The sequence below is a fragment of the Stegostoma tigrinum genome, chromosome 1 (genome assembly GCF_030684315.1).
Source record: "Stegostoma tigrinum isolate sSteTig4 chromosome 1, sSteTig4.hap1, whole genome shotgun sequence".
NCBI lineage: Eukaryota > Metazoa > Chordata > Chondrichthyes > Orectolobiformes > Stegostomatidae > Stegostoma > Stegostoma tigrinum.
In genome coordinates, this window is record NC_081354.1 from 157,603,367 (window position 1) to 157,747,545 (window position 144,179).

The window sequence follows — 144,179 nt, forward strand, 5'->3', positions numbered from 1 at the left end:
CGCCGTCACCATCCGAGGAAAAAGGCTCTCCCTATTCACCCTATCTAACCCTCTGATTATTTTATATGTTTCAATTAAGTCACCTCTCAACCTTCTTCTCTCTAATGAAAACAGCCTCAAGTCACTCAGCCTTTCCTCGTAAGACCTTCCCTCCACACCAGGCAACATCCTAGTAAATCTCCTCTGCACCCTTTCCAAAGCTTCCACATCCTTCTTATAATGCAGTGACCAGAACTGTACGCACTACTCCAAGTGCGGCCACACCAGAGTTTTGTACAGCTTCACCATAACCTCTTGGTTCCGGAACTCGATCCCTCTATTAATAAAAGAGAAAACACTGTATGCCTTCTTAACAGCCCTGTCAACCTGGGTGGCAACTTTCAAGGATCTGTCTACATGGACACCGAGATCTCTCTGCTCAACTACACTGCTAAGAATCTTACCATTAGCCCTGTACTTTGCCTTCTGGTTACTCCTACCAAAGTGCATCACCTCACACTTGTCTGCATTAAACTCCATTTGCCACCTCTCAGCCCAGCTCTGCAGCTTATCTATGTCTCACTGCAACCTACAGCATCCTTTGTCACTATCCACAACTCTACCGACCTTAGTGTCGTCTGCAAATTTACTAACCCATCAGAGGGATTTGGGTGTACAGGTACACAGGTCACTGAAAATGGAGAAAGTAGTGAACAGGGCGTATGGCATGCTTGCCTTTGTCAGCCAGGGTACTGAGTTTAAAAGTTGGCAGGTAATGTTGCAGCTTCACGCAAAACCTTAGTTAGGCCGCATTTGGAATATTCTGCTGGCCACACTGCCAAAAGGATGTGGTGGCTTAAAAGAGCAAGAGGGTAGACAGGGAGAGGGTTGGCCCACTCCAGCACAAGGAAGGGAATTTATGTGTGGAGCCAGAGGAAATGGGCAAAGTGCTTATTTAACAATAGTACATATGTGGAACCAGGCTTGGAGGGCTGAAGGACCTACTCCTGTGCTATAATTTTCTTTATTCTTTGTTCTTGTTCTTATTAACTAGCAGAGAAAATCTTGCCTTTTTATATTGCAGTGGGCAGTCAGCAATGCTGAATTCTGATGAGTTGATAAAATATTACTCATGATCAAACATCATTGTAATTGAAGTCTATTTACAGTCAGTGTAAAATATTTGCTATAAATTAGGTAAAAATAACGTTGACACAATAACAAGCATAAAATCTCAGAAAGTGTAGTTTGTAGGCAGTTTTCTCCAGTCTAGCACTTGATTTTAATGCTCCAGTCCTCAGATTTTTTTACGTAATTTATAAATATTCAATATCCGTCTCCTCTAATTAATTCTAACTATGCCCATTCAAGTATTCAATTCCAATTATGCTGGTGATGAGATGAAAAAGTACCTCACGAGTTTTACCCTAGTAACAGCAGAATCATGAGTAAAGACAGGGAGACCGAACAACAGTGCAACAAAGGAAATTAATTGTTTTTCTCAATTGCCTTTCTCTTCACAATCTGTATAACTGTAATTTTACCAAGATATTTACACACAGGTTTGTGAACTCTGATTCAGATCCATCTCTTTGGGAATGGTCCTCGATTAAAACCATGTAAGCAGGAATTAGTGGGGTTAAATGTCTGAATAAAAATGCACATGCAGAAGCTTTGTCACAAAACATCTACCAACAATATCTTCTTCAATTCGCAGTGATAATTTTGGCAGTAGATTTAATTTTTGCGGACAATACAGGAAAAAATATTTTACCACTGCAAATCCCTCTTCCTCTAGGCTCAAATCATTTCTCTTCTATCACCTGATCATTATCCCATTTTATTTCACATGCTTTATAAATACTACTATGGTCATTTCTTTACTGCATTTTCTCTCCTGTTCCAAAAAAAGTTCCACATATGTACTATTGTTGAATAAACATTTGACTAAAGGAAAAATTCCTCAGCAGTGTTCAACAAATTAGGCCTGGTCCCAAGTCATTTGAGTAAACACATTCTATGCAGTAGAGACCACTTGATTGCGTTTACCAGTCATATGCACATATGGATTATACAGAAGTTGCAAAATAGAAAGGTCCAAGTAATTTCTGTTGATTCAAAAATCGCAAAATCATCGATTTTGAACATAGAACATAGAACATTACAGCGCAGTACAGGCCCTTCAGCCCTCGATGTTGTGCCAACCTGTGAAACCAATCTGTAGCCCATCTAACCTACACTATTCTGTTACCATGCATGTTTGTCCAACGACCATTTAAATGCCCTTAAAGTTGTCTTTACACAATGTTTTTTGGTTCACTGTGTCTGGATCAGTTCCCCAAATTAGCATTGCACATTTTATGTTCATTCAGGGAGTCTGGTCATCAGCAAATGGCCCAATATTTATTGCTTGTCCTTAACTGCAATTTTGAAGGTGGTGGTGAACTGCCTTCTTGAACACCGCAGCTCATATGTAGTAGGTAGACCCACAATGCTGTCCAAGATGAAATTACAAAATTTTGACTCAGTGTCACTAAAAGAATATTTCCAAGTCACCCCCTTCTTAAGGGCAATGAGGGACAGGCAATAAATAGTGACCAGCCAGGGAGACCCATATCCAACAAATGAATAAATTAAGAAAAGAGTCTGAATGGTGAACTGCTTGGAGTAGGACTTGGTTATGGGTTTGGGAGATGCCGTCAAAGGAGCTTTGGTGACAGGCCTTAACATCAAGGTAGCATTTGACCAAGTGTGGCCTCAAGGAACTCAGGAAAAACAGGAATCAGTGGAGATTGGGGGATAACACTTTGCAAGTTACAGACATACTTGGCACAAAGGAAGATTGTTGAGCGTATTGAAGCTCAATCATTTAGTTTTAGGAGTCACTGCATTTGATCCTTGGAGTAGTGTCCCAGGTCCAATGTGCAGCTGTTTCAGCAATGAACTTCCCTCCATCATAGTGGACGTTTAGAGAGGCAAAAATTGATGAGAGATATGCAAAATGCTTTTGGAGTGAGACAGAAAGTGGTGGCGGAGGATTGCTTTTTGGACTGGAGGTCTCTGACCAGGGTTCAGTTCTGAATCCTCATTTGTTTTTCATTTATATAAATGATTTGGATGAGAAAGTAGAAGGCATCGTTAGTAAGTTTGTAGATGACACCAAAACAAGTGGTATGGTAGACAGTGAAGCAGGTTTTCTAAGATTACAAAGGGATCTTGATCTCAGGGTCAATGGGCTAAAAAATGGCAGCTGGAGTACAACCTGGATGAATGCAAGAGATTGCAGTTTGGTCCAACAAAAAGCGTAGGGCTGATACAATCAATGGTAGGTCCTTGGGTAGTGTTGTATAACAGAAGGGCCTAGGGGTTCAGGTGCATAATTCTTTGAAGTTTGCATCACATACAGAGTGGTTAGAAAAGTGTTTAGCACACTTGCTTTCATTGTTCTGCCCTTTGAGCGTAGGAGCCAGGATATTATGTTAAGTTTATACAGGACACTGGTAAGGCCTCTTCTGGAATGCTGTGGTCAGTTCCCATTGCCCAGTTGTAGGGATAATATTGTTAAGCTGCAGAGGGTTCAGAAGAGATTTACCAGGATGTTGCCAGGAATGGAAAGTTTGAATTATTGAGATAGGCGGTACAGGCTGAGGCATTTTTTTATTGGAGCATAGGAGTTTGAAAGGTGACCTTAAAAAAGTTTATAAAATAATGAGGGTATAAATAGAGTAAATGGTAGCTGTCTCTTCCCTAGGATGGAGGACTTTAAGACCATGAGGCACACCGTTAAGGTGTGAGGAGTGATTAAAAAAAGACATGAGGGCCAAATCTTTTACACAGAGGGTGTTTCATGTGTGGAATGAATTTCCTGAGGAAGTGGTGGTGGGTACGGGTACAATTACAACATTTAAAAGGTATTTGGATAATGTGAATAAGAAAGGTTAGGAGGATATGGGCCAGGAGTAGGCAGATGGGACTAGCTCAGTTTGGAATTATGTTCAGCGTGGACTGTTAGCACCGAAGGGTCTGTTTCCATGGTGTATGGCTCCATGACTCCATAAGATCAGAGGTGGAGATACTTGCTAGAGGATTGCAAAATGTTCAGCACTATTTGTGACTCTTCAAATACTGAGGCAGCCCATTTTCCAATGCGGCAGGACCTGGACAGCATCCAGGTTGGGTGACAAGTGGAGGTAATAATTGCAACACACAAACCCCAAGAAATCACCATCTCCAACAAGAGAGAGTCTAACCAGATTCCCTTCACATTAAATAGCATTAATATTACTGAATCGCCTTCTATCAACATCAGAGGCTTACCATTGACAAGAAACTGAACTAGACCAACCATATATCTCGAGTTGATATACAACATCGAACAGGGCTGGTTACAAGAGGTGGACACAGTGGCTCAGTAGTTAGCACTGCTGCCTCACAGTACCAGGGACCACAGTACTGGGTTCAATTCCACCCTCAGGCGACTCTCTAATTTGAGCTTACACATTCTCCCCATGTCTGCGTGGGTTTCCTCCCACAATCCAAAGATGTGTAGGTTAGGTGGTTTGGCCATGCTAAATTTTCCTTAGTGTTCAGAAGCGTGTAGGTTAGGTGGGTTATATGTGTCTGGGTGGGATGATTCAAGGGTCAGTGTGGATTTGTTGGGCCAAAGGGTCTGTTTCCACACTGTAGGGATTCTATGATTCAGAGGCTGGAAATGCTATAGTGAGTTACTTACCTGTTCTCTCCCCAGTGCCTGACCATCATCTACCAGTCACAAGGAGTGTGATGGAATATATTTCCAATTGCCTGGAGAGTGCTGTTCTAACAACACTCAAGAAAATTGACACCGTCCAGGGCAAAGCAGCCCATTTGATTTGCACTCCATCCACCACTTTCAACATTCACTCCCGGCACCACTGATGCACAGTGGCACAAGATGCATGGCAGAAACTCCCATAGTTCCTCTGACTGAATCTTCCAAACCCATCATTTCCATCTAGAATGACAAAGGCATTGGGACACTATGAACTGGAAGTTGCCCTCCAAGCTACATACTTTTCTGAGATGGAAAGAAATTGCTATTCCTTTACAGTCATTCGGTCAATATCCTGAAACTCCTTCCTAAAAGCATTGTGACTGTCCTTACACCCCAAGGACTGCAACTGTTCAAGGAGACAATTCACCACCACCCTCTCTACGGAAATTAGGGACAGGCATTAAATGCTGGCCCAGCCAGTGATGCTCACTTCCCATGAATTATTTTATTTTTAAATAAGAAATAAAAACAGAAAAGTTTGGATGTGCTCAGCATGTCTAGCAGCATCTATGGAGAAAGCAACTGAGTTTATGTTTCAGGTCTATGACCTTTCATCAGAATTGGGAAAGATACACAATAAGTCTTGAGTGAGTCTAAGGGAGTAGTGTGACATTATGAGTGAAATAGAAGGCCTGTTGCTTGAGTAGAAGGCTGGAGAGTTTCAATGATGTTATAAAGTGGAAGTCAAACCATCCCGCCCGATCACTAAAATCAAAACATCCAGACAGGAATGCTTCACCCTGCAATCTGTTAAAACATTGTTATAAAGGAGTGATTAAATAAAATAAACCCCTGGAACTCACCTGATAACCAACGGATAACAATGTATTTAGCTAACTCTAACAGTGAACAAATTAACTAAACTATTAACAAACCAAATAAACTCTTTCTAACTATTAATTCTTCCCAAATAAAGTAAGAGTATGATGGTTTGCTGCTCCAATAAATATAAGTCCCACATATATAGAATAAAATTAAAAAATTAAAATCTAGTCTCTCGAAATTACAGCCAGGTTACGTCTTCTGGAATGTTCTGTGGCTTCTCCGACAAATTCGTCTATCAGGAACACCTTCTCCATCAAATTCTTTTGTCAGGAACATTAACTAGTTGTGCCATAGGTAACTTTAATTTAGATGGAGCTTACTCTAAGGCTTAGAGAAGTCTGTGAGAGCCAAAGATTCTTTCCTTTAGAGCTGAGAGCTATTCTCTTGGCAGATGACAGTTGTCTCTCCATTGATTTTCCAAATGCCGTCATTTTTAGTACCCTTGATGACATATCAATTTCTTACAATAGGATAAGTCCTAAGTTGTCAAAACCATCAGATTTAAATTTAATTGGTTTTTGGTATCTAAGGGCCCAGTTTAAATTGACTATATTCAAAAACGTGTTGTCATGGTAAAAATGCTCCTTTGTCTGTTAACTCTACAGCCTTTTGATACAAACTTTTCAATTCAACTGCTCTGTGAACCTACAAAACCACAGACATGCTTGCTGAATATCAAAGCATAGAAGCTCATTATCTTTTGAAGGGAGCACGCAATGCTTTCCCCATAGCATTTTACAAATACCAACAATTTCCAAACATCAAATTGTAATGTTCTGCTTTCCAAACAACACTTACGCTATCCAACTTCGTAACGCCAACCCTGCTAAGAAAAAAAACCATTATGAAAAGATTTCTTTCTTTCCTAAACCTTATTAGATCCATATATCATTAATTGTACACTAATTAGAGTTACACATCTCTGACTAATTCTACATATATATAACATTGTACACTACCATATCTAACTTATATATACATTTTTCTTTCAAACCCACAATAAAGCATCCACAGTAACATTTTTCATGACCAGCAACATGTACAATCTGTAAATTAAATGCTAGTAACATAAGACTCCAAATAGTGTTCTTGTCCTTAAATCTTTCCAAAAATGTCAAAGGATTGTAATTGGTATAACACAGCTGTCTGTACGTGGACTTTAAAATTTTGCAAGGTCAGTACTGAACTCAATGACTCTATTTCAATGGTTGAACATCTCTGCTGGTGGATGTTGAGTTCTTTTGAAAAATAACTGATTGACCTTACAATTCCACATTCAATCATCATAATGTAACAAATCAACACCAATAGCTTTATCGCTTGTGTTGATGGAGATTTTAAAGAGTGTCAAGAAATTCGGCACAGCTAAAACTGGTGCGGTGGTTAACACTGATTTTAAATTCTCAAATGCCTTCTGACATGGTTCTGTCCACCAAAGTTTTGTGTTCCCTTTTAACAAATCCTTCAACTGTACCACCGTGCCTCTAATGCTTGGTGCAAACTTCCTGCAGAATCTGTTCAATCATAAAAATCATAGCACTTCCTTCTTTGACGATGGTCTTTGAAATTGCTCAATGGCTTTCTGTGTCCAATGTTGTGCCCTAAGAACATCCTTCTGCCCTCGTGAATTATATTTTTGCCAAGTTTTTGACCAAATATGCCTTCCGTACTCTCTCAAAGAGACCTGCCAAATGTACCATGTGATCTTTCTACGAATGGCTAAAAATCACTAAGTCATCCATATAGACAGCACAATTAGTCAATCCTGCCACAACTCTGTTTACAAGTCTTTGAAAAGTGACTGGTGAATTTTTCATTCCAAAGGGCATGACTTGAAAATGATATAACCCATTTGGTGTTACAAAGGCAGAAACTTCCTTCACTCTCTCCAACAAAGGTACTTTTCAGTAACCATGAAGTAAGTCCAACTTTGTGAAGTAAGTGGCATATCCTACATTTTCCACACTGTCGTCCCACCTTGGAACTGCATGCGAGTCAGAATTTGTCACAGCGTTGACATTCCGATAATCTATGCAGTATCATTGAGGACTATCAGGCTTGGAAAGCTACTCGTTTTGACTCAGCTTGATGGTATCTTCTTGGAGCATGATTTCCACTTCATTCTGAACATGTGCTGCTTTGAGAGGATTAAGCCTTTAGGGCAGCTGTTTTATAGGAACAGAATTCTGTATATCAGCCTCATGTACTATGGTACTAGTCATCCCCATTCTATTTCTATATATGGCCTCATAGTGCTGCCAGTAGCCTTTCACTTTAGTTCTCTGTTCCTGGGGCAGATAGCTCACCGCCCTGTCCCATTCTTTAAGAACTTCCTCATTATTCAATTTATTCTGAAGCACATAAAAATCCACATTTGGATCTGATTCCTCACTTTGACTAGCAGTAACTAATACCTTTTCTCTGCTTCCCTTTCTGTGTTATAGTAAGTTTTCAGCATTTCCACATGACATACCTGATAAAGTTTTTCCTATCTGGCATCTTTACCAGATAATTCACCTGACCTAACTTCTTCTCAATCTGATAGGATCTCCTACCACTGATAACAGCGCCAATACTTTAGCCCACAGACAAACATATAAATTTTAGATTTCTTATCTGCTTCTTGCTTCATTAGATGCTGTGCCACCTTCTAATGTTGTCCAGCTAATTCATCTACTCTGTTTAATCTTTCCCTCACCTCAGATCCATAAACCAACACTGAGACCTCTGACTTCAGAACTTCTCCTTAATTAATTTTAAAGGCCCTCTTACTTCATGTCAAAATACCAATTCAAATTGAGTAAACTGAGTTGATTTATTTGGAACGTCTCCAATATAAATAATAATATGAATGGGATACCTCTATCTCAATCATTTGGGGAATCCTGGCAATAAGCCCTCAGCACGGTCTTTAGGGTCAGTTGCCACCGTCCCAATGCTCCCTGGGATTCAGGATGGTATGCACTGGATTTAAAGTGTTTTTTCTTGCCTAAACGATCCATGACTTCCTTAAATACTTTGGCTGTAAAATTGGACCCTTGGTCTGACTGAATCCCCCTGTAGTCCATAACAGGTAAAGAAAGTAAGCAACTCCTCCACAACATTTTTTGCCTTGACATTCCATAATGGAATTGCCTCCAGAAACCTGGTAGATGCATCCATTATGGTTGGCAAGTACTGGTTCCCACTTTTGGCTTCAGGTAGGGGACCCACACAATCAATCATAACCTGCATAAGAGGTTCTTTGAATGCAGATCTTGATGAAGGGTCTAGGCCCGAAACGTCAGCTTTTATGCTCCTAAGATGCTGCTTGGCCTGCTGTGTTCATCCAGCTCCACACTTTCTTATCTTGGATTCTCCATCTGCAGTTCCCATTATCTCTGAGTAGCATCAAAAGTGTTGGTTTTATTACTGCCTGTGGCTTTCTTACCATCTGACACATATGACAGGTATGGCAAAAGTCAACCACACCCTTACGCAATCCAGGCCAATAGGAATGCTTCTGTATCTTAGCCTGAGTTTTCCTCACTCCTAGATGACCTCCTACAGATAATTTGTGTGCTACCCACAACACTGTCTGTATTCTACCGGCAATGCAATCTGGTGAATTTCCATCCATTTTTCATCTGCACTAACCCCCCAAGGCCTCATTTCCACCTTAGAATTCTATCCTTAAGGTAATAACATTTGGGAATACATCTGATTCATTTTCCGTGTAGGCTTTATAATATGAACCTTTTATTGTCTTATCTTTTTGATGTAATTCCACGAGTCTTTCAGAACTAAACACCTCTGCCCGATTCTCTACCTGCGCAGGTTATTCCTTTACCATTTTATCAAACAGAATGTCAGCTAATTGGAGCTCAACTCCTTCATTTTTCTCTTTGGTTTTCCCTTCTTCCTTTAGCGTATGGGTGTGGGATCTTGTCACCACGCAGTCCAGAAAAAGTTCCAGGTATTTTTCTTTTAACTCCTCAGTTTGCTGGTTTTCTTTTGGCAACTCCACTACAATGGGCATCACTCCCACCTTTGGTCCAGCTATATAATTTCCAAGATCAAACTGTATTCCTGCAATAGCTGCTGTTTCAATCACTCCCACTGTCACTTCCCCAGTCCTGATTGGATCTTGTAGCCTTATCTTACATAGTGGAACACTAATTCTCTCTGCAGTTATTAAACAGATTATCAATCTATCAGGAAACATTTCAGAAGGGCTGCAAATATTTTCATCTCCTACTATTAAAAACTGACTTGCTCCCATATCTCTAAATGTGTTAACTTCTTTACCTTCTTCCCCTGTTCTACCTGAGTAAACATTACCCACACAGGTGTAAAGATCAGGCACTAAGTTACTTTGAAGCCCGTGATTAGGCGGTGTGCTCTCCTACAGTTCCTTGATTTCTCTTGGGATTTCCTTCGACTAATCCCACTGGTTTAGCCCCTTTTACCACATACTTTTTCCCAGGGCCTTCCTTAAACCAACAACACAGTGACATTGTGTGTCACACCTTATTGCAGTGAAAGCACCTGCAGGTCTCACCTCTTTCCACCCTCTTGCGTTTCCTTTTTCACATGTGGCAAACTGTTCCCAGTGTAATCTACATTTCGCTTTTCATTGAAGGATCTCCCCCTTTCCTAATTTCTATCACAGAACGCAATTGCTGTTGAAAGCTAGATTTATGCACTAATGCAAATTCAAACACGTCTCTGCAGCTCTTCTCACTGTTTTAACTTTCTGTTCCTCAACATGAGTTCTTATCATTTCTGGAAGTGAGTCTTTAAACTCCTCCAGCAGAATAATCTCTCGAAGTTCCTCAAATGTCTTTTCTATCTTTAATGCTCTCATCCATTTATCAAAGTTGCTATATTTAATTCTTTCAAACTCGAGATAAGTTTGATTTGGTTCCTTTCTTATATTTCTGAACTGTTGTTTATATACTTCTGGTATCCATTCTTAGGCATTCAGAATAGCCTGTTCTATCTCTTCATTTTTTCCTGACACTTCGTCTGACAGTGCTGCAAACACCCCACTGGCCCTGCTCACCAAAGTTGTTTGAATTAACACTAACCACACAGTCTCTGGCTAATTCATCTGTTTAGCCAATTTGTCAAAGGAAACGAAAAAGGCTTCTACATCTTTGTCATCAAAGCTTGGGAATGTTTTGACATATTTATATATACTCTACCAGGTCTTTGGCTGCAATGGGTTTACTGATCATCACCCTCCTCCTCACTAAGCCTATCTTCTACCTTCATTTCCATCATCTCAAGTCAACTGTTCTATCTATTTTGCAACTTCTGAAGTTCAAACTCTCTTTCTCCCTTCCTTCTCCCTCTTTTTCTTTTTGTCTTTTGTCTGCTTGTAACCAGAATCCAAATAGTTCCTATTCCTTTTCTAGCTGTCTCATCAACAATTGAATTCTAGCCATTTCCAAATATTCGAATGGCCCTTTTATCAAATTTAAATGTTGAGCTATTGCTGTAATTACATCTTCTTTTCTCACAGACAAAGGCAACCCCAACTCCAGCTTGTCTGCCAATTCCAACAGCTTATCCTTGCATATTTTTATAAAACCCTCAAAGTCACTTCTTCTATCCCTCTGAAAACTCTGAGTGACTGAAAGAGCCATTACCTCACTTTTGATTTAACCAACTAAAAGCAATCAAAATTAAACAGATTTTCCACTTCTCACCTAAGTTTTTTGAAGATCTAGGACACTGTTTCAATCCTATTTAAATCTGCTGGGACCTTTCATACCCTAAATCTGTTCAAATCTGTACAGATCCATCCAAATCCATTCAAATCCTGGACGTGATCTGTCCCAAACTATCCAAATCCCAGATCTGAGCTGGCCAGATCCCAAACCTGAGCTGTTCAGATCCCAGACAAGACTCCAATCTGTTATAAAGGAGTGGTTAATTAAAATAACCCCCTGACATTCACTTTATAATCAGCAAGCAACAATATATTTAGCTAACTCTAACAGTGAACAAATTAACTAAACTATTAACGAACCAAATAAGCCCCTTCTAACTACTATTTATTCCTGAATAAAACAAGATTATAATGGCATGATGTTCGAATAAATACAAGTCCCATTTGTATAAAATATAAAAAAGAAATTAGACTTTAGTCCCTCGAAATTACAGTCAGGTTACATCTTTTAGAATGTCCTGTGTCTTCTCCATTATATTCTTCTCTCAGGAAAGCTCTATTGGTGACTCCTTCTGTCAGGATGCCTTCTCCATCTAATTCTTTATCAGGAACATTAACTATTTGTGCTGTAGGTACCTGTAATTTAGATGGAGCTTATTTTAAGGCTCAGAGAATTCTGTGAGAGCCAGTGATTCTTTCTTTTAGAGCTGAGCACAGTTCTAATGACAGATGACAGTTCACTCTCCCCCAATTTTCCAAATGCACTGATCTTTTATACCCTTGATGACATATCAATTTCTTACAACATGATTGGTCCTATGTTGCCAAAGCTAACAAATTTAAATTTAACTAGTTTTTTTGGTATTTAAGGGGCTGGTTTAAATTAATCGGTTAAAATTGAAAATTTGTTGTCTTGGTAAAAGTACTGCTTTGCCTGCTAACAGTATAGCCTTTTGATACGAATGCTTCAACTGAGGTGGTTTGTGCACCTGCAAGCCAACAGACAAGTTTGCTGAATCTCAAAGCATACAAAAAGGCACATCATCTTTTGAAGAGACCACCCACTACTTTCTTCATAGCATTTTACAAACATCAACAGTTAGCAAACACCAAATTCTAACATCCTGCCTTCCAACCCACAAGTACCCTACCCAACTTTACAACAATGACATTAGGTCTAGTGGTACAAGGGCAAAACAAATGGAAATGGGACAACTAGAGAAATAACACACATGTCGAGAGAAGGTATGAATGGCAGAGATGCTGCCATTTGAACATAAGATAAAAGAAATAGAAGAGAAATGTGAGAGAAATACCAAATAAGCAAATACGTAGAAAACAAAATCAGGCAGCAGTTATGACCTAAAACTATAGTTTTTGATGTTGATTCTGAAATGAGGTAAAGCACTCAGTCAAAAGACAAGGTGCTGTTCAGTAATTTGCATTGAGCTTTTTTGGGATATTCGAGCAAGCTCAGAAAGGGAGGTCAGAGTAGGATCAACATGGAGAACTGAAAGCTCAGGGTCACTTGCTCAGGATTGCGGAATCGATGGTATTTTGCTTTTGTGTTATATTTTTATGAATCTGCTCTGATTCTTATCTATTGCCTCAACATCCTTGTCAATATTTCATGGCTGATATTTTAATAAGCTATAAGGTGATCAGTGCTGCTACCGTCAACGCTTGTTCATCAGTTTATATTTTAATTTATTTAAGATCAAGTCAGTGAGTAGCTATTAGAATGAAGTTACAAAGACAACATTTACCTGAACAGTATAGATGATCAAATGCAAGTGTGGAGTAAAGTGAATGATGCCTTTCCTGAATATTTATAATGGTTCTAAGTAAATTTGAAGAAGTCTATATTTGAGTTGCAAGTGACTACAGGTCAACAATACAGAAACATCCAAATACCTCAGTACTATCTAGGAATCTCATTCATTTCAGAGGACCAGGGGCCATATTAGAGGAAAAGATTTTATTCTAAATTGTGATAGTCTGTTTAGAGAGACTCAGGTATTAACACTTGTCCACTGATGTAACCTTATGCTTCCTATTCCTAAGAGAGGTTCACTTTGGCCACCAATCTAAAAAAATGACATTGATGGATGCTGGAAGGCAAGGTCAGTAAAATTGGAATTCTAGAAGGTTTGACTCAAAAAGAACCAAAGTCCCTTATAGTCACCAGGATGTTGCCTGGTATGGAGGGTGCGAGCTATGAAGAAAGGTTGAGTAGATTAGGATTATTTTCATTAGAAAGATGGAGATTGAAGGAGGACCTGACTGAAGTCTACAAAATCATGAGGGGTATAGACAGGGTGGGTAGCAAAAAGCTTTTTCCCAGAGTGGGGGACTCAATTACTAGGGGTCATGAGTTCAAAGTGAGAGGAGGAAAGTTTAAGGGAGATATACGTGGAAAGTTCTTTACGCAGAGGGTGGAGGGTGCCTGGAACGCGTTGCCAGCGGAGGTGGTAGACGCAGACACGTTAACGTCTTTTAAGATGTATCTGCACAGGCACATGGACGGGCAGTGAGCAAAGGGACACAGATCCTTAGAAATTAGATGACAGGTTTAGACAGAGGATCTTGATCGGAGCAGGCTTCGAGAGTTAAAGGGCCTGTTCTTGTGCTGTAATTTTCTTTGTCCTTTGTAATCTAAACCAAACATGTAGAAACTAAATGACCACCTCAGAGTTTATCATTGCCAACAGCAGAAAATTAGCTTTGTTGCAAATGGTGCCTTGATTCTGGAGGTAGGGAGTGAAATGTTCTTCTAATAGTGCTCTGTGCCTTTGAATGACTGGCAATAAAATTAGCCAATAGAAGTAAAGCAACTCAAAACACCATATTCTCAGCCAATGAGAGAAAAAAATGTGGTAATATTCTTATTGGCATTTATAAGGCATATAACAAAAAGCAGGAAAGTAAAGAGACAGTGGTTCCCTCTGTCCAAATGCAGTAGGATCTTGGCAAACATAGTTTCAAATGGTGCAGTGAAAAGTCTAATCAGGCAGGTGAGGCAGGGTCTGGATTCCCAACAGATTTGTTTTGTGATCCACTCTTCCTGTTGTCACTCCATGGGTCTGAGAGGCAAAAGATCTCAGTGCATTGGAATAATTACCACACATACTCTGGTCTACACAGTGATTGGGGATTTTGCCAGACCCTGCATGGGAAATCACTCTTGCGAAATATGAAGCGGTAGTTGTGACCTTAGGGGAAGGGATCAAAGTCCACCTGAAGGTAATACCGTCAAAAGCGGGAAATCCAGCCCCAGATGTTTAGACTCCCTCTCCTTGAGGCACATCAGTTCCTCAATTGACTTTCCTATTATCGTTACCTACAGATCATGGGCCTGCACAATGCAGGAACTAGAAACCTAATAACTGAGTTATTTTTTATCCTATAAAATGAGTAATACATAAGCAAATTCCTGCTGAGACAATATTAACAAGTGTACCAGAGTGTCCCAGTTAAACACTAAATTACAAATTATCCAAATTGATTAATCCACACATCCCAGATGAATTCAATTGTACTTTCCTGTTTCCAGTGTAAATGAATTGGTCCCCATGATAGTGCTATGCTCACTAATCAGATGCCTGTGGTAAACGTGCCTAAAAGCTACAATAGGGCAGCTTCAGCTGAGTGCACCATCAGACTCTGGGTCTTCATTCATTGTTGAATCAGCCAAGTATGTCTGACTGCCAATGAGCTGACTTCAGCAGGAAACAAAACAACATCATTTTAAAACTATTTCAAAAGCAAAATACTATGAATTCTAGAAATCGGAAACAATGACTGAGTTTGCTGCAGGGACATGAAAGATGGTGAACAGGTGGGCCAGAGGAAACAGGTGAGAGCCTCCCCATCTGAACAGCAGCAAAGTGAAAAAGTGTCCCCTGATGAGTGAGTCCCCAGTGGTGATGGGAAAACAATCCACTTGTGGCTAGTTATTGTTGAGCCCATTGGGATTTAATGGAGGCTCAAGAATTTCATCAATATCCTGTTCTCACAGAAAACAGCCTGACAAATCCTGTCGCTTTTCCCAGCAGCCCATCAATAGGATTCCTCATTCACAGGCAAGTAGTGTGCCACTCCAAAAAATTGACAAAGCATCAGGAAAGGAGCAGGCTATGCAAGCGATATCCACCAATCCTCAGCCCTTCCATCTCATGCCTTGAATTGCCTGTGGTCAGGGAATCTCTGGCTCTGGTTCCTATATGGCCACATATCTCCCTCCAGTGAAGTGTAACGATCTTTGGCAAAAGTCTCTCTGTACTACAAGCAGTAAAAACCAGCTCAGATGATGCTTGTGTTTGATTGACCAGCAGCTCCCAGCAAGAGGATGCCCATTCTCCCAGGGCCTTAACTCAGAGACATTCTGATGAAGGGTCCAGGCCTGAAACATCAGCTTTTGTGCTCCTAAGATGCTGCTTGGCCTGCTGTGTTCATCCAGCTCCACACTTTGTTGTCTTAGCCCAGATGAATGCCTGATTGAACCGAAATAACATTGGACCTCCCTGAAATATTAACCCTGTTTCTTTTTCCTCAAATGCCCAGAGGTATTTCCAGCTCTAACGGTTTCCTTTTTCCTTGAAACTATTTGGCGGCCCCACAAGAGCCTCATTGCAGCTTTACATTTTTGTCAAATCCATGCAAATTGGTATAACAGTGATTTGCCCAAAAGCTTCCTCTGTCATTAGAACAGGTTCCTACTTACAAAGAGTGGCATTACTGGCATTTGCTGCCTTGAAAGAATTATTTTATCAGGTTGCATAAAGAACTTTGGGAAGAGGTTAGTGTAAAACATAAATTGGGTCAGATGACTGACTTCTGTGCTACATGTTCCTTATAAGTCGTAGGGAATCTATATATTTAAAAAAATCCATGTTAGACAATTTGCCTGAAGCATGGTGGGAAATCTGTAAACCCTGGGGAGCACTATCACTGGAGCGTACTGATCACCTCAAATACAGCTAAAGAATATGCTTTACTGAAATTTCAAGGGACACATTGGGGTTATTTACGTTTTAATTTCTGATTCCTCTTCCCCCCGCAGCATCCTTCAATGCAGCGACGCAATGTTGAAATTCCGGAACATACAGATTAATGATGTAAAATATGTCATTGCCATTTAACTGTAACTTGTTTTGCACCTGCGGTCAGCTAAACATCCTCTCCGTCGGAAAATCTTGGAGTGTTGCATCAAGCAGAAAAGGAGTCAACGGAAACCTTTCCAACTAATATTCATCCTTTTCCCACAGGGATTCCAACATAAGTCCTGTGGAAAGTTGTCCATCATGTTTTTAATGATTTTTGTGCATTAGTTCTCATTTCACTACATCTTACTGATGTTTGCCACTTCTAATTTTGCCTTCCAAGATCACTGTTCCTCGTGCCTTTATCAATAACAGTCTTTCTGGCAATGGCTGATTTCCTCACAGCAAGAAACCTGTTGATGAATGTGGAAGGAGAGGAGACCATTCATCCCCTCCAGGCAATTCTGCAATTCTTTGTAATTCTACTTGAGTTTTATCTCATAACCATTTGTCTGCCTCGGATTTTGTAACTCTTAAGAGCTTTCCAGAGGAAACAACAGTAACATTTGGAAATGAGCAAGGTTGTGCCACTATGGTAATATCACTGCACTAAGAACATTAAGCCCTGGCTGATTTCTGCAAACACATGTCTGAGTCACACCTTAGCAGATGGTGAAATTTGTATGCTATTAAATATCTGAAATGAAAGGTTATTACAATGGTGACTCACTGTTGCTTGTAGTAAAAACCCATCCGGTTCACTGATATCCTTTAGGGAAGAAATCGGCCATCCTTACCAGATCTGGCTTACATTTCACTCCTGAATCACGATAATGGTGTTGAAATTTAACTGCCTTTATAACAAAAAGGATGAGCAATTAACGCGGCTGAGCCGGTGATACCCATTTCCCATGAACAAATGAATAAATGTTGGTCATACTGGAGCTCCATTTTGAAGGATACAAGATGAGTCAGACAAATACATGTCGTTTACAAATTTTTACTGGTTTTTGCTTCTGGATTGGAAGCAAAGTGGGAAAATGCAGATGAACAAGGACTTACTTGGGGTGGGAATCTTTTTGGAGTAATCTTTCAGTAACACCAGATTTGGAGGAGGAACAGACATCTATATAGAGAAAAGAATAGGAGATATAACTGCACGTAACATATTTGGTGTCTGACTCATAGACATCAACTGTATGTTGGCAGATGATTGTTGCTGCAGGAAACAGTTAAACAATTTATTTTTCCTGAAAATTCATAAACCATCTTTGCAATTGTATATTTGTCTTCCATACAGGATATCAAAGCTGTAATCTCGGAACACACCAGTATATTTGAATAAGATCTTGCTATAGTGTCATGATGAGAAATATTTTGTATGATATTTTCTATTATTTACATAATATTTTAATGTGACACTGTATTTAGGGAAATGTATTCCATGTACTCCAGCATTTCTTTTCGATACCTTGACTGCAACAGTGTCAGGCTGGTTTAATTTTGTAATTCCTTTTATTTCAAGTTGGGCATTGATCTGTCATGTCTTCTCTACTCTCTCTTCCTTGTGTCTAGTTCTGTTTCAACTATTTCCTTCTTATCTCTTCCTTGCTGGTACTTTTATGAATTGATTCATTGTCACAGCCACAATGGCTACATCCCTAACTTCTGAAACTCTCTGTGAGGTTTGAAGGTTGTATGGGGGCAGTTATTCAACTCCAGTAGCAGTACTTTTTCTCTTTGCGCTTTATAGGTTTCGTCAATCTTTCAAATTCGTACCTACCAATCAAATGCTATTGTTTAGTGATAATGGGAACTGCAGATGCTGGAGAATCCAAGATAACAAAGTGTGGAGCTGGATGAACACAGCAGGCCAAACAGCATCTCAGGAGCACAAAAGCTGACTTTTCAGGCCTAGACCCTTCATCAGAGAGGGGGATGGGGAGAGGGAACTGGAATAAATAGGGAGAGAGGGGGAGGCGGACCGAAGATGGAGAGAAAAGAAGATAGGTGGAGAGGAGAGTATAGGTGGGGAGGTAGGGAGGGGATGGGTCAGTCCAGGGAAGATTACAGGTCAAGGAGGCGGGATGAGGTGGTAGGTAGGAAATGGAGGTGCGGCTTGAGGTGGGAGGAGGGGAAGGGTGAGAGGAAGAACAGGTTAGGGAAGCAGAGACAGGCTGGGCTGGTTTTGGGATGCAGTGGGGGGAGGGGACGAGCCAGGCTGGTTTTGTGATGCAGTGGAGGGAGGGGAAGAACTGGGCTGGTTTTGGGATGCAGTGGGGGAAGGGAAGGGGAGATTTTGAAGCTTGTGAAGTCCACATTGATACCATTGGGCTGCAGGGTTCCCAAGCAGAATATGAGTTGCTGTTCCTGCAACCTTCGGGTGGCACCATTGTGGCACTGCAGGAGGCCCATGATGGACATGTCGTCTGAGGAATGGGAGGGGGAGTGGAAGTGGTTCACGACTGGGAAGTACAGTTGTTTGTTGCGAACCGAGCGGAGGTGTTCTGCAAAGCGGTCCCCAAGCCTCCACTTGGCTTCCCCAATGTAAAGGAAGCCACACCGGGTGCAATGGATACAATATACCACATTGGCAGATGTGCAGGTGAACATCTGCTTGATATGGAAGGTCATCTTGGGGCCTGAGATGGGGGTGAGGGAGGTGGTGTGGGGGCAAGTGTAGCACTTCCTGCAGTTGCAGGGGAAGGTGTCGGGTGTGGTGTGGTTGGAGGGGAGTGTGGAGCGGACAAGGGAGTCGCAGAGAGAGTGGTCTCTCCAGAAAACAGACTAGGGTGGCGATGGAAAAATAGCTCGGGTGGTGGGGTCGGATTGTAGATGGCAGAAGTGTCGGAGGATGATACGTTGTATCCGGAGGTTGGCGGGGTGGTATGTGAGAACGAGGGGGATCCTCTGGGGGCGGTTGTGGCGAGGGCGGGGTGTGAGGGATGTGTTGCGGGAAATGCAGGAGACGCGGTCAAGGGCGTTCTCGACCACTGCGGGGGGAAAGTTGCGGTCCTGGAAGAGCGTGGACATCTGGGATGTGCGGGTGTGGAATGCCTCATCCTGGGAGCAGATGCGGCGGAGGCGGAGGAATTGGGAATAGGGGATGGAATTTTTGCAGGAGGGTGGGTGGGAGGAGGTGTATTCTAGGTAGCTGTGGGAGTCAGTGGGCTTGAAATGGACATCGGTTTCTAGCTGGTTACCTGAGATGGAGACTGAGAAGTCCAGGAAGGTGAGGGATGTGCTGGAGATGGCCCAGGTGAACTTGAGGTTGGTGTGGAAGGTGTTGGTAAAGTGGATGAACTGTTCGAGCTCCTCTGGGGAGCAAGAGGCGGCGCCGATACAGTCATCAATGTACCGGAGGAAGAGGTGGGGTTTGGGGCCTGTGTAGGTGCAGAAGAGGGACTGTTCCACGTAACCTACAAAGAGGCAGGCATAGCTTGGGCCCATGCGGGTACCCATGGCCACCCCCTTAGTCTGTAGGAAGTGGGAGGAATCGAAAGAGAAGTTGTTGAGGGTGAGGACGATTTCAGCTAGGTGGATGAGGGTGTCGGTGTAAGGGGATTGGTGGGGCCTGTGGGACAGGAAGAAGCGGAAGGCCTTGAGGCCATCTGCATGCGGAATGCAGGTGTAAAGGGACTGGACGTCCATGGTGAAAGTGAGGTGTTGGGGGCCATGGAATTGGAAGTCCTGGAGGAGGTGGAGGGCGTGGGTGGTGTCACGGACGTAGGTGGGGAGTTCCTGGACCAAAGGGGAGAAAATGGAGTCCATTGTTTAGTTCTCTTGAACTGCAGGAAAGTCTGTTTTGCTTTTGATGAGAGTTCTGAAACTGTTGTCAATAGACCCCAGGTGATGATTATTAGGCATATAAGATTTTTTTAAATTGCAAAAATATACTTTAGGCATAAAAATACTTTACCCTCTTTCACAGGTACCAAAACAGTTCCGTATAGTTTTTGAGCACCAAGAAAAACAAACATTGGAAGTTGATATTCCTTGATGTTGCGAAAACCAAAGGTATTTCTTACTCACACAGGACACTATTTACATACACTAAGGCAATGAGAGGATCTGCTAATTGAACTGACCCTCATTATACTTCAACAGAAAAACTTTAGATAGTAAGTCTTTCCCCACTGTGCCTTGGTGGGATCTGCCCCAAGCTTCAGCATGTCTTAGCACATAATCTTAGGCCATGGAATATGCCAGTCTCCAATACTTAGTCAAGGTCATAAAATGTGAGACTGGATGAACACAGCAGGCCCAGCAGCATCTCAGGAGCACAAAAGCTGACGTTTCGGGCCTAGACCCTTCATCAGAGAGGGGGATGGGGTGAGGGTTCAGGAATAAATAGGGAGAGATTGGGAGGAGGACCGAAGATGGAGAGAAAAGAAGATAGGTGGAGAGGAGAGTATAGGTGGGGAGGTAGGGAGGGGATAGGTCAGTCCAGGGAAGACGGACAGGTCAAGGAGGTGGGATGAGTTTAGTAGGTAGGAGATGGAGGTGCGGCTTGGGGTGGGAGGAAGGGATGGGTGAGAGGAAGAACAGGTTAGGGAGGCAGAGACAGGTTGGACTGGTTTTGGGATGCAGTGGGTCGGGGGGAAGAGCTGGGCTGGTTGTGTGGTGCAGTAGGGGGAGGGGACGAACTGGGCTGGTTTAGGGATGCAGTAGGGGAAGGGGAGATTTTGAAACTGGTGAAGTCCACATTGATACCATTAGGCTGCAGGGTTCCCAGGCGGAATATGAGTTGCTGTTCCTACAACCTTCGGGTGGCATCATTGTGGCAGTGCAGGAGGCCCATGATGGACATGTCATCTAGAGAATGGGAGGGGGAGTGGAAATGATTTGCGACTGGGAGGTGCAGTTGTTTGTTGCGAACTGAGCGGAGGTGTTCTGCAAAGCGGTCTCCAAGCCTCCGCTTGGTTTCCCCAATGTAGAGGAAGCCGCACCGGGTACAGTGGGTGCAGTATACCACATTGGCAGATGTGCAGGTGAACCTCTGCTTAATGTGGAATGTCATCTTGGGGCCTGGGATAGGGGTGAGGAAGGAGGTGCGGGAGCAAGTGTAGCATTTCCTGCGGTTGCAGGGGAAGGTGCTGGGTGTGGTGGGGTTGGAGGGCAGTGTGGAGCGAACAAGGGAGTCACGGAGAGAGTGGTCTCTCCGGAAAGCAGACAGGGGTGGGGATGGAAAAATGTCTTGGGTGGTGGTGTCGGATTGTAAATGGCGAAAGTGTCGGAGGATGATGCGTTGTATCCGGAGGTTGGTAGGGTGGTACCAAGACCTCAGACACCCCAGACCTCCCACTGACTGAGGACGAACGGTCTCCCCCTCTCTCCCTATTTATTCCAGTTCCCTCTCCCCATCCCCCTCTCTGATGAAGGGTCTAGGCCCGAAACGTCAGCTTTTGTGCTCCTGAGATGCTGCTTGGCCTGCTGTGTTCATCAAGCCTCACATTTTATTATCTTGGAATTCTCCAGCATCTGCAGTTTCCATTATCTCTCCCTAGAACATTACCTGGGTCTCTGAATTAATATTCTAGCAATAATACCACTAGGCCATCACCTATCCCAAGGTTGTTAGTTTCAAAATTTTATGGTGATAAATAATATCACCTTTGTCCCCCTACAACCACACATCAACGAATACCAGTCACGGTTGGACATAGGGCAGTTTTTCCGCCGTCTTCGCCTCCATGCCTACTTCTTCAACCAGGAACCTAACCCTCCTTCCACTGACCCCTTCACCCGCTTCCAACACAAGTCCTCCTCCTGGACACCACCCCCAGGCCTCCTACCCTCCCTTGATCTCTTCATCTCCAACTGCCGTCGAGACATTAACCGCCTCAACCTCTCCACCCCTCTCACCCACTCCAACCTCTCCCCCGCAGAACGGGCAGCCCTCCGCTCCCTCCACTCCAACCCCAACCTCACCATCAAACCCGCAGACAAGGGTGGCGCAGTGGTAGTATGGCGCACTGACCTCTACATCGCCGAGGCCAGACGCCAACTCTCCGACACCACCTCCTACTGCCCCCTCGATCATGACCCCACACCCGAGCACCAAACCATCATCTCCAACACCATTCACGACCTCATCACCTCAGGGGACCTCCCACCCACAGCCTCCAACCTCATTGTTCCCCAACCCCGCATGGCCCGTTTCTATCTCCTTCCCAAAATCCACAAACCTGCCTGCCCTGGTCGACCCATCGTCTCAGCCTGCTCCTGCCCCACCAAACTCATCTCCACCTATCTGGACTCCATTTTCTCCCCTTTGGTCCAGGGACTCCCCACCTACGTCCGTGACACCACCCACGCCCTCCACCTGCTCCAGGACTTCCAATTCCCTGGCCCCCAACACCGCATATTCACCATGGACGTCCAGTCCCTGTACACCTGCATTCCGCATGCAGATGGCCTCAAGGCCCTCCGCTTCTTCCTGTCCCGCAGGCCCGACCAGTCCCCCTCCACCGACACTCTCATCCGCCTAGCTGAACTCGTCCTCACCCTCAACAACTTCTCTTTTGACTCCTCCCACTTCCTACAGACTAAGCGGGTGGCCATGGGCACCCGCATGGGCCCCAGCTATGCCTGCCTCTTTGTAGGTTATGTGGAACAGTCCCCCTTCCGCACCTACACAGGCCCCAAACGCCACCTCTTCCTCCATTACATTGATGACTGTATCGGCGCCGCCTCTTGCTCCCCAGAGGAGCTCGAACAGTTCATCCACTTCACCAACACCTTCCACCCCAACCTTCAGTTCACCTGGGCCATCTCCAGCACATCCCTCACCTTCCTGGACCTCTCAGTCTCCATCTCAGGCAACCAGCTTGTAACTGATGTCCATTTCAAGCCCACCGACTCCCATAGCTACCTAGAATACACCTCCTCCCACCCACCCTCCTGCAAAAATTCCATCCCCTATTCCCAATTCCTCCACCTCCGCCGCATCTGCTCCCACGATAAGACATTCCACTCCCGCACATCCCAGATGTCCAAGTTCTTTAAGGACCGCAACTTTTCCCCCCACAGTGATCGAGAACGCCCTTGACCACGTCTCCCATATTTCCCGCAACACATCCCTCACACCCCGCCCCTGCCACAACCGCCCTAAGAGGATCCCCCTCGTTCTCACACACCACCCTACCAACCTCCGGATACAATGCATCATCCTCCGACACTTTCGCCATTTACAATCCGACACCACCACCCAAGACAGTTTTCCATCCTCACCCCTGTCTGCTTTCTGGAGAGACCACTCTCTCCGTGACTCCCTTGTTCGCTCCACACTGCCCTCCAACCCCACCACACCCGGCACCTTTCCCTGCAACCGCAAGAAATGCTACACTTGCCCCCACACCTCCTCCCTCACCCCTATCCCAGGCCCCAAGATGACATTCCACATTAAGCAGAGGTTCACCTGCACATCTGCCAATGTGGTATACTGCATCCATTGTACCCGGTGCGGCTTCCTCTACATTGGGGAAACCAAGCGGAGGCTTGGAGACCGCTTTGCAGAACACCTCCGCTCAGTTCGCAACAAACAACTGCACCTCCCAGTCGCAAACCATTTCCACTCCCCCTCCCATTCTCTAGATGACATGTCCATCATGGGCCTCCTGCACTGCCACAATGCAACTCATATTCCGCCTGGGAACCCTGCAGCCTAATGGTATCAATGTGGACTTCACCAGTTTCAAAATCTCCCCTTCCCCTACTGCATCCCTAAACCAGCCCAGTTCGTCCCCTCCCCCCACTGCACCACACAACCAGCCCAGCTCTTCCCCCCGACCCACTGCATCCCAAAACCAGTCCAACCTGTCTCTGCCTCCCTAACCGGTTCTTCCTCTCACCCATTCCTTCCTCCCACCCCAAGCCGCACCCCCATCTACCTACTAACCTCATCCCACCTCCTTGACCTGTCCGTCTTCCCTGGACTGACCTATCCCCTCCTTACCACCCCACCTATACTCTCTCCACCTATCTTCTTTACTCTCCATCTTTGGTCCGCCTCCCCCTCTCTCCCTATTTATTCCAGTTCCCTCTCCCCATCCCCCTCTCTGATGAAGGGTCCAGGCCCGAAACGTCAGCTTTTGTGCTCCTGAGATGCTGCTTGGCCTGCTGTGTTCATCCAGCCTCACATTTTATTATCTCTAATGTTCTAGGGACCTGGGTTTGAATCCCAAGATGGCAGACGGTAGAATTTGAATTCAATAATAATCTGGAATTAAGAGTCTACTGATGAGTATGAAACATTGTTGATTGTCAGGAAAATTCTGTCTCATTTACTGATGTCCTTTAGGGAAGGAAACTGCCATCCTTACCTGGTTTGGCCTACATGTGACTCCAGACCCACAGCAATGTGGTTGATTCTTAACTCTCCTCTGGGTGGAAATGCTGGCCCAGCCAGCGATGTCCTCATCTCACGAATTTAAAAAAAACTTGTTTCTAAATGACCCACTGGTAATACCTTCTTTAGATTCACATCAACCTTTTATTCCCTCCAGAGAAAGAAGAGTGGGTTGAATTGGCAAAATAAGCCAAGTGACCCTTGGGAAGCCATCTTTTTCTAGATTTTGTCCCAGTATTAAAGTATGAAACTATTGATGAAACTTAATTATATACTGAACATGGGAAACACAACTGGCTGTCATTCTGGTAGGAAGAATGACCATGTCTGTGAACTACTGGAGCTTTCGATGATTGTAGATCAGTAACGAAAGAGTGAACGTTGTCTTCAGCAAATGGAGAAAACAAATAGGGAGAGAAAATTGAGAGAAGAAAAGCATTGTGAAATAAAATATTTTCTTATGGCAGCTTAATTGATGTAAAATGGCATCAGCTGAAATCCTGGACTGATGACAACTGTGGATGAGCAGCAGCCAGAATTAGAGGAGCACAGCAATATTGTATAGAGCTAAAGGAGGGGTTTGGAAATAATTATGAGAACTTTAAAACTTTAAAGATATTGCTGGACCAGAAGTCCTTGTAGATCAGAAGGTACAAGGGTGATTGATAAACCAGAGAGATAAAAGTCAGGAATTGGGGATGCAGTGTTTAAAATGAGCGCATTTTTTGCTAAGAATGCACTTTAATGCTATATGGAGAACACTGAAAAAGGCAATTCCAGAGAGCAGTAAAGGAATTGCTGAGGACAATCGTCATACTTGTGATACAAGAGCAACAACAAATATTTATATTTCATGAAAATTGAAAGAAATGAGGATGCATTGAATCAGAAACAAAAACAGAAATTGCTGGAAAAGCTCGGGCAGCATCCATGGAGAGAAATCCTCTGCTCTGAGGAAGAATCACTTTAACTTGTTTGGAAGGTCTACTTTAACTCCTCTCATTTCGTTTGGCCTACTGGAATCAAATAAATTGCTTCCTCCACTTTCTGGCCCTGATTTAGCTGCCTGGGCCACTCTTTGGGGCTCATTAGTGCTTTCTTTCAGAAGGAGGACTCCTTGACACACCTCACCAACAGCTTATTACACTCCTGGCTTACATGAAGACTTGTAGATTGTGAAATTTGGCTTGCAAATACAATCATGATGATGCCCTCTGCAGGATTTTAAAGCCAAGGCATTCTATGCCTCACCATTGACTGGGTGAACACTCCCTGAGGAACTTCAGATGCCCAGAGAATGCCCAAAGTCTTGTAATGAGGCTGCCAATGGAGTTCCTGCCAAAGTCAGCATTCATGACATAAATGGGCACATATAAATGGAGAAATAACTATTTGGCTTTACAATTCCACAGTCATAGATCCATTTGAGTAACACAGGTCCTCAAATTCAAAGTTTCAGGTTGTACACCCATACAAAGATCATTGTGAAATCTTAGAAAATCCTGCAAAGCAGATAATCCTGCTGTATCCATATCTATTGCTTTTTGCTTCTAACATTAAATAGTTTTGACAGCACCAAATCAGGCCACAAGCTGGATTACCCAATGTCTGTGAATTTAGCCGAGTCTCCTCATATTCTAATTATCTCTTCGTAGCCTGCCTTCTTTATTTGGCTATTCCTTTCACTTTCTAGTAAGCATCAAGCCCAGCCTTAAATGTGCCAGTGCTATCTTCTTCAGCCACAGGGGTTCTACATTCTCTATGCTTCACAGTTGAAGAAATTCTTCCTAAGTTGTTCATTTGATCTAAAAATGGCTATCTTATATTAATGCCTCCAGGTGCAAAAGCTTTCAGTCAACAAACTGAATTCACGTCAGATCTGATTTTCCTGTAAACATTGGCATGTTTTGCTCGAGGATTATTCTTAAAAGTGTTGCTGCATATTAAGCACTATGTAACAGCCAGTTGAGAAATGATCAAATGCTCCCCTCTTTGCCTTCCTCTCACATGACCAACAACAGGCTTTTTTTCTATTTTCAAAAGACATGTATTAATTCAGCGAGTATTTAATTGTTGAAATGCTGTAATTATGAAAGAACCAGTAAGACCTGATTTCTTACACACAAAACATGAAGTCTGCACACAGAAATACAGATTACAGAGTGGGAAGGATAGGTTAGCCAAATAGGGTTCATTAACATAAGGCAAACAAGTATTCGCTTTAAAGGTAGTAAGAACTGCCAATGCTGGAATCAGAGATAACACAGTGTGGAGCTGGAGGAACTCATCAGGCCAGGCAGCATCAGGGGAGCAGGAAAGCTGACATTTCAGGTCAGGAACTGAAACGTCAGCTTTCCTGCTCCTTTGATGCTGCCTGGCCTGCCGTGTTCACTTTAGAGACTGAGCTGATTTCAGTTTGAGTTTGATGGTCTTGATGTTTTCTAGTTAAAGATACAGAAGCGAGAAATAACTGTTCATTTGGTGACACAGCTGGAGAGTTGAGTTTTCTCTTTAAAATCTCTATCTAAAAGCGAATCAACAATAGCAGGCAAAACTCAAAACTGGCAAATTGAACAGAGAGAGAAATAGAGAGGCCAGAAGAATCCCATGTAATTTTTCAGTTATAGTCATGCAGATAAACTATTGGTTACACAGACAAAGGGGTTGACTTTGTCATGTGAATGCTCTCTTCTTCTCTTTCAGTAATTCAAACTTGATTGTATATTCCAATTGTAACTTCATTGACTTTCATTGATTAGCTGATGTCTGACAAGCTTCTTAAACCAGGGTTTCATAGTCTAAGCATTAGCCCTTAATGATCCATTTCCAACTATTGAATGCTTTATGTTATTGTCATAGGTGCCTTGTTTAAGAAGCAGGAGATGTGAGGATATTTTCTCTTGTGGGTGAATGTAAAACTGTGAGCATCTGTAAAAAAATTAAGTCATTCAAAACAGGTGGGAAGTTATTTTTCTTATAAAAGGTTATATTTCTTTGAAGCTTTTCCTCAAAAAGTGGTGGAAGGAACCATTTGATATTTAAGGCAGAGGTGAATAGAGTCTTGATAAGGAAGTGGGTGAATGGTTATCAATGCAAGTGGACATATAGAGTAATCACATCAATCAAGCTCATAATGGTTGGCAGAATTGGGTGGGAGGGCCAAGTGGCCTATTCCTTCATCTAATTCAAATGTTTGTATGTCCTTCTCACTCCTCAAACAGGCAGTATTTTTGATGAGATAACAAAGTGTAGAGCTGAATGAATGCAGCAGGCCAAGCAGCATCAGAGGAGCAGGAAGGCTGATGTTTCAGGCCTAGGCCCAACAGCTCTACACCTGGTTATCTCAGATTCTCCAGCATTTGCAGTTCCTACCTATCTTCAGGCAATTAGAGTATCATCATTTCCCTACAGTAAAGGGAAAGGAAAGCTTTGGATCAAAATTTTTCTTTCATTTGGTCCTTTTCAGGTCAGCTGGAATAATGCTGATTTACTGAATAGCAACAAAAGGCGAGAAAGCAGCAATGGGTGTCCGACAACGAAATCTCACATTTCCTGCTGGGCTATGAATGAAACCTACATATTCAAGAAGGAACTGACAGGTGCATGTGAAGGGAAGACTAGCCTCAAAAGTCCCTTCAAATGGTGGCCTGGCAATTGTTTGGAGATCAGCATTAGAAGGAATATGAAAATGCACAAAATACCCAGCACTTTTGGCAGCATCTATGGAAATTGAAACAAGCTGAAAGTTTTACATCAATTGCATTATGTCTGACTGCAAGAAGTTAGAAATTTAAGTTTATCGTTCAGTATAAACAAATTGTGGAAGGACAGGAGTTAAAAACAATTTGAAAAACAGAATAATTATTCATTTCCGAGATGATGTATTGGGTACGGGCTATTGGAGTGAATTTCAACATGTTTAGAAATTAACTAGGATTACGTCATCCAGTTAATGAATGACGAAGAATTTTAATCTTTAGCCTTAAAAAGTGCCCAAATTATTGTAGTATTGCAACCTACCTGCCTGCAAAAATAGACAGGAGGAGGACTAGCGGAAAATAAAAGATGAATTAATACATTCAAAGCAGTGTGACAAAATTGATCATAAAGGAAACTCATTAACTTTATAATATTTCCATTAAAGTATGCCATAAAAGGTTTGGTAATAGGCGCATGTGGCTGCATTGTTCTCTGGAGTCATTCTGTACCATGGATGTAGCCCTTCTCTTTGGGAGCACCTGTGCCTCGTGCGGCAGAATAATTGCTATGACCACACCATTTCATTCACATAATGGCAGCAATTTGCTCTGCCTTTCAGGAGCTGGACAGCTGGTTCTATCAATGAGCTGTCTAGGATAATCCTACCATCAGATTTCACACTAGTGTATCCTTAGCAACACTAACCAATTCCATGTTCCTGCAAAAAATTGTCAATTTATAACTTACTAATTTAGCTTTCTTTATTAAAGGACTTTACCTTTAATGTTTATGAAAACTGAAGTGAATGGCCTGCAGGATGTGTGTCAGACCTGTTCAGTATTGACATAAAGAGGTTATGGAGAAGGGAATTAGACTTTTGCTCTTTACAATACAATACTGAGTCGTGTTTAATTGTAATTTCTCAGAGTAAATGTTATCAGCTGAAACTTGTAACATCTCAGCAGCTACTACCTCCATTAATCCTTCATCAATACTTGTTTGTGACTCACTTGATCCTTCACCTTATCACTAAACAATAGGTCTTAAATAGCTGCGTAAAACTTTACATTTGAGGAGATACTTGAGTAAGAGAATGATTTACATTTGAGCAGGGAATTGTGCAAATCCTAAGAAAAATTTAAGTTATGGGTATGTATTTTAGGATATGGTTATGATTTTCGAAATAATTATTAGGGATAAAATTGTGGAGTACTTGGAAGTGCATGCTAAGATAGGACTAAGCCAGCACAGCTTCATCAAGGAGAGGTCATGCCTGACAAATCTATTGGAATTGTTTGAAGAGAAAACAAGTTAGACAAAGAACAGTGCATGTGATCTATTTGGGTTTCCAGGAGACCTTTGAACTTTGACAAGGTGCTGTGCAAGACGCTGCTAAATAAGATAAAAGCCCATGGTGTTAGGAGCAAGATACTGGCATGGCTGGAGGATTGGCAGAGTCAGAGTGGGGATAAAGGGATCTTTTTCAGCATGGCAGCCAGGGACCTACAGAGTTCCGCAGGGGTTAGTGTTAGTACAACAACTATCCTCATTATACATTAACTATCTGAGAAAAGAAACTGAGGACATTGATGCTAAGTTTGCAGATGACACAAAGATAGGGGCAGGTAGTGTTGAGGAAGCAGGGAGGCTGCAGAAGGACTTGGACAGGCCAGGAGAGTGGGCAAAGAAGTGGAAGATGGAATGTAATGAGGGACGGTGTGAGATTTTGCACTTTCAAGGTGTACTGCTGAGGGCGTATAAGGCTCTGGTCAGATCACATTTGGAATTTGTGTGCACTTTTGGACCCCATATCTAAGGAAGGATGTACTGACTTCGGAGGGAGTCGAGGGGAGCTTTACAAGAATGATCCCAGGGCTTGAAAGATGAGGAGCGATTAAGGACTCGGTGTCTGATCTCAATGGAGTTTAAAAGGATGTACGGGGATCCCTTTGAAACTTACAGAGTACTGAATAGAGTGGGTGTGGAGAAGATGTTTCCACAAGTAGGAGAGATTAGGATCCAAAGGCACAGCCTCGGAGATAAAAAGGAATTTCTTCAGCCAGAGGATGATGAATCTGTGGAACTCATTGTCACAGACAGCTGTGGAACTAAGTCATCGAGTGCTTTTAAGACAGAGGTAGTTAGGTTCTTGATTGATAAGGAGATCACGGGTTACAGGGACAATGCAGGAAAATGGGGTTGAGAAATGTTTCAGCCATGAGTGAATGGCAGAGCAGACTCAATGGGCTGAATGACCTAATGCTCCTATGGCTTACGCCCCATGGAAACTATGGTATCATGTCAAAAAGTCTCTGAAAATAGAAGTTTGGCAGTACTTTTGTTGGATCGAGTACATACACATTTCCCATAGATTTATCTGACTGCCTTCAGGAGTTAGGCAAACTTCTCCAGAAGTGGAGACAGTGGTGTAGTGGTAAAGTCAGTAAACTTAGTAACTTAAACAGTTTGCTGTTTTGTAGACACGGGTTCAAATCCTACCATGGCAAATGATGAAATTTGAATTCAGTTTTTAAAATAAAGGTCTGGAATATAAAGTTTGCCTAGTAGCAACTATGAAATCACAGTAGAATATTAATTTTAAAATTCATCTGATTTTTTAATACACTTTAGGGGAGAAAATCTGGTAACCTTACCTAGTCTAGTCTACACATGACTCTAGACTCAGTGATGTGGTTGACTCTTAGCTGCCATTAACTCATTTGTTTCATTCTCAGTACTATACACATTCAAGTAAAAAGCTATTAATTTTGTCCTATGCAGGAAAAAGGTTTATAGCCGACCCAAAACATCAAGCTTTCCTGCTCCCCTGAGGCTGCTTGGCCTGCTGTGTTCATCCAGCCCCACACCATGCTATTTCAGATTCCCCAGCATCGGCAATTCCTACAATCTCTATAACATTGTATCTCCTTTTAGCAATGTCAGAAATTGTCCGACTTAGGAAGGATGTATCTGGGCAATTTTTCACATTATTGGGTAGTGTCAGGACCATATCAGGTATCATAGATCATAGAATCCCTACAACACAGAAACAGGCCATTCAGCCCAACAAGTCCATACCACCCCTCCAAAGTGCATCCCACCCAGACCTATTCCCCTGCCTCTGTATTTCCCACGCCTAACCCAAACATCCCTGGGCACTACGGGCAACTTAGCATGGCCGATCCACCTAGCCTGCACATCTTCGGAGTGTGAGAGGAAACCGGAGCACCCAGAGGAAACCCACGCAGACACAGGGAGAATGTGCAAACTCCACATAGGCAGGTGGCCACGTGTATGAATCAAACCTGGTGCTGTAAGGTCGTAGTACTAACCACTGAGCCACATGGCATGCCCGAAAATGTTCCAGCAACTACAAATTACAAAGATTCTTTAGCTCCTTTTTTGGTTTTTAAAAAAATCCAATTGAAGAACAACTAGCAGCAAACCTTTGGTTGAAACTAGATCAGAGATTAGTTAATTACATTGAAACATAGACAATAGAAACAGGACTGGACCATTTAACCCCTCTAGACTGCTCCACTATTCATTATGATCATGGCTGATCATTGATCTCAATACCCTAATCCCACCCTCTCCCCATTTCCATCGATGCCTTTAGCTACAAGAGTTATATCTATCTCCTTCTTGAAAACACAAAATGTAATTGAGGTCAAAGAATTCTGTGGTAATGAATTTCACAGGCTCATGACTCTTTGGTTGAAAAAATTTCTCATCTCTGTCCTCAAAGCTTTACCTCTTATCCTTAAACGTAACTATTACTGGAAATGACAAAGTAAAGCAGTTACACAGTTATAAGAAAAATACATAGATTAGAAATAGATGCAGAAAAAAGATACTTTTAAAGATAAGAATAAAATCCATTTGCAGACCTGTTCCTTGCTTGAAGATTTTTCTTTCTGAGGTGAAGGAGTTGAAATCTTGAAGACAAATTCAACAGCAGCAATAGTTTCTTAAGGTGAATAACCAGAAGATGCTCATGCTGATAGATTCATCTGCAGGAAGGTAAAGCAGGCTTTCAATGTGAGAGAGAACACGGACCTGAGGTTGGCTGTTCTGACAGCAGAAGGATTGCAACAAAGATTTACCAGAATATTTTCTGGGATCTCAGTACTGTCCTACATAGAGAGACTGGATCAGTTAGGATTTTTAATAACTACAGTTTAGAAGAAGAGAAGGGATATCACATAAAAATATACTGAATTTAGCCATGTTAAACTCACTTCTTTCTTGGAATCATAGAGTTTTACGTAGAGAAGGAAGTTTTTGGCCCATTCGATCCCTGGAAAAGCCAAGTAGCTACTCCCGTTCTCCAGCCTTATCTCCATCGCCCTCTAAATTCATCCCTTTCAAATTTATATCCAGCTCTCTTTTTAAACATCCTATGGAATCTCCCTCCACCTCTCTTCCAGGCTGTGTATTCCAAATCCTAATAACTCTCTGAGTAAAGAAGTTTATCCTCGTTTAACTCCTAGCTCTCTCACCAACAATAATGAACATGTGACCCTTCATTACTGACATACCAACCAGCAGAAACAGAATATCTTTCTTTACACTGTCAAAATTGCTCATAATTTTAGACACCTCAATAAGGTCACCTTTTAATCTTCCCTATTCCAAGAAGAATAAACCCAATTTTTCTGATTCTTCATGTATCTGGTATCTTAATTCTAGTAAATCTCTCCCTAGGGCTTCAACGTCCTTCCTTAAATAAGGTGCCCAGAACTGAATGCAATATTCTCAATGTGGTCTGACGAATGATTTGCATAGGTGTAGCATTACTTCCTTGCTTTTATACTCTCTGAGTCTATTTATAAATCCAAGGTGCCTCCCAAACAACTGTTTCAACTTGCCTGGCCTATATTTGCTCTGCCTTCCAGGCTCATTTATTCACAATGTCCTGACTTTACTCATGTAAGAGTACTCACATTTTAACTTCAATTCCATCTCAGCTCTTCTGAATGGCTTGGCAGGATCTCATTCCCCTCCAATCTAGTCTCAGTCCACCCCAACAGCATTAGCAAACCTCTCCATAAGAATGTAGGTTCTGTACCTGTTCAAATGTAACCCTTTCAATTTGTACAGTTCCCCAGAAACTGTCTTTAGTTGAGGAAACGAGAAAATATGTTGGCACAGCCCTGCAGAAGGTAAAATCATCAGAACTGATGAGATGGAGAAACGGGGAGAATGGACTGGAGTCTTTGCACAAAACATTTTACGTGAAAGCCACCATTCAGTATATCTGAAAGGCAAAAACACAGAATGATGGAGAAACTCAGCAGGTCTGGCAGCATCTGTGGAAAGAAAGCAGAGTTAATGTTTCAAGTCTGATATCACTCTTCTTCAGAACTTGCAAATTTTCTAGTCCATTTCAGAGGCTTGTTGGAAGTCAACCGCATGTTGTTATAGATCAGGAGTCATAGCTTATCCAGACTACATAAGGACAGCATTAGTAAAACAAATGACATTTCTTTTCACGACAGACCAGTATTTTCATGGCTACCATTACTGATACTTCTCAATATTCTGAAAGGAATTTCTCCAACTACTCCAATGTGATTTGAATTCATATTCCAGGTCATGTTTCCACATTACAGATCCAGCAATATAACCATGATCTTGTAATGTACTCGTTGTAAGTCCATATTGTTTCTTATCAAGCGAGAACTATGTGATTGTAACTTGCCAAACGTTCACTGATGTCAAGGAACCTGGAACCTGCTGTTCCAATCAACACTAACTACAGGCATGGTTCTGCCAAGCCATATTCAGAAATTTACAGATATCTTGGCCTTCCTGAACTTTTTAAAAATTACGTTGTTCAAATGATTTGGCATCAATTCTACAGATATGTTTCTTGTTGTTCCTGAATTTCCACACTGACATTCAGAGAGAAATAGACATCTTGATGAAAGCCTGGGGCACAATCTTTTCCCCAGGGTAGGGGAGTACAAAACTAGACGGCATAGGTTTAAGGTGAGAGGGGAAAGATATAAAAGGGAATTAAGGGGCATACTTTTCACACAGAGGATGGTGTATGTATGGAATGATCTGCAAGAGGAAGTGATGGAGGCCGTTATAATTACAACTTTATGGGGAAGGGATGGCCTAGTGGTATTATTGCTGAACTATTAATCCAGAGACCCAGGTAATGATCTGGGGACCAAGTTTCAAATATTGCCACAGTAGATGGCGGAATTTGAATTCAATGGATATCTGGAATTAGGAATCTAATGATGACTGTGAATCAATCGTCAATTGTTAGAAAAATCCATCTGGTTCACAAATGTCCTTCCGGGAAGGAAACTGCCATCCTTACCTGGTCTGACCAACATGTGACGCCAGCCCCACAGCAATGTGGTCGACTCTTAACTGCCCTCTGGGGTGGGCAATAATGCAAACATGATCAACAATGCCCTTATCCCGTGAATGAATAAAACGTAATTGAAAAGCATCTGGATAGATGAATATATGAATAGGAAGGGTTTAGAGGAATATCATCCAAATGATGGCAAATGGGAATAGAATTATTTAGGATATCTGACTGGCATGGACAAATTGGACTAAAGGTCTGTTTCTGTGCTGCACAGCTCCATGACTCTGGTCAGCAACTGTAGCTTCCTAGTCCAAACAGAATCTCATCCTGAAGGAGAGAGAAAGATAAAGCAGAGGAAAACTGCAAACCACACATACAAACACTTCCGTCCAACAGACATTAACCAGGTTACAGTAGACAACTTGTCGAATATCCATTTCAATTTTCAAGGCAATGTATTCTTTAGGGCTCTATATATTCACTCTTCCCTTGCTACACTATTAAAAGTATACACCAACAAGGCAATACTACCCCTTCAAAACATTTGTTTGTTGTCAGCCTCTTAGAGAAAAAAATTATAAACTTTAAAAGAAGGGAAAATGAAAAGTTAAGAATTGTCCAACTATCAAAGACATTTTAGTTGAAGTCTAGATTTTCATCTCAAAAGCCCATTGTTACTAACTGCAGTCTAAATTCCTAATTACTGTCATTCAAGTGTGACTTAGGGGAATTGGCTCCCTCATCACTAATGAGTTATAGGTATAATCATCTTCATCTCACACAGACATCAGCCCTGGCTTCTTGTGTGGAGAGCATCCAGTAGGTTATTTATCAATGAGCCTAGTCCTCCACTTTGAAAGCTTACTGAGCAGAATTGAGTTGGCTAGATCTGACCTCACTGCTTCACCACCTTCTTCCTGCTGCCAGCTCAGAATTTTTCTGGCAAAATGCTTGCTCATGGTTCATCATTTAAGAACTGTTGTTGTACAAAGAATTATTCTCCAGAGGTTTGTGAAAGGTAATTTAATCAAATTATTTAGATGCTGGTCTCCATTTATCTTACTGAGTATATACTGAACAGAAGCCTTCCCCCTCTCACAGCCCATCATCCCGCTAAGCCGCAGTTCTATGACATTTAAAAATTAATTTTTAGGACCTAGGCGTTGCTAACTTGGCCAGCATTTAATACCCGTTCCTAAATGGCCTTGAGAAGATGGTGGTGAGCTGCCTTTTTAAGAGCTGCTACAGCCCAGTTACTGTGGGTTGACCCACAATGCCCTTAGGGAGGAATTCCAGGATTTTGACTCAGCAATAGTGAAGGAATGACAATATATTTCCAAGTCAGGAAGGTGAGTGGCTTGTAGGGGAACTTGAAGATGGTGGTGTTCCCATATATCTGTTGCCCTTGTCCTTCTAGATGGAAGTGGTCATGGTTTTGGAAGGTGCTGTCTGTGGATCTTTGGTGAATTTCTGCGGTGCATCTTGTCGATAGTGCACATTGCTGTGATTGACTATTGGTGGTGGAGGGAGTGGATACTTGTGGATGTGGTGCCAATCAAGTGGGCTTGTTTGTCCTGGATGATGTCAAGCTTCTTGAGTCTTGTTGAAGTTGCACCCATCCAGGCATGTAGAGAGTATTCCATGACACTCTTGACCTGTAGATGATGGACAGGCTTTGGGGAGTTAGGAGGTGAGTTACTCACCACATTATTCCTAGCTTCTGGCCTGTTCTTGTAGTCCCTGTATCAATGTGGTGAATCCAATTGAGTTTCTGGTCAATGTTAATCCCCAGGATGTTGATAATGGAGGATTCAGTAATTGTAACACCATTGAATCTCAAAGAGTGGTGGTTAGATTGTCTCTTATTGGTGATGGTTACAGCCTGGCATTTGCATGGCACAAATGTTACTTGACACTTTTCAGTTCAAGCATGGATATTGCCCAGATCTTGTTACATTTAAACATGGACTACTTCAGTATCTGGGGAGTGGAGAATGTGCTGAACACTGTGCAATTGTCGGTGAACATCCCAATGTCTGACTTTGTGATGGAGGGTATTGATAAAGCAGTTGAAGATGGTTGGGCTTAGGACTCTATCCTGAGGGACTCCCGCATAAATATCCTGGAGCTGACATGATCGATTTCCAACAACCATGACCATCTTCCTATTTGCCATGTTTGACTCCATCCGGCAGAAAGTTTGCCTCCAATAACTCACACAAAACTAGAATCAATGGGTATTGAATGCCACACAGTTCTCAGCAGTGATATCTATCACATAGCTTCAACATTTATGTATTACAGTTGTCAGGCATTTTCTGGTGGGTATTTTGCCTCAGCCACCATGGGGTTTCCCCAGGTCAGGATTTTCACACTAGTAAGTAACACTTGGATGCAATCAGAAGGCTGAGACAGACAGATTCTTAATCAGTAATGGAATCAAGGCTGATGGGATCAGGCAGTAAAGTGGAGTTGAAGATAATCAGATCAGTCATGATCTTATTGAATGATAGAGCAGACTCGATGGCCAAATGGTTCATGGGATTGGAGACCTACATGTAGTCCCAATCTGCATTAAAACATACTGCTGATAAGATTAGCCTTTTAGAAAAAGTTTTCTGATGCATGTTCAGAATTGTTTACTATACTTATAAAGCAAATTTTATACGGTAGATTCACGGTCTCAGCACTTTTGGCAACTAAAGCAACAATTTGCACATTCTGCACCTTATATCTCATGTTAGCTTTGCTAATACTGAATGTTTTGCAACTGGGGAAAAAAGGCTTAGATTTATATATCATTTTTCACCATCACAGGGTACACCAAAATGCTTTTGAGTAAATGAAGAATGTTTGAAATGTACTCAATGTTATATTGTAGAAATACAGCAGCTAATTTGTGCACGGCAAGCTCCCAAAAATTGAAATGCTGAACAATCTATGTTTGTGATGTTGAAGGAGGAATAAATATTTGCCAGAACATTCTTCAGAATATTTGCACTTTGGTAGGAGTAACCGGAAGGCAAAATACAGGCTAATGGTAAGATTCTTGGTAGTGTAGATGAGCAGAGAGATCTCGGTGTCCATGTACACAGATCCTTGAAAGTTGCCACCCAGGTTGACAGGGCTGTTAAGAAGGCATACAGTGTTTTAGCTTTTATTAATAGAGAGATCGAGTTCCGGAACCATGAGGTTATGCTGCAGCTGTACAAAACTCTGGTGCGGCCGCACTTGGAGTATTGTGTACAGTTCTGGTCACTGCATTATAAGAAGGATGTGGAAGCTTTGGAAAGGGTGCAGAGGAGATTTACTAGGTTGTTGCCTGGTATGGAGGGAAGGTCTTACAAGGAAAGGCTGAGGGACTTGAGGCTGTTTTCATTAGAGAGAAGAAGTTGAGAGGTGACTTAATTGAAACATATAAAATAATCAGAGGGTTAGATAGGGTGGATAGGAAGAGCCTTTTTCCTAGGATGGTGACGGCGAGCACGAGGGGGCATAGCTTTAAATTGAGGGGCGAAAGATATAGGACAGATGTCAGAGGTAGTTTCTTTACTCAGAGAGTAGTAAGGGAATGGAATGCTTTGCCTGCAACGGTAGTAGATTCGCCAACTTTAGGTACATTTAAGTCATCATTGGACAAGCATATGGATGTACATGGAATAGTGTAGGTTAGATGGGCTTCAGATCGGTATGACAGGTCGGCACAACATCGAGGGCCAAAGGGCCTGTACTGTGCTGTAATGTTCTATGTTCTATGTTCTAACAGAATAAGTTCTTGCTGTTTCTTGAAATAGTTCCATCAGTGATGAACAATGATCCATGTTGGCTGTCTTCAGCATTACTAATGCTAGTCTTTAGCCAATTTGATCCACTCCATGAGCAATACATAAATGAAAGATATCGCTCAGATTCCTTCAATGGCACATAGAGGGACAAGGAGATACATGGGGGAACATCACCACCTGCAAGTTCCCCTCCAAGCCACATGCCATCCAGAATAGGGAACTGTGTCAGCATTCAAAGAACTAAAGAACAAGGAAAATTACAGCACAGGAACAGGCCCTTCGACCCTCCAAGCGTGCACCGATCCAGACCCTCTATCTAAACCTGTCACCTATTTTTCCAAGGATCTGTATCCCTTTGCTCCCTGCCCATTCACGTATCTGTTTACATACATCTTAAATGATGCTATCACGCTCACCTCGACCATGTCCACTGGCAACGTGTTCCAAGCACCCACCACCCTCTGCGTAAAGAACCTTCCACGCATATCTCCCTTAAACTTTTCCCCTCTCACCTTGAAATTGTGACCCCGAGTAATTGAGGCCCCATTCTGGGAAAAAAACTTCTTGCTATCCACCCTGTCTATAACTCTTATGATTTTGTAGACCTCAAATCAGGTCCCCCCTTTACCTCTGTCTTTCTAATATAAATAAACCTAATCTACACAACTTTACTTCATAGTAGCGCCCTCCATACCAGGCAACATCCTGGCGAACCTCCTCTGCACGCTCTCCAAAGCATCCACATCCTTCTGGTAATGTGGCAACCAGAACTGTACACAGTACTCCAAATGTTGTCTAACAAAGTCCTATACAACTGTAACATAACCTGCCAACTCTTGTACTCAATACCCTGTCCAATGAATGAAAGCATGCCGTATGCCTTCTTGACCACTTTATCAACCTGCATCGCCACCTTCAGGGAACAATGGACCTGAACACCCAGAGATCTCTATGCATCAATTTTCCCCAGGGCTTTTCCATTTACCATATAGTTCGCTCTTGAATTAGATTTTCCAAAATGCATCACCTCACATTTGCCCGGATTGAACTCCATCTGCCATTTCTCTGCCCAACTCTCCAATCTATCTATATTCTGCTGCATTCTCTAACAGTCCCCTTCACTATCTGCTACTCCGCCAATCTTCATGTCATCTGCAAACTTGATATTCAGACCATCTATACCTTCCTCCTGATCATTTATGTATTTCACAAACAACAGTGGCCTCAGCACAGATCCCTGTGGAACACCACTGGTCACAGTTCTCATTTTGAGAAACTCACTTCCACTACAACTCTTTGTCTCCTGTTGCCCAGCAAGTTCTCTATCCATCTAGCTAGCACACCCAGGGCCCTAGGTAACAAAGTGTGGAGCTGGATGAACACAGCAGGCCAAGCAGCGTCTCAGGAGCACAAAAGCTGACGTTTCGGGCCTAGACCTTCATCAGAGAGGGGGATGAGAAGAGGGAACTGGAATAAATAGGGAGAGAGGGGGAGGCGGACCGAAGATGGAGAGAAAACAAGATAGGTAGAGTGGAGAGTATAGGTGAGGAGGTAGGGAGGGGATAGGTCAGTCCAGGGAAGATGGACAGGTCAAGGAGACGGGATGAGGTGGTAGGTAGGAAATGGAAGTGCGGCTTGAGGTGGGAGGAAGGGATGGGTGAGAGGAAGAACAGGTCAGGGAAGCAGAGACAGGCTGGGCTGGTTTTGGGATGCAGTGGGGGGAGGGGACGAGCCTGGCTGGTTTTGTGAAGCAGTGGGGGGAGGAGGGGAAGAACTGGGCTGGTTTTGGGATGCAGTGGGGGAAGGGGAGATTTTGAAGCTTGTGAAGTCTACATTGATGCCATTGGGCCGCAAGGTTCCCAAGCGGAATATGAGTTGCTGTTCCTGCAACCTTCGGGTGGCATCATTGTGGCACTGCAGGAGGCCCATGATGGACATGTCGTCTGAGGAATGGGAGGGGGAGTTAAAATGGTTCGTGACTGGGAGGTGCAGTTGTTTGTTGCGAACCGAGCGGAGGTGTTCTGCAAAGCGGTCGCCAAGCCTTCGCTTAGTTTCCCCAATGTAGAGGAAGCCACACCGGGTGCAATGGATACAATATACCACATTGGCAGATGTGAAGGTGAACATCTGCTTGATATGGAAGATCATCTTGGGGCCTGGGATAGGGGTGAGGGAGGAGGTATTGGGGCAAGTGTAGCACTTCCTGCGGTTGCAGGGGAAGGTGCTGGGTGTGGTGGGGTTGGAGGGCAGTGTGGAGCGGACAAGGGAGTCACGGAAAGAGTGGTCTCTCCGGAAGGCAGACAAGGGTGGGGATGGAAAAATAACTTGGGTGGTGGGGTCGGATTGCAGATGGCGGAAGTGTCGGAGGATGATACGTTGTATCTGGAGGTTGGTGGGGTGGTATGTGAGGACGAGAGGGATCCTCTGGGGTCGGTTGTGGCGGGGGCGGGTTGTGAGGGATGTGTTGCGGGAAATGCAGGTAACCAGCTAGAAACTGATGTCCATTTCAAGCCCACTGACTCCCACAGCTACCTAGAATACACCTCCTCCCACCCATCCTCCTGCAAAAATTCCATCCCCTATTCCCAATTCCTCTGCCTCCACTGCATCTGCTCTCAGGATGAGGCATTCCACTCCCGCACATCCCAGATGTCCACGTTCTTCCAGGACCGCAACTTTACCCCCGCAGTGGTCGAGAACTCCCTTGATCGCGTCTCCCGCATTTCCCGCAACACATCCCTCACACCCCGATATTTAGTTGCCAATCTTGCCCTTCCCTCAATCAAGTCTCAGTAATAGCAATGCTATCATAAAACTAATCCAAGCTCTAAATTCATCTGCTTTACCCACTACACTTCTCGCATTAAAACAAATGCACATCTAACCACCTGTCCCTTTGCATTCATCAGCTGCTCTCTGCCTACTCTTCCCCTTAGTCACACTGACTTTATTATCTAGTTCCTTACAGGTTTTAGGTATTACCTCCTTTCTGTCCAATAACTTGTCCAATATTTGGTTCCCATCCCCCTGCCACATTAGTTTAAACCTTCCCCAACAGTGTTAGCAAAAGCAGCCCCTAGGACCTTGGTTCCAGTCCTGCCCAGGTGTAGAACATCTGATTTGTAATCATCCCATCTCCTCCAGAACCAGTCCCAATGTCCCAAACATCTGAACCCCTCCCTCCTGCACCATCTCTCAAGTCACTCATTTATCCTGCCTATTCTTTCATTTCTACTCTGACTAACATGTGGCACTGGTAGCAATCCTGAGATTACTACCTCCGAGGTCCTACTTTTTAACCTGACCCCTAACTCCCTAAATTCTGCTTGTAGGACCTCACCCCATTTTTTACCCATATCATTGGTGCCTATATGCACCATGACAGTTGGTTGTTCTACCTCCCCCTTCAGAATGTCCTGCAGTCAATCTGAGACATTCCTGACCTGTGCATACCATTTGGGAGTTAACAAGGTGTACAGCTGGATGAACACAGCAGGCCAGCAGCATCAGAGGAATAAGAATGTTGACGTTTCAGGCCTAGATCCATCTTCAGAAATGGGGGAGGGGAAGGGGGTACTGAAATAAATAGGGAGAGTTGGGAGGCGGATATCAGATGGATAGAGGAGAAGGTAGGTGGAGAAGAGACAGACAGGTCAAAGAGGCAGGGATGGAACCAGTAAAGATGAGTGTACGTTGGTAGTTTGGGAGGGGATAGGTCAGTCCGGGAGGACAGTGGACGGGATGAGGTTGGTAGGTGGGTGATTGGACTGGGGCTTGAGGTGGGATGAGGGGATAGGTGGAAGGGCAGGTTGGGGAGGCGGAGACGATCTGGGCTGGTTTTGGGATGCGGTAGGGGGATGGGAGATTTTGAAGCTTGTGAAGACCACATTGATACCATTGAGTTGCTGGGTCCCCAAGCGGAATATGAGTTGCTGTTCCAAGGAAGAGTTTCATTCCACCTACCTCCTCCTACATGCAATTTCAAGTCCACTCTCTTTGGTTAATTTTAAAAGCCCTCACAACAACCTGTCATTCACAAAAATAGTATTCCATTTAAGCTTGTATCAGTGGTCGAGAACTCCCTTGACCGCGTCTCCCGTATTTCCCGCAACACATCCCTCACACCCCGCCACCGCCACAACCGCCCTAAGAGGATCCCCCTCGTTCTCACACACCACCCCACCAACCTCCGGATACAACGTATCATCCTCCGACACTTCCGCCATCTACCACCCAAGACATTTTTCCATCCCCTCCCCTGTCTGCTTTCCGGAGAGACCACTCTCTCTGTGACTCCCTTGTTCGCTCCACACTCCCCTCCAACCCCACCACACCCGGCACCTTCCCCTGCAACCGCAGGAAATGCTACACTTGCCCCCATACCTCCTCCCTCACCCCTATCCCAGGCCCCAAGATAACCTTCCATATCAAGCAGATGTTCACCTACACATCTGCCAATGTGGTATATTATATCCATTGCACCTGGTATGGCTTCCTCTACATTGGGGAAACCAAGCGGAGGCTTGGGGACCCCTTTGCAAAACACTTACGCTCGGTTCGCAACAAACAACTGCACCTCCCAGTCGCGAACCATTTTAACTCCCACTCCCATTCCTCAGACGACATGTCCATCATGGGCCTCCTGCAGTGCCACAATGATGCCACCCGAAGGTTGCAGGAACAGCAACTCATATTCTGCTTGGGAACCCTGCAGCCCAATGGTATCAATGTGGACTTCACAAGCTTCAAAATCTCCCCTTCTCCCATTGCATCACACAACCAGCCCAGCTCATCCCCTCCCCCCCACTGCATCCCCAAACCAGCCCAGCCTGCTTCTGCTTCCCTAACCTGTTCTTCCTCTCACCCATTCCTTCCTCCCACCTCAAGCTGCACCTCCATTTCCTACTTACCATCCATCCCGCCTCCTTGACCTGTCCATCTTCCCTGGACTGACCTATCCCCTCCCTACCTCCCACCTATACTCTCCTCTCTACTTGTCTTGTTTTCTCTCCATCTTCGGTTCGCCTCCCCCTCTCTCCCTATTTGTTCCACTTCCCTCTCCCCATCCCCCTCCCATAGACCCTGATGAAGGTCTAGGCCCGAAACGTCAGCTTTTGTGCTCCTGGGATGCTGCTTGGCCTGCTGTGTTTATCCAGCTCCACTCTTTGTTATCTTTCCTTTTAAGCTTACTCAGATTCCATAAGCAAATGAAGAAAATAAGCCACTTAGCCCATTCTGTTTGTTCCAGCTCTTTATAGTAACACTAAATGTTGTCCTCTTTTCTTGCTTTCATTCCATTTTCCATGCTCCTGTATCCCATTAGCAATTTTATTTTAAAATATGGAGTGGAGTATGCTGCAACAATACTTTCTCTGGCGCATGTTTCATGCTTCATAAATACTTTTTGTGAAGGATTTTTTTTCCCCAAACTACCTCCTCACATTCATGAAACAATTTTAAAATAGATATTCCCTCAACTCTACCTTCCAATCCAGTGGAAATGTACTTTCCCAAATCACCCTGTCAAAATTCTTCAAAATTTTAAATGAACTTGTCTGCATCCTATCACAGCAGATGGCAGGAGATGATAGCCACCTAACCACAAAAGCAGATGCAATGACTCCCCAAACTGCAAAGGCTCATTTATGAACAGTTTATACATCAACCTTGATCCTATAACAAGTTACTGGTTATTTCAAAATAACAACATTTTGATTTATATAATTTTTTTTCATATTAAGTGATCTCAAAGATGGAAAAATGGGCACAATGTGGGAGAGAAGGATGAAGAGATAGAATTGCTAAAACATAGGAAGGAATTTTAAACCAGTAAGGGAAAAGAAATTGTGAAAGGATTTAGGAACAGAGTTCCAGGAGTCAGCAACTCAACAATTGAAGGAATGACCTCTGATGCAAGGAACAAGAAGCAGCTCAGTGCCAGAGAAACAAATGGCAAGGGAAGGAGATATAGGTGAGTGACTGAGCAAGGATGGAATAGGAGTGAGGAGGAATTTGAAGAATAATAAGTTAAAGTTTGTCTGTTGGGACAAAGGGAACCTTTGAAGGCTAACTTGAACTGAGATTCAGGAATCTGAGGGCTTTGAATAGGAAAGGACAGAAATAATGACAGTGCGAATAGATTATAGTTATGATGGCTGGTCAATTGGCTCGAGGAACATTGACAGAGTTCCAATCTTGACATGGTAAATATACAAGATTATCGTCTGGGTAGCAGTGGGGAAAGAGAATAACAGACATGGCTGTCAATATGAAAAAAGGCTGCCTTGTGAATGGCAAAATTATGAAAGAAATTTACCACCAGATGAAGTGACAAGCTAAATTACCGTACACCCATATTTTAGAAAGAGTAACGAAATTAAGAAAGGCACTCAAATTAACAGGAGCAGTGTTGGTGTTGCCAGCAACACCACATCTCATGAATGAAAAGAACAAAAACCTTGATTCATCCAATGTTAATGTTAGTCAGGCAGTTCAGGAGTTGCATAGTAACATTGGAATCAAAAGAAGAAGGAGAAAGGTATGTTTGAGTGATATTAGCTTGATTCTGCCAAGAAAGTTCTCCATTATGCATGGATGTCTTTGCATATGGATTATGAACAGTACACGATCAAAACTTTATATATCCTCCAGTTCAATTCATGAAACATTCTGATTCAATATCTTAAAAAGTAACAGGACAGCAGGGTTTACTTTTAGCTTAACCAGCATTATCTGAGTTCATTCATTGACAGTACGACAACATACACACCGGCAAACTTTCGCTTAATGAAGTTCAATCCCACGCAACATTAAATACTGACAAAATCAAGTGAGCTGGATTCTGGCTAATAAGGTAAATTAAGCAGCCAGCACTTTGAGTTCAAAATTCCCACTACGGCCTAAACGCTAAGAAACATATATCTTGAAAGAAACCTCTGTCCTAAAACTAGTTAAAGTGTGAAACTCCATTTCTTACTCAAGATAAACTCTGGCATCTTTATGATGTATAGACCCTGTGAAAGCTCAACCATGGCAATTGATCACAAAATTTCACCACTTGTTTTATAAATCATGAAATTTAGAAAGGTTGTTTGCTGGTTTAAATTGTTTGCAACTCAAAGTTATAAAAAAGATCACTGTACCAGAACTTGGTGTTCAGTTCAGGAGCTTTAAGCTCCAAGTGCCGTTCACTCAACAGACCTTGTGCCCAGAATTACCTTGGTTTATTAGTATTTTAGTTTACATGTAAGTTTGCAGACAGCACCAAAAGTGGTGGCATAATAAACAGTGAAGGAGGCTTTCTAAAGTTACAAAGGGATCTTGATCAAATGGGTCAATGGGCTGAAAATGGCAGATGGAGTTCAATCTGGATAAATGCAAGGTATTGCATTTTGGTAACACATAACAATTATAGGACTTATATAGTTAATGGTAGGACCTTGGGTAGTGTTGTAGAACAGAGACCTAGGGATTCAGGCACATAATTCTTTGAAGTTTGTGTCACATACAGACAGGATGGTTAAAAAGACATTTAGCATGCTTGCCATACCTTCCCAAAATCCACAAACCTGCCTGCCCTGGTCGACCCATCGTCTCAGCCTGCTCCTGCCCCACCGAACTCATCTCCACCTATCTGGACTCCATTTTCTCCCCTTTGGTCCAGGAACTCCCCACCTATGTCCGTGACACCACCCACGCCCTCCACCTCCTCCAGGACTTCCAATTCCCTGGCCCCCAACACCTCATATTCACCATGGACGTCCAGTCCCTGTACACCTGCATTCCGCATGGAGATGGCCTCAAGGCCCTCCGCTTCTTCCTGTCCCGCAGGCCCGACCAGTCCCCCTCCACCGACACTCTCATCCGCCTAGCTGAACTCGTCCTCACACTCAACAACTTCTCTTTTGACTCCTCCCACTTCCTACAGACTAAGGGGGTGGCCATGGGCACCCGCATGGGCCCCAGCTATGCCTGCCTCTTTGTAGGTTACGTGGAACAGTCCCTCTTCCGCACCTACACAGGCTCCAAACCCCACCTCTTCCTCCAGTACATTGATGACTGTATCGGCGCCGCCTCTTGCTCCCCAGAGGAGCTCGAACAGTTCATCCACTTCACCAACACCTTCCACCCCAACCTTCAGTTCACCTGGGCCATCTCCAGCACATCCCTCACCTTCCTGGACCTCTCAGTCTCCATCTCAGGCAACCAGCTTGTAACTGATGTCCATTTCAAGCCCACCGACTCCCACAGCTACCTAGAATACACCTCCTCCCACCCACCCTCCTGCAAAAATTCCATCCCCTATTCCCAATTCCTCCGCCTCCGCCGCATCTGCTCCCACGACAAGACATTCCACTCCCGCACATCCCAGATGTCCAAGTTCTTTAAGGACCGCAACTTTCCCCCCACGGTGATCGAGAACGCCCTTGACCGCGTCTCCCGCATTTCCCGCGACACATCCCTCACACCCCGCCCCCGCCACAACCGCCCCAAGAGGATCCCCCTCGTTCTCACACACCACCCTACCAACCTCCGGATACAACGCATTATCCTCCGACACTTCCGCCATTTACAATCCGACCCCACCACCCAAGACATTTTTCCATCCCCTCCCCTGTCTGCTTTCCGGAGAGACCACTCTCTCCGTGACTCCCTTGTTCGCTCCACACTGCCCTCCAACCCCACCACACCCGGCACCTTCCCCTGCAACCGCAGGAAATGCTACACTTGTCCCCACACCTCCTCCCTCACCCCCATCCCAGGCCCCAAGATGACATTCCACATCAAGCAGAGGTTCACCTGCACATCTGCCAATGTGGTATACTGCATCCACTGTACCCGGTGCGGCTTCCTCTACATTGGGGAAACCAAGCGGAGGCTTGGGGACCGCTTTGCAGAACACCTCCGCTCAGTTCGCAAAAAACAACTGCACCTCCCAGTCGCAAACCATTTCCACTCCCCCTCCCATTCTCTTGATGACATGTCCATCATGGGCCTCCTGCACTGCCACAATGATGCCACCCGAAGGTTGCAGGAACAGCAACTCATATTCCGCCTGGGAACCCTGCAGCCATATGGTATCAATATGGACTTCACCAGTTTCAAAATCTCCCCTTCCCCTACTGCATCCCTCAACCAGCCCAGTTCGTCCCCTCCCCCCACTGCACCACACAACCAGCCCAGCTCTTCCCCCCCCACCCACTGCATCCCAAAACCAGTCCAACCTGTCTCTGCCTCCCTAACCGGTTCTTCCTCTCACCCATCCCTTCCTCCCACCCCAAGCCGCACCCCCCGCTACCTACTAACCTCATCCCACCTCCTTGACCTGTCCGTCTTCCCTGGACTGACCTATCCCCTCCCTACCTCCCCACCTACACTCTCTCCACCTATCTTCTTTACTCTCCATCTTCGGTCCGCCTCCCCCTCTCTCCTATTTATTCCAGTTCCCTCCCCCCATCCCCCTCTCTGATGAAGGGTCTAGGCCCGAAACATCAGCTTTTGTGCTCCTGAGATGCTGCTTGGCCTGCTGTGTTCATCCAGCCTCACATTTTATTAGCATGCTTGCGTTAGTTACTCAGCCCTTTGCGAATAAGCGTTTGGAAATTGAGTTTGTACAGGATATTGGTGAGTCCTCTTCTGTAATACTATGCCTAGCTCCAGTCACCCAGTTATAGGAAGGATATTATTAAGCTGGAGAGGATTCAGAAGAGATTTACTAGGATGTTACCAGGAATGGAAGGTTTGAGATATAAAGAAAGACTGGAAAAGCTAGAACTGTTTTCACTGGAACATAGAAGGTTGGGGTGGGGCAGCAAGAATCTTGTAGAAACTTGTACAATAACGAGGGTTATAGACAGAGTTAATGGTAATTGTCTTTTCCCTAGGATGGGGGAATTTCAAGACAAGGGGGAGCACATTTTTAAGGTAAGAGGTGAAGGATTTAAAAAAGATGAGGGGGAATTCTTTTACGCAGAGGGTGGTTCGTGTGTGGATTAAATTCGTGAGGAAGTGATGGATGTGGGTACAATTACAATGTTTAAAAGATCATTAGGTTAAGTATATGAATAGGAAAGATTGGGAGGGAAATAGGCCAGAACTAGGGAGGCGGGACTAGTTTAATTTGGGACTATGTATGCCATAGACTTGTTGGACCAAAGGGTCTGCTTCTGTGCTGTCTGACTCAATGACTCCAAGCTTTGCCAATGCGGAACTTTGCTTATGTGTATATCATCTGATGGATATTTAAAGCATTGACCTAATGCTACCTAAGCTTGAATCTGATTGTCCTGATCCACTTTGAATATCAAATGAGAAAGCTTCATAAGTTGAATTAAAGGATTGATCAATTCTAAATAATTCTTGTTCACAGTGTATTCTCTTTTCATTTTCTGTACATTCTGAATGATCTGGACCAACAATTTTAGGCATCTATATCACATAATTTATTAGGGCTAGTAGAGTGTCTCTTGCTAAAGCAGGAAGAAAAATCTCAACTTTTGGTTAGTTTTGAATTTCTTTTGTAAATGTTTGTCCAACTTCTCTGAAAGCACAGTTTGTGTCATAGTCACAGTTCTCTTCCAGGTAGCCAATATTTAATCATAAGCCTAGAAGGTGCACACATACATGAAGCACTGCTCTAAAGCCCAATCTTGGCCACATCCAATCCTGTACACGGAGAATTGCAAGAAAGCTATAAAGACCAAGGTCACTGATTATTCCACATTATACCCAGGAACAATTGTGATCAGAGATAATGGGAACTGCAGATGCTGGAGAATCTGAGATAACAAAGTGTGGAGCTGGATGAACACAGCAGGCCAAGCAGCATCTTAGGTCATCCAGCTCCACACTTTGTTATAGCCAGGAATGTTGGCGCATTTGGGAACATCATGTGAAATCTGCTTATGAAGCTTTCTTTGGAAATACTGATCACAGTAAAAAGGTACAGTCACCGCAGTCTTACCAGATGGCTGTCTCATTCAAAAGACAAGTGGTGGCAGTGAATAAAATTAGCTAAAAACTGGTAAATGTGATGCTGTGTACCTCTGGAGGAGGCTGAGATGGATCATCCACTCAGTGCTTCTCACTTTAGAATGTCAACAAGGCTGAAGCATTGGCTTCTGCATTGATGTGCTGGGCTCCCCCATCACTCAGGACATGGATATTTTTGGAATCTCTGCCTTTGTGAGTTATTTATCCATAACTGGATGTGGCAAGACTGAAGAGCTTATATAAGATCTGTTGGTTGTGGGGCACTTAGTACCTGCTGCCTACTGTGTTTGGCCTACTTTGTAGCATCACTAGGTTGACATCTTATTTTTAGGTATGACTGATGCTGCTCCTGTTTAGAGGGGAGGGAGGCAGAAGATAGTAAATTATAGGCCGGTTCGCCTGACCGCAGTCATTGGTAAAGTTTTAGAATCTATTATTAAGGATGAAATGTACTTACAAGTGCATAGAGATGAGGCATATGAACTAAAACTGAAAGAATTGCAGACACTTGAAATCAGAAACATGAGGAAGTGAGCAGCAGAGTGGTGATGCTGATTGGCTGGTGTGGGGAAGGTTTGCATCAGTGCAGTCACTGCTTCCAGAATGTGATTTGTGGAGGGACTGTTGTCCAGTGACAGTTCGGGATTACTCCCCATACCAGGTGCCAGTCAGGCTAGAAACTGGAAGATAGCACAGCGCAACACACGGCTAAACAGATGGTGTAGGAGGGAGGGAGGGATTCAGATACGTGAACCATTGGGATCTCTTCTGGGGCCAGTGGGACCTGTACAAGAAGGACAGGTTGTATCTAAATAGGATGGGTACAAGTATTCTAGCTGGGAGGTTTGCTGGTGTCACTCAGGAGAATTTAAACCAGCTCAGCAGGGGGGTGGGAACCAAAGCAAAGGTGAATTGACTGAAAGGGAACTAGAGAATAGGGCGGATAAGACTCAGAGGAAGGGCAGGCAGGGTGTGGTTGCTGATCAAAGCAGGTCTGGTGGACTGAAGTGCATCTGTTTCAATGCAAGAAGTGTAACATGTAAAGCAGATGAACTTAGAGCTTGGATTAGTACTTGAAACTATGATGTTGTTGCTACTACGGAGGCTTGGTAAAGGGAAGGACAGGATTGGCAGGTTAACGGTCCAGGATACAGATATTTCAGGTAGGATGGGGATATATAAGGGGTGGAGGAGTTGCACTACTTGTTATGGAGAATATCACAGTTGTACTGCGGGAAGACACCTTGGATAACTCACACAACCAGGCATTATGGGTAGAACTCAGGAACAGGAAGGGTGTAATCACAATGTTTAGGACTTACTATAGTCTTCCCGGCAGCCAGCGGGAGATAGGAGAACAGTTATGTAGGCAGATTTTGGCTGCATGTAAAAGTAAAGGGGTTGTGTCATGGGTGATTTTAACTTCCCAAATATTGACTGGGACTCACTTAGTGCCTGGGCCATGGATGGGGCAGAGTTTGTAAGAACCATCCTGAAAGGCTTCTTCAAACAGTATACAGATAGTCCAACTAGGAAGGGCACTATACTGGACCTAGTATTGGGGTATAAGCCCGCCCAGGTAGTTGACATCTCAGCAGGGGAGCAGTTGGGGAATAGTGATCACAATTCAGTAAGCTTTAAGGTACTGATGGATAAAGATAGGTGTAGTTGTCAGGTAAAGGTGCTAAATTGGGGGAAGGCTGATTACAACAATATTAGGCAGGAACTGAAGAATGAAGATTTCGTAGGCAGATGTTTGACGTCAAATCAATATTTGGTATGTATCAGAGATAATGCGAACTGCAGATGCTGGAGAATCCGAGATAACAAATTGTGGAGCCGGATGAACACAGCAGGCCAAGTAGCATCTTAGGAGCACAAAAGCTGACTTTTTGGACCTAGACGCTTTTCTGATGAAGGTAGTCAACAAGGCATACAGCATGCTTGCCTTCATCAGCTGAAGCACTGAGTTTAAAAATTGGCTGGTAATGTTGCAGCCCGTGTTTGGAATATGGTGCACAATTCTGGTTACCACACTACCAGAAGGATATAGTGGCTTTGGAGAGGGTACAGAAATGATTTACCAGGATGTTGCCTGGAATGGAGGGCATTAGCTATGAGGAGGGGTCGGAGAAACTTGGGTTGTTCTCACTGGAACAACGGAAGCTGAGGAGCAACCAGCTAGAGGTCTACAATATAATGCAGGGCATCAGCAGAGTGGACAGTCAGAAGCTGTTTCCCAGGGTGGAAAATTCAGTTACTATGGGCCATAGGTTTAAGGTGCGAGGTGCAAGGTTTAAAGGTGATATACGAGCAAAGTTTTTTTTTACACAGAGGTGGTGGGGGCCTGGAACTCGTTGCTGGGGGAGATAGTGGAAGCAGATACTATAGTGACTTTTAAAGGGTGTCCTGACAAATATATGAATAGGTTGGGAATAGAGGGATATGGTCCCTGGAAGGATAGGGGGTTTTAGTTGTCATGAGCAGCATGTCGGTGCAGGCTTGGATGGCTGAATGGCATGTTTCTGTGCTGTAATTTTCTTTGTTCTTTGTTCTCAGAACAGAAATTGCTGGAAAAGCTCAGCATGCCTGGTAGCATCTGCGGAGAGAAATCAGAATTAATGTTTTGGATTCAAAGACCCTTCTTCAGTACTGATGGTAGCTAGGAAAATGTTGCTTTTTATGCTGAATGTAGGGTGAGGAGTGGATTAAGAAGTAAACAATAGGTGGAGATAGAGGCCAAAGAGAGAGATAAAACAGATGGACAGATAAAGAAGGGGATAGCAATAAGCCTAGGAGAATGAATGGCTGCCAGTGGGACTACTAGTGGTTAATAATGGGTTATGTGTAACATAGGACCATGTGATAACAAGGCCAGGCATGTGGGAGTTGGGTTAGGACATAGAAGAAAGTGCCTCAAGCCCTAAAACTGTTGAACTCAATTTTGAGTCCAGAAGGCTATAGAATTTCCAAGTGCAAAATGAGGGCTGTTCTTCCAACTTACGCTGAACTGCACCAGAGCACTGCAGCAAGCCTCAGGCAGGGATGTTGGCTAGGGGACATGGTGGTGTGTTGAAGTGGCAGGTTGAAGTGTTTGAGTCAGTTTGGACTTCATCAAGGGAAGGTCATGCCTGACAAATCTGTTAGAATTCTTTGAGGAGGTAATGAACAAGTTCGACAAAGGAGAGCAAGTAGTATATGATCAATTTGGATTTCCAGAAGGCCTTTGACAAGGTGGGATATAGGAAGCTGCTAAATGAGGTAAGTCCATGGTGCTAAGAACAAGATACTGGCATGGATAAAGGATTGGCTGGCAGGCAGAAAGCACAAAGTGCAGATTGGGTCATTTTCAGAATAGTAGCTGGCGACTAGTGGAGTTCGACAGGGGTCAGTGTTGGGACCACAACTATTCACATTTTCTCTAAACGATCTGGATGATGGAATTGAGGACATTGTTGCTAAGTTTGCAGATCATGTGGAGGAATAGGGGAGGTTGCAGGAGGTTAACTTACAGGTTCAGTTGGCAGTTAGAAAGTCAAGAGCAATGTTAGCATTCATTTTGATAGGGCTCAAATACAAGAGCAGGAAAGTACTGCTGAGGCTACATAAGGCTCTGGTCAGACCATATTTGGAATATTGTGAGCAGTTTTTGACCATGTATCTAAGGAAGGATGTGTTGGTGTTAGATGGGGTCCAGAGAAAGGTTACAAGACTAATCCTGGGGTGGAAGTAAGGGTTCAGAAAAGATTTACAAGGATATTGTCAGGGTTGGAGGATTTGAGAGGGGGGTAGACAGACAGACAGAGGTGGGGGGAGAGGTTGAATAGGCTGGGGCTATTTTCCCTGGAGCATCAGAGGGTGAGTGATAACCTTATAGAGGTTTATAAAATCATGAGGAGCATGGATAGGGTAAGCAGCCAAAGTCTTTTTCCTGCGGTGTGGGAGTCCAAAACGAGATGGCATAGGTTTATGGTGAGAGGGGAAAGATCTAAAAGGGACCTAAAGGACAACATTTTTCACACAGAGTGTGGTACATGTATGGAATGAGCTGCCAGAGGAAGTAGTGGAGGCAGGTACAATTACAACATTTAAAAGGCATCCAGATAAGAATATGAATATGAAGGGCTTAGAGGGATCTAGGCCAAATGCTGGCAAAAGTGACTTAAGAAATTTAGGATCTCTGAATGATATCAACAAATTGGACTGAAGGGTTTGTTTCCATTTGTACAGCTGTATGTCTGTGACTCTATATTATGAACAGTTAAGGACTCTGTGTCTGTACTCAATGATGTTTAGCAGAAATAGGGAGGATCTGACTGAAATATCACTAGGCCAATGCCTGCCCTAGTTAGTAAGGGGATCAAGGGTTATGGGGAGAAGGCAGGAGAATGGTGTTGAGAAATCTATCGGCCATGATTGAATGTTGGCACAGACTTGATGGGTGAAGTGGCTTAATCCTGCTGTTACGGTGTTGTGGTCATGGCATGCCATCCTGCCCTCTTTATTCAACCAAGTTGATTTCCCCACTTGATGGTCATGGTAGAGCGGAGGATATGTCAGGCCATGAAGTGTCAGATTGTACATTTCTGTAGCTGTTGGTAGCTACAGTGCCTCGTGGGCGTTCAATCTTGAATTGCTAAACCTTCTGTTAAATCTTCTGTCCCATCTATCGACCCTCCCACCTCACTGACCAATCCCCACCACTCCCTACTTGCACTCACTTATCAACATCCCACCTACCTTCCCCAGACCCACTCTTCCTCTCTCTATTTATTTCTGAGCTCCCTTCCCATATCCCCACACCCACATTTCTGAATAAGGGCCCAACCTGAACATCAACATTCCCACTCCTCTGATGCTACCTGGCCTGCTCTGTTCCTACAGCTGCACATGGTGTTATATCTGTTTGAAGTGTATCCTAATTTGCTCAGTAATGGTATCACAAAACAGAATGGAGGATATCCTCAGTGTGAATATGAAACTTTATTTCATTAAGAACCATGTGGTGATCACTTGCAAATGCATCTGCAAAAGGCAGAGAGATGAGGCTGAGGATGAAGTCAAGTACATTTATGTTTCTTATTGGTTACTCACCACCTGCTGCTGATCCAGTTTAGCAACTATGTGCTTTGGGCTATGTGCTTTAGGACCTAACCAGTCAGTAGTGCTGCTGCTGAGCCACTCTTGGTGATGGACATTGAAGTCACCCACTGAGAGTAGATTCTGCATCCTTACCACCCTTAGTGGGAAGCTAGGGAAGAAACTGAGATGCCCTGAGCAGAGAAATTTGTATCATCAACATCCACAGGTGAAGGGCTGGAAGACTGGAGGCTGGCTAATGTTGTGTCATTATTCAAGAAAAACTGCAAGGAAAAGCCAGGAAACTATAGACTGATGAACCTGACTTCGGTAAGTTGTTGGAGGGGATTCTGAGGGATAGGATCTAAGTGCATTTGGAAAGACAAGGTCAGATTAGGGATAGTCAGCATGGCTTTTTGCATGAAAAATCGTGTCACACAAATTTGACAGAATTTTTTAAGGACATGGCCGAGAAGATAGATGAAGGCAGAGCAGAGGGCGAAGCAAAAGATGGTAAGGCTTTCAGTAATGTTTCATATGGTAGCCTGGTTAGGAAAAGATCACACAGGATCCAGGGAGAGACGAGCTAATTGGATACAAAATTATTTGGATGGCATGGGACAGAGAGTGGTGATGGAGGCTTGTTGTTCAGCTAGAGGCTTGTGACCACCAGTGTACGGTAAGGATCAGTCCAGGGTCCACTGTTGTTCATCATTTATATGAATGATTTGGATGAGAATATAAGATGTATGGTTAGTAAGTTTTCAGATGACACCAAATTTAATGGTACGGTGTATAGTGAAGAAAGTTATATCAGAGCACAACCTGGTCAACTGGACCAGTGGGCAAAGGAATGGCAGATGGAGTTTAATTTAGATAAATCCAAGATCTTGCATTTTGGTCAAGCCAACCAGGGAAGGGCTTAAGCAGTAGAACCCTGGGCAGCGTTGTTGAACAGAGAGGCCGAGGGATGTAAGTACATTGTTCCTTGAAAGTGGCATTGCAGGTAGACAGGATAGTGAAGAAGGCGTTTGGCATGCTTGCCTTCATTGGTCAGAGCATTAAGTATAGGAGGTGGGACGTCACGTTGCAGCTGTACCAGACATTGGTTAGGCTACTTTTGGAGTACTGTGTATAATTCTGGTCACCCTGCTAGAGGAAGAATGTCAATTAACTGGAACAAATGCAAAAATGATTTTCCAACATGTTACCAAGGCTGGAGGGTTTGAGTTATAAAGTGAGGCTGGATAGGCTAGGACTTTTTCCCCTAGAACATAGGTGACTTTATAGAAGTTTATAAAATCATGAGGGGCCATAGATAAGGTGATTAGCCAAGGTCTTTTCCTCATGGTACAGGAGTCCAAAACTAGAGGGCATAAGTTTAAGGTGGGAGGAGAAAGATTTAAAAGTGACCCAAGAGATAACTTTTTATACACAGAAGATGGTGCGAGTATGGAATTAGTTGCCAGAGGAACTGGTAGGGTCTGGTACAACTGCAACATTTAAAAGATATTTGGAAAGGTACGTGGATTGGAAAGGTTTAAAGGGATATGGGCCAAGTAAATGGGACTAGTTCAGTTTAGAAAATCTAATTGGCATGGTTGAGTTGGACTGAAGGGTCTTAATTCCATGGTCTCTAACTCTACGATGCTATGACTCTAGTGCTTCCTCCAATTGGTGACCAACATGCTACATTATACAATATTGATATTAGCCTATGGTGTTATCGCTGGACTGTTCATCCAGAGTCCCAGGCAATGTTCTGGGAACCTGAGTTTGAATCCCGCCATAGCAGCTGGTGGAATTTGAATTCCGAATAATGATGACCATGAATCCTTTGCTGGTTGTCAGAAAAACCCATCTGGTTCACTAATGTCCTTTAGGGAAGGAAACTACCATCCTTACCTGGTCTGGCCTACATGTGACTCCAGACTCACAACAATGTGATTGACTCATAACTGCCCTCTGGGCAATTAGGGGTGGGCAATAAATGCTAGCCTAGCAAGCGATGCCCTCATCCTGTGAATGAATAAAGAAAAAAAAGGTGCAATATTGATAGATCAGTTGAGATGGAATGGCATGTGGGAATCAGTAGGAAGTTTTTTTGCCCATGATTGACCTGATGACAGGAGACAGCATGGAATCCAGAGATGATGTGAATAACTCCCAGGCCAAGTCCCTCCCAACTATATAACAGTGCACTGGACCCTCTGCTGGGTTTGTATGCCAGTATTCAAGACATACCTAGAGAAGGTATGGGATATTGACTGGAAGCTATGATTCTGTGAGTATGGCTATGACCAGTCTATGAGACGTCTATCCCAAGTGTTGTAAGAAGAATTTTTCAAGGTCAGCAAGGCAGTTATCATTTCCAGTGATGTGTCTGGATTTATCCTTTTAAGACTTTTTAGCAAATTAATACCGATGAATTGCATGCTAGGCCATTTGAGTGAACAGACAATGTTCAACCACTTCACTGGGGGTCTGAAGTCACATGTAAGCCAGACTAGATAAGGACTGCAGATTTCCTTCCCTAAAGGACATGAGTGAACCAAATGGATCTTTAGAACAATGGTCATTATTAATGTCTCTGCACCTATATTCGCCCTAATGCTCTCACACATATGAGTTCTTTAAGGGTTTTTGGGTAGTATGTGAGGGTCTGATGAGAATAGACTTGTACATTAAACAGGATATTAGTTATTACATTTCAGCAACTGTTTACATGTTAAAAGAGCAGGTTCTACATGACTACAAAGACTGTTAAGAGGACCCAGTCATCGTTCTTTCTCCTATGAGATTCTATTTTAACCCCCCACCAAGTCCTCATGCTATCATCACCTTGGGTGGTGTTATTGAATTTAATTAAGTGTCAACACTTTCAGATGCTTTCTGAATCACATACAGCTGAGATTTCCTGTTACACAAGACAGTCATAAAATATGTAGTATCAATTTTCAAAATGCCATATGATCTTAATACTTTGGAGCTTCATGTATTAATATGGCTTGAAAAGGGGAGAAACATTCACTTAAAATGGCCACAGCAAGCTGTTGAGCCAAGCTTTGTGAAATTCATGTGAAACAATCAAAATTATACAGCTTTCCATTAGCTCATACATAAAGCCAAGAAGCCTGACATAGGTGTCAACAGACTTCAATTCTATCAAGCAGGAAGGCCTTCAGTCAGGAAGCTCTGCACAGTAAGTCAACAACAGCTTCTGATACCAGCCCAGGGGCTGTACATCATCAGCTACTTAGTGTAGCAATAGTCAGGCTCCTCTCTTAGTAAGGGTTAAAAAGTCAAAAGGCCAGCATCCCACCACCTGTCTTGGCTCTTTTACTCTATTGTTTTCTCTTGGAATGAGAAAAAGTATGGGATAGAGTGGGGTTAGAGTGTCTGACGTAGCTGTAAGTGCTGGTGCAAGAATGGGAAAAGTGCTGAATTGTCCTGAGTGAGTGGGAAGGCAGTGCAGAGTGCATGGAAGGTTGGTGAGGTTGGAGTGGGTGAGAAAGAATGAGGGAAGTTGTTGAGAGCTAGAACATGAGCCTCGGTGGTAGGTAGGTGGTGTAGCGAAGATAGAGTGAGTGTGAGGGAACAGAACAAAGATGGTGGAACTTACCTCGGTGCAGTGGAGAAAGCCATTGACACTCTTCCTACACTGCTTCAGATGGATGAGGCCACACTGATCTGACTGACAAGCAAGTGAAGAGAAGCTGGATAAATACATAAGTAAATAAAAGGAATTGAAGGGTCTGTTGATAGAATGTGAAGTAAGGAGGCTCATGTGGAGTGTTTACACAGGCATAGACCAGTTGAGTTAACTGGCCTGAGTGTGCATTGTAAAATTCTATGTAATACACCAGAAGCAGCAATAAAGAAGTGTTCATAATAATGCAAACAGTGTGAATCTAACAGCTACAAAGCAGCTGCTTTATGAACTTCTGGTTAAATTGCACTTTGAAATGAGTGTTTCAGTGCTATTTTTAGTCAGCACTAAAATGAAAGGTTATTTATGTCATCCGGGAGTCTTGCATCTAGCAGCAGATTGCAAATGACATACGTATACCCATTCAAAGTTGCAATACGGATGCTCAAGAGATTCAGAAGCAATTCATGGTGTAACATTGTCATTGTAAAATGCACCCATGTAGCAAACAAAAACGTTGCTACTAATATCACAGATGCTCAATTCATTTGGTTATTCTTTCTTCTTTTTCCCAAGTGAGTCCATTCCACAAATAGTCACTGTTATGGATTCTTGTTCAATTTGCTTCTTATCTCCAACTTAACTCTTCATTTACTGGTGCTGAAATAAAGTACCAAAGGCTTGAATGGTCGCACAAAATGGTTATAAAAGGTTGGATCATAAATCATTGGGAAGCTGGTGAGATTGGAAATTCTCTAGTCAGCATTAATGAGTATATCTCAGAATGAGATATAGTATAATATCTGACTTTAGCTTGAAATTTAAAAACTGTTATGAAGAACTGCAAACTCAATAATGAAACCTGACTGTAAGTAGCAGATAGCTGTCAATCATCTGTAAGTGACTTCCTGAGTAAGTGCTAATTACAGTAAGCAGGAATTTCTGCGAGCAAAATGGTTTTGTAAAACCATACCTGTTGGTACACAGAGCAAATTCCAAAGCACTGCATCCTAAATAAAATGCAAATTTGGGAATTTGGTGCACAAGTGGAAAGATGTGATGCTTTTTACCTCCAATACAAAATATAAAATGATGTTAGAATATCATGAGAATTCCACATAAGCCCTGAGTAGAAACTGTGATGTGGGAAGTTGAACAAATGCAGGGATTATGCAAGCCTGTAGCAATGGCTACATAATAACAAAATAGTCACATTGAAAATGAAGCTCAGGAGGGGTATGGACCAAAAGCAGGAAAGTGGGACGAGTTTTGTTTGGGAACATGGCCAACATGGACTAATTGGAGCAAAGGGTCTGTTTCCGTCCTGCGTGATTCTACGACTGTATGGCACAGCAGACAAAACTTATGAATACACCAACAGTCGAGACTAGGCAGCTCAAAGATATCAAAAAGATAAAACTAAAGGCTCTGAATCTAATTGCACTGATTACTTATAACAAAGTAAATACATTGATAGAGCACACTGAAGTAAATGAATACAACATGATAACTATTATGGAGACTTGCCAGCAACATGGCAAGGATTGCCTCCTGAATATTGAGGGATGGATGACATTCGAGAAGTATTGCAAGATGGGTGAAGGTGGATGCTCTGTAAAGCAAGGATTGGCACAATAGTTAGAAATGATGTTAGTTCAAGAGATCAGGAGTAGAATCAGTTTCTATGTGGAAGAGAATCAGTGCTGGGACCATACTTAATGACCTGGTTGAGTAAAGTAAATGTACTATCACCAAGTTTGCAGATGACAAAAATAAGTGGCAAGGCAAGTGGAGGATGAGACAAAGTGTCTTCACAGAAATAAAGACAGAATAGTGAGTGAGCAAAAATATAGCAGATGAAATATAATGTGAGGTCATATGCTTTGGCAAGAAGAATAAAGGAGTTGAACATTATTTAAATGAAGAAAGACTGCAGAAAACTACAGGACAGACTGCCTCATCACGAATCACAAAAAGATAGTCTCTAATTTCAGCAGGTAATAGGGAAGGCAAATGGAATGTTGGCCTTTATCTCAAAGGGAATGCAATATAAAAGTGGAAGGTTTTGCCAAAACTGTACAAGGCACTAGTCACACCACAACTGGAACACTGAACAGTTTTGGGCCCCTTATCTAAGGAAAGATATATTGGCACTGGGCACATCCAGAGAATGTTCCCTAGACTAATACCAGGTTAGAGGTACTATGTTACGTGAAGACATTGAGAAGATTGGATCCGAACTCATTAGAATATAGAAGAATGAGAGGCAACTTTATTGAAACATACAAGATTTTTGGAGGAGCAGTCATACTCAACTCAAAACTGGAATGCAACTCTTTTTGTCCATGTTTGAAAAAATGCTGAAATAGGGTCAGAAGCTGTGTGGTCCTGATAGAACCCAAACTAAGCATCAGTGAGAAAGTTATTACTAAGCAAGTGCTGCTTGAAAGCATTGTTGCTGATGTATTCTGTCAGTTCACTGACAATCAAGAGTAGACCGATGGGGTGACAATTGTCTAGGTTGGATTTGGGGTATCAGAGATAATGGGAACTGCAGATGCTGGACAATCCAAGATAATAAAATGTGAGGTTGGATGAACACAGCAGGCCAAGCAGCATCTCAGGAGCACAAAAGCTGACGTTTCGGGCCTAGACCCTTCATCAGAGAGGGGGATGGGGTGAGGGTTCTGGAATAAATAGGGAGAGAGGGGGAGGCGGACCGAATGATGGAGAGAAAAGAAGATAGGTGGAGAGAGTATAGGTGGGGAGGTAGGGAGGGGATAGATCAGTCCAGGGAAGACGGACAGGTCAAGGAGGTGGGATGAGGTTAGTAGGTAGATGGGGGTGTGGCTTGGGGTGGGAGGAAGGGATGGGTGAGAGGAAGAACAGGTTAGGGAGGCAGAGACAGGTTGGACTGGTTTTGGGATACAGTGGGTGGAGGGGAAGAACTGGGCTGGTTGTGTGGTGCAGTGGGGGGAGGGGACGAACTGGGCTGGTTTTGGGATGCGGTGGGGAAGGGGAGATTTTGAAACTGGTGAAGTCCACATTGATACCATTAGGCTGCAGGGTTCCCAGGCGGAATATGAGTTGCTGTTCCTGCAACCTACGGGTGGCATCATTGTGGCACTGCAGGAGGCCCATGATGGACATGTCATCTAAAGAATGGGAGGGGGAGTGGAAATGGTTTGCAACTGGGAGGTGCAGTTGTTTGTTGCGAACTGAGCGGAAGTGTTCTGCAAAGCGGTCTCCAAGCCTCCGCTTGGTTTCCCCAATGTACTAAAGAATGGGAGGGGGAGTGGAAATGGTTTGCGACTGGGAGGTGCAGTTGTTTGTTGCGAACTGAGCGGAGGTGTTCTGCATTGGGGAAACCAAGCGGAGGCTTGGGTACCGCTTTGCAGAACACCTCCGCTCAGTTCGCAACAAACAACTGCACCTCCCAGTCCAAACCATTTCCACTCCCCCTCCCATTCTTTAGATGACTTGTCCATCATGGGCCTTCTGCAGTGCCACAATGATGCCACCCGTAGGTTGCAGGAACAGCAACTCATATTCCGCCTGGGAACCCTGCAGCCTAATGGTATCAATGTGACTTCACCAGTTTCAAAATCTCCCCTTCCCCACCGCATCCCTAAACCAGCCCAGTTCGTCCCCTCCCCCCACTGCACCACACAACCAGCCCAGCTCTTCCCCTCCACCCACTGCATCCCAAAACCAGTCCAACCTGTCTCTGCCTCCCTAACCTGTTCTTCCTCTCACCCATCCCTTCCTCCCACCCCAAGTCGCACCCCCAGCTACCTACTAACCTCATCCCACCTCCTTGACCTGTCCGTCTTCCCTGGACTGACCTATCCCCTCCCTACCTCCCCACCTATACTCTCTCCACCTATCTTCTTTTCTCTCCATCTTCGGTCCGCCTCCCCCTCTCTCCCTATTTATTCCAGAACCCTCACCCCATCCCCATCTCTGATGAAGGGTCTAGGCCCGAAACGTCAGCTTTTGTGCTCCTGAGATGCTGCTGGGCCTGCTGTGTTCATCCAGCCTCACATTTTATTATTAGGTTGGATTTGTTCTGCTTTTTGTTTTCAGAACATACCTCCTTTTCCACATTGTCTGTAGATACCAGTGTTGTAACTGTCCTGGAACAGCTTGATTATGGGTGTGGTACATTCTGGAGCACATTCTTCAGTACTATTGCCACGGTGTTGTCTAGGCCCATATCTGCTGCCTCCCGCTTTACTTGATGTCATGTGAAGTGAATCAGATTTGCTGAAGACTGGCACCTGTGATGCTGGTGTTCTCTGAAGGAGGCTGAGTTGGATCATCTGCCCAACACTTCTGGTTGAAGGTTATTGTAAATGCTTCAGCCATATCTTTTGCACTGATGTGCTGAACTCTCCTATCATTGAGGATGGGGGTATATCTGTGGGATCTCTTCCTCCTCCTCCAGTGAGATGTTTAATTGTCCACTGCCATTCACAACTGGATATGATCAAACTGCAACATTTAGATCTGATCCACTGATTGTGAAAAACACCTTGCTCTGCCTATTACTCATTCCTTACACTGGTTGGCGTGCAAGTAGTCCCATTTTATAGCTTTACCAGGTTCACACTCAGGTTGCTCCAGGCTTTCCCACCTGCATTCTTCATTGAACCAGTGTTGATCCCCATCTAGATGCTAATCGTAGAGGGGGAAATTAGCAAGGACGTGAGGTTACAGATTGAGTTGGAATATGATTCTGCTGCTGCCCAATGTCTCGTGAATATTCAATTGTGAGTTGCTTGACATGTTCAAAGTCTGTCTCATTGAACAGAGTGATCATGCCCCAAAACATGACACAGGGCATTCTCAATTTGAAGTTGTAACTTCATCTCTGGTGAATTTCTGCACAGTAACCATTCTTATGTCAAGGACAGATACATCTCTGGCGGCCATATTTATTTTAAAAAATTTGTTAACAGGATGAGAGCATCGCTGGCTAGGCAGCATTTATTGCCCATCCCTAATATCCCAGAGGGCAGTTAAGAGTCAACCACATTGCTGTGGGTCTGGAGTCACATGTAGGCCAGAACAGGTAAGGATGGAACTTCCCTAAAGGCATGAGTAAATCATTTGGGCTTTTTCTGACAATCAACATGGTCATCATTAGACTCTTTAATTCCATATATTTATTGAATTCAAATTCTACATCTGCCATGGCAGGATTCAAACCTAGGTCCCCAGAACATTATCAAAGTCTCTGGAGTCCAGCGATAACACCACCAGCTCATTGCCTCCCCCAGACTGGTGGTGATGATGTTAACTATGTTTTCTCCCCCATTGCCCCTTCACCTGTCGCAGATCAGTCTAGCAACCATGTCCTTTAGGATTTGACCAGTTCAGACAATTATGGTTCTGGCACCCTTGGTGGTAGACACTGAAATCCCCCATATAGTAAATGTTATTCCCTTGCTTCCATCTGTTTTTCCTCTAAGCTTCCAAGTATTGTTCAATATGGAGGAGTACTGATTCATCATCTGAGGGGGGACAGTGCATGGGAATTAGCAGGAGGTTTCCTTGCCTGTGCTTGACCTGAAGCTATGAGACTTCATGGGGATGAGTCAATGTTGAGAACTCTGAAGGTAATTCCCTTCTGTCTGTATACACCACCAGACTGCCACCTCCGCTGGGTGTGTCCTGCCACTGGAATTGGACCTTGTGTGAGATAGTGATGGTGTCATTTAGGGTCATTATCTGTAAGGCATGATTCTGTGAACGTGATCAGGCTGTTGCTTGACTATTCTGTGAGCCAGCTCTCTCAACTGTGGAACAAGCCCCCAGATGTTAGATAGGAGGACTTTGCAGGGGCGACATGGCCATTTCTGCCATTGTCATTTCCAGTCCCTTAGTCAATGCCAGCTCATCTATCAGTTTAAGTCTTTGTCTAGGCTTTTCAGAAGTTGACACATTTGAATAGTCAGCCATGACCAAGCCATCTGAAAGGACAATTGTGAATGAGCCACAGTAGTGTAGGTCAGACTAGGCCTTTGATTCCCTAAAGGTTTTAGTGAATCAATGGGCTTTTATAACAATCAACAGTAATATTACAGTAATCATTATACTTTTAATGCCTAATTTTAATGACTTTGAATCCCATAATTGGCTGTGCTGGGATATAAATCTGGGCTCCTGGAACATTACTTGGGTCTCTGGATTAATAGGTCACTGATTATATCACAATGCCATCGCCTCCCTGCAGAAGTGCTGGAGATCTAAAATACAAATAGAAAGTGCTGTAGAAACTCAATAGATCTGGTCACATCTACCAAGACAGAAACAGAGTTAATGCACTTGAAATGTGATTCTATTTCAGAACTAAACGGTGTTAGAACAGTGATGTGTTTTGTGTTGGAAAAAATGGAGAGTAGGATCAAGTGGAACAAGTGGTAATGGTTCTTTGACCAAAAGGCAAAAAAAGACCTCATCAAATCCTAGGAGGGAAATAGAAAACAATGGAGATGAGGAAGCAGATTCAAACAAAAATTCCACCATAGAGATCTTAGGCTCAAACAATGTATCTATAGTGAGGTAATATACCTGACCACCCAAAAATCCACTCAAAACAGTCTACTTGTCAAAAGAAATATATGGATCATTAAACAAATATTTAACAAATTTAAAATAAAAAATGTACAAAGGTGCAAGAAAACAGATCCAAGCAAATAAGAATAACATTAAGACAGCAAACTTTAATAAAAGAGACTAAAAGGAATTACGAAAAGATGTTTATAAATGGTATCAAAATCAATAAAATCATTTACAATCATGACAGGAATAAAAAGCTAATCAGGAACAATGAAGAGTTCTTGGAAACTGGTACTGCTGATATTGACAATGAAAATAAGGGAATGATGGCCCATATTCAAAAACTACTTTGCTTCAGTTTTTAATCACTGAAGTGGTCAACGTTCTGTAGATCCCAAGAAAATCAATATTGAATCAAGGATGGGTTTCCAAAAAAGTTAATGTAAGCAAAACAACAGCAAAAAAGAAAACTGAAGTGTGAGTAACCACCAGTACCAGATGGTGTCCATTACAGCATTTTAAAAATTTTTAAAGCCCAGTGAGTACAAGCTCACATGTCGCCAATCAGGAGATGCACATGTGGAGGGAGAGAATCAAAAACAAACAATTCTCAAGGCATGTAGGTGGCACTGCTAATACCTCATCAAAAATACTAGTACACATCTATAAACATATTACTAGTCATGTGAAGCATTGTGCTGTACTGATCCTCTGTTGAGTCAATGGTGCTTATGACCATTGATGATCTCACTCATGAAGTAGACCATGTCTTTCAATACACTATTGCTTCCCCCTTTATAGAGTCATAGATTCATACAGCATGGAACCAGACCCTTCAGTTCAATTCATCCATGCTGACCAAGATTCCCAATATAAACTGGTCCCATTTGCTTCTGTTTGGCCTATATCCATCTAAACGTATCTGATTCATGTATGTATCCAAATGTCTTTTAAATATTGTAACTGTACCTGTATCTGCCCCTTCCACTGGCAGTCCATTCCACATAGGAACCACCCTCCGTGTGAAAAGATTGCACTTCAGGACCCTTTTAAATCTTTCTCCTCTCTTAAAATTATGCCCTTGGTTCTGAACTCCCCCACCCTAGGGAAAGATCTTTGCTATTCACCCTATCTATGCCCCTCATGATTTTATAAACCTCTATAATGTCACTCCTCAAACTCCAACACTCCAATGAAAACAGTCCCAAACTATCCAACCTCACTTTATAACTGAAATTCTCCAGCCACAGCAAAGTCCTAGTCAATCTTTTCTGAACCCTCTCCAATAATATCCATCATATTGAGTCTCCTCTCTGCACAATTATTGTCCCCTCTGCACCTCAGCATGCTAATTCCAATTACTGGAATTGATTTCCTTCACTTCCCTACCACAGCAGTGGCTCTCAAGAACCCCACTGACTTTCATTGAGCTGAATCCCACGAGGAACTGTGCTCCATCTCTGCCTAACTTAGACAGACAGCCCCATCTGGTAAGTGAGCACACACCAACTGATCTCTGTGCAATTGCCCAAATTATTTGCTGTGACTTTCCAAACTGCTTGCACTAGACTGTCAGGGCTGACCATGGTCCATTCCTTGAACTGTAGTGATGCAGAACCCCTCACCAACTACCCTAAGAGAACAATTGATTACGTCCAAGTCCCTGCAGTGAAATTGGATGCTGCATTTGACTAACAGTGGAGGAACCCACCCTTCCTACAGGCCATATCGCTTGAACTGACTGAGGTCTACTGTCCCTAGACTTTAAGGACAACAGAATGAGAACTAAAGAGAAGTATAGCACAGGAACAGGCCCTTTGGCCCTTTAAGCCTGTGCTGATTATCATGCCCTGGCTAAATTAAAAAACAAGCCTTCTGCCCTTATTCAGTCCATATCCCTCTATTCTCTCTCTATTCCTGTAACCATCCAGGTGCCTCCTAAATGTCGCCAAACTGCCTGCTTCCGTCACTTCTTCTGGCAGCGCATTCAAGGCTCCTACCATTCTTTGCATGAAAAACCTTCCTCACATACCTTCCTTAAACTTTTTCCTCTGACCTTGAACTGAACCCCCTTGTAATTGAAACTTCAACCCTCGGAAAAAGTCTCTGATTGTCCACCCTATCTATGCCCCTCATAATTTTGTAGATCTTTATCAGGCCTCCTCTCAGCCACTGTCTTTCCAGTGAAAACAATTCTAGTCTTTTCATCATAGCCAATGCCGTCAAAAGCAGGCAACATCCTGGTGAACCTTCTGTGTACTCTCTCTAAAGCTTCCATATTCTTCCGGCAATGTGGTGACCAAAACTGCACACAATCCTCCAAATGCAACCTAACAAGGGATTATATAGCTGCAGTGATAATGGGAACTGCAGATGCTGGAGAATCCAAGATAATAAAATGTGAGACTGGATGAACACAGCAGGCCCAGCAGCATCTCAGGAGCACAAAAGCTGACGTTTTGGGCCTAGACCCTTCTGCAACTATGTTTGCCAACTCTTGTACTCCATGCCCTGGCCGATGAAGGCAAGCATTCCATGTGCTTTCTTAATCACCTTGGCCATCTGTGTTGCCACTTTTAGGGAACTAGGGACCTGCCCAGATCCATCTGAATATTAATTTTCCTAAAGGTGCTGCCATTTACAGTGCAATTCCCACCTAAATTTGAGTGTTGCTGGTCTCCATTCTGAAAAACACCCTTCCACCACTACCCTCTGTCTTCTATGACCAAGCTAATTTTGTATCCATCTAGCCAGCTTACTCTGTATCCCACGTGATTTTAGTTTTTATACCAATTTGCCGTGTGGGACTTTTATCAAATGTCTTACCAAAGTCCACATAAACTACATCCACAGCCCTTCCCTCATCAATTATCTTTGTCACCTCTGCAAAAAATTTGATCAGGTTAGTGAGATATGACCTTCCCATACAAGACATCGTCATTTTGTTGAAACACATGCAGTGTATTTGTTGCATTCGCTGCTGGCACATGATGCAGTTGTGAAATTGATGTAGCACAGTGCCGTACAGTAGCATGGCTGCCCTTTTGATTGATGAATGCTGACAACCATATCAAGCTGCCAGGCTTTATGTCTGTGCTAAAAGGCAAGTAAAACAAAGGTACACTGAGCCATTAAGCTCCGATTACATAGGTAGAGCACAAAAAAGGCAAGGCAGGTCAAGGTAAGGCAGAGCAAGGCATAGAAACTGTAATCATCCAAGTAGGCACAAAGTGAGTAACCTCTGAGATCAAGCAAAGAACCAGAAATGCACCCTGTATGAATACCTAAGATAAGTGACTGCATGCAAACTACCCCGGCAACAGCATTCCAATGGAAAGTGTCCTTGCACTCTTAAATGCAGCATTGTAATGCAGAACCATATCGTAAGTGGTTTGGCAATGTGTCATGAGCATACAGAGACTCTAGTACATCGAATTACAGAATCCCTACAGTGAGGAAAGGAGCCATTCAGCCCATCGAATCTGCATGACCCTCTGAAAAGCATCCACCCATATCCTTGTAACCCTGCATTTTCCATGGCTAATCCATCTAGCCTGCTCATCCATGGGTATTATGGACAATTTAACATGGCCAATCCACCCAACCTGCATATCTTTGGACTGTAGGTGTAAACTCACACAGACATGGAGAGAATGTGCAAACTCCACACAGACAGTTGCCCGAGGGTGGAATCGATCCCAGGTCCCCGGCGCTGCAAGGCAGCAGTGCTAATCACTCAGCCACTAAGTACGTGCCTGATGCCAGTCTCCCATGAATAGGTGGTGCAGGTGGTCACTGCCTATGGAGTGTGCCCTGAGATGGTGATGTCTACTGTCTATGATGGACGGCTGGAGATCCAACAATGAACTACAGTCACTAGATAACTGCTCTGATTTTCATGTTAGGAATTGTTCCCATCAGGTTTCAGTCCAGCAGTTGGAGAATGGGAAACTGCACATAAATGAGGTGAGATTAGCTAATAACAAGATGTTGGCACATGCTAATGGTTGCAAATAGGCCTCTCACTATTCATCAGTGAAATTCTCATTTTGCAGTTCATTGGAGAATGGAGTTTTTGATCAAGAATCTCTTTACTACCAATCTCACTCAACTTTCCCAACTTTCCTATCAATGTCCAATTCATTCAGAAGTGAGAAGTTTCCACCCACTCTCTCTGTATTTTTCACACCGTTTCTCAATCCACACGGATATTGTTAGTGACACCTTGATGTCAGGTTTTTTACCCTTTAAAATCCAAAGCTGTTCTCTTGCCCAATTCCACACGACCTCATCAATTTGGGCATTACTTTATGCAAGCATTGGCATTAAATCTTTCAAACCCTTAAACCTATACAACAGGACAGGGCAAACGATATGCATGCATAAACATTTTAATTTTAATTTGTATCAATTCAAGTATAGAAATATTTAATACATTATTTGCATTCAACACATGGTAGAAGCAAGATGCAAAATGAGCAACTACATCATCGTTGATTGCCATGCTTAATTAACAAACTGTATTAAATTTACCCAGCTTAACATTCCATCCATTTTACAGAAACTAAAGCATATTCATAAGCCAATGTCAACTTGACTGTTTGAAGGGAAAAGTAGATTTTTATTTGGAGTTCAATATAATAACCATTGGAGGGGTTACAAAACAGATTTTCCACTTACTTTCACAGCAAATTAGAAAAGGTCAGGTTCCATCTGGGAGAAGCATACATCCCCAATCATCAACATTCCTCATTCAAATTGAAATACAGTGATACCGTTTTTGAAAAATGCTCAATTCTCATCCCTTGCCAATAATCTCAATTAAAATATTATCCTCTCTTTGTCTAGCGCACAATGAAAGGGATGAGTCCCCCAATGTAGCACTAAAAAACTCAGCTCCAAGAGCATTTCTAAAGTCTATTTTTGCTTCTCCCCCACCTCTTCCCCAGACGCTGCAATTAGAAGAAAAATCTTTTAATTATTCAGCTGTTTAGTATTGCTTTTTCTTGAAACAAATCCACGGAAACATATCCCACTGATCTTGATTCCAAACTATTTAATGTGCTATGATTTCCCTTTGATGTACAGCTGGGTGCTGCAAACAGTACTGCAGGCAAATTAACCCTGAAGCTGGAGCCTGGAGTAATTGCAATTTTAGTCAGCATCCAAAGGTGATTAGGTTCGGTCTCCACTCCCCCAGACTCAATTGCAAATACAAACGAACACAATTGGTTTTTTTAGTGGAGGGCAGAGAAGTGCTTAATTTAACATCGATTTGGCAAGACATTAGATTCAGTGATTAGTATATAATTTTATATTCAACAGGTACCTTATTCTAGAATGATGGTGGATTCCATCTTCATTGTCTTGTTTGTAGATCAAACTATCCATACACTTAATACCAATGCTATTTCTTCTTAAATTCTATGCATAATTAACCTTTAGACAATAGACGTGAGAATAATATTTTGCTTCTAAAGCAGCAACATGCTTTAAGAAGAAGAGGTGTAGAGCTGGATGAACACAGCAGGCCTAGCAGCAGTGGGTGGGGAGTTAGGGAGGGGGATAGGTCAGTCCAGGGAGAACAGACAGGTCAAGGCGGCGGAATGAGCGGAAGATGGGGCTGGGGCTTGAGGTGGGAGGAGGGGATAGGTGGGAGGAAGGACAGGTTAGGGAGTGGAAACAAGCTGGGCTGGTTTACGGATGCAGTGGGGGAGGGGGAGATTTTGAAGCTTGTGAAGTCCACATTGATATCATTGAGCTGCAGGGTTCCCAAGCGGAATATGAGTTGTTGTTCCTGCAACTTTTGGGTTGCTCCTCCACTGACACCCTCATCCGCCTAGCCGAACTCGTCCTCACCCCCAACAACTTCTCTTTTAATTCCTCCCACTTTCTACAGACAAAGGGAATGGCCATGTGCACCCGCATAGGCCCAAGCTATGCCTGCCTCTTTGTAGGTTATGTGGAACAATCCATCCTCTGTACCTGCACTGGCCCTAAGCCCCACCTCTTCCTCCGTTACATTTATGACTGTATCGGTGCCACCTCATGCGCCCACGAGGAGCTTGAACAGTTCAACCACTTCACCAAAAGCTTCCACCCCAACCTTAAGTTCACCTGGACCATCTCTGATGCCTCTCTCTCTTTCCTGGACCCCTCTGTCTCCATCTCCAGCTACCACCTGGAAACTAATATCCTTTTCAAGCCCACCGACTCCCACAGCTACCTAGAATACACCTCCTCCCACCCACCCTCCTGCAAAAATGCCACCCACTATTTCCAATTCCTTTGCCTCTGCTGCATCTGCTCCCAGGATGAGGCATTCCACTCCTGTACATCTTGGATGTCGTTTTTCAAGGACCGCAATATCCCCCGGTCAGCAGTGGAGAACGCCCTTGACCATGTCTCCCGCATTTCCTGCAACTCATCCCTCTCATCCCTCACATCCCCTCCTCACAATAACAACCAAAATAGAATTCCCCTCATCCTCACATACCTCCCCACCAACCTCCGGATCCAACGCATCATCCTCCGACACTTCCGCCATCTGCAATCCGACCCCATTACAAAAGACATTTTTTCCTCCCCACCCTTATATGCTTTCCTGAAGGACCACTCTCTCCGTGGGTCCCTTGACCGCTCCACACTCCCCTCCAGCCCCACAACACCCGGCACTTTTCCCCGCAATTGCAGGAAGTGCAACACCTGCACCAACACCTCCCCCCTCACCCCAGGCCCCAAGAAAACTTTCCACATTAAGCAGAGGTTCACCTGCACATCTGCCAATGTGGTATACTGCATCCACTGTTCCCGTTGTGGCCTCCTCTACATTGGGGAAACCAAGCAGAGGCTTGGGAACCGCTTTGTAGAACACCTCCGCTTGGTTCGCAATAAACAACTGCACCTCCCAGTCGCAAACCATTTCCACTCCCCCTCCCATTCTTTAGATGACATGTCCATCATGGGCCTCCTGCAGTGCCACAACGATGCCACCCGAAGGTTGCAGGAACAGCAACTCATATTCCGCTTAGGAACCCTGCAACCCAATGGTATCAATGTGGACTTCACAAGCTTCAACATCTCTGTTGTCACTGTTATTGTAGTTTCAGACTGGTCACAGGTTGTGTAAACAAGTAATTTTTCAACCTAACTCGCACGATTCCAATGTTGGCTTTGCTTATGTCCCCTTATGTCCATCTCACAACTCACTTTCCTACCTATCTTTGCATCAATTGCAATTGAAGCTATCATACCTTGGGTTCCTTCATCCCAATCATTTACATAAATTGAAATGTTTTGAAGCTCTAGCACTTACCCCTGTGACAAGTCACTTATGGCATCCTGTCTGCCTGAAAAAGACCCGTTCATTCCTATTCTCTGCTTCCTGATAGCCAGTCAGTCGTCTATCCATGCCAATATGTTACACCCTACAGCATAAGCTTTTATTTTCTGCAATAAACTTTGATGTGGGATCTTATCAAATGCCTTCAGAAAATGATATATACATCCATTAGTTTCCCCTTTATCTACAGCACAAGTTACTACTTCAAAGGACTCCAAAAATTAGATAAACATGATTTCTTTATGGAAAAACTAAGTTGGCTCTGCCTGATTACCTTGAATTTATTCAAATATCCTGTTATAACATCAAATCACTTGTAACATTTTCCCAATGACCGATATTAAGCTAACTGGCCTGCATGAGGAAATAGGAGCAAGAGTAGGCCATCCAGCTCATTGAGCCCGCTCCACTATTTAATAAGATTATGACTAATCATTCTGTGGCCTCAGCACCAGTTATGCACATGCTCACCATAACCCTTAATTCCTTCACTGTTCAAAAATCTATCTTTCTTTGCCTTAAAAGTTTTCAATGAGGTAGCTTCATTTGCTTCACTGGGCAGGGAATTCTACAGATACAAAACTCATTGGGTGAAGAAGCTCCGTTTCAACTCAGTACCAAATCTTCTCCCCCTTATTTTGATGCTCTGTACCCAAGTTCTAGTTTTACTTGCCAGTGAAAACAAGTTCCTTGCTTCTATTTTATCTATTCCTCATTCATTTTATGTTTCCGTAAGATCCACCCAATCTTCTAAATTCCATTAAGATTAGTCAGAGTCTACTCAATCTATCCTCATAAGCTAACCCTCTCAACTCCAGAATCAACCTGCTGAACCTCCTCTGCAACACTTCTAGTACCAGTATATCCTTTCTCAGGTAAGCAGACCAAAAGTGTACACAGTACTCCATACGAGGCCTCACCAGTGCTCTATACAGTTGCAGCATAACCTCCCATTTTTAAACTCCATCCTTCTAGCAATGAAGGACAATATTCCATTTGCCTTCTTAATTACCTGCTGCACCTGCAAGCCAATGCTTATTGATTCATGTACAAGGACACCCAGGTCCCTCTGCACAACAGCATGCTGCAATTTTCACCAATTAAATAATCGTCCATCTTGTTGTTATTCATACCAAAATGGATGACCTCACATTTAACAACATTACAGGTCATCTGCCACACCCTTGCCCTCTCACTTGATCTATCTATAGCCCTCTGCAGACTTTCAGTGTCCTTTGCACACTTTGCTCTACCACTTATCTTCACATCATCTGCAAACTGCACTTAGTCCCCAACTGGAATTAATCGATATGAATTGTAGACAATTGTGGCACCAATACTGATCCCTGTGCATACCACTAGCCACCGATTACCAGCCAGAAATACACGCATTTATCCCCACTGTTTGCTTTTTGTTAGTTAACCAATCTTCTATTTGTGCTAATATATTACCCATAACACCATTCACATTTATCTTATGCAGTGGCTTTTTGTGTAGTACCTTGTCGAATTCCTTCAGAAAATCCACATCCACCACATCCACCATTTTCGTGTTGTCAATGAATTCCACGAAATTAGTTAAACATGACCTGACCTTCATGAACCCATGCTGCGTCAGCCCAGTGGGACAATTTCTATCCAAATGTCTCACCACTTCATCCTTGATGAGAGATTCAAGCTTTTTCCCCACTACAGAAATCACACTAATGGGCTGTTAGTTACCCATATTTTGTCTAAGAGTGGCATCACATTTGCTGTTTCCCAATCTCCCAAATCCACCCAGAGTCACTGAACTTTGATAAATTACCACAAAGGCATTTGTTATTTCAGCCGCCGTCACTTTTAGCACACTGGGATGCATTCCATCAGAGCAAGGAGACTTCATTACCTTTAAACTCATTTGCTTGCCCAACAGTACCTCTTTAGTGACAATAATCATTTCTAGGTCCTCACCTGCCATTGCCATCTTGTCATCAATTATTGGCTTTTAATTATCAGTTATTTGTGTCTTCCACGGTGAAAACCAACACAAAATATCTGTTCAAATCCTCAACTATTTCTTCATTTCCCATTATTAAATTCCTTTTCTCACGTTCTACAGGATGAATGTTTAACCTTAGCCATTCTTTCTCATTATATATATTTGTGGCAATTTTTGCTATCTGCTTTCTTTATTCTGAGCTAGCTTACTCTCATAATCTATCTTACCTTTGTCGTTTTTCTCGTGACTCTATTGACCTTTCAAGATTTCCCAATCCCATAGTTTTCAACTAATCTTTGCCACTTTGTATGCTTTAGCTTTCAATTTGATACCTTCCTTTATTTTGTTAGTTATCTCTTTCCTTAGAGTCTTTTCTTTTTCCTGCTCTCTGCCTCCCTCCCTTTTTTAATAGAGGAATGACATGAGCACCTCAATGAATCTTCATTGAACCATGGGTTTTTGGAAAATTAAAACCAAAATGTTAACCATTTCACTAGCTACTCATTCTTAAGACCCTAGGAAGAAATTCATCAGGACCTAGCGACCTTCAACTCACTATTCCAACAGTTTGTTCAGCATGACACCCCTAGTAATCGTGATTTTCTTGAGTGCTTTCCTCCTTTTGAACAGCTATTTCCAGGATGCTACCTGTATTATCTCAAGTGAGGTGTTATAAAGCAGAGGTTGACCACCTCAGCAACCCCCCCCCCCCCGCCCATTACTTAAACCAAAACATCCAGAGAAGCCCATCTTTCCCTATAATCTATTAAGAGAAACGTGATAAGTGATGTAACCTGCCTCTCACACTCAAGCTGTTATAAAGGAGTGGTTAACTGAAATGGGCTCTTTTCACTCATTTGGGGTTGCGAAAGCAGAAACTTCTTTGGCTCTCTCTGACAAGGATACTTGCCAGTAACTGTGAAGTAAGTCTACCTTTGTGATGTAAGTGACATGTCCAACTTTTTCCACACATTCCTCCAGCTTTGGAATTGGATATGAGTCAGAATTAATCAAGCTGTTCCAATAATCTACTCAGAATCATTGAATACCATCAGGTTTGGGAACCAACATGACCAGCAAAGTCCACTTGCTTTGACAAAGCTCAGTGATGTCTTCTTGGAGAATCGCTTCCACTTGCTTCTGTACCTGTGCTGCTTTGAAAGGGTTAAGCCTGTAGGGGAGTTGTCTTATTGGAACAGCATTCCCTACATCGGTCTCATGTACTATGGTATTAGTTATTCCCATTCTATTTCTAAATGTGTGCTCAGAGTGTTGCAACTAGCTTTTCAACTTAGTTCTCTGGGATAGATAGCTCACTATCCTATGCCATGCTTTAAGGACTTCTTCATTATTAAATTTATTCTGAGGCACATAAAAATCCATATCATCTTGATTTGATTCTTTACTCTGAGTGACAGTAATTAATATTTGTTTCTCTGGTTCCCTTTCCCTGTCATGATAAGTTTTCAGCATATTCACATTACATACCTGATCATTTTCTTCCTAACTGGCATCTTTACCAGATAATTCCACTGACTTAACTTCTTCTCAATCTGATAGGGATCTCCTACCACTGGTAACAGCAACAATACTCTATCCCCACAGGCAAACATGTGAATTTTAGATTTATTATCCACTTCTTGTTTCATTAGATGCTGTGTCACCTCCAAAGTTGTCTATCTAATTAACCTACTCTGTTTAATCTTTCCCTCACCTCAGACGCATATTCCAACTATGAGATCTCTGACTTTGGACCTATCAATGTTTCATTTATTAATTTTAAGCCCCTCTTATTTGTGTCTGAATATCAGTTCAAATTGAGTTAAGTGAGTTGATTCATTTGGAGCATCTCTAAGAGCAAAGAACATAAATGGAATACCTTTATCCCAATCATTTGGGTGATTTGGCAATAAAACCTTCAACATTGTCATTAGGGTCTAGTGTCACCTTTCAAATGTTCCCTGAGATTCAGGATGGAATGCACTTGATATAATGTTTTGGATACCTAAACTATCCATTACCTCCTCAAATAATTTGGCAGTAAAATTGGACCCTTGATCTGACTGAATCTCCCTGAGGTCCATAACAGGTAAAGAAAGCAAACAACTCCTCCACAACCGTTTTTGCCTTGACATTTTGTAATGGAATTGCCTCAAGAAAACTGGTAGACACCTCCATTATGGTTAGCAAATATGGATTCACACTTTTGGTTTTAGGGAGGGGACCTACACAATCAATCATAACCTGCGTAAAAGGTTCTTCAAATGTGGGAATTGGAATCAAAAGTGCTGGTTTTATTACTGCCTGTGGCTTTCCTACCATCTGACATGTATGACAGGTACAGCAAAATTCAACCACATCTTTATGTAATCCAGGCCACTAGAAATGCTTCTGTATCTTAGCCTGAATCTTCCTTGCTCCTGGATGAATGCCTACAGGTAATTTGTGTGTAACCCACAATACTTACTGTCTGTATGCTACTGGCAACACAATCTGATGAACTTCCACCCATTTCTCATCTGCACTAACCTACCAAGGTCTCCATTCCTGCCTTAAGATTTTATCCTTAAGGTAACAACATTCTGGAATGCATTCTGATTCCTTTTTGGAGCAGGCTTCATAATATAAATCTTTTATTGTCTTATCTTTTATTTGCAATTCCATTAACCTTTCAGAACTAAACACCTCTGTCTGATCCTCTAGCTGCGTGGTTTTTCCTTTACTATTTCATCAAACAGGCTGTCAGCTAATGGCATGTTGGCTCAGTGGTTAGCGCTGCAGCCTCACAGTGCCAGAGACCTGGGTTCGATTCCAGCCTCAGGTAACAGTCTGTGCGGAGTTTGCACATTCTCCCCGTGTCTGCGTGGGTTTCCTCCAGGTGCTCCGGTTTCCTCCCACAGTCCAAAGATGTACAGGCTAGGTGGATCGGCCGTGCTAAATTGCCCGTAGTGTTCAGGGGAGTGTGGGTTATGGCGGACGGGTCTGGGCGGGATGCTCCAAGGCGTGGTGTGGTCTTGTTGGGCTAAAGGGCCTGTTTCCACACTGTAGGGAATATAATCTAGTAAACTAATCTAATGGGACCTTAACTCCTTCATTTTTCTCATTGGTTTTCCGTTCTTCCTTTAGCTTACAGCTGTGGGATCTTGTCACCATAGTCTGGAAATGTTCCAAGAATTTTTTTTTAATTCCTCAGTTCCCTGGTTTTCTTTTGGAAACTCCAATACAAGGGGCATCACTCCCACCTCTGTTCTGGCTATATCGTTTCCAAGAACAAACTGTATTCCTGGAATATACACTCGTTCAATCACTCCCACTGTTACTTCCCCAGTTTTGACTGGACTTTCTAGCACAATCTTACACACGGGAATATTAATTCTCTCCCCATTTATTCACAGATTATCAGTCTCTCAGGGAACATTTCAGAAGGAGTGCAAATACTTTCATCTCTTACTATTAGAGACTGACCAGCTTCCATATCTCTCAATATCTTAACTTCCTTACCTTCTGCCCCTGTTCTTCCTGAGTAAACTTTATCCACAGAGGTAAAGTCTTTGAAGAGATCAGGCACTGTCTTACATTCCAGCCCAAGACTATGCTGCACATGCTCCTGCAGCTCCTTGACTTCTTTTGGGATTTCCTTCATGACCTCAAATAACCCCATTGGTTTAGACTCTTTTACAATTTCTTTTATCACAGAGCTTTTCTTAACCCAACAGCACTGCAACAGTTTTCACGATTACAGTGGAAACACCTGGGGTCAACTTCTCAAAGGAAATGAAAAAGGCTTCAACATCTTTTTCATTGAATTTTGGTAATGTTTTGACATATTTCTATATATCCCAATGAGACCTTTGGCTACAATGGGTTTGCTCATCATCATTCTCCCCCTCACTAAGTCTACCTTTCTACCTTCAGCTCCATCCTTTTAAATTGACGTCCCTGTCTAATTGTTAACTTCTGTAATTCAAACTCTCTCTTTTGTTAGGCTGGGAACCTTCTTTGTTGTTTCTTTCTCTTCTGCCCTGGCTGTCCTTTCTTTTTCTTAAACTAGGAATCTTCTTTCCCTTTTTTTAATCTTCTACCTCCGATTGTCTGATTTGCAAATTAATTTTTTCAACTCTTGTTTTTTTAACACTTGTTTTTCTGATATACCTAAATGCTTGGCTAACTCCATTACAGCTTCCACTTTCTTCTTATCCCTAGTTTAACCCAATTCTAGACTGTCTACTAATTCTAAAATTTTCTCCTTTTTCTGCCATCTGAACCTTCTTGGCAAATTCAGGAATCATCTTTAACCCCCAAAACTTCTTTAGCAATGTTAAAAGCCATTTCCCCACTTCTCACATAAGTTTTATTTAAAATCTAGGACACTAATCCCCAAGCCTGTTTAAATCTGCTGGGACATTCAACCCCAAATCTGTTCAAATCTGTCAAGATCTGTTCAGATCCGTTCAAATCCCAGACACGAACCAGCAAGATCCCGTCCTGAGTTCCTAATCTGTTATAAAGCAGAGGTCAACCCTCCTCTGATAACTAAAACCAAAACACCCAGACAGGCGTGCCTCAACCTACAATCTGTTAAAAGAAGCATGAAAAGTAGTATAACTTGTCTCTCACTCTCAAGCTATTATAAAGGAGTAGTTAAATGACATAAAATATTTTCACTCAAGTAACAATTCAATTCTCTAACCCTAACATTGAACAAATTAACTGAACTATTAATAAACTGAACAATTCCCCCTTAACTACTAACTATTCCTGAGTAAAACAAAATTTGAATGGCATGCTGTTCCAACAAGTGCAAGTCTCACTTAGATAAACCAAAATAATAAAAACATTAAAATTTTGTCTCTCAAAATTACAATTAGAATTTGTCTTCCAGAATGTTCTCTGCCTTCTCTGCAGATCTTCAGTCAGGAACACCTTTCTCTTGTGTAAGGGATATTAGGTAAGAGTGCCACTATACCTTTTGTTAGGCGATGGTTTCTCCTTAAAGCTGTTGGTTGTTAACTCTATCAGTTGGCAGTTGCTGTCTCACTGACTTTCATATGCCTTCTTCTTTTATACCCTTGATAACATATCAATTTATTATAACAGGATTGATCCTATGTTGTCAACACCAGCAGATATAAATTTTAGTCTCTAAGTGCCTGGTTAAAATTAATTGACTTTTATTCAAAATGGTTGCCTTGCTAACAAAACAAAACTGCTGCCTATATTGCTAACCATACAGCCTTTCATATAAGTGTTTCATTTACAGGAGCTCTCTGTGCACCTGCAACCCACAAGTTGCCTACATGGTTTTTTTAAATCTCTAAGCATAGAAAAAGCCCATCATCCTTTAAAGGGACCATGCACTCTCGCCTCTTGTCATTTTACAAACATCAAATTCTAACATCCTGCCTTTGAATCCTCAAGTACTCTACCCAACTTTGCAACAGAGATGACACAAAATATCAGTTTCAATATCCTTATTGTTGGGATTGTTAGCATTGTTAGGATTAGGAGGAGAGGACACAGTGTATGAATTCAATATGGTCTGAAATGACTGCACAAAGGCTGGTATCCCATTACCAAGTCACCCTTTATTTACATGCACACAGTGTATGGGCTCTGACCAGCCATCCTCAAAGCCAGTCCCAAAACTGAAGATACTTTCTGAATCCCTCGCCATTCACCCTCAAGCTATTATAAAACAGTGGTTAAATGAAATAGTATCAGAGATAATGGGAACTGCAGATGCTGGAGAATTCCAAGATAATAAAATGTGAGGCTGGATGAACACAGCAGGCCAAGCAGCATCTCAGGAGCACAAAAGCTGACGTTTCGGGCCTAGACCCTTCATCAGAGAGGGGGATGGGGAGAGGGAACTGGAATAAATAGGGAGAGAGGGGGAGGCGGACCGAAGATGGAGAGTAAAGAAGATAGGTGGAGACAGTATAGGTGGGGAGGTAGGGAGGGGATAGGTCAGTCCAGGGAAGACGGACAGGTCAAGGAGGTGGGATGAGGTTAGTAGGTAGCTGGGGGTGCGGCTTGGGGTGGGAGGAAGGGATGGGTGAGAGGAAGAACCGGTTAGGGAGGCAGAGACAGGTTGGACTGGTTTTAGGATGCAGTGGGTGGGGGGGAAGAGCTGGGCTGGTTGTGTGGTGCAGTGGGGGGAGGGGACGAACTGGGCTGGTTTAGGGATGCAGTAGGGGAAGGGGAGATTTTGAAACTGGTGAAGTCCACATTGATACCATAACTCATATTCCGCCTGGGAACCCTGCAGCCATATGGTATCAATGTGGACTTCACCAGTTTCAAAATCGCCCCTTCCCCTACTGCATCCCCAAACCAGCCCAGTGCATCCCCTCCCCCCACTGCACCACACAACCAGCCCAGCTCTTCCCCCCCACCCACTGCATCCCAAAACCAGTCCAACCTGTCTCTGCCTCCCTAACCGGTTCTTCCTCTCACCCATCCCTTCCTCCCACCCCAAGCCGCACCCCCATCTACCTACTAACCTCATCCCACCTCCTTGACCTGCCCGTCTTCCCTGGACTGACCTATCCCCTCCCTACCTCCCCACCTATACTGTCTCCACCTATCTTCTTTACTCTCCATCTTCGGTCCGCCTCCCCCTCTCTCCCTATTTATTCCAGTTCCCTCTCCCCATCCCCCTCTCTGATGAAGGGTCTAGGCCCGAAACGTCCGTTAAATGAAATAAGCTCCTTTCACTCACTCTATAATCAACAAGTAACAATTTATTTATCTAACTCTAACAGAGAACAAATTAAATGAACCATTGACAAACTGAACAATTACCCCTTAACTATTAACTATTTCTGAGTAAAACAAAATTAAAATGGTATGTTGTTCCAATAAATACAAGTCCCACTTATATAAACCAAAATAATTTTTAAAAATTAAAACTTATATCCTAGCTGTAATTTTGAGAGACTGTCTTCCAAAATGTTCTCACAGTCAATGAGATCCATCTGGCCCTGGTTCTAATCATTACAGCATACTTTAGCCAAGGTACCAAGGCAGAGAGAATGTTATGCTTCCATTCCCTCCACCTCAGATGCTGAGCAGCAGCAGTGTGTACTATCTATAAAATGTACTACAGAAATTCACTAAAGATCCTTAAACAGCACCTTCCAAACTCACAACCACTTCCCTCTAGAAGGACAGGACCAGGAAATGAATGGGAAAACCACCATTTGCAGGCCCCTCTCCAAACCACTCACCATCTTGACATAGAAATATAATGCCATTTCTTCATTGTTTCTGGGTTTCCGGATCTGAAATCCTGGGTTTCTCTCCCTATGGCATTGTGGACCTACTTACAGCCGGTGGACTACAGCGGTTCAAGAAGGCCATTCACCACCCCTTCTCAAGGGCAACTAGGCACATGCTAGCCAGCGAAACCCAATTTTAAAAAAAACATATAGGCTCCCAAACTGTCAGAGAGCAATGGAGGGGCCGATAATACTTAATGTTTACAATTTACTGAGGTGTGTAAGAATAATAATAGGTTCAGAGCTTTCAACTTTCCCAACATTAATTGGGATAGTCGTAGCATAAAGGATTTAGAGGAGTCAAATTTCTTGAACTGCATTCAAATGATGAACTTTTTGTAACAAAATATAGAATGTCTAACAAAGTCCAGCATAGTGCTGGACCTGATTCTGGGGAATGGAGCCAGACTAAAGTGGTCACTCTTACTGAGATTGTCATGGACAGATGTATCTGCAGTTGGCAGATTGGTAAGGAAGAATTGAGGTAGTTTTTTTTCCTCTTGTTAGTTCGCTCACCACCTGCTGCAGTCGCATTCTAGCAGTTATGTCCTTTAGATTTGACCAGCTCTGTCAGTAATACTGCTGCCAACCCAGTCTTGGTGATGGACATTGAAATCTTCCATCCAGAGTACATTTTGTACCTCTGCCTCCTTCACTGCCTCCTCCAAGTGTTGGTCAACATGGAATAGTGCTGATTCAAAAGCCAAAAAAGGACAGTGCTTTGGAACATGGAAGAGATTTCCTTGCCCATGTCTAACCTGAAGCCATGAGACTTCATGGAGTCCAAAGTCAATGTTGAGGAACTCCCAAGGCAATTCCCTTCTGACTCTATATATCACTGTATTACCATCTCACTGAGGTTTGTCCAGGACATATCCAGGGATGGTGATGGTTGTGTCTTGGACATTGTCTGTGAGGTATAATTCTGTGAGTATGACCGTGTCAGGCAGTTGCTTGACTAGTCTGTGAGACAGTTCTCCCAATTTTGGCACTAGCTCCTGAACATTAGTGAGGAGGGTTTTGCAGGGTTGTGGTGCCTAGTTCGATACCACGAGGTCTGACTAGTTTCATGTCTTTGTTGAGACTTTGTATTGTTTGATACAACTGAGTGGTTTGCTTGGCCTTTTCAGAGGGCAGTTGATAGTCAACCACATAGCTGTGTTTCTGGAGTCACATGTAGGCCAGACCAGGTGTGGATGGCAGTTTCCTTCCCCGAAGGACATTAGTGAGCCAAATGAGCTTTTCTGACAATCAGCAACAGTTTCACGCATTAATAGTCCACCAATAACACCACTGGGCCATACTGCTCCACCCCACCACCCCACTCCCCCACCCCCAATTGGAGGTGATGGTGGTGTTCCCATATATTTGTTGCCTCTGACTTCTGGAAGTTAGAGGTCATAGTTTTGGAAGGCGCTGACTAAGGACCCTTGGTGAATTTCTGCACCATATCTTGTTAATGGTACACATTGGTGCTGCTGTGCACTTGTCTAGAAAAGAATGAATGCTTGTGGATGTGGTGTCAATTAAGCAGACTGCTTTGCCCTAGATGGTGTCAAGCATTTTGAGTGTTGTTGGAGCTGAACCCATCCAGGCAAGTCAGGGGTGATCCATCACACTCCTGACTTGTGTTCCATAGATGATGAGCAGACTTATGGGCACTCATGAGGTGGGTCAAATGCTTCAGTATGCTTAGCCTCATCTTACCTGTTGTTGCAACAACTGTATTTATAAGGGTAGTCCAGTTCAGTTTCAGGTCAATGGTAAGTGCCTAGATGTTAACTGGAGGTTAATGACCAAAGGGAGGTGCTTCTGATCAATTAATCAGATAGTTTTGTTACTCCACACAAAGTCTTGTAATACACTTGCCTCTGTGTAATGTGGGCCATCTGCAGTTACTTAGAACATCCAAATGAGCTTTACAGTGAAATAGATTGATGGATAAAATGAGAAGTTATCAGTGAGTTACAGAGTTCCAAAATGGTAGACATGGAAGGGTGTTATGTTGATGAGTCAGATGCCCTTTATCATTGCTGTTTTAATATTTATATGTAGTCCTTTAGCTTCATCATTTTCCGTCTAGTGGCTTTCTTGTTGTTGCTTTTCTATTTCAGGATTTCACCAGCAACTCCTCATTTTCTCATTTAATGACGCATTGTCATCTACTCACATAATGCTCCCAATTCTCCTGTCACTTTGTTTTCTTGTTACCTTGATAACAGGTCCACTCTTTCATTCCTGCTGCTCAGGTTGAGGTCATCCCATCCAGCAACTGTTGTATTTTTTTTCTTCACAAATGCTGCCAGACCTGCGGAGCTTTTCCAGCAACTTATGTTCCTGTTCTAGATTCACAGTATTCATCATTCTTTCAGTTTTTGTCTTGTAACTTTAAACTCTTGCAACAATTAAGTGGTAAACTCTGAGCACCAGGCCCTGCCCCATGATTGTGTCCTCATATTACACTCAGCAACACAGACGGCCCTATTGTGGATTCTTGCAGAGAAATATAAAATTGAGCAATTATGTGGATTATTTTCAAATATCATTCCGTACATACTATTTTTATGGTGTTATTATTTGTTTAAGCTCTACCTAGACTAGCAGGGTGATTATCTGAGCAATTGAACTGAAACATAATACCTGTCTCTTAGATATGTTTAAAGCTATAGTCGTAAAAAAGCTGTGCCTGTCAGAGAAATAATTCTTAAAAAGAAAGCCAGCGTTTGCAGTGTTTTTTTTTACATCAATCATGTGTCCTTTAGGGACTGAATAAAATGGTGATTTATAATGAGTTTTGGGGTAGCTGAAATTTAGCTTTTAGTGCAATTCAGCAAGAAATATGTTTTCTCCATAATTAATGATCCACTAACAAAATCAAATTTTCAAAATTCCTTTGTTTCAAAGCTGCACTTCCTGCAAATCTGTTAGTGCCTCATTAATTGTGGAGAAAAGAACGCTTCCTCTTATTTCTTCTTTAAAAGAGAAATTCTCGAGAAACCTAAGGTCATAAACAATGGGTCAACTTGTATTTCCAAGATTGCTCCTCCAGGGAGGAGCAACCTTTTTTTTTAACTTAGGTCCCCATCAATCTCACAGATGTTATAAATTGAAACGTTCATGATTTCAGAATATAAAATGTTTGGGTCTTTGATCAGACCTGTTCATGGGTAAGAGCTTTGCCATTTATTTCAATATTGTGCTGAAGTATTCTTTGGACATCTGGTGGCTTAGAAGGGAAACAAAATGTTCACTGAGACCTGGTAAGTTCTGTATTTAACTTACCCTCAGTATCTAAGGGAAGAATCTTTCATTCCTGGAAAACAGAAGGGAAGGTGGCAGGCAGAGAAGATAATTAGCCAAGTTGGTATTGAGGAAGTAAATGAACACCATCCCATCGCCATGTGAATTACAATCCCAGCAGATAGGCCCAAGCTCAACTTTCCTGCTTCACCACAAACCGAGGCCTTGAGTGCTCAAGTAATCATCACTTCAGGTCCCAATCACATCTGGACTGCTTCAGACCAGACAAGAAAAGGTTGACCTTATCCCAGTGGCAAAATAGGATAGGTGATAGCTTTGTGGCATTATTGCCACACCATTAATCCAGAAACTCAGTAAAACAACCTGGGAGCCCAGGTTGGAAACCCGCCACAGCACATAGTGGAATTTAAATTGACTGATTACAATGAAACTATTGTTGATTGTAGGAAAAACACCGATCTGGCTCACGAATGCCTTTCAGGGAAAGAAATCTGCCATCCTCATATGGTCTGAAATACATGTGGCTCCAGAACCACAGTAATTGTGGTTGACTCTGGACTGCCCCCTGAAATGGCCTAGCAAGCCACTCAGTTATATTAATCACAGAACCCTGAAATTCCCTATCTAAGGGCATTATGGGCCAACCTAGACCACATGGACTACAAGTGGTTCAAGAAGACAACACGCTCAAGGGAAACTAGGGGCAGGCTATAAATGCTGGCCAGCCAGCATGCCAACTGTGCACAAATGAAATTTTTAAAAGATGGCCATTTTGGGGTTAGGAAAATTCCTCTTCCTGTGACCTCCAATTCCAAAATTCCCCACCAACAGCCCCACTGGATGATGCCTACTTCTCGTCATTGTGATTCCCCCATCTTCTGAGCCCTTAACAGGAGTCATGGTCTCTGCCATAATGTTGCTAAGTAATGGAGCTGTTCACCCTCTGATTGGACAGTGGCTCCAGGTGAGTGGGACTTCATTGTCAGAGGTCCTAATTCTAGCTGAAAGCCAATCCCGTTGCCTGATTGCAGGAAAATAGGCTGCAGTTGTTGTCTTGGAAATATTATCTCCTTCGACAGAAAAATTCCAAGCTAAGATAAAAGATCGCCATTAGTTGTTTTGAAGGGTGGTGCAACTGACCTCCAAGTTCCGGTTCCAGAGAAGGGACAAATCAACGAATATTTCTGTTCCTGACCATTTTTCAATAACTCCTTCTCAAAAATGAGTAATGGGAACATGAAGAGTCAGACTAAGTTTGACATGCAATCTTAAAATACTGAAATAGTCTGTTGACAGCAACAACAGCTTGTATTTTGATGTCATATTTAACTTAATAAACATTTCAAGCATGAATGAGAAAGCAAAACCGTGAGCATCCTGAAAATCCGAAATAAAAACAAGTAGTGCTGTAATATTCAAGATAATAAAATGTGAGGCTGGATGAACACAGCAGGCCCAGCAGCATCTCAGGCGCACAAAAGCTGACGTTTCGGGCCTAGACCCTTCATCAGAGAGGGGGATGGGGTGAGGGTTCTGGAATAAATAGGGAGAGAGGGGGAGGCGGACCGAAGATGGAGAGAAAAGAAGATAGGTGGAGAGGAGAGTATAGGTGGGCGGTAGGGAGGGGATAGGGCAGTCCAGGGAAGACGGGCAAGTCAAGGAGGTGGGATGAGGTTAGTAGGTAGGAGATGGAGGTGCGGCTTGGGGTGGGAGGAAGGGATGGGTGAGAGGAAGAACAGGTTAGGGAGGCAGAGACAGGTTGGACTGGTTTTGGGATGCAGTGGGTGGAGGGGAAGAGCTGGGCTGGTTGTGTGGTGCAGTGGGGGAGGGGACAAACTGGGCTGATTTTGGGATGCGGTGGGGGAAGGGGAGATTTTGAAGCTGGTGAAGTCCACATTGATACCATTGGGCTGCAGGGTTCCCAAGCGGAATATGAGTTGCTGTTCCTGCAACCTTCGGGTGGCATCATTGTGGCACTGCAGGAGGCCCATGACGGACATGTCATCTAAAGAATGGGAGGGGGAGTGGAAATGGTTAGCGACTGGGAGGTGCAGTTGTTTATTGCGAACCGAGCGGAGGTATTCTGCAAAGCAGACCCCAAGCCTCCGCTTAGTTTCCCCAATGTAGAGGAGGCCACACCGGGTACAATGGATACAAGGGTCCCCCTCATTCTCACAATCCCTCACACCCCGCCTCTGCCACAACTGCCCAAAGAGGATCCCACTCATTCTCACAATCCCTCACACCCCGCCCCTGCCACAACCGCCCAAAGAGGATCCCACTCATTCTCACAATCCCTCACACCCCGCCCCTGCAAATACCAACCTCATTGTTCAACACATGTAATGCAGGTGTAGTTTTCAGGAGTCTAATGTAAGGATCCCCATGAGAACAGCTGGAATACTGTGGAGAAATTAAAATACTATGGAGAATTCCAAAGGGCTGTGGCTCAGCTGGGTTGATCTGTAAAGAATAGAATCATGGAGTCATAGAGTCATACAGCACAGAAAGAGATCCTTCAGTCCAACTAGTCCATGTCAAACATAATCCCAAACTAAACTAGTCCCACTTGCCCGCTCCTGGCCAATATCCCTCCAGATCTTTCCTATTCCTATGTCCAACCAAATGTCTCTCAAATGTTGTAATTGTACCTGCATCCACCACTTTATCAGGAAGTTCATTCCATACACAAACTACCCTCTGTCTAAAAAATTTGCCTCTTACTTCTTTTCTTAAATCTTTCTCATCTCACCTTTAAAATCTGCCCCCTCATCTTGAAATTCCCCATTTAAGGGAAAAGACAACTACCTCTCATTATTTTATAAACCTCCATGAGGTCATCTCTCAATCTCATACGCTCCAGTGACAAAACTCCCAGTACATCCAGCCTTTCTTGATAACTCAAACCTTCCATACCCAGCAGCATCCTGGTAAATCTATTCTGAACCCTCTCCAGCTTGTGAATATCCTTCCCATTACAGAGCGACCAGAACTGGACGCAGTATTGCGGAAGTGAATTAACCTTCAAAATTTCTTAAAACAATGAACTCCTTGGAGGAAACAGCAAGTAAAATTGAATTCATATTGTAAGCAATAAGGAATTACAGTTTTTTAATTAATTTTGCTGACTTTGTTGAATGCTTAAAAATAATAGTGTTTTGCTGCAGTTGCATGGGGTCTTCTATACAAATCTATACAAATTGTGCAGAATATTTATATAATTTGAGGGTGAAGGTAAAAGGGACCAAGGTGGGAAAGTGCAATTATTGTGGTGCAGTATAAATACTGTCATAGACTTTGTCCTGGTTACTGTGAGAATCCTGAGGTGCCATGGGCATTGTTAAATCTTAACTGTGCCTTTTAAAGGAACCAAAAAATGAATGCAGATATAAATTCATTCACTGTTTGGCAAAATCCTTTCCAGTGCCCAATGGAATGTTGTACCTGTGGAGTCTCAGGGAAACATCAAACAGAGAGAGAAATGTAACAGGAAGAAATAACAAGGGGGTGACCATCTCCTGCCTCTCAGCAGAAAACTTTGGCTTTCCTGAAAGATACAAAATGAAAGTTAAAAACTGACTGCTACACTAGTCTGCATGCATTTATGGACTGACGACGAAATGGGTGGACTAATACGCTGTGAGGGCCACAACACTGAGCAGCCATTTAAATATCCCTGTACTGCAGGTTGAAAAAAAGGAAAAACCCTTTCCCTATCTGAGTCCTACCAGTCAGCCACTGCCCATAGGATTCAGGGAGACATTAGGGGCAAATAGTTTACACAGAGGGTGGTTTGCATGTGAAATGATCTTCCTGAGGAAATGGTGGATGTGGGCAGAATTCTAACATTTGAAAGACATTTGGATAAGAACATGAATAGGAAAGGTTTGGAAGGATATGGACCAGGAGCAGGTATGTTGGGCTAATTTAGTTTGGGATTATATTTTGCATGGACTTGTTGGGCTGAAGGGTCTGTTTTCACTCTGTTTGATTCTATGACTCTATGGCAAAAGAGTTTCAATCTTCAAAGCCAGAAATTTCAGAACGACTGTTTAACTGCTGACGTCAATGATACTGGGAACGTGCGCTGCAATAGCTATGATGTTGAACTATCTGATCTTCCTGAATAATTCAGAGACTGATGTGTATTTTTAATTGTTTGTCTTCTTACTCTGATCTCTTATTTATAAACTGCATGTGTTTTGTTTTACATCTATCTATGTTTTGCTTACAATTTGTTGTTGTGTTTATTCACTAATGAACTCACTCTTTTTATTAACTCAGGAAAGCCTGCTTTTATCCACAAGAAAAGGAATCCTTTAAACAATTACATTTGTTGCACTCAACCAAGTGGGTGGGTAAATAACTGACGGACACTTTCCTTTAGAAGCCTCCTTATCATGAGCTCAGCAGTTTGAGATATCCCATCTGAAACCATAACAAATTGGGGAACTTCACCCCGAAGACTGGTCAGAACAAATATTTAAGCTGAATGATGTGTTTCTGTGTCATAGATTCTATGTAAATCCACAAGTAGACCCATGTTCCTTGAATCTTTTTGTGTAAGGAGCCCTATTTCAGGTGAAATAGTAATCCCGCGCAACTGAAATGCAATTCTATATTACTATCCATAACATGAAAGAGCAGAATGTAAAGAGCTTTGGCAGTGATTTTAAGGGATCAGTTATTTATGGAAAGCAAAAATGCAAATGCAGGAAGCAAGGGAGCTAAATGTTAGTGTTGGTCTTTATTGCTCGAAGATTTGAGTACAGTTGTTCATAAGTCTTGCTGTAATTGTGTAGAGCCTTAGTGAGACCATGCCTGGATTATTGTGTACACTGTTGGACTCATTACCTAATCCCACTCAGGAAACTCATATTCTAAGAGGTCCACCTGGCTGACCTTGTTACAATCACTATAATGTGCAAGTAGATAAGATTAGTTTAGAATTACATTATGGTGGGGACAGACATGGTTGGCCAAAGGGCCTATTCCCATGTTGTACTGTATGAGTAAGCCTCCACGGCCCTCGGGGCAGAAAATTCCAAAGATTAATCACATTCTCGTTGAAATGGTTCCTCATCTCAGTCCTATATGACTTACCCCTTATCGTGAGTCTGCATCACCCATTCTAGACACTCAGCCAAGGGAAACTACCTTCCTTCATCTGTGCTGTTGTGCCCTTGTAATAGTTTAGTATGTTTAGAGTCATAAAGCACAGAAACAGACGCTTTGTTCCAACTCATTCACGCCAACCAGGGTTCCAAACTAAATTAATCCCACATGCCTGTGTTTGGCCCTTATCCCTGTAAAGCTTTTGAATGAGCTCACCTTTCATTCTTCTAATATCTAGAGAATAAATGCTTTGAATAATTAATCTTTCTTCACAGGACAATCACTTAAGGAATTAGTTTGGTGAATCTTCATAGCACTCCCTCTATGGTAAGCATATCTTCCCACAGATAATGAAGCCAAACTGCATGCAATAGTGCTGGTGTGGTCTCACCAAGGCTCTATATAATTGTGATAAGACATCTTTACTCCTACTCTCAAATTCTCTTATGACAAAGGACAACATAATATCTTCCTTAATTGTTTCCTGTACATGCAAGTTAATTTTCAGTTCATCATGAATAAAAACACACAAGTCCCTTTGAAGTTCAACACTCCCTAGCCGCTCTCCATTTAAGAAACACTCTTTATATCCTTTTCTAACAGGATCTGAAAATGAAGGGCATGATGGGCAGCTAGAACTCCCAGGAAACTGATGCTTCAGATGGGAGAGAGAGGGAGGTAAAAGGTGTGGAGGAGTTGCGTTACTGGTTAAAGATGATATCACAGCTGTACTGAAGGAGGGCACCATGGAGGACTCTAGCAGTGAGGCAATATGGGCAGAACTCCGAATTAGGAAGGATGTAGTAACAATGTTGGGGCTGTACTATAGGCCTCCCAACAGCGAGCGTGAGATAGAGGTACAAATATGTAAACAGATTATGGAAAGGTGTAGGAGCAACAGGGTCGTGGTGATGGGAGATTTTAATTTTCCCAACTGTGACTGAGATTCACTTACTGTTAGGAGTCAAGATGGAGCAGAATTCATAAGGACCATCCAGGAGTGTTTTCTAAAGCAGCATTTATGTAGTCCAAGATAACAAAGTGTGTAGCTGGATGAACACAGCAGGTCAAGCAGCATCTTAGGAGCACAAAAACTGACGTTTTGGGCCGAGACCCTTCTTCAGAAAAGTGGATGGGGAGAGGGTTCTGAAATAAATAGGGAGACAGTGGGAGGCAAATCAAAGGTGGATCGAGGAGAAGATAGGTGGAGAGGAGACAGATGAATTAAAAAGACGGGGATGGAGCTTGTGGAGGTGACTGTAGGTGAGGAGGTAGGGAGGGGATATGTCAGTCCGGGGAGGATGGACAGGTCAAGGGGGCCAGAAGAGGTTAGTAGGTAGGAAATGGAGGTGTGACTTGAGGTGAGAGGAGGCGATAGGCGAACAGATTAGGGAGGTGGGGATGAGCTGGGCTGGTTTTGGGATGCAGTAGGGGGAGGGCAGATTTTGAAGCTTGTGAAGTCCACATTGATACCATTGGGCTGCAGGGTTCCCAAGCAGAATATGAGTTGCTGTTCCTGCAACCTTCGGGTGGCATCATTGTGGCACTGCAGGAGGCCCAGGTTGGACATGTCGTCTAAGGAATTCTGCATGGGAACCCTGCAACCCAATGGTATCAATGTGGATTTCACAAGCTTCAAAATCTCCCCTCCCCCCACTGCATCCCAAAACCAGCCCAGCTCATCCCCACCTCCCTAATCTGTTCTTCCTCTCACCTATCCCCTCCTCCCACCTCAAGCCGCACCTCCGTTTCCTACCTACCGTCATCCAACCCCCTTGGCCTGTCCATCCTCCCCATACTGACCTATCCCCTCCCAAGCTCACCATCAACACTCACCTTTACTGGCTCCATCCCCGCCCCTTTAACTTGTCTGTCTCCTCTCCACCTATCTTCTCCTCTATCTATCTTCGATCCATCTCCTCCTCTCTCCCTATTTATTTCAGAATCCTCTCTCCATCCCCCTTTTCTGATGAGGGGTCTAGGCCCGAAACATCAGCTTTTGTGCTCCTAAGGTGCTGCTTGACCTGCTGTGTTCATCCAGCTCCACATTTTGTTATCTCGGATTCTCCAGCATCTGCAGTTCCCATTATCTCTATGTATGTAGTTCAAGTCAGGAAGGGGCCATGCTGGACCTAATGTTGGGGAATGAGCCCAGCCAGGTAGTTGAAATTACAGTAGGGGGCTACTTTGGAAATAGTGACCGTAATTCTGTAAGTTTTACAATACTCATGGACAAGGACGAGAATGGTCCTAAAGGAAGACTACTAAACTGAGGGAAGGCCAACTATACCAAAATTTGGCAGGATCTGGGGAATGTAGATTGGGAGAAATTGCTTCAAGGTGAATCCACATTTGATATGTGGGAGGCTTTTAAAGAGAGGTTGCTTAGCGTGCAGAAGAGACATGTTCCTGTGAAAATGAGGGATAGAAATGGCATGATTAGGGAACCATGGATGACAGGTGAAATTGTGAGACTGGCAAAGAGGAAAAAGGAAGCATACATAAGGTTTAGGCGATTGAAAACAGACGAAGCTTCAGAAGAATATTGGGAAAGTAGGGCCAATCCGAAATGAGGAATTAAGAGGGCTAAAAGCGGTCATGAAATATCTTTAGCAAACAGGGTTAAGGAAAACCCCAAAGCCTTTTATTCATATATAAAGAGCAAGAGAGTAACTAGAGAAAGGATTGGCCTACTTTAGGACAAAGAAGGAAAATTATGCATTGAGTCAGAGAAAATGGTTGACATTCTTAATGAGTACTTGGCGTCGGTATTCACCAAGGAGAGGGGCATGATGGATGTTGAGGTTAGGGATAGTTTTTTGATTACTCTAGGTCAAGTTGGCATAAGGAAGGAAGAAGTGTTGGGTATTCTAAAAGGCATTAGTGTGGACAAGTCCCCAGGTCCGGATGGGATCTATCCCAGCTTCTTGAAGGAAGTGAGAGAGGAAATAGCCGGGGCCTTAATAGATATCTTTGCAGCATTCTTAGACACGGGTGAGGTTCCCGGAGGACTAGAGACTTGCTAATGTTGTCCCCTTGTTTAAGAAGAGTAGCAGGGATAATCCAGGTAATTATCGACCAGTGAGGCTGATGTCAGTGTTTGGGAAGCTACTAGAGAAGATACTGAGGGATAGGAACAATTCCCATTTGGAAGAAAATGGACTTATCAGTGATAGACAACATGGTTTTGTGCAGGGAAGGTCATGTCTTACCAATTTAATAGAATTCTTTGAGGACATGACAAAGTTGATTGATGAGGGAAAGGCTGTAGATGTCATATACATGGACTTCAGTAAGGCATTTGATAAGGTTCCCCATGGCAGGCTAATGGAGAACGTGAAGTCACATGGGGTCCAGGGTGTGCTAGCTAGATGGATAAAAAACTGGCTAGGCAACAGGAGACAGAGAGTAGTAGTGGAAGGGGGTTTCTCAAATTGGAGACCTGTGACCAGTGGTGTTCCACGGGGATCTGTGCTGGGACCACTGTTGTTTGTGATATATGTAAATGATCTGGAGGAAGGTATAGATGGTCTGATCAGCAAGTTTGCAGTTGACACTAAGATTGGTGATGTAGCAGATAGTGAAGGGGACTGTCAGAGAATGCAGCAGAATATAGATAGATTGGAGAGTTGGGAAGATAAATGGCAGATGGAGTTCAATCCAGGCAAATGCGAGGTGATGGATTTTGGAACATCTAACTCAAGAGCAAACTATACAGTAAATGGAAAAGTCCTGGGGAAAATTGATGAACAGAGAGATCTGGGTGTTTAGGTCCATTGTTCCCTGAAGCTGGCAATGCAGGTCAATAGGGTGATCAAGAAGGCATACGGCATGCTTTCCTTCATCGGACAGGGTACTGAGTACAAGAGTTGGCAGGTCATGTTGTAGTTGTATAGGACTTTGTTTCGGCCACATTTGGAGTACTGTGTGCAGTTCTGGCCGCCACATTACCAAAAGGATGTGGACGCTTTGGAGAGGGTGCAGAGGAAGTTCACCAGGATGTTGCCTGGTATGGAGGGCGCTAGCTATGAAGAAAGGTTGAGTAGATTAGGATTATTTTCATTAGAAAGACGGAGATTGAGGGGAGAACCTGATTGAGGTCTACAAAATCATGAGGGGTATCGAAAAGATGGATAGCAAGAAGCTTTTTCCCAGAGTGGGGGACTCAGTTTCTAGGGGTCATGAGTTCAAAGTGAGAGGAGGAAAGTTTAAGGGAGATATGCGTGGAAAGCTCTTTACGCAGAGGGTGGTGGGTGCCTGGAACGCGTTGCCAGCAGAGGTGGTAGATGCAGACATGTTAGCATCTTTTAAGATGTATCTGGACAGGCACATGGATGGGCAGAGAGCAAAGGGATTCAGACGCTTAGAAATTAGATGACAGGTTTAGACAGAGGATCTCAATTGGCGCAGGCTTGGAGGGCCAAAGGGCCTGTTCCTGTGCTGTAATTTTCTTTGTTCTTTGTATCACCTCGCATTGCTCCACTTCTGACAACTTTTTGCCTATTAATATTTCTTCTCCAAATCCCCTTGTGGCCTGCTTGCATCCTCCTCACAATTCATATCTCAAGCGTGATTCCTGTCACTTGCATACTTGGAAAGATTATATTTGATTCCTCCTTTCAAATTATTCATATAGGTTGTGAATAGTTGATATTAAACTTTGTGTACCCCATTAGTCACAGGCTGCCAACCTGAACACAGCCCATTTATTCCTACATTCTGTTTTCTGTCCATAACCCAATTCTCAATCCATATTCCCCTCAGTCACTAAAGTCTAATTTTGCTTACATAACCTGATCAAAATCTTCCTGGAAGTCAAATATATCATAACCACTGGCTTCTCTTTATTCAGCTCATTGCATCCTCAAAAGCTGACAGGTTTGTTTCCTTTCAGTTGAGTAAGGCCAAGCCTATCATTGTTTTCTGTGCCCTATATGTTACATCCTTTATTATAGATGTGAGCATTTTTACTACAATTAATGTTTTGCTTTATTTAGGGTGTAAAATGGGTTGAATACATTTTTTATATTGAAGGCTTAAATGCTTGAATCATCCATAGACCAGCATATTGGTCCTTGTTTTTAGGCATCCTAAGTAGCATTAGACAGATTTACATTGTCATTATGGATGCCCACTCAAAGTGGCTGGACGTGCTGAGAGTTCATTTGTCAGACACTGAGATGATGATGGAAAACTGCGCACATCTTTTGCAATACACAGACTACCAATAGTGTTGACCTCAGACAACAGGCCATCATTTGCCAGCAGGGAATTTCAGCATTTCCTAAAGTTGAATGATATTCAACATATAGGGGCAGTTCCATACCTTCCATCATCCAATGGTCTGGCATAAACAGCAGTCCAAACTTTGAAGGCAGACTTAAAGAAAACAGTCTATATCTTCACTAGATACCAAACCGTCCCAGTTCCTATTTGATCAGAGGACCACTCCTCACGCAACTACTGGAATAGATCCAGCAGAGTTGTTAATAGGGAGAAGACTCTGCACCAAGTTAAATCTGATCTTCCCTGACCTGGGGGGTGAGATGAAACAGCTTCAGGAACTCCAGCACAGGACACTAGACACCTCTAAGTAAGAGAGACAGTTTATTTACTTCACGGGACAAAGAAACCACAGGAATGGCTCTGCATGGGTACGAGGCATGGTCGACCCAAGTTCAGGTCCAGTGATGTATTACGTTTAGGTAGGTGCAATGGTCCCGAGCAAGCCCATGGACTATATGAAAGCTGCAAACTCGCAAACAGAGTGGGAGCTAAATGTGCCAGGCTCCTCAACTGCCTTTCCAACTGTTCCAGAACCTGTGGGTTCTCCCTCTCCATCAAGTGGGTGATTTGGTGACAGGCTACCAGTTTCTGTGAAGTTATTTCACACATGGTCCCTGCCTGCTCATGTGTCTGTCTAAATGCATCTCAAACATTGTTATTCTATCTGTTTCTACCACCTTCCCTGGTAGCGCATTCCAGGTACCTATCACCCACTGTGTAAAACTTTTGCCTTTAAGTTTTCCCCTTCTCACCTTAAACCTATGCCCCCAAGGTATTTGACATTTCTACCCTGGGAGAAAGACTCCAAATATCCACCCCATCTGACACTTATATAGTTTTATATATTTCTAACAGGTCACCACTCAGCCTCTGGCACACTAGCAAAAACAATCCAAGTTTTTCCAACGTCACCTCATAGCTAATACACTGTAATGCAGGTAACATCCTGGTAAACCTCTTCTGCACCCTCTCTGAAGCCTCCACATCCTTCTGTAGTGTTGTGTCCAGAACTGCACATGGTATTCCAAACGTGATCTAGCTAAATTTATTAAATATATTCAAAACTGTGGGGGAGAAACTACAGGGAAAGTGCAGGAAAATCTAGAAGAATTTCTTGCAAGATCCCATTGAATGACAGAACAGGCTTGACAGGGTGAATGACCTGCTTCTAACCCTATTTCCAATGTTCTTATGTAATATATACTAATTTCAATTCCAGTGTGAACAAATACTTTTTACTTAATGTCACCTCAGGCAGATCAGGCCTACGCTATTTGAAGGAGTATGAGTGATAATGTTCGTAACCATTAGGGACCCTCTCGTCTCCTGTTAAAAGCATGCAAGTACCATAAATATCATTGGCCGCCTTCAGAATTAAAAGCTGACAATAATCTTCTGCTAGAATTAACCTATGAACAGATAAAAAGCATTAAGTGAAATAACTTAGCAACTACCATTTCCAATAACAGATTTATATAAATCACCAAGTAGTACATAGAATGCGCCACCACTTGAACTAGAATGTAAATCACTGCTCTCATAATTATCTACAACACCATATAATTTGAAGGGTTTCGTTGGCCGGTGTAGGTTTTCAGCCAGATTGACAATGAGTAATCTGAGCAGCAGTTTCAATGCTATCATGGGGCCCCAGCATTCTTCAGTGAACATCCTGGAAAGTTTACCTAGCTGCCACATCCTGGAAAATGAGTGATTTGTTAAACTTGGGACAAGACAAAAAAAATCTCAAGAAACTTTGCCTGAACTGTCCCCGCTGATGGGAGAGTGTCAAACATAGCTCCACTACGTGCAAAAGGAAGGAGGGTGGAAACAATACTTTACAGACCAACAACAAAATAAGAGTATAATACTGCAGATGTTAGAAATCTGAAATAAAAACAGAAAGTGCTGGCAAAATTCAGCAGGTTTTGCAACATCTGGCAGAGACAGAGACAGATTTAAAATTCTGAGTCTGATAGGACTCTTCTTATTTACTTATTTCTGGATTTTTGTTGAGTCCATTCTTTTAAACTACTACTGCTCACTTTGCTTTTGTTCCTGTTACACCTGTGGTCTCTATTCCTGGCCCCACTGAACGTTTGAACTTTTCCCTGATCTTCTTTCTGTCTATTAGCGTTTTTGCACATTTCTTAACAGCATAAGACCCATCAAATTTTCACTTCTCTGAAAAGTCATGTTGGGCTCAAAATATTAACTGTTTCTCTCTCCATAAATGCTGCCAGATCTGCTGAGTTTCTCCAGCATTTTCTGATTTTATTTCCTCACTTCATGTCTGGCTTTCTTGAAGACAAATCATAATTGATCACATTGGTTTGTCAACAAGTCCATTGTGGTTGAATTACAGATATTTTTAATCAAACTGGTCTGACGCTATTACACACCTCTAGAGCAACTTGGACTTGGACTGAAATAAAAACAGAATACTGTGGATGCTGGTAATCTGAAATAAGCAAGGAATACTGGAGAAACTCAGCAGGTCAGGCAGAAACTGTGGAGAGTGAAACAGAGTTTACATTTTGAGTCCAGCATGAGTCTAGTTGGATTTTGGTCCTTTCATCTCAAATAGTTCCTTTGCTCTAATAAGCTTAATAGTTTTGTGACCATTACAGTGGAGAAAATAGTTTCTCCAGAAATGTTAGGCATCTACACTACAGCATGACTCAATGTAGTTTCTAGAATTTCTATACATGAATTAATATGACAAAAAATTGTACAAATAATTCGGCTCTTTCCTCTCCTAATTAATGTGTGATCCGTATAATTTTTATGTAAAGAACAAATCTCTATACACAGTACATGCAAACAATTTAAGCCTACACTGACAGCTCATTGTGTAAGCCATGGCAGAAATATATGAAGGAGACAATCAAAAACGTTTCTTGGGCACTGTGAGCCTGTATAGTGAGGATTTTGCAGCATTTGGGTACTTGATCGTAACATTAGTATCAATTCACAAACAATCAAATGATATTGTCACCTTGTTTTCTTTTGAGGGTTCAAATGAGCGCATAACTGAATAACCAGTGTTTGAGGCATAAACAAACAGATTATTGTAGGTGTTTTGGGCCATATGCATCAGATTTGAAGTGAAGCTCAATCATTTCTGATCTGACTGTAGTCAGGCTTACAGGTGTAATATTTCAGATACCAGTGTCCAGAATTGGACATCAAGAAAATTCAGTTGTCACAGGAGAACATGTGTAAATCAATCTTTGTGCAATGGCTCTTCAAAACTGCTATGCAAACCAGAAAGTAAGGAGGCATGGGATTCAGGGAAATTTGGCTGTCTGGCTACAGAATTGGAAGACAGATGGTGGTAGTAGATGGAAAGTATTCAGCCTGGAGCTCAGTGACCAGTGGTGTTCCAAAGGGATCTGTTCTGGGACCTCTCCTCCTTGTGATGAGGAAGTGGAAGGGTGAGTTAGTAAGTTTGCTGATGACACAAAGGTTGGTGGAGTTGTGGGTAGTATGGAGGGCTGTTGTAGGTTGCAATGGGACATTGACAGGGTGCAGAGCTGGGCAAAGAAGTGGCAGATGGAATTCGAGCCAGAAAAGTGTGAAGTGATTCATTCCGGAAGGTTGAATTTGAATGTAGAATGCATGGTTAATGGCAGGATTCTTGGCAGTGTGGAGGAACAGAGGGATCTTGGGGTCCACATCCATAGATCCCTCAACGTTGCCACCCAAGTTGATAGGAGACGATGGGAACTGCAGATGCTGGAGAATCCGAGATAACAAAGTGTGGAGCTGGATGAACACAGCAGGCCAAGCAGCATCTTAGGGGCACAAAAACTGACGTTTCGGGCCTAGACCCTTCATCGGGTCTAGACCAGAAACATCAGCTTCTGTGCTCCTAAGATGCTGCTTGGCCTGCTCTGTTCATCCAGCTCTACATGTTGCCACCCAAGTTGATAGGGTTGTTAAAAAGGTGTATGGTGTGTTGGCTTTCATTGGCAGGGGGGTTGAGTTTAGGAGCCGCGAGGTTATGTTGCAGCTCTATAAAACTCTGGTTAAACCACTCTTGGAATATTGTGTTCAGTTCTGGCCGCCTCATTATTGGAAAGATGTGGAAACTTTAGAGACAGTGCAGAGCAGATTTGCCAGGATGCTGACTGGTCTGGACAGCAGATCTTAAGGGGAAAGATTGAGGGAGCTAGGGCTTTTCTCATTGGAGCGAAGAAGGATGAGAGGTGACTTGATGGAAGTGTTCAAGATGTTGAGAGGGGTAGAAAGAGTGGAAAGCCAGGCGCTTTTTCCCAGGGTGGAAATGACTATCACGAGGGAGCGTAATTTTAAGGCGATTGGAGGAAGATACAGGGCGATGTCAGAGGTAAGTTCTTTACACAGAGAGTGGTGGGTGCATGGGATGCACTGCCAGTGGTGGTAGTAGAGTCACAAATATTAGGGGCATTTAAGGTACTCTTGGATTGGCTCCTGGACGATAGTAAAATGTAGGGTATGCAGATTAGTTTGATATTAGAGTAGTATAACAAGTCGACACAACATTGTAGGCTGGACTATCCTACATTCTATGTTTTAAACTATCTGTGTTACCGTAGCTCCAAATACAAGAGCAATCGTCAGCTTTTGTGCTCCTGAGATGCTGCTTGGCCTGCTGTGTTCATCCAGCCTCACATTTTATTATCACAGAGGAGATCTCCTGCAATGTACTGACTCAGAATGGAGCAAAGTTAAGAACAAAATTTTAGTCACAGCCTAAGTCATCTAGCTGGTGTTTTAACAGCATTTTAAAAAGGAGCTTTTAATTATTTTTTATTTCTTCTCCTGCACTGCACACCTCTTTACTTTGGAAGCATTCTTCTGGTACCGAAATAAGTCTGATTAAAAATTGATAAACTTCCATGATTGCATTATCTTTGACATATTTTGCATGTAATACATAAATACTGGCCAGATTGCTTCAAACTTTCAAGTTTAAAGAAGGAAAAATCAGTGGCAGTTCCATTCTTCACTCAGACTCCAATTGTTTATGATGATTACCATTTGGTCTGGATAATTTTATGTTCTGGTGTACATGAGAATGGGAGGAAATTTTGATGCAAATTGCCTTTGGCAAAACAATGTCCTTGTTGCATAAAATTACCTCGGATTGCTGACTGTCCCTTCACAAGAGACACATGCCCGTTCCTTTTTTTAACGCCAGTTACCAGTCTTGAAATTTCAACGGCTCATTCGGCTGAATTTTATCTGTGGGCTTCGGGACACCAACGTCAAAATCCTCGGCTCACATGCTGCACTGTTTCAATCTTCACGGAGAGAGTCTCTTAATTGGCCAGCTCCATGTCCTCCGTCTTAAGAAGGGCAGTGAGAGGCATCCAGTTCTGCTAGCCTCATCAGACAGCTGGCATTTCGAGTAATCAGGAACTCCAAAGGGTTAAATGCTCAGTGATTAGGGACTCAACACCATGCCCAAAGCTGCCTGTGTTGTCTTGGCAGCCTACATATGTGAAGTTGATCCAATTCACTGGTAGGAAAACACCAACAAGGCTACAGAAGCACCCATAATTTTCACCTTTTCACTATCCTTGCAGAGAGCACTCGAAGCACTCCCAGGAACAAATTAGTTTAATAAATATTTACATCATCATTAACCACAGGTGATGTCCCAGAAGACTGGAGGGTAGCAAATGTTGTGCCCTTATTCAAGGAGGGCTGCTTGGAAAAAACCAGTGAATTATAGACCAGTACGCTTAACATTTGTGATAGGTAAGTTAATTGAGAAGATTCTGAGGGATAATATATACATGCATTTGGAAAAACAGTGTTTGATTAGGAGTAGTCAGCATGGCTTTGTGCATGGGAGATCATGCCTCACAAATTTGTTAGAGTACATTGTTGAAGTGACCAGGAAGGTTGATGAGGGCAGGATGGTAGACATGGTCTATATGGGTTTCAGTAAGGCCTTTGATAAGGTTCCATATGGTAGGCTGCTCTGGAAGTTAGATCACATGGAATCCAGGAAGAGCTGGCAAATTGGATACACAATTGGCTTGATGGTAGCAAGCAGAGGATAATATGGAAGGATGCTTGTCACAACTGAGCCTGTGACACGTGGTGTGCCTCAGGGGCCAGTGCTGGGCCCATTGCTGTTTGTTATCCATATCAATGATTTGAATGAGAATGTACAAGGCATGCTTAGTCAGTCTGTGGATTACAATAAAATAGGCAGTATTGATGACAGTGTGGAATTTTACCAGAAATTACAGCAGGAGCTTGATGAGCTGGGGAAGTAGGCCGAGAAATGGCAAATGAAGTTTAACATAAATAAGTATGAGGTGATGCATTTTGTAAAGTCAAGACCGGGTAGAAGTTTCATGGTGAATGGCAGAGACTTAAGGAGTGTGGTGGAAAAGAGGGGCTTAGAGTTCAGCAGCAGGGTTCTCTGAAAGTGGATTCACAGTAGACAGGGCAGTGAAGAAGGCTTTTGGCACACTGGCCTTCATCAGTCAGGGTACTGAGTATAGGAGTTGGGAAGTTATGTTGCAGTTATTCCTGATGTTAGTGAGGCCACACTTGGAGTATTGTGTTCAGTTTTGGTCATCTTGCAATAGGGAGGATATTATTAAACTGGAAGGAACACAGAATAAATTTACAAGGATGTTGCCAGGACTCAAGGGACTGAGTCATAGGGAGAAGTTCAACAAGCTGAAATTTTTTTCAATAGAGCATAGGAGACTGAGGCGAGATCTTATAGAAGTGTGTAAGATCATGAGAGGCATGGAATAGGGTGAATGCACTCAGTCTTTTGCCAGGGCTGGGGAATCGAGGACTAGAGGGAATCAGTTTAAGGTAAGAGGCGAAAGAATTCATGGGAATCTGAGGGACAACTTTTTTACACAGATTGTGGTATGCATGTGGAATAGGCTACCAGTGGAAGTGGTTGAGGCGGGTACATTAACAATATTTAAAAGGCATTTGGATGAATACATAAACAGGAAAGATTTAGAAGTATATGGGCCAAATGCAGGGAAATGGGCTTAGCGTGGTTGGGCAGTTTGGTTGGCATGGGCCAGATTGAGCCAAAGGGCCTGTCTCCATGCTGTAGGTCTGTATGACTAGTCATTGCTCAGTTCTAGCAGGATACGAGGGTGGATGACAAGCCCTTCTGGAGTGTTAGGCTTCCAGATGGATGTGATTTCCAGCCTGCTTTCCTCGGAGAGTCCAGCCTGATTGACAGTGCAATGTCTACTGGATCTAATTCCTTATCCATCCACCATTTAACACCCACATTCTGCCTCAAGGATTCCATGACCCACAAGGAAATTCAGGCCCAACTCTCCAGAACAAGTGTAAACATCTTTGAAACAGATCATGGAACAGATACTGGAGGGGAAAGAATGGAGGTTGTGGGGAAAGAGGAAATGGGGCTAGAATAGTGAACAGGAACAAAGGTGGCAGAAAGTGAGGAATTTCCACAAAGAGGCAATGGAGAGTGGAATACAAAGTGGTTAAAAATCTCCAGCAGGCCAATGCAGAAGGATAAAAACCAGAAGCCCAAACACCGTCCACTAGCATGAGAAAAACATTAACAGAGAAGTGGGTCTGGTAGGCAGATGTTTGCAGGATTTTATGATGGTGGTTTAACCTAAGAGTTACCATGCCTAAAGTGACAGGAGAAGTTGAGAAATAGAATTCTTCATGCTAACTTCAATTTCAGCCTAGTCCTTAATCACAAACAGTGATGACTATGGTGAGAGTAGCCCCAGGAGTTCTCCACATTAGTCCTGGGCTCCATGAAGTCTCACAGTGTCAGGTCTAGCATATGATCAGGAGAACAATATCTTTTCTCTAAGGAGTTGTTTGATTTTGACAATTCCTCGATGACTTCCATGTCCTTTTTCGACTGCACATTACCCCAACAATATGGAAATGATCTATGATCGCTTATTACTTCATAGAAGAACATAAAATATAGAACTGTACAGCACAATTCAGGCTCTTCAGCCCACAATGTTCTGCTGAACTTTTATCCTGAACATAACACCTATCTAACCCCCCACCCCTACCTTATACTATTATCCATATGCCTGTCTAATAGCTACTTAAATGCCCCTAATGAGGCCAACTGCACTACCCCTCCAGCAATGCTTTCCACGCCCTGACCACTCTGTGAGTAAAGAACCTACCTCTGACATCTTCCCTATATCTACCTCCACTCACTTTAAAACTATGTCCCCTCATACTAGTTACTTCCACCCTAAGAAATAGTCTCTGGCAGTCCATTCTATCTATACCTCCGAACATTTTGTACAACTTTACCAAGTCACTTCTCATCCTTTGTTGTTCTAAAGAGAAAAGCCCTAGTTCTCTCAACCTTTCCTCTCAAGACCTTCCCTCGATTCCGGCAACATCCTGGTAAATCTCCTCTGCCCCTTTTCCAATGCTTCCACATCTTTCCTGTAATGAGGTGACCAAAACTAGACACAATACTCCAGATGTGGCTGAACCAGGCTTTTGTACAGCTGGAACATAATTTCACAGCTCTTAAAGTCAATCCCTCTAATAACGAAAGCTAACACACCATACACCTTCTTAACAACTCTATCCACCTGGGTGTCAGCTTTCAGGGAACTGTGGACATGAAGCCCGAGATCCCTCTGCTCTTCCACACTGCCAAGAATCTTTCCATTAACCCTGTATTCTGCTTTCAAATTTGTCTTTCCAAAATGAATCACCTCACACTTTTCAGGATTAAACTCCATCTGCCACTTCACAGCCCAGCTCTGCATCCTATCAATGTCCCTTTGTAACCTAGAACAGCCCTCTGCACTGTCTACAACTTGACCCATCTTCATATCATCCGTGAATTTACTAATCCACCCTTCCATTCCTGCATCCAAATCATTTACAAAAATCACAAATAGAAGTGGACCCAGAACAGATCCTTGTGGTACACCACTCATAACTGAGCACCATGTTGAATATTTTCCATCCACTACCACCCTTTGTCTTCTAAGGGTCTGCCAATTCTGAATTCAATCTGCCACATTTTCCCCTATCCCATGCCTCCTTAACTTCTGCATGAGCCTACCATGGGGACCCTTATCAAACACCTTTCTTAAATCCATATATCCCACATCTACTGCTCTACCTTCATCCACGTGTTTGGTCACCTCTTCAAAGAATTCAATAAGGTTTGTGAGGCATGATCTACCCCTCACAAATCCATGCTGACTATCACGAATCAAACTGTGCCTTTCCAAATGATCATAAATACTATCTCTCAGAGCCCTTTCCAATAATTATCCCACCACTGAAGTAAGACTAACTGGCCTGAAATTTCCGGGGTTCTCCCTATTCCCTTTTTTGAACAAGGGAATGACTTTTGCCACTCTCCAATTTTCCAGCACTATACCCGTGGATAGTGAGGCTGAAAAACCAAAGGCCCTGCGATCTCTTACCTCACTTCCCATGGAATCCTTGGATAAATCCCATCAGGCTCACAGGACTTATCTATCTTCAATTCCTCAAAATTCCTAGTACATCTTCTATATCTTCAAATTCATCTCCAGACAAATAGAGATGATAGGGTCAGCTATACTGTGAGTTTGAAAGCACTACTCTCTCTGTTCGAAAATATGAACGTATTACATACCAGTTAGAATCAGAAGTAAGCCGTTCAGCTCCACAGGCATTAGGGAGCTGCCCATCACCACAATAATTGCTAGGTTACCTGTTTTGGCTTTCCACACATAGATTATGCCTAATCCAAAGGGCTTGCATTCAAAAATGGGCATTGTACAGATTGTTAAACATTGTCTGATCTGGTGTACAGCCTGTTTGAGTAATTGATTTGCCTCCCATTTGATGGTATCTTTTGTCAGCTCACATGATGCAGCGGTACATAGTAATATAGTGATATTAGGAATGAAGCATATAACCATAAGATATTAAAGGACAAGTCTGCGGTTCAATCCATCAAGTTTGCTGCACCATTCAATGAGATCATGGTTGATCTGATAAATCTCAACTCTATTTTTCTGCCATTTCCCCATAACCCTTGATTGCCTTGATGATTAAAAATCTATCTCAGTCTTGAACTTAATGATACAGCCTCTACTGAACTCTGCAGCAAAGAATACCATAAATTCATTGCCCTGTGTGCATTTATGTTGACGAGCTATTAATTTTGCCTTTTAACCAATTTTCCTCCTTTGATCCTGCTGGCTGCAGTTTTGAAACTTCAGCATCCTACTTTCTAGATGAGTTTGCTCAGTGGATAGTTATTGAATTGAATTGAATATTGACTATCCTTTATTGTCACATGTATTCAATATAAAATACAGTGAATAGTGGGTACTTAGAAAAGAGAGTCGAACTTTCCTTCACCACTGCTATGGCCAGAGTCCCACTCCAGGCTTCCCAGTTCTCACCACGCTGCCAAGAGTGACCCTCAGCCCTTCCATAGCTCCGGGACCCGGCCTTTCCGTCGCTGCCTTCTCCCACACTCAACCTCAGCTGCATCGCGTCACCTTCTCCCACATGCTACCGCTCGACGCTCCCAGGCTCTTCCCTGCCACGCTCCTGGGCTCACAGTCCACACACTGCCGCAAGGCTCACTGCTCGTGGTGTTCGGGGGCACGGCGACTCGCTGCTGTGAACTTGCCGTCGGCCCGGCTGCCGAGGGAAGAGAAGAAGAAAAAAACAAGAGAAAAAAGAAAAGGAAAAGGTGGAAAAAGAACAGGTGGAGCAGGGGAGCTCTGACAGGATTGAACACGTTTAATACTGGTCTATGATCGTTTCTTACTTCAAGTTATCCTCCAGGCAAATAGAGAGGACAGCGTAAACTATACACTGAGTTTGAAAGCACTTTTCTCTCCGTTTACAAATATGAACATATTATGCCCCAGGTAGAATCAGAAGTCAGCCATTCAGCTCCACAGTAAGCTGCCCATCATCACAACAATTGCTGGATTATCTGTCTTGACTTTCCACATATGAATTATGACTAATATTTTGTAGGGTGCTTATACATTCTGTCCCTTCCTGTCCCACTGTGGGTATCATTATCAAAATAGTTGCTTTGTAATACTTCCATATCTTTTTGCTTTGTAAACCTATGTACCCCACAGCCCCAAACCCTCCACCCCATCTCTAATTACAGCAAACTTTGTTTTAAACAACAACTTATAAACCAGCACTCTCAATAAACGGGCAAATACCAAAGGTTAAATGCATTATCGCGATCTCCACAATGTCTGAGCAGTCAGTTGAGGATGAGAGTCTGAAGATTCTCTGCTGGTGTTTTGGTTAAGGCAAAGTTACCTTATTATTTAAGAGATTAATGCTGTAAATAAAGTATAATAGTAATCTATACAGCCCCTACATTACATTTTTATTACTTATTGTATGTTTTTACATTGATTATGTGAATCTCTTGATTATCCAAAGTATTTGATCAACTCGTACTGTCCTGGTCTCATAGGTGCTGGTTAATAAAAAAATTTGCTGTAATTTAAAGCCATTTCTACAGTCCTACTTATTAGATTCAACAGGATGCTGGTCCAAGTACAGTTCAACTGAAGCCCATCAGTTCCCTTCTACCCCAGTGTTGGTACCGGTTCTCCATGAACTGAAACATATTCTTGTCACACCACACTTTAAGATTTGCAATAAGCTCCTTGACTGTATTTAGCCAATACCAGTTTGCTTGCAGCTCAGATAGCGATCCTGAAATTGTTACCTTGGAGATTCTGCTATTTAGTTTAGAACAAAAGAACTAGGAGCAGGAGTAGGTCATCTGGCCCTTCAAGCCTGCTCCACCATTCAATAAGATTGTGGCTGATCTTTTTGTGGTCTCAGCTCTACTTACCAACCTTCTAATCATAACCCTTCGTTCCTTCACTGTTTAAAAAATTATCTATCTTAGCTTTAAAAATATTCAATGAGGACGCCACAACTCCTTCACTGTGCAGAGAATTCCTCGGACTCATAACCCTTGGGGTGAAGAGGTTCCTCCTCAATTCAGTCCTAAGCTGCTCCCACTAACTTTGAGGCTATGTCCTCTTGCTCTAGTTTCACCTGCCAGTGGAAACATCCCCCCTGTTTCTACCTTATCTATTTCCTTTATAATTTTTTATGTTTCTGTAAGATCCCACGCCCCCCCACTTCATTCTTCTAAATTCCATTGAATAGAAACCCAGTATATTCACCCACTCCTCATAAGCCAACCCTCTCAACTCTGGAATCAACCTAATTAATCTCTTCTGCACCCCTTCCAGTGCCAGTACATCCTTTCTCAATTAAGGAGACCAAAACTGTATGCATGCGTGGCCTCAAAAGCACCCTATACAGTCATGACATAACTGCCCTACTTTTAAACTCAATGCCTCTAACAATGAAAGACGATATTCCATCTGCCTTCTTAATTACCAGTAGTACTGTAAATTAACCTTTTGTGATTCATGCACAAGGTCATCTAGGTCCCTGTGCACAGCAGCATGCTGCAATTTTTTTGCCATTCAAGTAATCGTCCTTTTTACTGTTATCCCTACCAAAATGGATGACTTCATTTTTATTAGCATTGAATTCCATCTACCAGACCTTCGCCCACTCATTTAAACATTTATATTCCTCTTCAAACTTTCCGAGTCCTTTGCAGACTTTGCTCTACCACTCATCTTAGTGTCATCAGCAAACTTTGAAACAAAACATGTGATCCCCAACTCCAAATCATCAATGTAAATTGTAAACAATTGCAGGCCCAACATTGATCTCTGAGGCACACCACTCATTGCTGATTGCCAACTAGAAAACCACTCATTTATCCCCACTCTTTGCTTTCTGTTAGCTAACCAATCCTCTATCCATGCTAATACACTGCCCATAATGCTGTGCGCATTTATTTTATGCAGCTGCATTCTGTGCAGCACCTTGTTAAATGCCTTTTGGAAATCTAGATACACCACATCTACTGGGTCTCCATTGTCCACCATGTCTTCATAGAATTCAGTAAATTAGTTTAACATGACCTGCCCTTAATGAACCCATGTGGCATCTAACCAATGGGACAATTTCTATCTGGATGTCTTGCTACATCTTCCTTGATAGATTCAAGCACTTTCTCCACTACAGAAGTTAAGCCTACTGGCCTAAATTCCCCCATCTTTTCTCTCCCTCTTTTTTTAAACAGTGGCATCACATTTGCTGTTTTACAATCTGCTGGAACTGCGCCAGAGTCCACCTATGGTAACACCCTCCCTGAACATGATCACAGACCAAGTTAGACTTACCTAAGCTAAGGGGTGTGCCCGCCACCTGAAGCAAAGTATCCAAGTAGCATTCCCCACCTTGATGCGGTGCAATGTCTGCAATATCTCAGTTTGGATCTGAAACTGCTTAAGCTGCAAACATTTGCTATTGATGTGTTCACTATAGATCACTTTATTGTCCAGTATCTCCTACGTGCTGCAGCTTCGACTCATTATAAAATCTTCCATCTCTATCACTTTTAAATTTCAGCTATTAATCAAATCACTAGAGTATCCCTGCTCTTTACATGTGAAGAATCTCTATGCGGAGCACTTTATTGTATTTTTTATTTCCTGTTTTACATGCTAACATCAATCTTATACCTATTAAGCTATTTTAAGTAAAAAAGACAAAAGGCCGAAACTCAAACTAAATACTTCACTTTTACTTTAAAGACTAAAGAATACTCACCAATCATTTGTATTGTTTAGGCAAAAGCAACCAAACACTTCTCTCCTTCCACTGCTGAACTGCTTAATTTCAACTCCAAAATTATATTGCAAATCACACTCAAGCGCCAAGTTGCACTAAGTTGGCTACTTATATATGCAGGCTAGATCATAGGACATTTTAGGACATAGAACATTACAGCACAGTACAGGCCCTTTGGCCCTCGATGTTGTGCCGACCTGTCATACCGATCTGAAGCCCATCTAACCTACACTATAACATGTACGTCCATATGCTTATCCAATGACGACTTAAATGTACCTAAAGTTGGATCCTTGATAATCTTTCCATGCTACGCCTATCTTAAACTTCAGTTATGAATGGGAATGGAAAGGAAGAGAGGTTTACATTTACATTGCACCTTTCATGATATCAGGACATCCCAAAGTATTTTGCAGCCAATTAAGTGCTTTCTTGACCTACTGTATTCAGGAAAGGATTTCAGCAGCAGATGAGCTAAGACTGGTTAGGTTGAGGCAATGTTAATTTGTAAACCCTCATTTCCCTCTCAAAATCATCTGAATTCTAACAGTCTCTCAATCGACTATACAGTCTCCATGAAGTAAGCTAAGGTCAGACCTATGGCAGAACTCACAGTGAACAATCTATTTATCAACAAAGTGTATTTACTTGATAAATGGAGTCCACTTAATAGCACAGCATAGCAGTTTATTCACCCAAACAACAGAATTTATCTTAAAAGAGTCTTTGCGAGCCACAAGAAACAGAAGTGATGACTGAAACTGCTGCAATGTCATCCACTAAAAGCACAGTTAGTTTTCCAGCAGCATGCGGTGAATGGAGAATGGTTGCATAAGTTAAAAAAGTATAAAAATCAATCACATTAATTACAGTAGTGTAATTTCTAAGTGTAAGTGATAAGGGAATTATCTAATTATCTCTGTACTGATTCAGATTTGTAATGCCTCAGCACTTATCCAAGATTACTTGTGACATTAGTTTTATAATTTTTTACGGGATATGAGCATTGCTGATTTGGTTAGCACTGACCAGATGGCCAAGTGACATTATCACTGGGCTGTTCATCCAGTGACCCAGGTACTATTCTGGGGATCCGGGTTCAGACTCCACTATGGCAGATGGTGAAATTCAAATTCAGTTTTAAAAATCCGATGGCCATGAAACCACTGCTGATTTTGGAAAAACCTATCTAGTTAATTAATTTTCCTTAGGGAAGGAAACTGCCATCCTTACTTGGTCTAGCCTACATGAAATTCTAGGCCTATTCTTAACTGCCCACTGGGCTGTTAGGAATGGGCAACAAATGCTGTCCTAGCCATTAATGCCCCCCTCCTGTGAATGAATAAAAAGAAAATCTGTCGTCCATCCTAACTGCTCTGGTAAAGGTGGAGGTGAGCTGCTTTCTTGAACCACTGCAGTCCCTGGGGTCTAGATGCACCCAAAGTGCTGCTAGGGAGAATAAGAAATCTAACCCAGCCATTGTGAAGAAACAGCACGATTGCTCCAAGTCCAGAAGCTTATGTGGCTATCAAGTGAATGTGGTAGTATTCTTCTAGATGGTAGAGATTGTTAGGCATTGGAAGATGCTGTCAAGGTAGTGAAATTTGTGAGATTTTGGGAGTCAGATTCCTTCTTGTTGCAACCTCACTGAATAGTTATAGAATCACAGAGGTCTACTGCACCAAGAAAGGACCTTCAGCCCATCACGAAAGTACTGATCAAAAACAACCACCTAACTATTCTAATCCCATTTTCCAGCAGCTGCCCCGTAGACTTGAATGCTTTGGCATCGCAAGTGCATAGCTAAATACGTCTTAAATATTCTGAGTGTTTTTGTCTCTACCACCCTTAGAGGCAGGGAGTTTCAGATTTCTACCACCCTATGGGTGAAAACATTTTTTCTCACATCTCCTCCAAACACCCTGCGCTTCCTTCCCTTAAATCTATTTCCCTGGTCATTGATCAAGGGGAAATTTTTCTTCCTGTCTACCTCCTATGTCTCTCATAACTTCATATGTCTCAAACGTGTCCCCACTCAATCTCCTCAGCTCTTAGGAAAACCATCCCAGTTTGCCTAATCTCTCTTCATAACTAAAATTCTCCATCAAGGCAACATCCTGATAAATTTCCTCTGCATTCTCTCCAGTGCTATTACATCCCTCCTATAATTGATTGGTCCAATCGTTTTTGAGAATTTCCATCCAAACTTTGACAATTCTTTTTTGGAGTCTTGAGTTCTATTGATATTTTGATCCAAGATTGGATCATTAAGACTATTTGGAAAGTTACTCTGTATCATAGTGTATAGAGTAACTCATTGGCAACAAGTGAACGTGCCTGAATTCTAAAGGGGATAATTTAACTTGATTGTAACAAGCTTCTTAGCTTTTTAAGGTAGAGGAGGAAGCCCATTTTTATCACTGGCTCTTTGAGATAAATGTCTGAAGAGGATACAAGAATACCTTGGATTACAATGTGGGAAAGCGTATGTTTATCACTTTGGTAGGAGATGTAGACTTTTTTCTAAGTGAGGAAAGGCTTCAGAACTCTGAAGCACGAAAGGACTTCAGAGCCCTAGTTCAGGATTCTCTTCAGGATCCATGCAGGTTCAGTTGGCCGTTAGGAAGACAAATGCAATGGTAACATTCACTACAAGAGGGTTAGCATCCGACAGCAGTGATGCACTGCTGAGGCTGTGTAAGGCTGTGATCAGAACACATTTGGAATATTGTGAGAGATAATGGGAACTGCAGATGCTGGAGAATTCCAAGATAATAGAATGTGAGGCTGGATGAACACAGCAGGCCAAGCATCATCTCAGGAGCACAAAAGCTGACGTTTCGGGCCTAGACCCTTCATCAGAGAGCCTCTCTGATGAAGGGTCTAGGCCCGAAACGTCAGCTTTTGTGCTCCTGAGATGCTGCTTGGCCTGCTGTGTTCATCCAGCCTCACATCCTATTATCTTGGAATATTGTGAGCAGTTTTGGGCCCGGTATCTCAGGAGAGATGTGCTGACATTGGGCAGGGTTCAGAGGAGGTTTACAAGAAGGATCCTGGGGATGAAGTGCTTATCAAATGAGGAATGGTTACAGACACTGGGTCTGTACTTGATAAAGTTTAGAAGGATGATAGGGGATCTCATTGAAACTTACAGAATATTGAGAGACCTGAATAGAGTGGATATGGAGAAGGTTTTCCATGAGTAGGTAGACTAAAACCCTCAGAGAGAAGGGGCGACCCTTTAGAACTTAGATGAGAAGGAATTTCTTCAGTCAGACGGTGGCTAATCTACGGCACTCATTTCTTCAGAAGTCGGTAGGCATCATGTGATTGAGTGTTTTTAACATGGCGATAGATAGGTTCCTGATCAGTAAGGGAACCAAGGATTGCAAAGAGAAGGCAAAAAAATGGGATTGAGAAACATAGCAACCATGATTGAATCGAGGAGTGGACTCACTAGGCCGAAAGGTCTCACAGACTATAGATAGACCACATTTACTGACAATAATCCCATCATGTTTTGTGAAAACGTTTCAGCCCCAGAAAGCAAACTTATCCCATTAGAACTTGTTCCTTCAGCCATTCAAATTAACGATCAGCCACGCTGCCTGAAATTAAATATAATTGCAGACACCCCATCCAGAACTTAAAGAGGCAGGTGAGGACTGTAAAGACAATATTACCCAAGACAGGAGCGTGTCTGAGTATATTTATTAATTTATGTTCAATATTTGTTCTCCTTTGCAGTGAAATAAGAATGGATTTCATTCATGGGTTGTGAGTTCAGAATACACTGTCAAAAAAGCCTGGGTGTTTTGCTGTAAGGCATCATATAGATGGTACACACTGCTGCCACTGTGTGCCAATGAGAGAGTTATTGAATATTTAACTTTAAGTTTGTGGATGGCATGCTGATCAATGATCTGCTTTCTTCTGAAAAGTGTCAAGCTACATGAATATTGTTGGAGCTGCACTCACAGGTGGAAGGTATTTGATGGTTCTTCTGACTTGTGCCTTGCAGATGTAGAAAGGCATTCAGAAGCCAAGAGTTAAGTTACTTGCTCTGAATTCCCAACTTCCTGACCTGTTTCATAGCCATATTATTTATGTGGCTGATCAACTTTTGTTTCCTGTCAATGATAAACAAGCAGGAAGTTGCTGCTGGGGAATCAGTTATAGTAACACCATTGAATTTGAAATGAAGACAGTAAGGTTTTCTCTTGTTGGAAATGGTTATTGCTGGCAATTTTGGGAAGTAAACGCTACATGCCTTTTAATGATTCATTTGGGACAGAGCCCAGTTTAGCCAACATTTAAAACTGGTCCTTAAAATTCCAATTGCATGAGCTGTGGGAAGATGTTCTACCTGAACCTCCAGAATTTAGTCATCTCCTGCACTCGAACCATCCAGGAGTGTGATATTCAGTAGGCTCCCATACAGTCAGGAGAGAAGGCAAGGCAGGGGGTGGGGGGGGGGGGGGGGGGGGAGGAGACTATCACCTTCCCAGCTTCTTGACAAAGTCAGGGCGGGGTGGTCCAGGATGGCCTTCTCATTCAAAAGTCAGTTGAACTTATTATGTGGTGAAAATTTGGCAGCTTACAGATGTCTTCCCATCACCACCAGTATTCTAGCAGCAGGAGGGTTGCAACACCCAGGCAATGCCCTAGTGTTATTATCTAGATTATTATTCCAGTGACCCAGGTAATGTTCCAAGAATACAGGTTTGAATCCTGCCATGGCATGGTAGAGTTTGAACTCTAAACAAAACAATTCAATGTCTAATAGTGACCATGAATCTACTGTCAATTGTCAGAAAAACCCAGTTGGTTCACTAATGTCCTTTAGAAAAGGGAACTGCTGTCCTCACTTGGTCTAGCCTACAGACCCACAGCAAAATGGTTGACTCTTGAAGGCCCTCTGGAAAATAAAGGTTGGAAATAAATGCTGGTCTTGCCAGTGATGCCTACATCCTGTCAATGAGTGAATGAACATGGAAATAAAATATAGCACTGGGATTCTACCAGAACTGTGTACAACAGCAACAACTTTCTCCGTTTGTCCAGGAAATTTTAGGCTTTTACGTTCTTGCAAGGCCTTTGTAAAATCTATGTTAGTTCTTTGGACAACTGGAATCTTTTGTTTGACCGCAAACTAAATCAACACCAAGTTAATCATCTAGAGGCTAAATGGTTTCATAGAATCATAGAATCCCTACATTTGGCCCATTGAATCCACACCGATCCTCAAAAGAGCATCCCATCCCCATTCCCTACCCCATTCCATGGCCTAACCTACACATCCCTGGACACTCTGGGAAATTTAACATGGCCAATCCGTCTAACCTGCACATCTTTGGAGAACCCATAGGAAACCCCCACAGACATTGGCAGAATGTAGTTCATTATTTTCTTTGGTTTCAATGAGCCACAGGAGGCTTCAGTATTAGTGACTGGAGTTTACTGCCCAACACAAGAACAGGATAAGCAGGTATCGCGCTGCATTGGCCCATGGCGTTTGGCAACTTCTCCAGACTCCAAACAGACTCTACACCATCAAATCATCAGAAATTCCAGGGCCATATTATTTTAGCAATAATTTCCACAGCTCCCTTACAGTGAGTGTTATACTTTTGTCTAATATATTCTTTCAGCTTACTGTTAGTAATGCTGTGAGAAATCACTCCCCAGAAGGAAAAGAAACAGTAAAACTTGTGAATGGCACCTAATGCTCTGAACTGTGTTGTATACATTGAAAGGGAATTCCAGTATGAAGAAGGGTCTCGGCCTGTAATGTCAGCTTCCCTGCTCCTATGATGCTGCTTGGCCTGCTGTGTTCATCCAGCTCTATACCTTGTTATCTCTAGTACGAGCAGTATGTTCATTTCCAAGAAGCACTAGATTTTTTTTCACTTTTTTTTCCCCTTCTGGGTATGTGAGAAGTATCAACTCCTAATGGATAGCACTCGTTAGTTTCCACCACTCAGGAAGTGCCCCTTTGATCCCACATCTGTGCCATGAGGCAGAGTCCAATTCCATGGACTATGTTAAGAACCTTACTAACTGCCTTCTGAAAATTCAAGAATAGGGTATCCATTGATCCTTTTCTATCAAATGGCCCAATGACTCTGTCAAAGAAATCCATTAAGTTAGATAGATATGAATTACCTTTCAAAAAACCATGCCGACTCTCTCTAATCAGCTAATATCTTGCCAACTTTTTGCTTTCTCTGTCCCTGATGATGGATTTTAGTAATTTTGCCACTGCTGACATTAAATTAATTGCACGTTACTCTCCTGGGTCTTTCCCTTAGTCCCTTATATCATTTGTCATTTTCCAATTCTTTCACACTATCCTGAATTTCGTGGGCTTTGGGTGAGTATATTGAGTGCATCCCCAAACCCTCAGCCAACTATTTGAATAGTTTCAGATAGAAAACTGATTCTGTGAGCTGTTCAGCTTCAATCTAATTTTCCAATTACAACTTTTCATTCCACGTTAATGTCTGTGTGTATCCCTGCTTTGTTCATCTTTTTCAAACCTTTGCTGTCAAGAGCTCCTTCATCACTTTGAAGATAGAACCGAATATTTAATTAGCACTTCTGCCTTGTTCTAATTCTCTACCAATGTCATATTTTAAAATCTGCTTTCAATCTGTATATTGTCTCCTTTACCGCATTCTTTTCCTCAATGTATTTTTCAAACCTTTTCATTTTTAGTGATATATACTTGCAAGTTTTGACCTTAGGCTCTTCCTTACCTTTGTTATTGTTGTCTAAGATTGTCTGTGGTACTGAAGAGGTCAATACTGATGTTATATCAACTCCACCCATTGTTCTGATATCAGGCAGAGTTTGTGGATGGTGGCACAGGCCCAATTTTCACCATGTCAGGCACCATTTCCATTGCAGAGAAAATGCCAGAAGAAATTGGGAATCCCAAATCGCAGCCCTGAACTAAGTATTTCTTATTATTAAGGGATAGGAATGGAGCTTGTCTGTAGTGCAGACATGCGTGGCTCCCAGGGGCAGCAGGCCATTTAAGTGATCAGTTGCCTCCACATAAATTACATTTTGAAGACCCTGGAGTCTGTACCAGTAATGTGCAGACCAAGGCCAGTTCTTAGTGCATCTTCTTTTGGTCAGCTAGGATTCCCCTTGGAAAGGTACAAAGACTCGTTTGGGTAATAGGACACCTGGGAAAAGATGTCGAAGGTGCTTTGGGAAGGTGTTATCCTTTGAGGATGGGAGGGTCAGGTTTACTTTGGTGGGTGAGTCTGATGTCCTTTAGGATTGTTAAATGTGGAGAAGATTATGAGTAAAAGATCCATAAATGTCTTGGAAATATACAAATTGTCAGGACCTGACAAGAAATGCGACAATATCAATGAGTGTCTAGATCTCTAAAAAAGCGTCTAGAAGTGTCAACTGTCAAAAATGACAGCAAGTGCAAAAATGTAGTTTCATGCAGGAGAAGACTTCTCTTAATTGACTGTAGTCAGTGATACAGAACTCTAAACAATGAACCTATATTTTTTCTCCTGTCAACTTGGGTACTTGTGGATACTCAGTGAATTAAAATGGTTATGTGACACAGAAAGTGTGATTTGCAAAAGCATGTGCTAACGTGTCATATATGACAATCCATGGGACATGGGGAGAAAGGCATATAGTGGCATGGAAAATGTAGGAGGCTTCATGTGGATGAGTAGAAAGCATTAGTTTGCATGGGTTGGCATTGTTGGAACATGAGCAGTGTGTGGGGGTGAGGAAATGTGGGAGATTATGAGGGGTGAGGGCTGGCAATATATGTTATGTTTCCCCACTTTTGGAGAAGGAAGGTAGCCCTTTTGGATCTGGCCTTGGGACATCTTTGCTGAAGGTAAAGTATCCTTTGAGATATAAAGAGGCATGCTTGAATGTAAGAAGTACATAAGCTCATGGGGACTTACAAAGCTGTCAAGAAAGAGGCTCCAAATAAAAACACGTGGCTCGTGAAAAAAAGTCCTGGGAATTTCAGAGTATCTGTTCACATGAAACTGTCAAAGGGTACGTGCTGCCTGATTGATTTCTTAAACTATAATTTGCAATGGGGTGCTGATTGATGTTCATTGAAACACTTTAAGGTTAAACACATAGTGTAACGTTTGTTGTTGCAAGGTTCAATGAGATGGAGCCTTATGCAGCAATGAGAGAATACATTTCTTTCAATAGTGACATCACCAATATAATCAGTAACTTTATTTACTACCAGGGTGCATCCTGATGTATGCTCATGCTAGATAGTCAGTGAGTAGCTATGGAGACAAAACGGAGAACAGCAGTGTGGTGACGGATACAAGTTGTCACTGAGTTGGCAAAATGTTATGAGCAGTCCTCTGATAATGGGGTCTACGGCCATAAACCTGGGTGTATAAAATAATTTGCCTGCTGCCTGTCCCAACCCTTGCATCTAATTCAGCATGTAAGATCCCCTCTTCTGAGACCCCCTCGAATCTCTGAAAACAGTCTTAGGCCTATATGCACGATTAAGAAGGAGAGAGAATGTGAGCAAATTCCAAGACAAAAACAAGGAAGACAGTAATTAGAGATAGTAGGAACTGCCAATGCTGGAGAATCTGGGATAACACGGCGTGGAGCTGGATGAACACAGCAGACTTTGCAGCATCAGAGGAGCAGGAGAGTTGACTTTTCAGGCTGAGACCCTTCTTCAGAAAATATTCAGAAAAAGATTTTCTGAAGAAGGGTCTCGACCCGAAACGTCAACTTTCCTGCTCCACTAATGCTGCTTGGCCCGCTGTGTTCATCCAGCTTCACACATAGCAAATAGGATCAGAATAAGGCCTTTTAGCCCTTTGAGCCTACTCCACCATTCAACATGATCATTCAACTGTATACCCAGTTCTTGCTATCTCCCATAGCCCTTGGGGAAATGATACGGTAGAATCTCAAAGAATAGTAAAAAGAGCAGCAACTTATTCTACAACTGTTAAATTGAATTGGACTGAATTAAATTAGCTTTATCGTCACACATACTCAAATGAGTACGGTGAAAAATTCACAAATACCACATTACAATGCCATCTTAGGTGCAAAGGTACCTCGGTACAGATACTTAAGATCAATTCTTAGGAAACAACAAAAAGTAGAAAAGTAAAGAAATGAATAGTCCAGCATTACAAGTCATGGGACTAAATTAGGAAAATAAGGAGCTAAAAAGTTCAGAAAGTCAGTTCTTCCGATGCCACACATGCTGGCACATTGCCTAAGGGGAGACCTCTACCGCTTTACCACTGGCTACATCAGACCCATCAACATAGGAGTTGCCCCACTCTAGACACCATCTCTTCACCGCTGGGCCCACTTCACTGACGCTGTTGAGCCCACACTTGGTCTGTAACCAAGAGCCTCTGGCTCCGCTGCCAGGCCAGGTTGCCGCTGGGCTACAAGTCCTGCTTCAGCTGCAGGTGTCACCTTGCCAAAGCCGCCATCTTGAAGAGTTCGCTGCCGCTGGCACTGCCATCCTCGATCGCCATTGGTGTGGTGGGATCCCTGATAGGAAAGAATTGTGAGCAGAGATTAGGTAGAAATTGGATGAGATGCAAGTGTTTTGCTTCAACATTTAAAAAAAAACGAGAGGAACATTGGGACAAAGTCAAATCTGAATTGGTTAGAAATGAGATGAGAAACATAATTAACAACAAATGTAATGGAGAATTTAATTAAAGTGAACGAGGAAAAAGTGCTCGAAGCAGATCTGATGAATTTAGGGATCCTGAGGGAAATGTGCGGCAGTCAGAAAGGTATATCAGCCTGCTGTAAAACAGATGACTGGCCTGCTTTATCACAATTTGCTGCAGTTCTAGACACCTAGAATGACGGGATAAAATGAAGATAGATAATAGGAAATACAACTTTGGAAAACACTACATTAGCTGACAATTGTAGCAGTGACCATGTCAATAATTAAAATAATTCTGTTACATCTTTGAGGATAAAGGGAACAATGGGATATCAGAACAGATAACAACAGGACATCACGATTAGAGAAAATGGGAACTACAGATGCTGGAGAATCCGACATAACAAAGTGTGGAGCTGGATGAACACAGCAGGCCAAGTAGCATCTTAGGAGCATAAAAGCTGACATTTCGGGCCTAGAACCTTCATCAGAGAGGGGATGGGGAGAGGGTTTTGGAATAAATAGGGAGAGAGGGGGAGGCGGACCGAAGATGGATAGAGGAGAAGATAGGTGGAGAGGACAGTATAGGTGGGGAGGTAGGGAGGGGATAGGTCAGCCCGGGGAAGATGGACAGGTCGAGGGGGCGGGATGAGTTTCGTCGGTAGGAAATGGAGGTGCGGCTTGAGGTGGGAGAAGGGGATAGGTGAGAGGAAGAACAGGTTAGGGAGGTGGGGGCAAGCTGGGCTGGTTTTGGGATGCAGTGGGGGAGGGGGAGATTTTGAAGCTGGTGAAGTCCACATTGATACCATTGGGCTGCAGGGTTCCCAAGCGGAATATGAGTTGCTGTTCCTGCAACCTTCGGGTGGCATCATTGTGGCACTGCAGGAGGCCCATGATGGACATGTCATCTAAGGAATGGGAGGGGGAGTTAAAATGGTTCACGACTGGGAGGTGCAGTTGTTTATTGCGAACCGAGCAGAGGTGTTCTGCATAGCGGTCCCCAAGCCTCCGCTTGGTTTCCCCAATGTAGAGGAGGCATCACCGGGTACAGTGAATACAGTATACCACATTGACAGATGTGCAGGTGAACATCTGCTTAATATGGAAAGTCTTCTTGGGGCCTGGGATGGAGGTGAGGGAGGAGGTGTGGGGGCAAGTGTAGCACTTCCTGCGGTTGCAGGGGAAGGTGCCGTGTGTGGTGGGGTTGGAGGGGAGTGTGGAGCGGACAAGGGAGTCGCGGAGAGAGTGGTCTCTCCAGAAGGCAGACAAGGGTGGGGATGGAAAAATGTCTTTGGTGGTGGGGTCGGATTATAGATGGCGAAGTGTCGGAGGATGATGTGTTGTATCCGGAGGTTGGTGGGGTGGTATGTGAGGACGAGGGGGATCCTCTAGGGGTGGTTATTGTGGGGGCAGGGTGTGAGGGATGTGTTGTGGGAAATGCAGGAGACACGGTCGAGGGCGTTCTCGACCACTGCAGGGGGTGAAGTTGCAGTCCTTGAAGAATGCGGACATCTCGGATGTGCGGGAGTGGAATGCCTCATCCTGGGAGCAGATGTGGCGGAGTCGAAGGAATTGGGAATAGGGGATGTAATTTTTGCAGGAGGTGGGTGGGAGGAGGTGTATTCTAGGTAGCTGTGGGAGTCGGTGGGCTTGAAATGGACGTCAGTTTTTAGCTGGTTACCAAATCCTCCGACACTTCCGCCATCTACAATCAAAGACATTTTTCCATCCCCACCCTTGTTAGCCTTCCAGAGAGACCACTCTCTCCGTGACTCCCTTGTCTGCTCCAAACGCCCCTCCAAACCCACCACACCCGGCACCTTCCCCTGCAACCGCAGGACATCATGATTGCTGGTTTTGTGCAGATGATTATCAATGTGGGCAATTGGGCCAAGAAGCCAGTTTCCATGTTGTGATTTCCGTTTAGTTCTAATGCACAGCCTTTTCCGTTACCTCGCCACCTTACAAGGGCGGGCCATTGGCACTTTGCTGAAGGGTGAAATCAATTCCGTCTGCTGTTGACGGATGATGGAGATCTCTTTGTGAAATGCAGGTTTCAATCAGATACTCTGAGCAAGAGAAGCGTTCTCTCTCTGTCTCTTCTCATCATTGTACTGTTTCGCTTCAGGAAGGTGTAGTTCTTTCTGCACTGACAAACTTTCAAGCAAGCAACAGAAATTCTGAGCCACCTTGCTAAATTGCTTTGAATTATTTTTTGTTACCTGTATATTGTTCAAAATTACAGTGAAAATTGTTGTATAGTGTCACCACTCTCCAGCACCATCTCTTAAAAGACAAATAATAAATCAAAGCATAGAATATAAAGGCAGAAAGATGAAGAAATAAAGAACGTGTCCAACTTTACAGTCCTTCTTGTAAAGTGTTCTGTCATGGGACATGGGCCTAGTGGCTAGGTGTGAGTCTGCTACAACACCACTGTTACCATTCTTTGGTGCCACATAACCTCCACCAATGCCCTCATCACTATGACTCCCTGCTGGAGCTTGCCAATGCAGATGCTATGATGCTGCCGGGCATCCCACCGGCCCAAACTCATCCTGGCTCTGCCGCCAGAGTGCTGGGCCCACTCTGCTGGGCCTACTCACCACGACCAATGCCTCACTACAACCAAGCACTTCACCAAGAGGTAAATAAAACAAAGTTAAAGAGAAAAAGAAACAAGAGAAGAGAGAGAATAAAAGAAAAGAAATTAAAAGAAAAGGAAAGCAGATGGAGCAACAAGAATGGGCACAGAAGACAGTCAACAGAAAAAAAAAAGGAGCAGTGGGTATGATAATTTTTGAACTAGGTGAGTGATGCCTGCAGAAGGATGTTAAGAGCCTCATCAAATCGTATTCCTCAAGCTTTTGTTGAAATTTATTGGAGCATGATATGGCACCAAGGACGGAGAATGAGGACAAAGGCATGGGCCAGAGTGAACTGATGGAGAAAAAACAAAAAATGGTACAGACCAGGAACAGGCCTTTGGCCCAACAAGACTGTATTGTCACCTGATACCTTTCTAAACAAGAAACCTTTTGCCTCGACACAGGCTGTAGACTTCTATACTCTGCCTATTTGTTGTTGTCAAGACGCCTCGAAAAATGTTGCTACTGTATCCACCTTCACCAGCTCTTCTGGCAGCGCATTCCAGGCGCTTACCATGCTCTGTATAAAAAGCTTGTCTCTTACATCTCCTTTAAACTTACCCCTTTTACCTTAAACCTTTGTCTCCTTGTCATTGATATTTTTACCCTGGGGTACCCTAAAGTTCATCAACTCCATAGATGTTGTTTTAACTGCTGAAGATTAGCAGAATTTTCTGTTTTAAATTTAGGTCAGCGTGGGAATGGGTCCGAGAATTAAAATGGCTGCGTTTGGAAGCATAGAGTCACACAGCATGGAAGCAGGCCACTCAGCCCAAACTGGTCCATGCTGACCATGATGCCCACTCAGCTAGTTCCAATTGCCTGCATTTGCTCCATATCTCTCTAAACCTTTCCCATCCATGTACCTATCCAAGATAATAAAATGTGAGGCTGGATGAACACAGCAGGCCAAGCAGCATCTCAGGAGCACAAAAGCTGACGTTTCGGGCCTAGACCCTTCATCAGAGAGGGGGATGGGGGGAGGGAACTGGAATAAATAGGGAGAGAGGGGGAGGCGGACCGAAGATGGAGAGTAAAGAAGATAGGTGGAGAGGGTGTAGGTGGGGAGGTAGGGAGGGGATAGGTCAGTCCAGGGAAGACGGACAGGTCAAGGAGGTGGGATGAGGTTAGTAGGTAGCTGGGGGTGCGGCTTGGGGTGGGAGGAAGGGATGGGTGAGAGGAAGAACCGGTTAGGGAGGCAGAGACAGGTTGGACTGGTTTTGGGATGCAGTGGGTGGGGGGGAAGAGCTGGGCTGGTTGTGTGGTGCAGTGGGGGGAGGGGATGAACTGGGCTGGTTTAGGGATGCAGTGGGGGAAGGCGAGATTTTGAAACTGGTGAAGTCCACATTGATACCATATGGCTGCAGGGTTCCCAGGCGGAATATGAGTTGCTGTTCCTGCAACCTTCGGGTGGCATCATTGTGGCAGTGCAGGAGGCCCATGATGGACATGTCATCAAGAGAATGGGAGGGGGAGTGGAAATGGTTTGCGACTGGGAGGTGCAGTTGTTTGTTGCGAACTGAGCGGAGGTGTTCTGCAAAGCGGTCCCCAAGCCTCCGCTTGGTTTCCCCAATGTAGAGAAAGCCGCACCGGGTACAGTGGATGCAGTATACCACATTGGCAGATGTGCAGGTGAACCTCTGCTTAATGTGGAATGTCATCTTGGGGCCTGGGATGGGGGTGAGGGAGGAGGTGTGGGGACAAGTGTAGCATTTCCTGCGGTTGCAGGGGAAGGTGCCGGGTGTGGTGGGGTTGGAGGGCAGTGTGGAGCGAACAAGGGAGTCACGGAGAGAGTGGTCTCTCCGGAAAGCAGACAGGGGTGGGGATGGAAAAATGTCTTGGGTGGTGGGGTCGGATTGTAAATGGCGGAAGTGTCGGAGGATAATGCGTTGTATCCGGAGGTTGGTAGGGTGGTGTGTGAGAACGAGGGGGATCCTCTTGGGGCGGTGGTGGCGGGGGCGGGGTGTGAGGGATGTGTCGCGGGAAATGCGGGAGACGCGGTCAAGGGCGTTCTCAATCACCGTGGGGGGGAAGTTGCGGTCCTTAAAGAACTTGGACATCTGGGATGTGCGGGAGTGGAATGTCTTATCGTGGGAGCAGATGCGGCGGAGGCGGAGGAATTGGGAATAGGGGATGGAATTTTTGCAGGAGGGTGGGTGGGAGGAGGTGTATTCTAGGTAGCTGTGGGAGTCGGTGGGCTTGAAATGGACATCAGTTACAAGCTGGTTGCCTGAGATGGAGACTGAGAGGTCCAGGAAGGTGAGGGATGTGCTGGAGATGGCCCAGGTGAACTGAAGGTTGGGGTGGAAGGTGTTGGTGAAGTGGATGAACTGTTTGAGCTCCTCTGGGGAGCAAGAGGCGGCGCCGATACAGTCATCAATGTACCGGAGGAAGAGGTGGGGTTTGGGGCCTGTGTAGGTGCGGAAGATGGACTGTTCCACGTAACCTACAAAGAGGCAGGCATAGCTGGGGCCCATGCGGGTGCCCATGGCCACCCCCTTAGTCTGTAGGAAGTGGGAGGAGTCAAAAGAGAAGTTGTTGAGTGTGAGGACGAGTTCCGCTAGGCGGATGAGAGTGTCGGTGGAGGGGGCCTGGTCGGGCCTGCGGGACAGGAAGAAGCGGAGGGCCTTGAGGCCATCTCCATGCGGAATGCAGGTGTACAGGGACTGGACGTCCATGGTGAATATGAGGTGTTGGGGACTCCCGCATTTCCCGCGACACATCCCTCACACCCCGCCCCCGCCACCACCGCCCCAAGAGGATCCCCCTCGTTCTCACACACCACCCTACCAACCTCCGGATACAACGCATTATCCTCCGACACTTCCGCCATTTACAATCCGACCCCACCACCCAAGACATTTTTCCATCCCCACCCCTGTCTGCTTTCCGGAGAGACCACTCTCTCCGTGACTCCCTTGTTCGCTCCACACTGCCCTCCAACCCCACCACACCCGGCACCTTCCCCTGCAACCGCAGGAAATGCTACACTTGTCCCCACACCTCCTCCCTCACCCCCATCCCAGGCCCCAAGATGACATTCCACATTAAGCAGAGGTTCACCTGCACATCTGCCAATGTGGTATACTGCATCCACTGTACCCGGTGCGGCTTTCTCTACATTGGGGAAACCAAGCGGAGGCTTGGGGACCGCTTTGCAGAACACCTCCGCTCAGTTCGCAACAAACAACTGCACCTCCCAGTCGCAAACCATTTCCACTCCCCCTCCCATTCTCTTGATGACATGTCCATCATGGGCCTCCTGCACTGCCACAATGATGCCACCCGAAGGTTGCAGGAACAGCAACTCATATTCCGCCTGGGAACCCTGCAGCCATATGGTATCAATGTGGACTTCACCAGTTTCAAAATCTCGCCTTCCCCCACTGCATCCCTAAACCAGCCCAGTTCATCCCCTCCCCCCACTGCACCACACAACCAGCCCAGCTCTTCCCCCCCACCCACTGCATCCCAAAACCAGTCCAACCTGTCTCTGCCTCCCTAACCGGTTCTTCCTCTCACCCATCCCTTCCTCCCACCCCAAGCCGCACCCCCAGCTACCTACTAACCTCATCCCACCTCCTTGACCTGTCCGTCTTCCCTGGACTGACCTATCCCCTCCCTACCTCCCCACCTACACCCTCTCCACCTATCTTCTTTACTCTCCATCTTCGGTCCGCCTCCCCCTCTCTCCCTATTTATTCCAGTTCCCTCCCCCCATCCCCCTCTCTGATGAAGGGTCTAGGCCCGAAACGTCAGCTTTTGTGCTCCTGAGATGCTGCTTGGCCTGCTGTGTTCATCCAGCCTCACATTTTATTATCTTGGAATCTCCAGCATCTGCAGTTCCCATTATCTCATGTACCTATCCAAATGTTTTTTAAACACAGCTATTGTATCTGCCTCAACTACTTTCTCTGGCAGTCCATTCCATGTATGCATTACTCTCTGTGTGAAGACATTGCCCCTCAGGTCCTTCTTAAATCTTTCCCCTCTCACCTTAAACCTGTGCCCTCTAGTTTTCAAGTCCCCATCCCTGGGAAAAGGACAATCATCCTATTTGTGCCCCTCGTGACTTTATTAAACCCAATAAGGTCACCCCTCATTCTCCTGTGTTCCAAGGAATAAAGTCCTATCCTGGCCAGCCTCTCCATATAACACAAGCCTATTAGTCCTGGCAACATTCTCATAAATTTTATTTGCACACTTTCTAGTTAAAACTATGTCTTTCCAATAACAAGGTGACCAAAACAGCACACACTACTCCATGTGTGGCTTCAACGACAACTTATACAACTGTAACCTAACATCCCAACTCCTACACTTAATGCCTCAACTGATGAAGGCCAGCGTACTAAATGCCTTCTTCGCCACCCTGTCCACCTGCAACTGTGCTTTCAACAATCTACTTGTACTCCTATGTCCTTCAGTTCCACAACACTCCTCAGGGCCTTATCATTTACTGCGTAAGTCCTTGCTTGGTTTGGCTTTCCAAAGTGCAATACCTCACACTTATCTGTATTGAATTGCATTTGCCAATCCTCAGCCCACTCCCATCTGATCAAGATCCCTCTATAATTTTTGATAACCTTCCTTGCTATCAAGTATGCCACCAAATTTTGCATCTTCCTTAAAATTACTAAGCATGCCTTGTACATTCACATCCAGATCATTTATGTTAATGACAAATAACAAAGGTCCCAGTACCGAAGCCTGTGGCACACCACTGGTCACAGGCCTCCAGTTTAAGAAACAAGCTTCAACCATCACCCTCTCCTTCCTGCCATTGAGCCAGTTTCAAAACCAATTAGCTAGCTCTCCCTGGATCCCATGCAACCCAACCTTCATGACTAGTCTGCTATGGAGGACCTTATTAATGGCTTTACTAAAGTCATATAGAAACCATCCACTGCCCAATCCTCATCAATCCGCTTGGTTACCTCTTCAAAAAAAACTCTAAAATATTTGTCAGACATGATTTCCTGCACACACATCAATCCATGCTGACTATCCCTAACCAGGCCTTGACTATCCAAATGTTGGTTGATCCTGCCCCTCAATATCCTCTCCAATAACTTTCCTACCACTGATGTCAGGCTCACTGGCCCATAGTTCGCTGCCTTGTCTTTGATACCTTTCATAAACAAATGAACAACATTCGCCACCTTCTAGGACTTTGCCAGTGGCTAAAGATCTCTGTAAGGGCTGCTGCAATTTCTTCCATAGCCTCCCACAATGTCTGAGATTGCACTAGATCAGGACCAGGGGATTTATCCATCTTAATACGCTTTAAGGCTGCCAACAGCCTATTGGCTGTCAGTCTGCCCAGTTTTGAGAGAATTGCATGATGAGCAATGACTATAGTGTACTCTAATGAAGTAAATACAAGCGAATCCTTTTTTTCACCTGCAAGTTGTGTTTGGAGACTTGGCCATTGGTAAGGGAAGTGCTAAAAGGGCCTGTGTAGATTGCCAAAATATCATAGGAAAACGAGAGAGTGCTGAGGGGCAATTGAAATGCGAGCCAGAGTGTCATTGAGAAAATGGCCCCTTTAGGCTGTTATAAATTGGGGAAGGAAAGACTTGATATTGATGGTGTCTCATTAGGCGTGGCAGTGGTGGTGGAGGATGATCAGTGGAATATGGAGGTAGGTGGAATGGGGTGACATTTGGTTCTCAAATTTGTAACATTGCTGGAGGGTCTTCGTAGATTGGCTAATTCCTGGTACTATGATGGTGTACATAATAAAATCAAGAGTTTCAAAAACTGTTGCCTTAGGGCCTTGGGTCTCACCCACTAGAACTGTGAAAAGTAGCTTTTATTAAAGCTAATACTTTACTCGCCTGCTTAATTACACAGCTGACAGGTAATGGTTCAGGGACAGATTACCTATTTGAATTGTCACAGCAAAATCTGTTCATTTGGTGCCTATCCTCTTCACGCCCAAGACATCACACATTTTCATTCTAATTAGTCATTTCTCTTCACAGTTTGCAGCTGATCATTCCTTTCTGACATTATCCATTCAGCTCCCTTTCACCTGGGTGTTAAGCATTCAACATTTTGTGACAGGTTCAGCATTAACCATTACACATGTTCAAAACTGCTGAGAATGTGAAGGCTGGTGGAAAGAAATTTAGACTGGAAAAATATGTTACTAGAATTTTGTAACTTTGCTTAATGGTATTTAGTGATGCCATCAAACATAGGAAGGTTTGAGTCTCAATCGATCAGATTAGATACATTATCTGGTTTCACTTAGGGCAGAACATCCTATCACATTGTGTACTCCATCTGGTTTACAATGTGAGGTTATGTCCCACAGTACCAGAGTTACAAGGAACGATGTGGCAAAATCTTGCCCGAATATTACTGCGTTTGGCAGCAAGTCAAAACCACTTCTTTGTGGGAATTTCCCTTGCAGCACAGCCACCAGCATTGTTCCTGCATCAGGAATTCAGAGGATCACAGAAGGCAGACCAGAGCAATTTTGAAAAATTGAAGATAAATAGCCTGATTTGGGGTGGAGCAGCTTGAGCTGGATATTATTTGCACCTCAAGACATTTCATAAACATTTGATGGCAGAAAGAAGCAAGGGAGAGTGCAGAGAAGTAATGGAGCAGAGCAGCACACACCCTCCTAAATCATGGCTAGTGAGTTGCAAATGCTGATGAATGAGATAAAGGAGGGAAAATATGCAATTTATAATTGTCCATGGCACCCTCCTTGTTTGGGTTATGCCCAGAGAAAAGTGATGGTCAGGATCATTACTGTGCATCAAGCCTGCAGGGCTTGGAAACAAAGGCAGGAATCTGGAATCTGTGCCAAATATCAGACAGAGGACTCAAAACTGAGACATGCTGAGCCTCAAGCAAGTTACTAATTTGCCACAAGCAATTACAGCAACCCAAAAAATGTACTCTCTAGCACTATTAACAGGTAACTGCACCTTTTAAACAACAAAAGAGAAGTACAGCTTAGGAACAGGCCCTTCGGCCCTCCAAGTCTGTGCCAAACATCATGCCCTAATGATCCAAAAAAAACTTTCTGCCCTTACTCAGTCTGTATCCCTCTATTCCCTCCCTATTCATGTAACCATCCAAATGCTTCTTAAATGTTGCCAACGTGCCCACTTCTACCACCTCCTCTAATAACGTGTTCCAGGTTCCTACTACTCTCTGCGTGAAAAACTTCTCTCGCACATCTGCCTTAAACTTTCCCCCTTTCTTGTTAAAGCTGTGCCCCCTTGTAATTGAAACTTCAGCCCTGGGGAAAAGCCTCTGATGATCCATCCTATCTACACCCCTCATAATTTTTAGGCCTCCATCAGGTCTCCTCTCAGTGATCGTCTTTCCAGTGAAAACAATCCTAGTCTTTTTAACCTTTTCCCATTGCCAATGCCCTCGAGATCAGGCAACATCCTGGTGAACTTCTCTGTGCTCTCTTCAAAGCTTCCACGTCCTTCTGGCAGTGTAGTGATCAAAACTGTACACAATACTCCAAATGCAGCCCAACAAAAAAATTATATAGCTACCACATGATTTGCCAATTCTTGTACTCCATGTACTGGGTGATGAAGGCAAGCATGCCAAGTGCCTTCTTAATCGCTTTGGCAACCTGAGAACTGCAGACCTGCTCTCCCAGATCCATCTATATGTTAATGTTCCTAAAGGTTCTGCCATTTACAGTATAATTCAATCCTAAATTTGATCCTCCAAAATGTATCACCTCGCTTTTGTCTGGATTAAACTCCAACTGCCATTTCTATGCCTAAGTCACCAATCTATCTATATCCTGTTGTATCCTTTCACAATCATCAGCACCATCAGCAACTCCACCAATCTTTGTGTCTTCTGCAGACTTGCTAATCAGATCACCCACATTTTCCTCCAGATCATTTATGTATATTACAAACAACAGAGAACCTAAGACTAATCCCTGTGGAACATCACTAGTCTGCATTCTGAAAAACACCCTTCCATCATGACCCTCTGTCTTCTATGACCAAGCCAGTTTTGCATCCATCCAGCCAGCCCGCGCTGAATCCCATATGATTTTAGTTTTTGTACCACTCTATCAATGTGGGACTTTATCAAATGCCTTAGTAAAGTCCATATAAATTGCATCCTCAGCCATTCCCTCATCAATTATCTTTTTCACCTCTTCAAAAACTTCAATCAGGTTGGTGAGATATGACCTTCACCAAACAAAACCATGCTGCCTGTCGCTAACTAGTCCATTTTCTTCCAAATGCGCATATATCCTGTCCCTAAATATCCATCTTAAACAAGGGAACAACATTGGCTAATCTCCAATCCTCTGGAACCTCGCCTGTGGTCAAAGAGGATGTGAAGATTTCGGCTAATGCCCCAGCTATTTCTTCCCTTGCTTCACATTAGTAACCTGGGATAGATCACATCCAGGGGACTTGTCTCCTTTTATGCAATTTACGATACCCAAATCGTCCTCCTTCTATGTATTGATGTTCTCTAGAGTATTCACACACTCATCCCTGACCTCAATATTAATCATGTCCTTCTCCTTGGTGAACACCGTTACAAAGTACTCATTAAGGATCTCCCCCAATTTCTATGGCTCCATGAATAACTTCTCTCCTTTGTCCTTGAGTACGCCTACTCTTTCCCTTGCTACCCTCTTCCTTCTAATATAAGCATAAAAAGCTTTGGATTCTCCTTGACCCTGTTTGCTAAAGACATTTCATGGCCCCTTTTAACTTTCCTAATTCCGAGTTTAAGTTCCCTCCTACTTTCTCCATGCTCCTCAATGGTTTTGTTAGTTTGTATCTGCCTCGATCTGTCATACGTCATATACACTGACACATAAGTATAGTAGAATAGACATGAAATAGCTGACTGAAAATGCTTAAGCAAGCACTATTCGGATGAAACAATGTGGTCTACTGACGATGTTGAAATGACCGACACCTCTGTGACATTTCAATTAGACCACAGGACCGTACATCGTGACCGTTGGATAGCTGGTTGACGAGATTAGGCAGGACGACAGGACAGGAATAGCTGACAAAGTAGATAGCTGATTAAATTATCAAACTCTGATTAAAATATCAAACTGGAATGAGAGCACATCATCTGCCTTAGGGAGTGACCACACTAGAAAGAGGTTGGAGATAAATTGCTGAACAAGTTGTTTATTTCTGTGTATCAAAAGCTGTAACTCGTGCTCACGAATTTGAGTGAGTTTGGTATTCCTGCACATCCACTTAGAACTCCTCTCCCTGCATTTACTGGTAACAGTCTATAATAAACCCCTCAATTCAATTAAACAAACTCCTCCACCTCAGATAATAAAATGTGAGGCTGGATGAACACAGCAGGCCAAGCAGCATCTCAGGAGCACAAAAGCTGACGTTTCGGGCCTAGACCCTTCATCAGAGAGGGGGATGGGGGGAGGGAACTGGAATAAATAGGGAGAGAGGGGGAGGCGGACCGAAGATGGAGAGTAAAGAAGATAGGTGGAGAGGGTGTAGGTGGGGAGGTAGGGAGGGGATAGGTCAGTCCAGGGAAGACGGACAGGTCAAGGAGGTGGGATGAGGTTAGTAGGTAGCTGGGGGTGCGGCTTGGGGTGGGAGGAAGGGATGGGTGAGAGGAAGAACCGGTTAGGGAGGCAGAGACAGGTTGGACTGGTTTTGGGATGCAGTGGGTGGGGGGGAAGAGCTGGGCTGGTTGTGTGGTGCAGTGGGGGGAGGAGATGCACTGGGCTGGTTTGGGGATGCAGTAGGGGAAGGGGAGATTTTGAAACTGGTGAAGTCCACATTGATACCATATGGCTGCAGGGTTCCCAGGCGGAATATGAGTTGCTGTTCCTGCAACCTCCGAAACTTCCGCCATTTACAATCCGACCCCACCACCCAAGACATTTTTCCATCCCCTCCCCTGTCTGCTTTCCGGAGAGACCACTCTCTCCGTGACTCCCTTGTTCGCTCCACACTGCCCTCCAACCCCACCACACCCGGCACCTTCCCCTGCAACCGCAGGAAATGCTACACTTGTCCCCACACCTCCTCCCTCACCCCCATCCCAGGCCCCAAGATGACATTCCACATTAAGCAGAGGTTCACCTGCACATCTGCCAATGTGGTATACTGCATCCACTGTACCCGGTGCGGCTTTCTCTACATTGGGGAAACCAAGCGGAGGCTTGGGGACCGCTTTGCAGAACACCTCCGCTCAGTTCGCAACAAACAACTGCACCTCCCAGTCGCAAACCATTTCCACTCCCCCTCCCATTCTCTTGATGACATGTCCATCATGGGCCTCCTGCACTGCCACAATGATGCCACCCGAAGGTTGCAGGAACAGCAACTCATATTCCGCCTGGGAACCCTGCAGCCATATGGTATCAATGTGGACTTCACCAGTTTCAAAATCTCCCCTTCCCCTACTGCATCCCCAAACCAGCCCAGTGCATCCCCTCCCCCCACTGCACCACACAACCAGCCCAGCTCTTCCCCCCCACCCACTGCATCCCAAAACCAGTCCAACCTGTCTCTGCCTCCCTAACCGGCTCTTCCTCTCACCCATCCCTTCCTCCCACCCCAAGCCGCACCCCCAGCTACCTACTAACCTCATCCCACCTCCTTGACCTGTCCGTCTTCCCTGGACTGACCTATCCCCTCCCTACCTCCCCACCTACACCCTCTCCACCTATCTTCTTTACTCTCCATCTTCGGTCCGCCTCCCCCTCTCTCCCTATTTATTCCAGTTCCCTCCCCCCATCCTCCTCTCTGATGAAGGGTCTAGGCCCAAAACGTCAGCTTTTGTGCTCCCGAGATGCTGCTTGGCCTGCTGTGTTCATCCAGCCTCACATTTTATTATCTTGGAATCTCCAGCATCTGCAGTTCCCATTATCTCTCCTCCACCTCAGAGTTGTTACTGCCTTTGAGAAGGTCACTCTTACAGTATGCTTCCTTTCTCCTTTTGACTAAGCTTACAATTTCCCTTGTCATCCATGGTTCCTGAATCCTGTTATTCCTATCCTTCAGCTTTGCAAGGACATGCATATCCTCTACTTTAATCAACTAGTCTTTAAGAGCCTCCCACATGCCAGATGTAGATTTTCCCTCAGATAACTGCTCCCAATCCACATTCCCCAGATCCTGTCTAATGTGGATGTAATCAGCCTTTGCCCAATTAAGCACACTCACCCGAGGGCCACTCTTGTCCTTATCCATGGCTACTTGAAATCTTATGGAGCTATGGTCCCTAAGCCCAAGATGTTCTCCTACAGAAACAGTGACCACCTGTCCTGGCTCATTCCCTAGTACCAAGTCTAGTGTGGCCTCCTCTCTGGTTGGATTGTCACCAGACTGTCTCAAAAAGTCCTCCTGGATACATCTAACAAATTACTCTCCACCCAAGCCCCTGGCCGTAGGGACATCCCAGTTAATAAAAGTTGAATCACCCATCACAACTACCCTGTTGTTCTTCCCCACACCTTTCCAGTATCTGACTACACATCTGCTCTCCTGTTTCCTGCAGGATGTTGGGAGGTCTATAGGAAACTCCCAACATTGTGGTTCGGGTCCTATTCCTGAACTCCACCCATAATGCCTCACTGCAAGATCCCTCCGATGTATTTTCCCGAATCAACAATGCAAACCCCCATCCCTTTTGTTTCCCTTCCTGTCTCGTCTTAGACAGCAATATCCTGGAATGTTAAGCTGCCATTGCTGTCCCTCCTTTAACCATGTTTCCATAATGGCAATAACATCATAATTCCATACAGTAATCTATGCTCTTAGTCCATTTGCCTTATCTGTTATATTTCTCGCATTGAAGTAGATGCATTCCAGATATATAGCCCCTCTGAGCCCTGCAACTTCCCTCTGCCTACTGTTACTCTGCGCTATGCATATCTCAGTCTCTCCTTTGTCCCGAGTCCCTGCACTAACTAGTCTGTTGTTCCGGTTCCCACCTCCCTGCCACACTAAGTTAAACCATCCCAAAGAGATCTAGCAAATCTCCTGTTCAGGATATTGGTGCCCCTCCAATTCAAGTGCAACCCATCCTTCTTGTACAGGTCTCACCATGCCCAAATGACATCCCAATGAGCTATATACCTAAAGCCCTCCCTCCTACACCACCTCTGTGGCCACGTGTTCAACTGTACTCTCTCTCGATTCCTGGCCTCACTAGCCCATGGCACAGATAATAATCCTGAGATTACTAGCCTGGTAGTCCTGCTTTTTAGCTCCCTACCTAACTCCCTCAATTGTCTTCGCACAACCTCTTTCCGCTTCCTGCCTATGTCATTTGTGCCAATGTGGACAATGACTTCTGCCTGTTTTGCCTCCCATTTCATCCAGGACCCTGGCACCAGGGAAGCAACACACCATCCTAGAGTCTCCTTCACAGCCGCAGAAACACCTGTCTGTGCCCCCGACTATCGAGCCACCAACTACTATCTCTCGCCTGGACTTTGCCCCACCCTGCTCTACAGCAGAACCAGCTGTGGTGCCACAGGTCTGGCTGCTGCTTGTACTATCTCCTTGAGCCTATCCCCACCCCCCAACAGTATCCCCCCTGTTTGAGAGGGGAATATCCACAGCAGATTCCTGCCTGTCTCTCCTAGCAGTCACCTATCTGTCTATCCGGACCTGTGGTTTAACCATCTCCCGAAAGCTAGTGACTATCACTCTCTCGGTCCCCTGTATGTACTGCGGTGTGTCCTGTCGTCCTGCCTAATCTCGACAACCACCTATCTAACGGTCACGATGTACGGTCCTGTGGTCTAATTGAAATGTCACAGAGGTGTCGGCCATTTCAGCATCATCAGTAGACCACATTGCTTCTCTAACCAAACCACACGGTCTGTGAGGAGTTGCAGCTGGTCACACTTCCTGCAGATGTAGTTTTCAGGGACATGCTCCCTGCTTTCCCACATCTTACAGAAGGAGTATACTACAGCCCTAACCTCCATCTCAACCCTTGTACACTTAACAAAACAGATAAGAATCTTCCAGCATTTGCTGGGAAATCTAGGTGACCAGTATTGGAAAAAAGAAAAAAATTATCGAAGTGGGAGATTCTGGACACCAAGGTTTTCCAACACTGCGCTGGAAGCACTCCAGCCACATGGTGAAAAACCAGCAGGGTAGATATCCATGGAACTCAATGCCAAAGGTCATGTCTTGACAGCAGTGTCACAAGAAGTTCAGTGGACTCACCCAAGTGGTTAAGATCAGTGACATCATCAATAAAGGGGACTTACATGTACATATTTATCAATTAAAACCTTCTAATTGATTAAAGATTTAACAGCATCTTAGGTTTGTTTTAAACATCCTCATCAGTGGTGTGATCCTTTCATCTTTTACTTATAAATTCTGTATCTGTTACTACCTCTCTCACTAGTACCTGAAGAAGGAGCAAGGGTCTGAAAGAACATAGAACATAGAACAATACAGCGCAGAACAGGCCTTTCGGCCCTCGATGTTGCGCCGACCTGTGAACTAATCTAAGCCCATACCCCTACACTATCCCATCATCATTCATATGTTTATCCAAGGACTGTTTAAATGACCCTAATGTGGCTGAGTTAACTACATTGGCAGGCAGGGCGTTCCATGCCCTTACCACTCTCTGAGTAAAGAACCTGCCTCTGACATCTGTCTTAAATCTATCACCCCTCAATTTGTAGCTATGCCCCCTTGTACAAGCTGACATCATCATCCTCGGAAAAAGACTCTCACTGTCCACCCTATCTTGTGCTTTCAAATAAGCCTGTTGGACTATAACCTGGTGTCGTGTGATTTCTAACCTAGACCATCTATAAATGTCATAGTCTGCTGGCATCTCACACAGTTCAAATCACACCACCTTCATCATTCACCTTCAAACAATTTCAATCAATCAAGAGTCAAACCTGACATTCATATCCTCCACATTTAACACAAATACACCTCATAGCTTATAGACCCGGTTATTCATTCCTGGTTATTCAGACGACAGATTACACAAGACAAATCACATGCACAGGGTAAAAGTTAATGGAACCTTCACTTCTAACAATTTGGGAGACCGGGTACAGTATAATCGGATGGGAGGGCATGATGTGAAGAAGTCAGGAGTGAAGAAGGTTGTAGTTGGCCTTCTCACTCTGAGGCCAATTGAAGCCCTTCAAGGAATTGACCACCTAAGGGCCTCATTAAACCTATTCCTCGGCATGGTCACCTTCACAGTCATTCACAATGTCGGCTATGCCCCACTGAGACATTCAGGAGGGAGCAGATTTCAGGGAGGACAGCTTTCCAGAAGCACAGATTCTGGCACACTGTTCTTCACTGATGTTCAGGTGCTCTCTTAACACTCTGGGTGGATATTACCTCCTGCTGAGAGATCTTCTCCCCTACTTTGCCTCCCTTTGCTACAGCTCACACTGTGTGACCTCATTCTATTCCACAAGTCATGCTGAGGCCCATGTCATGGAGCAATTGGATTCTGCGGAAGTCAGCAAGAGGTCCTTTGATACATGGTAATAAAATGTGAGGCTGGATGAACACAGCAGGCCAAGCAGCATCTCAGGAGCACAAAAGCTGACGTTTCGGGCCTAGACCCTTCATCAGAGAGGGGGATGGGGGGAGGGAACTGGAATAAATAGGGAGAGAGGGGGAGGCGGACCGAAGATGGAGAGTAAAGAAGATAGGTGGAGAGAGTGTAGGTGGGGAGGTAGGGAGGGGATAGGTCAGTCCAGGGAAGACGGACAGGTCAAGGAGGTGGGATGAGGTTAGTAGGTAGCTGGGGGTGCGGCTTGGGGTGGGAGGAAGGGATGGGTGAGAGGAAGGACCGGTTAGGGAGGCAGCGACAGGTTGGACTGGTTTTGAGATGCAGTGGGTGGGGGGGAAGAGCTGGGCTGGTTGTGTGGTGCAGTGGGGGGAGGGGATGAACTGGGCTGGTTTAGGGATGCAGTAGGGGAAGGGGAGATTTTGAAACTGGTGAAGTCCACATTGATACCATATGGCTGCAGGGTTCCCAGGCGGAATATGAGTTGCTGTTCCTGCAACCTTCGGGTGGCATCATTGTGGCAGTGCAGGAGGCCCATGATGGACATGTCATCAAGAGAATGGGAGGGGGAGTGGAAATGGTTTGCGACTGGGAGGTGCAGTTGTTTGTTGCGAACTGAACGGAGGTGTTCTGCAAAGCGGTCCCCAAGCCTCCGCTTGGTTTCCCCAATGTAGAGGAAGCCGCACCGGGTACAGTGGATGCAGTATACCACATTGGCAGATGTGCAGGTGAACCTCTGCTTAATGTGGAATGTCATCTTGGGGCCTGGGATGGGGGTGAGGGAGGAGGTGTGGGGACAAGTGTAGCATTTCCTGCGGTTGCAGGGGAAGGTGCCGGGTGTGGTGGGGTTGGAGGGCAGTGTGGAGCGAACAAGGGAGTCACGGAGAGAGTGGTCTCTCCAGAAAGCAGACAGGGGCGGGGATGGAAAAATGTCTTGGGTGGTGGGGTCGGATTGTAAATGGCGGAAGTGTCGGAGGATAATGCGTTGTATCCGGAGGTTGGTAGGGTGGTGTGTGAGAACGAGGGGGATCCTCTTGGGGCGGTTGTGGCGGGGGCGGGGTGTGAGGGATGTGTCGCGGGAAATGCGGGAGACGCGGTCAAGGGCGTTCTCGATCACCGTGGGGGGAAAGTTGCGGTCCTTAAAGAACTTGGACATCTGGGATGTGCGGGAGTGGAATGTTTTATCGTGGGAGCAGATGCGGCGGAGGCGGAGGAATTGGGAATAGGGGATGGAATTTTTGCAGGAGGGTGGGTGGGAGGAGGTGTATTCTAGGTAGCTGTGGGAGTCGGTGGGCTTGAAATGGACATCAGTTACAAGCTGGTTGCCTGAGATGGAGACTGTGAGGTCCAGGAAGGTGGCGGATGTGCTGGAGATGGCCCAGGTGAACTGAAGGTTGGGGTGGAAGGTGTTGGTGAAGTGGATGAACTGTTCGAGCTCCTCTGGGGAGCAAGAGGCGGCGCCGATACAGGCATCAATGTACCGGAGGAATAGGTGGGGTTTGGGGCCTGTGTAGGTGCAGAAGAGGGACTGTTCCACGTAACCTACAAAGAGGCAGGCATAGCTGGGGCCCATGCGGGTGCCCATGGCCACCCCCTTAGTCTGTAGGAAGTGGGAGGAGTTAAAAGAGAAGTTGTTGAGTGTGAGGACGAGTTCAGCTAGGCGGATGAGAGTGTTGGTGGAGGGGGCCTGGTCGGGCCTGCGGGACAGGAAGAAGCGGAGGGCCTTGAGGCCATCTCCATGCGGAATTCAGGTGTACAGGGACTGGACGTCCATGGTGAATATGAGGTGTTGGGGGCCAGGGAATTGGAAGTCTTGGAGGAGGTGGAGGGCGTGGGTGGTGTCACGGACGTAGGTGGGGAGTTCCTGGACCAAAGGGGAGAAAATGGAGTCCAGATAGATGAGTCCTTTGATACATATTGGCCACACCATTTTCCCCGTAAACCTTCACAGTGTGAAACAACTAAAGCATCAAAACACAAAAGTAATCAAAGACATGAAAAAAATCAATCAGCAACTAATATGTAAACACACTTGATCCTTTAAACTGCACTGATGGGTGTTGGTCCACCTGCTGATTAATGTGTGCATAGCTGTGTGAGATTAAATGAAAGTGCTGTTTGGAAGGTTGTGCCTCCAACATGGTATAACAACAGGAACAGTGCTGCATGCTGATTGATGGCACAATCTGCCTGTTTAGCACATTTCCAGCTGTCATTCAATGCATGTACTAAAACCCCCGCCATGACAGTATCCCTGTCGCAAAGATACACATAGATGTCTTTTTTTAACAATTAACAGTGTTCATATTGGCCAAACAACAGGTGTTAATGATCCCAAATTTCTGATCGTTGTTACCAGAGTGGCAGACTGTTCTTTACCTGAAGAGACCACACCACTCAAACGGTCCTTCCTTGTGAAATGTTATTGCTGCCAGCTCTTTGAAATTGATGTTCTCTGCCAGCCTCACAGCACGAATTATTCAGGGTAGAGTAGGCCCAAGCTAGGCCCAACCATTTTCAGCTGCTTCATCAATGACGTTGCCTCCATCATAAGGTCAGAAGTCAAGATGTTCTCTGTTGATTGTACCATTTGTGACTCTTCAGATATTGAAACAGCCCATGTTCAAATGCAGAAAGACCTAGACAATTTTCAGGCTAGGACTTAGAACATAGAACATAGAACATTACAGCACAGTACAGGCCCTTCGGCCCTCGACGTTGTGCCGACCTGTCATACCAATCTGAAGCCCATCTAACCTACACTGTTCCATGTGTGTCCATATGCTCGTCCAATGACGACTTAAATGTACCTAAAGTTGGCAAATCTATAACCGTTGCAGGCAAAGTCTTCCATTCCCTTACTACTCTCTGAGTAAAGAAACTACCTCTGACATCTGTCCTATATCTTTCACCCCTCGTTTTAAAGCTATGCCCCCTCGTGCTCGCCGTCACCATCCGAGGAAAAAGGCTCTCCCTATCCACCCTATCTAATCCTTTGATTATCTTATATGTCTCAATTAAGTCACCTCTCAACCTTCTTCGCTCTAATGGAAACAGCCTCAAGTCCCTCAGCCTTTCCTTGTAAGACCTTCCATCCATACCAGGCAACATCCTAGTAAATCTCCTCTGCTCCCTTTCCAAAGCTTCCACATCCTTCTTATAATGCAGTGACCAGAACTGTACGCAATACTCCAAGTGCGGCTGCACCAGAGTTTTGTACAGCATAACCTCTTGGTTCCTGAACTCAATCCCTCTCTTAATAAAAGCTAAAACACTGTATGCCTTCTTAACAACCCTGTCAACCTGGGTGGCAACTTTCAAGGATCTGTGTACATGGACACCAACATCTCTCTGCTCATCTACACTACTAAGAATCTTACCATTAGACCAGCACATTACCTTCCGGTTACTCCTACCAAAGTCACCTCACACTTGTCCGCATTGAACTCCATTTGCCACCTCTCAGCCCAGCTCTGCAGCTTATCTATGTCTCTCTGCAAACTACAACATCCTTCGTCACTATCCACAGCTCCACCGACCTTAGTGTCGTCTGCAAATTTACTAACCCATCCTTCTATGCCCTCATCCAGGTCATTTATAAAACTGACAAACAGCAGTGGACCCAACACCGACCCTTGCGGTACACCACTAGTAACTGGTCTCCAGGATGAACATTTCCTATCAACTACCACCCTTGCCTTCTTTCAGCAAGCCAATTTCTGATCCAAACTGCTATAATCTCCCACAATCCCATTCCTCCCCATTTTGCACAATAGCCTTTTGTGGGGAACCTCATTGAACGCCTTGCTAAAATCCATATACACCACATCAACCAGCTTACTCTCATCTACCTGTTTGGTCACCTTCTCAAAGAACTCACGAAGGTTTGTGAGGCACGACCTACCCTTCACAAAACCATGCTGTCTATCCCTAATCAAATTATTCTTTTCCAGATGATTATAAATCCTATCTCCTATAACCTTTTCCAACACTTTACTAACAACTGAGGTAAGGCTCACTGGTCTATAATTACCAGGGTTGTCTCTACTCCCCTTCTTGAACAGGGGAACCACATTTGCAATCCTCCAATCGTCTGGCACTATTCCTGTAGACAATGACGAGTTAAAGATTAATGCCAAAGGTTCGGCAATCTCCCCCCCCGGCTTCCCAGAGGATCCTAGGATAAATCCCATCCGGCCCAGGGGACTTATCTATCTTCACACTCTGTAGGATTTCTAATACCTCTTCCTTGTCAACCTCAATCCCACCTACACTAGCAGCCTGTATCTCAGTATTCTCCTCGACAACATTGTTGTTTTCTAGAGTGAATACTGTCGAAAAATATTCATTTAGTGCTTCCCCTATCTCCTCTGACTCCACACACAACTTACCACTACTATCCTTGATTGGGCCTAATCTTACTCTCATCATTCTTTTATTCCTTAAATACCTATAGAAAGCCTTAGGATTTACCCTGATCCTATCCGCCAACAACTTCTCATGTCTCCTCCTGGCTCTTCTGAGCTCTCTCTTTAGGTCTTTCCTCGCTACCTCGTAGCCCCCAAGCGCCCTAACTGAGCCTTCACATCTCATCCTAACATAAGCCTTCTTCTTCCTTTTGACCAGAGATTCCACTTCCTTCATAAACCACGGCTCCCTCGCTCTACAGCTTCCTCCCTGCCTGACAGGTACATACTTATCTAGGACACACAGGAGCTTTTAGAACATAGAACATAGAACATAGAACAGTACAGCACAGAACAGGCCCTTCAGCCCACAATGTTGTGCCAATGTTGTTGAATAAGCTCCACATTTCTAATGTGCCTATCCCCTGCAGTTTCCTTCCCCATTCTATGCTCCCTAAATCTTGCCTAATCTCATCATAATTTCCTTTCCCCCAGCTATAACTCTTGCCCAGTGGTATATACCTGTCCCTTTCCATCACTAAAGTAAATATAACAGAATTGTGATCGCTATCACCAAAGTGCTCACCTACTTCCAAATCTAACACCTGGCTGGGCTCATTACCCAGTACCAAATCTAATGTGGCTTCGCCCCTTGTTGGCCTGTCTACATACTGTGTCAGGAAGTCCTCCTGCACACACTAGACAAAAACTGACCCATCTATAGTACTCGAACTATAGTGTTCCCAGTCAATATTTGGAAAGTTGAAGTCCCCCATGACAACTACCCTGTCTCTCTCAAGAATCATCTTTGCTATCCTCTCCTCTACATATCTGGAACTATTCGGAGGCCTATAGAAAACTCCCAACAGGGTGACCTCTCCTTTCCTGTTTCTAACCTCAGCCCATACTACCTCAGTTGACGAGTCCCCAAACATCCTTTCTGCAACTGTAATACTGTCCTTGACCAACAATGCCACACCTCCCCCCCTTTTACCATCTTCTCTGTTCTTACTGAAACATCTAAATCCCAGAATCTGCAACAACCATTCCTGTCCCTGCTCTATCTGATGAAAAGCAAATAATATTCCTGCCATACAAATGCCAGCAATGATTATCTCCCATCCTGGTGGGTTACCATTTGCCAAAAACTAAACTAAGCCAGTCATTTCAATACTTTGGCCTCAAGAACAGGTCAGAGGCTAGGAATATTGCAACAAGTAACTCATCTCCCAACTCCCCAGAGCCTATCCACCACCTACAATGTACAAGTGCGAAGTGGGATGGAATACCCCTCCTCCACTCGCTTGCCTGGATGAGTGCAACTCCAGCCATACTCAAGATACTTGACACCATCCTTCCTGCTTTTCCACAGTAGTCGGTCCTCTCATAACTCCGAAAATCCACACATTTTCAACTGTACTATACAGACACCATATTTGAAATGATGTATCTTTAATAGCTGTCACAGATTGCACACAAAGGCACCTTCAGCAGACATAAAAATTACTTAATTATGGCAAGGAGCCTATGTAATAAGTGTGATAGCATTTTTCCAAACACAAGGTTATAAAAATTTTTCCAAATCTTCTTCATTGGTGTCCATAACCATGGCTTTCAGCACTTTCTACTTCAAGCCTATTGACTGTTCTTAGAGTGAGAGGGTCTCCCCTTGCTGTTAAGCATTCACATTGATTATTGGCTGCATTCTTCTGGAAACAATGGGAGGAAAAAAAAGTACAAATGATTGTATTTGGAACAGTGAGGGAAGGGCATTGATGAAGCTGCAGAAAATGGGCCAAATGCTGGCATACATGACAGGGTAATTTAGGATATCAGGTTGGTATGGACAAGTTGGACTGAAGGGTCTGTTTCCATGCTATACAACTTATAACTCTGTGAGTTTATGAAGAGAATACCCTCAAGAACCTGTGATGTCCTCGTCTGGTATCGTGTTCTCACTGTAAGGCTCACTGGTCTATAATTACCTGTGTGTCCTTGTAAGAATGCATAATACTAACACAGCTTAATGTAGCTTCTGTTTTCAAACTGCATTCGGGAATGAAATATATGTACTTTCAGGATCATCCTGAAGTGTGTCCCATAGTTACTATGGTTATGCATTAATACAGAGCAATGGGTTTGTGTCAGTGCTTCCCATCCTGCACTTCTTATGCAGCAGGTTAGGATTTATTTATGATATACATCACTGCAGATATTTACTTGAAAACAGCAGACTCTGGGAATTCTTAACTTTTATAGTGTTTCTGAAGCAGAAATTTGTATTCTCTTAATTGTTCCCAAAACCTACAGAAGTGGTTCACTTGATCAATTGCATGCTTGGTGACAAAGTTGTGTGCCTCTTCACACCGAAAGTAGCAATGTTTCTGAGATATTTCCAATTTTTTTAGGCCAAAATAGTGTCTTGAGGTCAATGCCAGTATGCACTGTTGAAGCTGGACTTCAGGTCCTGCCTTTTAATAGAATATATAGATGAATATTTGTAGGCTTGCTCTGGTGCCAAGGAAAGAACTGGCCTGATTAGTAGTTCTGGGGTTGGGCTGTCTACATAAAGTTGGCAGACAGCCTTTGTACAGTCTGTGTATGTATTGGTTAGATCAACATGTTCATGATCATTATCAGATCTCAGAAATGTCTCTTGGGAAGTCATTTTTCAGGGTAATACATTGTGGGTCACATTTACATTCCTCATCTTAACTAGATGCCGGGGTTCCCATATCATTTTTGCAACCTGGAATGTGGAGAGATGAATACAGTTGAATTGATCTGTCAGCTCAGCTTGTATTCTGCCCAATGACTTCCTCATTACCACAAATACCCTGGTTTGTCTTTGCTTTTGTTTGTGTTTACGGGCCTAATATTTATTAAAGTATAGTCATATCCATGTGTTCATGAAAACCAATTGCCCTCTGCTGTGTCCCTGGACTGTATTGCATGACTCCGTATGATTCTCTAGCCTTCATTAAATGGAATGAATTAACATTCAATAGCCAGTTCTTGAGCTATAACCTGACACATGAATTTATTTAGCATTCTACAAATTAGTAAACAGTATTGAGTACAAGCGGTGTAATTGCAGTAATTATAACCTTTGCTATTCTCTTCAAGATGTCAAAACAATAAAAATGTTTCCTCTACTCTGCTCCAACACAAATTGATCCTTGAAACATAAGTTGCTCACTTATTATCTGGTGAGATACTACCTCTAAGCCATTGATTTATACCAGATTTCCTGCTGGCATCAAGCAGACTGTTACAAGCAGCAAAGCCAAAACACATTATTAGAACATCCTTAATACAGAGTTTTCAACTAAAGGGACTGTAAAGAATGATTGGTTCTGACCTTCTGGTGAAAACAATGGCAAATGCTGAGATGCTCGCCTGCGTTGCAGTCAGGATCTTTGACAATGTTCTTTCTCTTCACAGTTTCAACAATGCTCATCTCACCCCCTCAACCCTCACCCCGAGAACATTCACCCTACCTCTTGACAATGCTCCAACTCAAATGTTGACCTGATGTGGTGACATCAGAAGGGGATGCTGTGCTTCTCTTCACTAATCCTCCACTGTATCTTTTTGATGTGGAATCACTTCTTGACTCGAGGCAGGAAGGCACAGCTAGGAGGTTGGGGAATGTTAAACGGTTAGTGGTGATCAACATGACAGCATCACTGATGAGTAGATTTGAGCCATAGGCCATGCTTTTTGCTCAAGATGGATCAAAACTTGACCTCTGACATTAATGCCAACCAAAACCTGTATGTTTGAATCAGCCCGAATATTTGGACTTGAATGAAATGGCTTACATTATTGATCTGTGTCAAGTATTCAGCACATCCTGCTTGAAATGTCCCCATGTGGGCACATGGCAACAAACAAACCATATATGTAAATGACCCCTGGTGATGTCTGAGATGAAAATATTAGTCAGATTGTCATACAAATTCACAGCAATTAATCATTACTGACTGCCATGTCAATGCATGTTCTGTGTCCGTGTGTCCTCTGTACAATTCTGTTGCGTACTTTTGTGATGTGTATGTGCAGTGTGTGTTTTAATTGGGTGGTGTGTATGGTAAGTGTGTGGTATGTTTTCTTGTAGGTAGACAAAGTTTTAATCATTGTTCCCT